Here is a 144,179-nt window from a genome sequence, read left to right on the forward strand (position 1 = left end):
AAAGTTTAGAAGTTTTGGCCTAGATTTAGTATTCAGCAGTAGGATAAATCAGCTGAAGTCACTGTTAGGATCAACTAAAGATTCAATAAATGTCTTAGAGAAAGCCGGAGTCTACAAAATCTCTTGTCCAGATTGCAATAAAATCTACATTGGTCAGACGAAAAGGACTTTGGAAACAAGGTTCAAGGAACACATCGCAGAGGTAAAAAAGGCTAACAAAGAGATGGATAAAGGACTTCATTATGAATTTAAATCCAAGGTTGCAGAACATATCGTTACAAAGGGGCACAATTTGACTAAGGAAAACATTAATATCCTGCTGACTGTATCTTCGCCTTGGAAACTAGACGTAGCTGAAAGTCTAGAAATATTTAAACATAATCCATCAACATTGCTTAATAGAGATCAAGGAAACGGATACTCGAGACTCTTTAGCATGCTACCTAAAACAACACATCGTAGCATGCATCTACCTGTTGGAGACTGAATTTAGGTACCTGTTTAGGTAAATTTTGACATGGCAGTGGATACCTGCTGATTTTTAGTACCTACTGATTAGTATATAACTCGTAGATTAAAGATGGATTCTTCAGTGGTGTTGAGTACTTGGCACTGATGAAGTCTGCAAGTAGTAGACGAAATACGCGTATCTGTCAAAAGATAAGCAATTATAACGGAATTTAAAGGAAATAAACCAACCCACTCAAAGCTCTTCATAAAAATATAAATGTTTATATTTGGATTTTAGGTTAGCGACTGAAAGTCAATTTTTATTTGTTATATGCGACAGTTAGAAGATACTGAGAGGTTAGCACATATCATTGGCAAGAGACGTGCGTGTGAGAAAATTTGCGAAAAAATCTAAGGGCACCGGTGGGATTCGAACCCACAATTCCCATTCAGTACACGGGTGCATTGTCAATTATACAACAGTGGACCTATGGTCTACGGATGTATTTGGCTAATGACATATGAGTTTCGAATCCGTTTCCCTCCCTTAGTCTTTTTGCGCAAGCGTTCTCAATACACAACAATCGTCTATTACCGACGATATGTGCCAGAATCATTTTCAGTTTCTGATGCACGTAACTTCGAAAGGAAAACGAAAATCCGAAATGGATTTTGAATCCATTCCGGATACTCCTCCGACACCGAACGTAGGAAGAAACCGGTATGAGGACCAGTGGCTGTGAAATTTTCTGACCATCTAAAGTTTTGATTTGGATGTGTGTGCACCTCCAGGGCTGAAACGAAAAAACGACGCTAATATCACAATTTTTCACCGGTTCCACTGAACTGGAACCCCCGGACACCCACTCGGACGGGTACCCGCATCCCGGCACAGGACACCCTTAATCACAGGGTGAAAGAACCGGCATTTAGATGCCCTGCCCGAAGATCTTTTGTTTTTCATTTCTTTGCAATCCGTTTTATCTTCCCCTGCACTCAACTATTAAAATAATTTCAAAATATGTATGTTTATTTTAAACATGAGAAGCATGTTTAAAATTAACATATTTATTTTTGTTCGCGTAGCTGTCAAACCAAACAAAAACAAATACGTTTGTTTTCAACATGAATATTTTTAAAATCAACGTAACATTATTTTTATTTTAAACATTGATTTCACATGACTTCAAACATGGAATACGTTTGAAATCAACCTAATTTATTTTTGTGGCCAGAACAAACTGAGTTTACGTTTAAATTTAATTCAAATATTTTTGTTTCCACGATAGTTTTTTCTGCGTGTGCAACGTAGATAGAGTCGTCCCCCTCGGGAAAATCCACTAACCCCTCATTTTATGTGTCAAACTTTCTTAGCGAATCAAATCAAACAGAGTGTAGTACTAGAATTTTGACTACAATGGGATACATTAATCAATTTACTTGGGACCAATAGGCTAGTCAAGTCGTGAGCCAATTTAACATCGTTAGTTTCGTATTGATTATTGGTTGTACCATAGAGGTAACTCTAACACTATAAGTTCACAAGGAAACGTGCGCATCTTTTTGGCTCAGCTCTGGTACTATCTTCGGTCCCAAGCTAATCGATTCACCCCTCGAAACATAGGAAAATCCATTAACCCCTCATTTTATCTGTCAAACTTTCATAGCGAATCAAAACAAACATTGTGTAGTACTAGAATTTCGACTAGAATGGGATACGTTAATCGTTTGCTTGGGACCAATAGGCTAGTCAAGTAGTAAGCCAATTTCAAATCGATAGTTTCGTATTGATTGTTGGTTGTACTCAAAACTGAAATGCATAAAAAATGACAAAATGATACACTCCTTGCACACTGTCAAAGAATCATTGTACACAAAATCAACTTTGTGCAAAACCAAAACAAAAATACTATCCCATCTGGGGGATAATGGCACAAGCTTCTAAGAAAATTCTATTACAGCGAACCACATTATTTTAATTGATTTCTTCGTCAGTTAGTCGTCTGTCACTTCGTTTGTGGTAATATCATAGAGGTAACTCTAAGACCACTGGGTCCCGAAAAAAATCATTATTATTTTTGGCTCACTCAGTACCAGAACAACGGTCCCAAGCAGTCCCAAGCTATTTCACTCACCCCTGCATGTTCTGTATGAATCCACACACCCCTGATGTTATCTGTCAAACTTTCATAGCGAATCAAAACAAACATAGTGTAGTAATAGAATTTCAACTAGAATAGGGTACGTTAATCGTTTGCTTGGGACCAATAGGCTACTAAAGTGGTGAGCCAATTTAAAATCGTTAGTTTCGTATTGATTGTTGGTAATATCACAGTTCACAGACGTAACTCTTTGAAAAAGTTTTTCATGAAAACATAGCATCTCAAAACATAGGACCTTAGTAACGACATCTCTCCGGCTTCTCGCGGAAAATAAGCTTGCTCGCTAACTCGCAACAATATTGCATGAATGTTCAATAGAATGTATAGAAACGTCAAAGTGATCCAATGCCAGCGCTACGGCGAGTAGTTCGCGGAGCTGATAATATTCAAATCCATCGTTAAATGCGTGAACGAAGATACACAATGAATAGTTACGTCTGTTTTTCTGTGGTAATATTACACAACCGGCGGAATAACCTCTGTGCAGCTGATTGGATGCGATATCCCAACAAACAATTTGAGCTGGTTGAAAGCTGAATAAGCCATTTTTTAGCTGAAGAAGCATATTTTTGCCTGTAAAAGCTCTTATTCTGCTTCCAATGTTTGTTGGAATACAACAACTTTTTTTTCTGTGTAGGCTAGTTTTCCACATTCTTGAACTGAGATTCCTGACTTCAAATATGCCGTATTTAAAAGTTCTCAGTTTTAAAATAAAAGCAGGGCATGTACTTAGACAAAATTTTAGAATTCTGCTACTTTACTTCAAGCATAGAATTATAATGAGGATGCAAAATAGCGTGGAATTACTAATGAAATTTGACTAGAAATTTCTGGTAATTTTGAGGCGTAGTTTAAGCAAATTTTAATGAAAATTAAAGGTTGAACTGCAGAACAAAGTGGTAAAATTTCAAAATATGTACAAGTTCGGAATAAGTTTACTAATTATTGGATTTTTCACTGATTGTTTAACCACAGACAAACAGACATAACACATTGAATATTTCGCACTGTAAAACATCGTCGCTAAAACATTACCGCCATCTTTTGAGTACACTGTGGTAGGTAAAGGGTGTCCACGATGAAATTGCCACACACAAAATTGATTCGCAAAATTCGAGTTTTCATCCGATTGCCATCAAATTTTCAGGGATTGAGAAATAACTATTAAACTTCATTTTACCATTTTATTCGTATTTTATTTACAGTCCATACGCAAATGCCCGCACCTTGGCCTTAACCCCGGCCATAAGATTCTGCACAACCTGTGAATCAACCGTTTTTTGCATGTAAACCCATACTTTCTTCAGTTCCTCGACTGTCTTCACTACCTTAGGTCGTTTAAGAAGTTGCTGCTTCTTAATCGCCCAGTACTTCTCGATGGGGCGGAGCTCCGGAGTGTTGGGAGGGTTGAACATTTTCGGCACGAAATTGACCTTATTGTCCGCATACCACTTCAGCACGTCCTTGGAGTAGTGGCATGAGGCCAAATCCGGCCAGAAGATTGTTGGGACGTTGTGGGCCTTCAGGAGAGGAAGTAGCCGCTTCTGGAGGCACTCTTTTATGTAGACCTGTCCGTTCATCGTGTCCTGGGTCACGAAAGGTACACTCCGCTTCCCGCACGTGCAGATGGCTTGCCAAACCAGGAATTTCTTCGCAAATTTGGACATCTTCTGAGTGCGGACATGCTCCGGAACGCTGAACTTATCCTTGGCCGTGAAAAACAGGTTGCCGGGGATCTGTTTGAAGTCGGCCTTCACATATGTTTCGTCGTCCATGATGCAGCATTCAACTTTCGTCAGCATGTTGAGGTACAACTTCCTGGCACGGGTTTTGGCGGACTTGTTCTGCTTCTCGTCGCGATTAGGGGCCTTTTGTACCTTGAACCTTCGAAGCCCAGCCTTAGTTTTGGCCTTCTGGACAAAACTTCGGCTTAGGTGCAGCTTCTTAGCCACATCCCTAACGGAGGCGTTCGGATTTCGGTTGAAGGCCCCAACTACGCGGTTGTGATTTTTGGTGTTGTACGGAATACTTTTTCCTTCACTTCTGGGCTTCCGATCGGTGGTCAACCGTTCCTCGAACCGCTTAATCACTCGCGACACCGTGGAATTCGCGATTCCCAACGTTTTAGCGATGGAACGATGCGAGAGATCCTTGTTAACGTGATGAATGCGTAAGATTTTATCACGCACGAGCTGTTCTTTCGACTCCATTTCCGCGAGTTTTGATCACAGAACTTTAAAACTTGCAGGATGTAAATAATGCACTATGAACTAAATCCACCCAAATTTTCATTAAATTCTACCCAACGGTTAAAAGGTTAGAGCAATTTCATAGTGTGGCAATTTCATCGTGGACACCCTTTAGTACTCAGAACAGATGGCGGTAGTGTGTAAACGACAAACGCAAGGGAATTTACTATGCGACCCCGGCGTAGTGGTTAACATCCATGCCTCTCACGCCAAAGTCACGAGTTCAAATCTCACCCCCGGACAAGTCACGAATAACCCAAGCGTGTTAAAGTGACTATAATAATAAAAAAAAAAAAAAAAAAACTATGCGCGCCACAGGTGGTGGTACTACCAACTAAGAAACTTTTAAATTGACCGTTAAATGCTTGTTCGATGAACAACTTGCGGGAGTTATGTCTGTTTGTCTGTGGTTATATAGTAAAAAATTACCGAACGGCGGAAGCCGGGATTCGTGTGTATGGTTGAAACTAGAAATACTCAGAGTGAGAGATGGGCGGAGAGAATGTTTTGAGCCAAATGAACTGTCACAATCTGAGCCAATCGAACATTCCAATTAGAATGTTTCCGAGGATTTCTTATTCTTACTAGAATAAATTTGAGAGTATTGCAATCGAACAGAAATTCAATCACCTTTATGTTTTGTGTGCTTCTCAAATTCAACTAGTTTTTGGAACCAAAAACAATATTCTAGCTCTATTGATTAATTGATCTTCTTTGGTTAATGAATGGCACCAAGAAATGTGCAAAATATTGCGATGCAATCAATTTTTATTTTGCACGTTAACCGAATCCAAAATAAAAGTCATTGAAATGCTAGCTTCTAGCAAGGGTTGAAGATAATTTAGGAACAAATCCCTGCTGCCGAATTGTATTTTGTTTTCTCCGACTATCTCTCCCTCTGAGTATTTCTAGTTGAAACTTAAGGACAAATCTAATGAATCCACAAATTGCCCCTATCATGGCTGATTTTACAAGGCAAATATATGATCAAAGTTCTACTAAGAGAAATATTCTAATAACTCGAATATTTCTAACTTAGAAAAATTATTAACAGAATTCAATTCGTATAGGTACAAACAAATACGGCTCCAATCAAATTCCCGGTAGTTTTCGATTCCCGTTTAATTCCCGGTTCTCCTGGGTTTCCCGGTTCAGTAGTCACCCTGCACTACAAATTATGACCTTGAGCTGTGAAAAACACAACCGCATTGCAAAACTGGAACTACAACTAGAACTATATATTTACGCACTTTTGCATGACACAACAACACATCTTATCACTCCAGATTGGCTAAAAGCCCACATGACACGTACAATCACATAGAGGCACCCCAGGCAAGAAAAAACTTTAAACTGGTCAGTTCAGTTCTTCTTCAACCCCGTTCGAAATGCAGTGCCAAATTTGGGTGATCTTACCGCTCGTAGTATTTTTGATCATCGACCTGGCACATTCTCAAGACAGTAACATTATCAACAGAAAGATCAGTCGACGTAGACAGATAAGGCCTAAGTTAACAATCCATCCGAGTACGACTACAACGACGACCACCACAACAACAACAACGACTACTACAACCACTACCCCTGCACCGGAAACAACAACTATCCACACCAGAAAAAGGAATCCAGGACAACCGATACATTATGTTAGGCATCGTCCGGACCGCCCACCAACGCCGTCGTCTCGCCCGAATCGACGGCCAGCAGAAGGTCGACCGCATCGTCGACCTGTTTTTGATGGACGACCGGAACGCCCAAATGGACTGCCGATTAGCCACCCCGAAGGAAGACCTTGGCTGTTTCCTTTGCCAATGCCATTTCCATTCTTGCAAACAAATGCTAACTAGCACTATGTACTATGTAGAAGAAGATGTTCCAACTAATCGCATCATTGGAGAAGTTTATAAAAAAATTAGGTAACAAATGGATCACATCATTCGAGCAGTTTGAAATGCCAATTTCCTACCACTCGAACTTGCCCGTGGAACAATATTTTGATGTTTTCTTCTAGAACCTAGAAGAGTTAGAGTCTTAATTATGCTAAGCTTGAAAAATCTGGAATTTATTGCTTCATTTTCTGGAAATCACTGGTAGAAGATTGTCTCAAAACTGCTCGACAATATTATTAATTATATCATATTGTCGAGCAGTTTTTGGACGACCTACCAAAGATTTTAATAAAATGAGGCTCTTTTCTCGAAGTTCTAGAAGCAAAAATCTCATAAAATTGCTCCTTGATAAAGTTCGGGTGGTAGGAAACGTCATTGTACACGTCTCTTATGAGAAAAAAATCTCAAAAATATTACGCATATTACGCAAAGTTCGAATGGTAGGAAAGGTCATTTTAAACTGCTCGCCTCATGTTTAGTCGAGCAGTTTTTTGCCGACTCGCATTCAAGAAATGGATCATATCATTCGGGGAGTTTAAAATGACGTTTCATACCGCTCAAAACTTTATCTCGGAGCAATATTTAGCTTCTAGAACTTCGAGAACAGAGGGTTTTATTTTAGATTGGCCTAAAAAATCCGAATTTGACACATTTTCTTAAAATCTCTAGTAGACGAACGTCCGAAACTGCTCGACTATGTGATTAGATGTGGTAAAAGACTGCATATTTTTTTAAGTATTTAAACTCTTTGGACGTTCCGATGATCGTATAATTCGAGCAGTGTAAAACGTCTCCTACCATGAAACTATATTTTTCTTTAAATAAATTGGCTAATAGAAGGTCGTCTCAAAGCTGTAACTTAAGTTCTTTTAAAAAATAAAACGTTATTTGATTCAAATAATCCAACCGACATATCATTAATAAAAAAAAGCAAGGCAACCGAATGTGAATTACTCGAATCCGAGGAATAACCCAGCACGCTCCGTGGTTGCTACAATATTTAATGTTTGGCATCACTCATGTTGGTGCACGCGGGAACTGATTATTTTCGTATGGACAAACTTTCACTTTTATCATTCAGGTCTAAAAGGCACGTACATATCTACAACTCTGCCAATGCAATGCAAACACGCGTAAGCCTTGAATCCTCATTTCAGTTTCTATTTAGCTTCGCTCGAAATGCAGGGTCTATTCTGGTTAGTTCTAGTGCTGGTAACATTCCTTGGCATCGGTGTAGAACCTGGAGAATCCAGAATCAAACGAACTGCTAGCACGACAATTACCACTACTACTACTTCTACTACTCCTGCAGCTATAACTAAAAAGGTAATGGTGAGGCAGGCTAATAGTTACGAACCGAATCTTCCAATTCGTCGACAAAACCGTCGACGAAATGGACGTCCTAATCCTCAACCCCAACCCCTGCAAAGGTTCTTTCGGTTGCTAAAACCTCCAATATATCCCGTAAGTTTTACTACATCATAAAACCATATCATAAACTGTAACCGCAGTGCTCCATCATATCTTGCAGTTTCGACCGTTCCAATCCAATCCTGTCTTCTAGCTTGTCTACATCGGAGGTAACAACCCAAAGGAATGATGTTCTTTCTAATGTCAAATAAAAGCTTTATCCGTTTCCGAAAATTCAAAACAATTTAATTCACATTCATTTTGCACAATAAGAAAATAAATATCCACTCGTCCCAACCTACCGTCGCTTTCCCTTGCCCTTCTTGTGGGATTGTCCACCACCACTGGAACCTGCGCTGGCATGAACCTGCGCAACCGGTTCCGCCGGTTTGCCCTGCCTCGTCTTCAACTGGGGAATCGTCTTGCCCAAATATGCCAGTAAGCTATCCCTGCTCGGAAACTCCTGCTTAATGGGGCTTCCATCGCTGTCTTTCAACTGAACGCGAATCCTTCCACGGTACGCAAGCTCCTATAAATTTACCACGTCCCGCTATAATTCCAAAACAAACAAAAAACATGCACAAGGCCATCCACCTACCTTGCTCTTCTCCCGCGAATACAGCTTATTTTCCACAATCACGTTCAGGTTCAGCACATGCAGCACGTCCCGGATCTCCTGGTAGGACGGGTTTTCAACGCACAGGTCCTTCGGAATGCGACGGCCCTCCTGGCGGGTTTTCTTCTTGTTGATGTACGCCGGATAGATGCAGACCCACCGTTCCCGGTCCGTGTGCTGGAACGAGGAGTCCCACGGACGCATCGGTGCTTGCGCGGCTGCCATTTCACGACGGAGAACTTCGGAACTTTCACTAGATTCTATCTAATCACGGATCGAGGGGGACCAAAACAACAAAATCTTTACACGTTTGAGCTCAACTGTCAAAACATTCCACTTCGGCAGACGATGGTGCCCTATCAGCGATTTCCCCCGATCAGCTTCTGTCTATGAATTTCGATGTTTTCTCATTAGGGTGGGTCTGTACACTCAAAAAATATTGAAAGCTAAATTGGCAAATCAAAGTTGGCACTAATGGAGAATAGAAGAACTATGAGAGTGATGATGGTTTCAAAATTGTACACGGTGAGGTATACGAGTGCAATCTTAAAATGCTTTTATTTTGCAAATTGAGCATTTTATTTAAATCTGGTTGATGCTACGCTAGTGGAAAACTTAAGGACTACTTAATAGACACATAATATAGAAAAAATAATTTCTTTTCAGATTGTTATGTGTAGACATAGATTTCAGCTTTTCTACAACTGTAGCAGCAACCAGATTTAAATAAAATGCTCCATTTCTAAAATAAAAGCATTTTAAGATTGCACTCGTATACCTCACCGTGGAAAATTTTGAAACCATCATCACTCTCATAGTTCTTCTATTCTCCACGAGTGCCAACTTTGATTTGAAAATGTTCTTCCAGATTTTTAATGTGTTGTTATTTTAGCTGTAGAGGCCCAAACGCAATTTGAACGGAAGCGGAACGGAAACGGAAAGTTTGACAGTTGTCACAAATGACATCAAGATGCCTAACCGAAGTCGATTTGGTTCCAACAAGTTTTCAATTAGACAAGTTGGCTTACTCAGATCGGGCTTTTCCGCTGCCGTTGCCGTTCCGCTTCCGCTGTCATTGCGCTTGGGCTTTAAATTAGGGCTACAAAATGGTGAGTTGACAACCTGGAAGGAGCGGAATACCTAGCCCTGGTCCTCACAAGTTCCTACTTCACGCCTCCTCGAGTCATATGATAACAAAAGACTACCAGCTGAAACATGGACACAGCTGGTTGGCGTAGCCTGGGCAATGTTGCCAGTCCGGCAATAGCAAAGTGAAGAGGTGCGACGCGAAAACTGGCGCGGTAACCATAGTACGGTGATAGAGGAAATGCTTCACCAAACCTGAGCGTCTGTTCATCATGGAGGTGCGGCTCAAAACGGCGTCTGTTCTCCATGTTAGGAGCGGCTGATCACCGTCCTAGCACAAACGAAGTGACAGACGGAGCGGCTCGAAAACTTTGGTGACTAAACTGCTATTTCAATTTTTCAGTGTACCACATGGCAACACCACTACTACTGGATTGTACCACATGGCAACACATGGAGAGAGGGTCATGTGTGGCATATACTAGCGGTAGTGTAAGCAGGTCTTAACTTGATGCTTAACGAGTCAGCAAGCCATGTGTGCAGCCCTCCGTTGTAAGCGCAATAGTTCAATGCTGGTAAACAGAGGTATCTATGGACTCGTCTATGGAAACGCTTCATAAACACACACGGGCAACTCACTTTCGGACCAGCTCTTCACAAGGTAAGTTGCACACGTGTTTTATTTCCTTCCCCTGATGACGGGATAAGTACCATCTAAGTGCGACGGTCTCGCGACATAAAACTTAGTATAGTTTTGAAGGATATATAAATCGAAAAAATGTATAAATTTTGATTAATCATAAAATGCATAAAATTTAATCAATATTGGTTTTGTAATATTTTGTGTGTATATGCTGTGTCATGTCCCCTTGAAAAAACATCGCATCTCACAACGCCACCAAACGGTCAATAGGAAAAACCAAAAACTTGGTTTATTGGCGTTGACGGCACCGTCGAAAAATTTGCTCTTCTAGCAAATATAGACAGTTTCTTATGGGAACTTTCGGTGGAGTGAAAGGATAGTACAAAGTCCGCCATGTTTCACGCACAGTCTGACGTTTGCTTATGGATTTTCTCATAGGAGTGAAGAGCTACAGAGTCTTAATATGGACCAACAGGTCTGTGCCATAAAAAGGGAGCTACAGAGTCGCCGTCAACGCCAATAAAAAAAAAATGACATTTCCACATCGCAGTCGCAGTCAGGCAGGCTGTCAGTTGATCGCATCATTGTTTACCTGCTCCAGTGAAAGGTTCGATAATTTTTATGCTAAAATAAATTTAAGGGCAACTACTTTTACGATTTTTACAATTAGTTGTAAATAGCAGTGCGTTGGGTACCCCAAGACCACTTAGAACCTGCGCCGCTTCTTGTGATCTCAACCCTTCCTCCAGGAATCTCCTTGTGTGGTCGCAATTGTAGGTGTATTGTAGTGTGTTGTTTATTCAGGATGGCCAAATTCGATATGGACGAGTTCAACGAGATTCTGGAGAAGTGCCGGGATCAATCACTGCAGAAGGAACAAGATGCGGTAAGAATGTTCTACTTCATTTCGATGAATCATCCAAAGACAATGAATGACCAATGATGACTGATAACAATGTTTGTTTTGTTGTTTGCTGTCAGATACTGCTGGAACCGTTTGCCTACATCCAGCAGATACCGGGAAAGCAATTTCGTGCCAAGATGGCACTGGCCTTTAACCATTGGCTGGACATTCAGGAGGAGAAGCTGGCCGCGATCGGGGAGGTCGTTCAGATGATGCACAATTCCAGTTTGCTGTGAGTATGAACCACTTTTCATTGTTCAAAATCGTGATTAATCAGGGTTCGATCGACTTGCGGTTTGGCCTTGAGTTAAGTTGCTTTCTGACGCAATAGTGCTTGTATCGATATCGATTTGTTGGATGATTTGACGTCCCAATCAGGGGAGTCTTGTACGTATGGTACTGAATAACAACCACCATTGTAATGCTTATTTAAAAATTATCAATTATTAAGTGTAAATGTGCTTAAAAGGGCACTTAAGTTGAGATTCGGCATAAGCTTGGATAAGAGCGCCAAAGTCATGAAGAGAAGTTGAGGTACCTATCGTATAACTCAATCCACTAACATCACTAACGGGCGCTCAATTTTTCTTTTTGTTTCCGGGATTCGACCACAAAATCTGCACAGAATCGATGATATCGAAGATAACTCTATACTCCGAAGAGGAATTCCGGTAGCTCACAAGATCTACGGCATAGCGAGTACGATCAACGCCGGTAACTACGTTCTGGTGTTGGCACTTGCCAAGGTTCACAGTCTGGGTCATCCGAAGGTAGGATCCGCTCGTTGCCCTTGAATTAAGGAAGCGATTGATTCAATTCTTTCTAACCTGGAACAGGCCCAACAGGTGGTAACCGAGCAGCTACTGGAGCTGCACCGAGGTCAGGGGATGGAAATCTACTGGCGAGACAACTTCATCTGTCCAACCGAAGCGGAATACAAACAGATGGTGATCCGAAAGACTGGCGGACTGTTCATGCTGGCCATCCGGCTGATGCAACTGTTTAGTGATAGCAACAAAGACTTTACCAAACTGACGGCCATCCTGGGGCTGTCGTTCCAGATCCGGGACGACTACTGCAATCTGACGTCGAAGGATTACTCGGACAACAAGAGCTACTGCGAAGATCTGACCGAGGGCAAATTTAGCTTCCCGGTGATACACGCGGTGCTGAATCAAAAGGATCGACAGGTGTTGCGTGAGTGATGTCTGGATTACTGTATTCGGGAGTTTGAAGTAATTGACGTTTTGTCTGTTCTAGATATTTTACGACAAAGAACGCAGGACGTTGAAGTGAAGCGCTATTGCGTATCCCTCTTAGAAAAGCTTGGTAGTTTTAAATACACCGCTGAAGTACTAGAAATGCTCGACAATGAAGCTAGAGCTGAGGTGAGTTACAATTTTTATTCGCATTGTAGGCAGGTTTTACGAAATTGTATTATTTTTCCCTAGATCGAACGACTAGGCGAGAATCCGATCATGCAATCGCTATTGGATGATCTACTCAGTTGGAAAGCGGTCGATGCTGGTGAAGCATCGTAAAACCACCGTTTCCTCCCTTCTGCAACCGCCAACCCTGTACCGAATGAATTGAATCTTAAATGTAGCAGTTCTAGATCCAAACACACGACAAGCAAGAGAAGAACAATTTCCACCACAAAGACGATCTACTAGAAGACAAGAGCACTCTCTTTTGTTATGAATTTTTTGCACACCTTCACATTTGGTACAACCAGAAAAGTGCGATTCAGATTTACTATTCAGAAAAGAAAGTATGAACTATTTATATATATTTTCTGGTAATCGTATTACGTGGATCGCGAGTATATTGTGACTAGCATTTATAGGAAAGGACAAAGTAAGAATGGAGGGAGATTTTCGTGGGAAGAATCATTGGAACACAGGTCAACGGAACGAAGGATTTCAGCGCGCGAAGGGTGGTTATGGGTATGTGGTAGCACCGAACCGAATCGAGGCAAAAAAAAAGACATTAGCTGCAGGATTTCACACTGTAATTGTAATTATTCGAAATAATTCACATTAGGAATTTAATTTGACTGGTTCGTTTTCTGTGCGTGTACTTTGTACGAATGCTGGCTGGGGCTTGTTGCGCGGGTATATAATACTTGGCTGGACTGAGCAAGCGATTCCTCTTTAGTTTTATCTAAGCTATAACTACACTGTAAAAACAGTCATTTGTTGGATTTTCGAAAACGGTATGGTAATTTTCATTGGCTGAAACGTATCCGAATTTCTGTCATGCGGTGTTCAACTTTTCAACTTAACGTTTCGAGAGTCAAATTGTTCAAGAAAATGGTCAACAACGACGGAACAAATGAATTGATTTACTTTTGTCACGCCTTTTGACGTAGGACTACGTCTTTGATTTCTATATGGGGGTACACTTTGTGAAAACCGAAAATGGAACATGTAACAAATTGAGAAAGATTTGATTTTGATTTTTGATTTTGATTTTGCGAGACAGAAGGGGGTCTTATGAAGGCCAGATCTCAAGTCTCAAGGCCAAATTCCAGAACTTGAGTGGAACATGGTTCTCACGTCAGACTATAATGTCTAAAATGAACCACATGCCCCAACCAACCCCTAGAACGGCTCCTATACACTCTCCATGCTGAATCGTGAGTCCCCCCTTTTCCCATATCATTACATGCAAAATAATAACCCGATGCAGGTCAATTGAATATGCCTAATTGAATTAGTTGCAATGATAGTGTTAACAGTAATGACAGTATAATATAGTAATTTAATAAAATGGATATTTACCTGTTAATAATGATCGAGGTTGGTGAAAAGTATGGGAAGTTGTTAGTAGATTTTACCATCACATAGTTAGTCGAATCCTTGGAAACCATCATCCTCGTCTTCAGAGAAACCTCTGAAATCCAGGATGTTCAGTTGCTCATCGCTACTTGAATCGCTGAGAGTAACTTCCGAGTCTTCGTATTCTGATTCCACCATTTCAGTGAACAATCTTGTCGTGGCTGATTTGAACTCACTTCTGTTATTAGCCACCTCTTGCCAATAATCCACCGATCGACCGCTTCTTTCTACATCCTGCCTTGCGCTGGTTTTCCAAGTGAAGCAGGGTCTTCCAACTTTTTTCTTCTCCGGGATCCTATACTCTAGGGCTTTCCTGATAATCCCCTGAGGTGCGCTTCTAACGACGTGTCCATAAAAGTTTAGACGAGAAACCCTGATTTTATTATTTATGGTTCTTCCTTCCAACTCCCGTACAGCTATATACTGTGAATCAGACTGTTCATTGTTCGGTGAAGTCTCTACATTGACTAATTGTTGTTCTTGTGGTTGTTGCTGCTGTGACTGTTCATGTTTTCAGATTCTTCTCCTTCACGAGACCCTGCATTACTCCTGCTCAATCTTTTTAGTGTAGACAACATCGTGCTCTCCATTCTACGGAGGGAGTTCCTATTACTTTTGAGTACCGTTGCCACTTCCATTGAATACGTTACTACCGGCGTTATCAAAGCGTGATACAGTTTCTTTACCACAGGCCATCTTACTGGGTGTTGTCGCAAAAAACCGCATAGTGTATGGAAGGCTTTGTATGCTTTCTTTATTCGATCTGATGTTGTCTGTTTCCGGGTTAGACTGCTGGTAATCGTTGCTCCTAGGTATGTCAGTTTCGTTACTAGGGTTAGTTTGTATTTTCCAAAATCATATGTCTGGTCTGGGTTAACGTTCCTTATATTGTACGGGTCCCTAAACAGTACTTTGGTTTTGGAGGTATTTATTTCCAAACCAATCGATGCTAATAATGGTTCCAATACAGATAGCAGATGTTCGACTTCGTCAATATTTTCACACAAAAACAGGAGGTCATCAGCATATGCCAGAATGAGCGGTAGTACGATACTCTCTATATGCTCCATATTTAGTTCTGGGATAAATTCCTTCATCGTGACAAGTACGTGATGCAACATGATAACAAACAAGATTGGGCTGATGGGGCAACCTTGTTTGATTCCTCTTTTCTTTCGTGTTATTTGCGTGCGTTGGCCATACCACTGCAAGGATGCCTCTTCACTCAAACACGCCTTAAGAATCCTGTTAACCAATGATTCGGACACGCCCATTTCCCGCAATATTGGGGAAAGCTTTGACACATCGATTTTATCAAATGCTTGCCGAAGGTCCACAGATACTATAATGACGGGTTTGCCTTTACGCCATTTTTCATCCAGTATCCGTCGAAGAACAAAAATCTGGTCCGTAGAACTTCTTTTTCGCATGAAGGCCATCTGGTAATCGGGAATCTGCGGAAGTTGCTGTTGTAGTCTGTTCAGCAATATTTTTGCATACAGTTTATATGCTACTGAGCATAATGTAATTCGCCTGTAGTCATTTGTCGATTGTGGGCTGGGTATTTTTGGGATTGGTATCTGTATTGTTGTTGCCCATGACACCGGGACTTCGTTGCTCCGAAAAACGTCGACTAGTAGTTCCACTAATTGATCCAGTAGGTTTTCAGATCCGTGTTTCAGCAATTCAGCTGCTATTCCATCCAGGCCAGGTGCGGAATTGTTACGCATTTCTATTATTATTCTTATCACCTCGTCCTTTGTAGGGTCTGGTCCCGGAGAGCGCTCGTCAGTTTCATCAGTTAGCTGAATATCTGTCCCCGCTCCTTGTTCTCGTAGCCTCATCTCCCAGTCTCTAATATGGATAAATTTCCCACGCTTGCTTCCATTATTCCTTCTGTGTGCTTTGATAAACCTGAATGTTTTCACCATTTTATCTAATCCATTATCATGTTCTGTTTCTTCAAGAAACCTGTTGATTTTGTCTTAGAAATGTTGTTTAAAAGCATTTGCTTTATCGCGTCTGGCTTCCGCGCAGCTTTTCTTCAAAACTGAGTTCGACCGATCCAAAATAAGTTTGTGATGAATTTGATCGTACCGTTTATAAGCTTTCTCACGCCTTGGAGTCATAGGAGATGTGGGACAACTCAAGTGAGATTGTGCTGCTGTAGTCATAGCCGTAGCTATCTTTTCCCATTTTTCACTTATGCTGGCATTACCAGGGATGCGAGCTAGGTTTCTATCTAATGTTACCTGGTATCTTTCCTTTATGGTTTCGTCATTATATAGTAGTCCTAGATCTAGTTTAGCCCGCTTCGTTGGATGAATGGCTGGACCTTCTTGTGAAATTGTTACACTTTCTGTATTTCTTTTGCGTTTAATTATTCCTATCACCATTTTATGATCGCTGATTGATGCTGGATGCAGGAACGCTTTGATATCAGGATTGCATAAAAAGGACATTACGCTTAGTAGTATATGGTCGATTTGAGATTCACTCTTCCGGTTGCTCCATGTAACTCTGACGGATTTTGACTTGGCGAATGTGAGGTAATCCTTGAGTTTGAGACAATGAATTAGATTCTTCAATTCCAGTCCGTTTACATTTGACTGCCGATGTAGTAGGTTGTGTCCTATGTAGCGTCTATCGCTATCCGTTAGGTCTTCTACTCCTAGGTGGGCATTGAAATCGCCGAGCATTGCGATTCTGTTTTGTAGGTGGTTTGAAAGACCTAAAACATATCTAATCAACACAGAAAATTCTCCATTATCCTCCTTGGTCACCGGTCTAGCATAAGTGGATATAAATATAATATTTTCTCCAGCGAAGTCACTAAGATACGAGCACGAGTTCGAATTTATCTTTTTGAATTTATTCGGCTTATGTATAGATTTATGAACGACAATAGCAGTCCCTCCTCCTTCTCGTTGGCGAATTCTATCGTCATCGTTAACATTGTACCACACATAATGTCGTGTCTCGAACGTGCATCCAGGCATACGCGACTCTTGTATAGCGGCTAATGTGATCTGTTGTTCGTTAAGCGCAATGTCTAATTCGTCTCGTTTCCTGTCATTTGAGCATCCTCTGACGTTCCATGTTGCTATTCTGTATTTTTGGTTTGGGTTTCCTGTCATTGTCGTATTAATTGTCGTATGTTCGTATGACCTGTTACTTATTTGTGATGCATCAATCCTTGGGTTCCGCTGCCATATTTCGATTTCGCTGTTCGGGGCCTGATAACCTCGTTCATTGGGTGTCTGTTCTGTTACCTCTTGGGATCTATTATTTCGTAATTGTAGATTTTGGATAATACTATCGTAGTGATTCCTGCTGCAACTTTCTCTAGTATGAGCAGTAATCCGGTATGCAAGGCGTATAACTCCATTGACTGTTCCATTCTCGTTAAATTTTATAATTGGTCCATTTTCGTTGTACACGTCGACTCTCCTTCCATAGATTATGGATACCGCTGAAATCGTTTCCTCACCGCCCCATTCTGCTGAGGTTTCGAGCCTTTGCAAGAACAGTTGGGTTTTCTCTTCCAATGTATTACCAGGAGTGCGTATTTCAGGATTCATAAGATAGGATATCAGGTTGTCTGAATATGTATGAATGTGACTCCGGATGTGAGTCACAACTTCCCGTCTGAGCTGCCAAACCATCTCATAATGTTGCTCCGAATGCACCTCTGTATGATAAAGTTGGTTCACTATCGATGAAAATAAACAGTGTCCATCTCTTGCTATCAATCTCACTAGTACAGCTCCTCGATTATACCGCATTACTTCCATTTTGAATCTGATCGTGGATCCTTCGTGTTTTTATCTAACTATCTCCATTATATTCGTAGGCGTCGGATCAATTCTGCAAGATTATGTGATACTTACATTTAAGTATTATTTTATCTTCACCTTGTTCAGTGTATCTCATCATGCACCGATATAAAGAGAGAAAGACAATAGAACAAAAAAAAATAATTAATTAAGTATTATTAGTAACATTTATTAAATTTGCTATCAGGGTGCCTTCCATTCAACTATGGACATAACTGTGGAATAACAAGATGCGCCAAACACAAACCCCACACTTCCCTCCGCCACTTACGCACAACATACATCATCATAATATCCCACCACTCCACCATCTCACAAAAATTCCTTCAGGCAAAATGAATGGAAGGCACCCTGTTTACTGTTTACAATTAGGCTTATAGACATGCGTAAACTTTGAAACCTCTACCCAATCTGGCAAATCTAATCATCAAAAACTTAAAAGGCACCAAAGGTGGTACAAATAAAAGCAAAAACTCCACTGAATGCTAATAAATGAAACCGATGAATGACTGACTATTTTACGAGAAATCGAGGAAGTAATATTGAATAGTAGTAGCAACAATCAATACGAAACTAACGATTTTAAATTGGCTCACCACTTTAGTAGCCTATTGGTCCCAAGCAAACGATTAACGTACACTATTCTAGTTGAAATTCTATTACTACACTATGTTTGTTTTGATTCGCTATGAAAGTTTGACAGATAATATCAGGGGTGTGTGGATTCATGCAGAACATGCAGGGGTGAGTGAAATAGCTTGGGACTGCTTGGGACCGTTGTTCTGGTACTGAGTGAGCCAAAAATAATAATGATTTTCTTCGGGACCCAGTGGTCTTAGAGTTATCTCTATGGTAGTAGTAAAGAGGGATTTGCGGTAGAACAGTCATTTTGTTTGCGCCCTCGTCGTCTTCAAATTCGCTCGTAAGGAAATCATCTTCGTTGTCTTCATCCGAGAAGGAATATAGTTGATATCGTTGTTTTCTTCAAAACTGCATCGTATTGATCTAAATAAAAGAAAAGAGAAAACAAAATCGCCCCTCGATTAAGCCAAATTCAAAGGTAGTATCTGTGTGATGTAGCATTCCAAAAGTTTTGAGCCAAATAATGAAAATTAATTTTTTACAGTTTTTTTTAACTATTAGACTCAATTATTTAAAAGAAACAATTCATATTTTATACTATAATTCTAAACTACATAATTATTTAATTTTGGCTAGTAGTTAAATCAAAACAAACTTTGGTCCGCTACATCACAACTGGCATCACTAGTGTGCATCTTTCAAAATGTAAAGATACAGACAAGCCCTGGGACCTGGTTGCAGTTAAGCAATCCTCAAGGTTATGCCAATGCCCAGGGATGTAACAAATTGAGAAAGATTTTGAACGTTAATAAATCATCTGCCCCTGGTCTAATTTCAATAATTTTATCACCAATCGATCAGCAATATAGCTACGCATCGATAACAATGCTTCCGAATGTTGATTTTCAACAAGAAACTATTGAAAAATTGGTAAATGTCCAGCATTGTCAAATTAAATCCACCAATTACCTACATGCATATGCAGCTTCCCCAGCACAGTCGTCAGAGAGTAGTAAGTAGACGAAACAAATCGAAGTGGCATTTGCCTCCGATCCTCGGGCGCGTGCGAATATGGAGAATGGATTTGCGTAATATTTTGCACACTCATCGCCATACTCAGAACCACACGCTCCCAACGACCACACCACTGTGGTGGTGTTCGGTCGTCGAAATTAGTAGCAGCAGTAGCAGTGCTTTCGGCGTGTGGCGTTGAAAATTGTTCTCCAGTAGCAACGAAAGGCTGCCTGCAAGCAGCGAGCTGCAGAGCCCACATAAGCAACCATCAAAGGAGGAAGAAGCTGCACCGCTATGCTATGGATCGGAATCAGTAGCTCGTCGTGCTCAGCTCAGCATTACTCAACCATCACTTCAAAATGGTCCTTTTCAGGACCACCATAAATTTGTTAAGAGTATTATTTGGACATTTGTCAAGGTCATCAGTTCCCGCAAGCATCTAGCTATCAAGGCTCAACCTGGTCTCTATAGAAGATGTGGAATTGTAAGCCCGAATGTATTGGTGAGATTAATCATCGTCCGACCATTTTCCAGAACACGGTGGTAGGAAGTGTTCAAAATCCATATAGAATTTGAGAGAAGTGGGAATAATTCGCTTTGGGTGTATATTCAGTACCCAGAAAGCCAATAAAATCAAATTTGTCAGAAAATTAGCTCTCACGAGTTCAATCTCTCGAAGTCCCTCCTTTTTTTACATATTCTGCACAAACGATACATTCCGCCCCGCCCCATTCATATAATTCGGAAGGAAATCCTGTGAGGGGTGAATTGAATACAGTTTAATACCAAAATGCACAAAACTTAAAAATTCATAAATAACAAAAAATTCAAAATACACCTTTTAAAGTCGGATAGATGAATCGAAAATACTCATATTGACAAGTCCCTTGGATTCTCTTAATCAACTTTCTCTTTGAAATAAATACTACAAATTTGATACGCTTACAAATAAAAAACGGAAAGAGTTAAGATAATTGATGATTGATCAATTAAAAGAACTAAATGTTCACATTTGTTCCGTCCACTAGCGGTCCTACGTTATGAGTCAAATGAATAGTATGTGTGGTTTCACATGAATTTTATGTCTACACGTAAGAACTATGTGTCCGACACATATATATCATTTGTTTATCATATTGCAAAAAATCATGTGTGGGACACATAAAAATAATCATTGAATTTTTATTAGTGTACGAGTGCAATCTTAAAATGCTATTATTTTGCAAATTGAGCATTTTATATAAATCTGTTTGATTTTACGTTAGTAGAAAACTTAAGGACTACTCAATAGACACATAATATAGAAAAAATAATTTCTTTTCAGATTTTTATGTGTAGACATAGATTTCAGCTTTTCTACCACTGTAGCAGCAACCAGATTTAAATAAAATGCTCCATTTGCAAAATAGAAGCATTTTAGGATTGCACTCGTATACCTCCCCGTGGAAAATTTTGAAACCATCATCACTTTCATAGTTCTTCTATTCTCCACAAGTGCCAATTTTACGAATTTTCAAATATGTTGGTAAACTTTGGATATTTGAAAACTTGGTAAACTCCAAGACTACTATAAGAAATCTACAAATTTAGTAAATTGTTTCAACTTTAAGATTTCAAATGTTTTAAGATATTTTGAGGAGGCTGTATTTGAAAACTTGGTAAACTCCAAGACTACTATAAGAAATCTACAAATTTAGTAAATTGTTTCAACTTTAAGATTTCAAATGTTTTAAGATATTTTGAGGAGGCTGTCCCTACATAGAATGTCATCCAAGTATATTTTTTTTAAACTCGAAGAAAAGAGTGGAAGAGTAGCCACTCTTTCTATCCATATGCTTATGGCTATTTCAAAAGCTACTGAATTAAAATTTCCCCAATGCCACCTACCGGAAGCAACCGAATTGAAGGGTTCATTAGATTGAAATGTGGAAAGGAGAGATTGGATTTTGAAGTTAGAATATGGAATACTTAAATTGGGGGAGGTTGTTCATTGAAAGTTCCGGTCCGCTTCGTAGCATAGTGCTTGCTAAGAGGTGCCAGGTGGTAACCCACTGATTACCTGACGATCGGCCAAATTTGGAAGACGTCTGCATTGAATTGTCTCACATTGTAATATTCCGCCCACTATATCACAATCAATTGCGAGTAGCTGAGCGGAATGGAGACAAGGAAAGCATTTGGTACAGGAAGGGGGGGGGGTTGGTGCTAATGTTTGATTTGTTTTTGTATAATTTCAGGTGTTAAGGTGGCTCGCTGCCTCTGGATAGTGGGTTTGACGGTGGTTCAGCAGGAATAATATTGAGACATACGGGAATGCAACAAACGTGTCATATTAACTGCATTGGTAACGAAAACACAGAGGAGCGTACACCTGATGTCACACACTAAGGTGATGGTAATAAGGTCGGTGATAATATGACATTTACACAAAAGCGGAGATCAAATCAGATTGGTCAACGTACCAAAATTCGAAACTTCGATTAAAACGTGGAATCTGTGCAGCACCAGTGGAGAACACTCAAAAGCTGCAGGTCTCATCAACCGCTGCCTGCGGTATATAACTTGTGGCTGGTGGCCTCACAAATGGATCTCAGATGTAAATGTCATCAGAAGCCGATAGCAATAGAAACGAAGTCTGCAGGCAAGCGTTTGATTATGAATTAAAGCCGCCAGAACATTTGGGTTCTTATGAATTAAATCCGCCAGAACATCGCAGCAAAGGCAAATACTAAGGCGGCAGAGTGTCAACAAGTAAATTAAGCAAGCCGATAGGAATTTGACTTGGGCCCAGGTCAAGCAGCTGCCCAGAATGGAAGTCTTTCACGTTGGCCCTGTGCACCTCTGGATGTTCCCAGGTATTTGAGTACGACGACGATGGACGTTGCCCCTTGGAACGGAATGAAAGCGAACAAACGTGATGTTGCACAACAGGCCAACGTGTTTCTTTTTCTTTTTTTTTTTAGCAAAACAACAAAATCCTCTATCTCTCTTCTTTATTCTTTTAATCTCTTGCTATCCCCTAATCGGACGCTACCCGAGCAAAGCTGAAGATCAAATTGAAATCAAAATTTGCTGTTATGATGTAACTTATTTTGAATACTCCAGTTGATCTCATTTTGGTTGACTTAACGGTTAACACAGCAAAAATGAGAGCAAAATTTTACACTGTTGAAGCAAACGGAAAACTAATCCTGCTTTCAATTAAATCAATTTGATTACTGATTTAGCATTCATAATGTTTAACTGAATACGGGCCTGGAGTAAATGGTTATCATTCATGTTTCTCAAGCTGAAAGGCTTGGGCTCTAATCTCACCCTGGGCAAGTCACGAATTACCTAAAATGTGTTAAACAAATCAAATAAACAATAATCATTAGTTCAACGACAGAAGAATTTATATTAAATTTTAAACAAGACGTAAACAGCAGAACTTCAAGTTAAGTTGCTTTCATTTAAAAAGTCTTGACTGCATAATGAAAGCACAATATGATATCAGACTTATGTCGCAACATTTGAAATCAAAATGAGTTTTCATTATGATAGGAACTGCACACTTTAATATCGATTTGCTTTCATTTTGTTAACCGACTTTGCTCGGGTAGTGGGACCAAAACGCCTGCTAGTGAAAGGAAAGTCGTTATGCTATACGGTCTAGCATAGGCCACGACTAAATTTCCGTAGGTTCATGCCTGGCTTAAGTGCAGATCGGTAGGCAGTAGCCTGCCAGGGTGTGAACTGGGCAATAACAATAACAATAACAATATGGAATACTTAAATTATTAGGATTTTAGAAATTTTTCAAGATACTGAGGGGTGGATAGATACTGAATCTAGCAACATTCTATTGCCTGGATCTTGTATTTCTGTGTACGGAAATGGGACTTATTTTCAACTCTTAAATAAACTTATTTTTTTTAATTTGAACTTATCTCAGGATATCTTTGCAAATGTCTCCAGGATTACCTTGTGATCGTTCTAAAATTTCATTAGAATCACTTTTAATTTCAGAATTACCCTCAATCTTTTAATTATGCCCAGTATTCCTTAGAAATGTGCTCCATAACAGTAAGGGGGGCACCTGTTGAGATCTCTAAAAAATTGTATATTTTGTTAATTTTTTTAGAACATAAGATGCTGCAACCAACCAGAAGGTCTCGAAGAAACGCGCTCAACTTTTTGACTCAGCTCTGGAACTCTCTTCCGTTCCAAGCTAATCGATGCACCCCTCGAAACATAGGAAAATCCACGAACCCCTCATTTTATCTTTCAAACTTTCTTAGCGAATCAAAACAAACATAGTGTAGTACTAGAATTTAGACTAGAATAGTGTACGTTTATCGATGTACTTTAAACCGATAGGCTAGTCCAGTGTGAACCATTTTAAAATCGTTAGTTTCCACCAGTGTGATTTTTATACTAATTAGTTTAATTTTTTCTGAGTGTACACAACATACATGTTACTTAGAGAGGGTCTGGTATAAGAGAGGAGCGGATTCAAAACAAACTGCCTTGGCAACATATGCTTAGGTGATTTCTAGCAACACTGCCAATGCAATCAAGATAGGCGCTGCTCGATTGGCTCTGGCTTTGACTGTTCGTTTGGCTCAAAACCAGCCAGTCCGCTCTATAGTCGCTATATTCATAGTCTGGCGGATAGAATTTCGGTGTATCAAAAAGCGGAACCAATTCAATATATATATTTGACCAACAATTGAAAAGGTACCTACTATCAACGTTTATAAACAAAACGTTGATTATTCTTTTCTCGCCAATCGAACGCAAATTACCGGCATAATCGGATAGGGGAAACATTCCCCAACCCAAAGATGGTGTTAGTTTGCGTAGGCGAGCCTTGAATCATGAGAAAAGGGTTTCCGAAGTTTTGTTCGCAACAGCTGATGTGCTCTTTTCTGTTGTTGGTCGTGATTTGCTTGATTGACTCCACTATTTGACAGCTCAATTGGTTCCCGAGATTCTATCCGCCAGACTATGAATATAGCGACTATTGTCCGCTCCTCACTTATACTAGACCCTCTCTAATGTTACCCCATGGGGTACTTGCACTTGTCATTGACAGCAACGGAGATATACACCCCTATTCTGTATTTCGTTTCGAACGAAATTCTCATACAAAAAATTTTTTTTTTGTATGAGAATTTCGTTCGAAACGAAATACAGAATAGGGGTGATAATCAAAAATAGTGGTAACTCCTCTGACTTGAAAAAATCGGATGAAATCTATGTTCAGCATCATATAAAGTTGATACCGACAACAGCGGTACAAAATCTGATGGATGGTGTGAAACGTAAAACATCGCATTTAGAAAATCGGAAGCCTCATCAAATAATCTCCTTATACCTTTTGGCAAATTTCTATTGCTGATTATTCATAAAATGTATAAGTCAACTAATAAGCAGACGTCTTGCAAAAAGTTAATGAAGCTCATGTGTCAAATGAAATGTATAACCGGTCACATATACCTTTTATGCATTCTTGTAGGACCTATGTGGTTTGTCTTATGGAATGTATAAGGCTGATGCTTTGGCAAAAATGAATAAGTGAAACACATGAATAAAATAATTGATTTTCGATGATTATGACTATAGTCATTGAACTTCAGTTTGGTAAGAAGTTTCGAAGCTTACGCATGTCCACAGGCCTAATAGAAAGATAGGCAGAAAAAGTTTATCATGAAGAATGGTTGCATGCAGGGTTCCTTCCACTCACTTGCTATAGATGAGTGATTTTCGGAGTTTTGAATCCGTTAGATGTTGTAACGGAGATTTGTATTGTTGGATGCTGGAGGAGATTGGAGGGCGGGTGTTTGACGCATAGAGCCTGTCAGTTTCGCTTTCAGAGTGTCGCAGTCAGCGGTTTTATGATTCGTGAGCGCTCGCGATTCGTAGAATCGTTGATTGTGACTGCAAGTGGCCTCTTCTTGTGTCTAACATGTGCAGAGTATCATTATAGCGTCTAATGGTTTTAAAATTCCTGGTTGCGTGAAATATATTTGTGAGAATATCTGTTTGAGATTTTAGTAGACACGTTTTGTTTGTAGTTTATATTTTATTTCTTTCGTGTAATTATCGTAAATAATAGTTATTCAATAATAGATATCCATATATTCGTACTTTGACGCGAAGTGCTGTGGATTATGAGATGCTCGATGACCCTGGAGGGATCGATTTTGCTTACTGAGCAGAAAATCATGGATTTAACCCCAAGCTCTTCCACAGCACAATAAATCGCCACCATAATTTGTATATTTGATATTGAATATTAACCTCGGAAACTATTTGCATATCAAGCGAAAAGGTAGCCCTGTATCAAAGATGAATACTAAGATGAAACTGTCGGAAGAAAAACTTTCCATTTGAGTGTCCTCTTTCACGGTCCCTTTCATCCAATGAATACCCCCCGTATTCAAGGTAATTTTGTGGTTTTTCTGCCCCCTCGATAGAGATGAAATTTTGCGCTCATTTTGATCAAAACAATCACACCAAAATCAGAGATGTCCCATCTTTTAATTACTCGATTAACAACAAATCGATTTTTTTTTTGTTCGATGTGCTGCCATTTTTCCACCACATGTGCCATTTTTGCAGGACATGTTTGAAACGATCGGTGATGATCCTCTGGAGATGTTAATGCTTATATCGGCATGATATAACCGATTACAAGTATTTTACTTTTTGGTTCGTTAATCGATTAATCGATTATTCGAATGAAAATTGGCCACCACTAGATGAATGTGAAACGTCATTTCAAATATTAGGACCATACATAAATAATGATACAATTTGAAAGGGACCGGGACTCAGCGTTGCCAGATATACCGATTTATCGGTATTTATACCGATTTCCAAACTAGATACTGATGTACAGATAAGGTTCCTCAGAATACCGATTTTTAAGATTTTATACCGATTTATACAGTTTTTTTTAATCATCAAAATTATTATTGCCTGTTTGCGCTCGGAGAAATTTTTTGAGAGAGACTTGTATCTTTTTGAAATACCTCATATTTTTTGAGCCTTCAAAATTCTAAAAAATCATCTCTAAAGATGCCTTATGCTTGAAACTCTTTCGACTAATGTTTGCATTTCCTCATTGTTTTTGGCTACTCATCAATCGAGAAATAGTCGATGGCTCTTTCTGGTAATTCCTAGGGAATCGAGATTTTAAACATTGACTTCCTGAAGTTTCATCCAACTTTCCCAGTAGTTTTCTTTCACCTTACCCTGGAAGCTTCTTCACCCTTCATTCTTTCGTCTTCTCACGCTAGTATTTTCAACTTTCCCGGAACTTCAAGGATGCTATCAGATTTTTATTGCGGATCTACACTAGCTGTAGGCACAGTGTTTGTGCATCGTCGATTATTTGTGCCACTACCCTACCCTGTACGATTCTAGAAAACAATATACAATACAATAAAACAGTGTCTTGTATGCCTCCGCCATGGCAGGACGGCGAAGCAATCGGTGCGTTTGAATTCTATCCGTCTTCGTAATTATCACAAAAATCAACACAACGTAGGGATCCTGCCCGTGCGCGATCACACAGTTAAGAAGTTCTGAAACTTCAGATAAGTCCAGATTTTTGTGTAAGTTTCGATAAATTAAAGACAGTTTCACTTCTGTTAAAATTCGAAAACCCGGGAATTTCAGAAAAGTCCAGCGAACTCCAGTGAACTTAAGGAAACATCATATAACTTCACAAGGCCAAAGAACTTCAGGGAAAATCAATGGTTTTCAGGAACTTTAGTGAAGCTCAGACAACATCAGGACAGATCAATTAATTAATTAAATTGCTGAAATTATAAAGGAGTTCCGAGAACCTCGGGTAATTTCCGAAAACTTCAGCAATGTCCTGAGGGGTTCATGCAAATTTAGGAAACGTAATGGAAGGTACGTGAACATTAGAACATTGTGAGAACATTGTTTGGGAAGTTCTTTGCTTTATATGGCAGTGTCGATTATTTTAAAAATTGAAAAAAATCGGGAAGATCAGAGAACTTCAATTCTGATGTTACAATAAATTCAAGAAAATTGTGAGAGCACTTAAAAAAATTCGTAATCTTCAAGAAAGTCCAGAGACCTTCAAAGATGATTAAAGATATTCCTGTAGTTTTATTATAATCGGAAATTCCGAGCGCTTCGAGGATGACCAAAGAACTCCAAAACAGCCCTAATTTCAGGAAAAATAAAAGAACTTTAAGGATTTTCGAGGAATTATGGAATATTCCCAAGTACATTTTAGGAATGTACCGAAAACTTCAGGGCAATTGCGGAGTCTTCAGGGATGTTTTATGAATATCAGGAAAATTTTCTGGATCATTAGAACATCCCACAGGAATCTATTTCTTCCGGAATTATGTTCTTGTTTCTTTCGATTGTTCCGTGAGTTGCTTCCGACTTTCCGAGCTTCTTCTGGCTTTCCCTGGAAATTAATTATTTTCCACAAATTTCTCAATTCGTGTCTTGGCTATTTCCCGGATGTTTTTCCAACTTGTCTTAGAACTTTCATCGACCTTCATTCAGGAGAGCTTCTTTCGTCTTTCTTTGGATGTTTGTTTGGCTTCGTTCCGGAATTTTCCGATCCTTGTACAAAAGCTAAAATTTTGCTTTGATTAACGGCTTTCTCAGTCTTAAAAACTGCAACAACTACGATGTAATCTGCTGGACATTTCGGCCAAGGGTTGTGGCCTTTTTCAAGTGAAAATATTGTTTGTAGTAATTGTCAATAGTTTAGTCGTTATTGTGGCTGATTTTTCATATTTTGGTTTCATTTAATGATATTTTATTGAAAAAAAAAACTATTTTCTCTCAACTTTGATCACCACTTGAGCACAACGATAATTTTAAAAATTAAATTAAAAAAAAATAAGATTGTTTTAAGACTGAGAAAGCCGTTAAACATAGCCATTCCCCTCAAGTCCACGTCGTCACCATCGTTAAAATTTTCGCTTTCAAAAACGGCAAAAATATATAGTTAATTAAATTGTAAATACCGATAAATACCGATTTTTTAATACCTTTGATACCGATAAGCTTTAAAACAATCTGGCAACGCTGCCGGGACTAATCACAAATTGAAGCGTTATGGTTCTGAGATGCTCGATGACCCTGGAGGGATCGTGTTTGCTTACTGAGCAGAAAATCATGGGTTTAATCCCAGCTCTCCGTCATGACTCTTAAAGTTCATGATCACTAAACAAAATGAATATGTTCTTTCGATAGCCGGCTATCGAGAGATTAAATAAACAACAAATAAACAATACATACTTTTGGTTGCATCGCCAACTTGAGGTGAATCCTAACCGACTACCCTACCCAACCCTCCAACTCCGTAGCACTTATGAGGGTGTCGCTAAGTCGGTGGCCTCTCGTTAAGTAAGTACCACATCAACATTTCCTTCCCTATCCCTAGTTATGGTAAAGATGGGCGTGGCCGGGAATAGCGACAGTCATGCTTCTGTTACTCTTGTTTAGATTGGAACCAATGTTTACTCCCCAGCATTATTCCTGAAAGTAGTCTAACTGAGAATTTCAGAAAAGACGTGATTGTCGCTAGTATCCAATCTACGAAGTATATCATAACAACGCTAACGCTAACGCTAACGCTAATGCTGTAGTCATTGAACTTCAAAAAGAAATAAAGTTTGATCATTTATACAATAATCATAATGGCTACAAAGCCTTTGGGATTTTCTTTAAGTTGTATAGATTTTTCTCCTTTAGTATACTTAAATCTTTGGTTTTTATTAGTTACACAGAAAATGAAACTTACTCAAAGCTTGAGTTTAAACAACCCAAATTTAAGTAAAACCGTTATAGTATTCCATTGGGTAAAAATCAATGTGTTATGATGCTTAATTTTAACTCAACGGTTGAGTAATACGTATATTGCCTAAAGATGAGTAAAAACAAAACGGAAATTTTGTGGGCCTAAATTTATTAGGTACTATACTATAAAGTTTGCGTTGAGTGAAAATAACTCTGAGTTGGATGAAAAAAAAATGTCACGACGACGCCATTTGTGATTTGGCTCCCTTCGAATGAAGTTCAACGCGTGCGATGTCCGGAAGTTTTGCTACCACCATCCGTTCTGTTATTCCCCGTGAGCCGGTTCCTTCGAGACCATCGGTTGTTCGATTCAGAACTCGACGTGTATTGCCATACAGTGACGTAAAGTGGTGAGTCGCGAATCCATAGCGCTAGTGGAGCAGCACATAAATAATTAATTTCGGTTCCTTTCACATTATTTTTCTTTTCAGATATCCAGTACTTGCAGCTTCCACCACGCCTGTTGATCTGGTTCTTTCTGGTGACCCAGGTGTGCCGTAGAAGCCATCCGTTCCCTTTTTTCCGAGCTTTTTTCCTCGTGAGCCGGTTCCTTCGACACCATCGGATGTTGGAAAATGAATAATAATAAATTTGTTGTTGTCTTCACAGATTTTATTGTTCTTGGTTTTTAACATTAGGAATAATTACGTGCTCGTTATACTGCAAGCGTCCCTTTTCTTTAATCATTTGTTTTCCTGGAAATAGTGCCCGGTAAAATAACCTACTGTTGGTATAATTTTTCCCAAAAATAGGTTGTTGATAAAAAAAAATCCCGGTAAAATAACCCATGGTTGAGTTAATCTGACCCAACGCTTGGTTTTTTTATTCGGAAAAAGTGCCCGGTAAAATAACTTATCTTTAAGTTAAATTTACCTAAAAATAAGTTGTTCCTTATTGATCAAATTTACCCACTGAAGTCTTTTCGATCATTTACCCAAAATTAGATTTTTCCATGTTTACCCAAAAATAGCTTCTCGTACGGAACTTCGAGGTTGAGTCAAAAGAACTCTAATTTGGGTAATTTTTTTATTTCTGTGTAGGTAGGTTCCGATTCAACACATTGTACACAGAAAAAAAGTTGTTGAATATTACATCCAAGATTAAGGTTGTGTAAGATTACATTGTACGATGTACATCGATTTTGCGAACAAAATTACATCTATTGATGTAATATTGTATCTGCTTTTTGCTATTACATCATTATTTCATACATCAGCTTGAATTAAGTTGATCGATATTATATTTTTTTTTGCTGTGTGTGTAGTTTCATATTTGTACCCTACTCATAGACTGAGTAAAATTTTCGTCAATTTACTCATCGCTGAGTTCCTGCAATTTTGGCGATTATGAGTGAACTAAACTCAAATTTGTCACAATGATGGGAAAAATCTCCTTTTTCTAATGGTTCAGGTTTCTTGAATGCCGTTTTTTTTCTTTAAAATTATTTCAACAAAGGTACACAGAGAAAAAAAAATACCCTAAATTTAAGTTCGTTTCACTAAATTTTGGATAATTTTGAGTTTTGCATCCCACTCTCACTTTTTGTTTTTGTCAAAAACGGAACGAGAGGTTCGACTTTATTATGACTACCGTTCAATAAGCTACTAGTGAAGATTATTTAACAGATTTCGCAACAGCTGAACGTTCGGTAAACAATTTTACAGTTTTCCTGTAATTATTTACAGATATCTGCGAAAAATTCACAGATATTTGTGAAAAATTACAGGAAATCTGCGAAACTATTTACCGAACGTTCAGCTGTTGAGATTTCGGTAAAATTTTACAGATTTCTGTAAAAATTTCTAAGTGTGAGTAAATGAGATATTCTCTAATTTGAGTCAATTGAACTTAATTTTGGGTAGAAAATACTCACGAGTAAGTAATTAATCATGTTTTGTTGTTTTTGACATCATCCACATCCAGAGGGCCAGTCACTTTCGAATGTATGGGAATGGTAGAAAACCATTTGGAAATGCATGAAAATTTTCAGTTTTTATTCATTATCGTCTTTATGAGAAGTTTTAGATGCACAGAAATTGCACGAGTACATTACTATGATGATAAGGTAAACCCTCGTTTATTTGTTTCCTTCTTTGAAAGCATGTTTAGTCACAAATCGTGGATTTTCTGATATTCTCCATACTACAAAAATGATTTTCCTACCACTGTAGGGGCGACATCTCTCGGATCTTCAGTATAGCTACTACTCAAATAATATAATTAATTATTTTTTGCGTAGTCAAATGTAAACTACTATAAGTGGTTTACTGAAAATTAGCTTATTGTTCGGAACATTTTTCCGGCGCCGGTGGTGTAGTGGTAAGCGTGACTGCTTTCTCACCCCAATGGGTCTGGGTACAATCTCAGCCGAGGTTGGTGGGATTTTTCTGAGGCATAAAAATCTCTGGTCACGTCTTCCGTTGGTCCCATTGTCCGTCGGCACTGATGATTGGCACTATATTGCGGAACAGAGACCGACGTTAAATAAAGGAAATAAGAAGAAGAAGAACGGAAGATTGGAGAAAAGTGGAACAGATCTTAATTTTGGGTAATTTTTCGGCGTGCACCGTGATCGTCTGCAAATTTCTGTGATTAAAAATAAATTATCCACGGCGCCGCGGTTACTTGTATTTCTGTGTATTTGTCCAATAATTATTCCTACATGTAAACTTCACAACTAGGTTAATGGTTTTTAAATTTTCACTACATACATCTAATGTGTTTCAACAATTGGAATATACAACCACACGTCTTACAGTTTAAACAATTTGAACTTGGTGTTTTACATATTTTTTTCTCTCGAATTAAAGCCAAATGTGTCACCGTTGTATGTTTTCACAGTTTTGTTATAATAGTTTTGCAAACGCATATATTTATATTTCCTATCGTCCCGCTTCTTCTAGTCCTAAGTGGTTAAATGACTAGTCAAGTCTTTCACAATCAACTTTCGATAAACATTATTCTGCCATAATTTTCTGAAACTCGTTCAATGAACCGTACATTTCGGGATCCTCTTGTCGTGGACCGGCCTGTGGGGGTCGAGGCAGGGCCAGCGGAACCGGTAGCAACTCTGGCATCACAGAGTGGTGCGTTATCAGCGCCCGCAGCGAGCTGAATTCCTTGGTGAAGCCCTACAAGAACAGGAAGACTTGGTCGAATTGACCTTATGCGTTATGGAAGGGACTCGCTTACCTTAATCTTATAACCTCGTATCGTCCTTAAAATTAGATAATGCGCTACTTTTGGTGCTGGTGGTGGTACTCTGAGGGACAGAGCAAAACAGCCTGGTTTGGTGGTGCTCTGGCGCACCAAAAACGCTCCCGGATTCTGTCGGGAGAGGACCTCCAGGGAAATTTCCCTTGGAATCCCGGCCTGGAACCAGGGCGCTCCCTTCAGTTCGTGTTGTTCCTTCAAGCTAAGGCAATCGTTCCGCAGTGGGATGGAGGCTCCGGTCGAGCCGGCCTGTGGATACAGGGCTATGCTGTGGTTGTAGCGGGGTGATCCTTCCACGGTAGCTTGCGTCACCAGCGTCCTTTGGCAGGAATCGCCGAATTTGTTGAATACTACGTTCGCCTCTACTGCTTCGCTGCAGATGCCTTCGTTGACGTATCCATCGGAGATCGTTTGCGACGAGCTGGATGAGCTCGAGGGGGACGAGCTGTGCACCAGGGGTCTACTGTCTTCGGCTGTCCGGAGGATGCCCATGGTTAGGCGTTTGACCTGCGATTTGGGTTCGTGAAATAATTTCGCTGAAATTGCTTAACGGTTATGAGTGAGGATGCTTACCAAGGGAGGTTTCTCCGTTATCCGCCGGCAGTTGTTAAGTTCGGTAGGAGAGTTTTCCTCCTCGGAGTTGTTCGGTCGAGGCACGTCCAGGAGGTTGTTGGTGTGGTGGAAGAAAATCCCGGAACTGCTGGATGCATTTGGTACCGGTACTCCAACGGAAGCTCTGGTCGCAGCTGTTGGTACCGCCAGCCGGGGATGGTTGTTAGGTGTCGTTTCGATTTGATTGCTGTTGAGTGCTGTACAGTTCATCTTCGCCGTTGCTGCCGTTCGTTCGGATCAGGACATTACGAGCCGATCTGTTGCGGGGGAGGGAGAAGTAGAGAAAACGGTGTCACTATTCGATGTCGGAGAGTGTGTTTCAATTCCGATAATAAGATTGATGGTTTATTGCCCCATGTACGGGTGAAGGACAATAAAATGGGATTTTTATTGATAGCACTGGTCAATTGCGGTGGCGCACGTACGTAATGTGAGCAATAACATTAATTTCCGGATGTAGTTCGCCTGACAGTAAATTAAATTGATTTGCCCTCGCAAAAGTGATGAGTGGTTGAGTGATGTGATGAGTTCAACGCAGGATATGTGCAGTCGTTGGGGCAGACAAATGATGGATTAAATCCATTAACATAAAACAATGATACTCGAAATGGTCTCTTGGGTATGCTTGGCCAATTTGGAATGCGGTTTCTATAGGGATTTGATGTTACTTAATGCTATTTGTGTTATGTTTAATTAATTGCGTTTTGGATGTTTAGGCGTATTTAGAGTGGGTGAGCGAGTAGTGGAGATACTAAGACAATTTATTTATTTATCAATGTACATTCAATTTTTCAACGGCGCTGGTGGTGTAGTGGTAAGCGTGATTACCTCTCACCCCAGCAGGCCTGGGTTCAATCCCAGTCGGCGCCGCCGGGATGTTCTGAGGCATAACATCTCTGATCACGCCTTCCTTCGGAAGGGAAGTAATGCCGTTGGTCCCCGGTTCATGAGTTGATGGGTCGATAGGTAGGGTCCAGGTGTGGGAGCTGCCTTCCTGGCACGTCGGTAGCATTGGTGCTCAGCACGGAAAACATATAGCTTTCAAACACTATTTTGCTAGAAAAATATTACATTGCAATAAAACTGCATACATTTTTAAACAACTCTTCCTCCATTAATGGGATCACTGTTCCAGTAGTGGTGGTAGTTACTAACTTTGGTTCCTATAATAGTGAAATGCATTATAGGGGCACTACGCAACTATAGGTGCAAAGGAGTTACAATCTTAAGGAAACTGTATTATTTTCCGTTATTTTTGTGGATTTTTTTTAATTTTAAAATATACCAATTTGCTTTATTTAGAAGAGCTACCGATGAAAAATCATCTTATCACTTCTTCACTATTCCGGCAAAATGGGAAGGTACCGATGAAACGTGCTCAACTTTTTGGCTCAGCTCTGATACTCTCCTCGGTCCCAAGCTAATCGTTGCACACCTCGAAACATACGAAAATCCACGAACCCCTCTTTTTATCTGTCAAACTTTCATAGCGAATCAAAACAAACATAGTTTAGTACTAGAATTTCGACTAGATTGGGGTACGTTAATCGATTTGCTTGGGACCAATTGGCTAGTCAAGTAATGAGCCAATTTGAAAACGTTAGTTTCCACCGGTTGGTATCACGATGAGCAGCTCCAGTCAGATGGTATTTCTGGACATTTTAGTTTGATCATTAACCGAAGAATTGACCTTCCGGACATAAGTCCACAGTCAGCTGCACTCTAGAGTTAATGAACAGATTGAGCCCATCTGATAGGAAATATGGTCGAGGTTTAGCGCTGGGTTACGATTTTTCTTATGGAGCTGGAGGTACCTATCTCCAGCATGTATCTGGAAGGAATGAGATTTTTTACCGAGGATTAGATTTCTTGGAGGAACATTTCTTCATATCAGAATTGGTGTTGTTTAGAATGTGGGATTCATTGAGTGGAATGTTGTTATGCATCTGATGATGATAATTTTCATTACAATAGCGCGTCCCCTAATGTGCTGCTTTAGACAGGCATTAAGATGTGCGCTGAGCTTACTGTCTTTCGAGGAAATCATGGCAGGACTAGGTGAAAATTCACGGTTATTGCAGTCTCCAAAAATTGAATTGTATCAATAACTATGATTAAATCAAATTTTGACACATACGCACAGGCGCAGAAAATATTTCAGTGCTGCCAAATACTTTAAATAACAAATTTTTTCAACCATGGATGCCAAACAGTGCCCATGAGTGTGCCCAGGTGTACCCAAATCCGTTTTTGGCACACTGTGCGGAGGGACCAACCCCTTGAAACTTCCTTGAACTTCTATGGACTTGCCTAAAGTTTTCGTTTTTTTTTCATGAAGTTTCCAAAATTTGTCATGGAATTCAAGGAACTTCTGTTACATTCCTATATTTTTTTTTCGATATTCAGAGAACTTCTCTGAATAACTCGAAATTTTCCAGAAATTTCTAAAACTTTTCTGAAATTCTCGGAATATGCCGTTATTCCTCGACACCTCTTGAAAAAATCTGCAATTATTTAACGGAACTGCTCTGAAGTTCTCTGATCTTCCATCCTCGGAACATCTCTGGAAATAATTAAACTGCCTAAAAATGTTTAAACTTCTCTGAAGTTGGAACTTTACTGAGGTTTTTGGAAATCCCCGGAGATTCTCGTAATTAAAGTTCCAACAATTTCTTTGAAGTAAACTGAGTTGCTCTCAAATTCTCTGATTTTACCTGATGTTCTCATAATTCTCCTGAAATGTCATGAAAACCTTTAAACTCCCCAGAAAATCTGTGGACTTCTGTTCCAAATATGTCTGAAGATTCTCAAACTTTCCAGGAGTTATCTGGACCTCTCTAATATTCTTGAAACTTCTTAAATTGTCCTGAAGCTCATGCTGATGTCTTAAATGTATAGAAACTAACCTTAACAGATCCTTAATTGTTGCAGTCCCAATTTTTTCCAAGGCTTATTTTAAGGAACTTTTTTCGCTTTTTGTAAACTCAGCTATTTACAAAATCAGAGAAATATAAGAAAACATTTTTTTGATGGTCTCCAAATTAATCTGAAGCTCAGACCTTTATCATTAAAGGACATAAAAGACATTTTTTGAGATTTTATTCAAAGATATGCATTCAAAAATCCTCGTAGAGTTCAAACACTCAATATGAAATTAAAACTCCATATTCGAGACTCAGTAAAATCTTCAAATCTTCCTGAAGAATTCATCTTGAAGTTCTACATGCTCAATCAAGTTTTCCACTATGTCCAGAATAAATGTAAGGTCCAGTGAGCTTACTATATTATGTGAGATTTATGTTTGTATTAACAAAATATCTCCGATTCATCCTGGAGTTCCTATATTGAAGTTCTACGGACTAAATCCGACGATTCAGTGGTTCATCTGATAACCCCTGTGGAGAAGGCCGCAGTGATATGACCACCCACAATCTTGGACAGAACAGCATAAGTCCACACCTGGCTGCGGTAGCTAAAAACGCAGCCAACCCCCATCAGATTCCCAACATCTTTCTTGAGGAATCCGAGATCACAGCTGACAAACTGTTGGCCTATATCAAATCATCCAAAAATATGAGCGGCGCCGGTGGTGTAGTGGTAAGCGTGATTACCTCTCACCCCAGCAGGCCTGGGTTCAATCCCAGTCGGCGCCACCGAGATGTTCTGAGGCATAACATCTCTGATCACGCCTTCCGTCGGAAGGGAAGTAAAGCCGTTGGTCCTCGGTTCATGAGATGATGGGTCGATAGGTGTAGGGTCCAGGTGTGGGAGCTGCCTCCTTGGCGTCGGTAGCATTGGTGCTCAGCACGGAAAACAAGATCGACGGAAAACAAATCAAAGGAAAACAACAACAAAATCCAAAAATATGAAGGCTCCAGGTTTCGACAACATCCTCAATCTGGAACTCAGTATAGAGGTTGAGTAAAGGTTTCCTCATATCGTATAACATTTGAATACAGCTTGAGGCTGTATAATTGAAATGAGTAAAGCGTTTACATTTCGAAAATTGTTAGTTGGGTATAGCTAACAACAATGATACTGTATTGCATAATCCTTGTTTGTTATTGTTCCATAAGATAAGGGGTTCCGGAAAAGAATGTATTGAGATTGAAACAAAATGATGATTCTACTGCAATATTTACTTTGCTAAGATTCTAATTGTAAGCCTTCTACACACACTTAGAAACTATCGCCGACTTCGGTAATTTTTACCGAAGTCTGAACAGCTTAACTGTTCGGTAAAAGCTACTTTGAACATAAATGTCTACTAAAATGACAAGATTTGATCATTTGAACAAGGTTGAACATGTTTTAAAACTATTTTCAAATTCAATTACCTTTAAAATGAAGGTCAAAGTTTTACCGAATGTTCAGTTTCGGTTTCGGTAAAACTTACCGAACACGGAAACAAAATCTTAGTGTGCACGGCTAATTCAGATTCCAGCACTAGTACTCGAACTTCATGAACCAGTTCCATGAACTCATATAATGTAGTCGTTGTTTTATTGCACACAGGAGCATTAAGAAAGATTTTAATACACGACACCACCGAAACGGAGCATAAATTTGTCAGTGCAATTTTTCTTCACTCTGCAAAACGAGCATAACGTTGCACTACATTCCAAGAGCAAATTTTCATTATGTCGTAAGTAACATTCGCACCGATCCGAGAAAAATAAAGTTTTGTTTTGATGACCGAAAAGTTATTCCTATTTCCAATTAAACACATATAATCTCATAGTGGTAGCAATGTTTAACATATTTAGCCGGGTTTTAATCATACAAATGCAAATCGCTAGCTTTCATGCTAAGAAATACTGGTTTTTGAGTCAAAAGTTATTATACGTCGTTTGGTGGCCCCTATTGTTACTTAAGTCAAAGTGTATTTACCAGGATATTCTGGAGAATTATCAATTACGTCTGCTTACGTGCAGCCCATTCATCATTTTAGGACCACTGAAATCATCTTAGCAACAAACAGTTCGATTTATTCACTTTAATAATGAGAAAGCGAAACGACGAAAGTACACTTTTCACGGGTTTCTCAGTGCTGTTACTTAAGGCAAACGGCATCTCCATAGAAATCGGGTGACTTAAGTAACATCGAAAACTATTTTGATCGGAAGGTGATTACGTCAAAAAGCAATTCGACTGGTAAATAAATTTAAAAATGGGATGTGATCCTATATTCGGACAGTATACAGTGTTATAGCAGGAGCATCGATTGACACTGATAGCTCGACTTTGTTTACCTTTGTTACATTTGACGTTATGAAAATTTGCTCTTGATTCCATGTTGGGAGAGCTGTTCTTACTTCATGCTTATTGAACGAGCTCAACCTTGAAGTCAGCCGTGGCCCAGTGGAATCGAGCACAGACACCGAAAGCATCACACCTAAACAGTTCTTGATCGAATTCCAAATCAGCTTCAATAAAAAAGACACAACTGTGAAAGCTCCACTGACTGATGTTTATTATTCGATTTATTCTTAGAAATCGATTAAATAAATGTGTTAAAAGAAGAAGTAAACTTTATGTGATTTTAACATAAACATTACTTCGATTGATTTATGACACGTATATTATATTGTGGTGAATAGTAAAGCTTATGCTTATGCGTTTCAAATCCATTTCAGTTAATTATTATAATTTGACCGATTTTCATTTATCATATGACGATCATGTAAAAGTTACCAAATTATCAGCATTGTAAATGTATCAGATATTTATATAGAATTTACCTGACACATTTTCAATCATATCATTTTCATTAAATTATCTTATAGCGCAAATTTATTAAACTTCCACATAACAGGAATATGTCATATTGGTTCAGTGTACTGAAGAGAATAGCAGTGCCGGCAGTGCAGGCTTTAAAGAATTTAGACGCCTCAAAAGGTCCTGGACCTGACGGAATTCCTCCAGTATTTTTAAAAAGTCTAGCAATGGAACTCACTGCTCCATTGTTTTGGCTTTTTAATATGTCACTGGAATCCGGAACCTTCCCAAAAATATGGAAAAGCTCATTTTTAGTACCTATTTTTAAATCTGGCCGAAAATCTGACGTACGTAATTATCGTGGAATAGCCATTATCTCTTGCATTCCAAAGCTTTTCGAGGCAATTGTAAATGAAAAATTATTTCTTCAAACCAAAAATAGAATTACTGACATGCAACACGGCTTCTTTAAAGGACGTTCGACCTCGACAAATTTACTTGAATTTATAGACTATTCATTAAATGCAATGGATAATGGAAACCACGTAGAAGCTCTCTATACAGACTTTAGCAAGGCATTTGACCGAATTGACATACCAATGCTTCTTTTCAAATTGAAAGAAATTGGAATTGAGCCAGGACTCCTGAAATGGCTTGAATCATATTTAACTAACCGCCAACAAATAATTAAATTCAACGGAAAGAAATCGACCCCAATTCAAGTCACCTCAGGAGTCCCGCAAGGCTCTCATCTGGGATCTCTTCTTTTTATTCTGTACGTAAACGACATTTCCTTCATTCTCAAAAAAATAAAATTGCTAATCTATGCCGACGACATGAAGCTCTTTTTGGAAATAAAAAATGATGAAGACATCAATATATTCCAGAGTGAAATACACATATTCTACACATGGTGTAAAAAAAAGCCTATTAGAACTGAATGTAAAAAAATGCAACTTAATATCATTTAGCAGAAAAAGAACACCATCAAACATTTCAATTGCATTAGGAAATCAGAATGTAGAAAAATGTGAAAGAGTCAGGGATTTAGGGATTATCTTAGACTCCAAACTAACTTTCATAGACCATTACAATACAATTATTCACAGGGCAAATAACATGCTAGGCTTTATCAAGCGCTTTTGCTATAACTTTCAGGACCCATACACAATTAAAACACTATATATTGCCTATGTGAGGTCAATACTGGAATATTGCAGCATTGTATGGTCTCCATTTTCAATCACGCACGAAGAAAGATTAGAATCAGTACAAAAGCAATTTCTATTATATGCCCTTCGTAAATTAGGTTGGACATCATTTCCTCTTCCATCATATGAAGCACGCTGCATGCTTATAAACATACAAACATTAAAAGAGCGTCGTGAATATGCAATGGTTTCGTTTGTAAACGATATCGTTTCGCAGCGCATTAACTCAGCAGAACTTTTATCAAAATTAAATTTTTATGTACCTACTCGACAACTCAGAAATAGAAATTTATTTGCCGTAACCCATCATCGCACAAATTATGCAAAATTTGGGCCATTAAATCGCATGATGGCGTCTTACAATCAATACTGCGAAACCATTGACTTTTCAATGTCTCGGCATAAACTAAAACAATATTTTAACTCCATACGGAATCATAACTCGTAGGAAGTAAAAATATAATAGCTGACAATATATTTTTTAATATTCTTAAGAAAAACAAATTTGTATATGTATTTGTACTAGTCTACATCGGTTGATGAAATAAATGAATAAATAAATAAATAAATAAACCCTCTTTTAAATCGTAAACCATTTCCGAAGACGATTCCGCAACCATTTCAGTTCGAACCAGAAGGATAACTTTACTGTTCTCTGAAAGTGACGGTAATTTTCACAACTGTAAAAGGTGTGTGCAGCAGCAAATGGAACAAACTGTTATAATTAGTTTGGCGAACTCCCGGGTGTCATTTTGCTGTGCTGCGAGAATAATTACGATTTCGAATTTCCTTTCTGCCAGTGAAATCCTACATCTGCATTGCACCGATCGACCGACCGTGTGATAAACGATCGATATCATCAGAAATCAGCATCCCTCCGAGCTGCACCGAACAATCCTCCATTAGTTTAACAATATTATCACCCTCTTGTCCGCTTTGCGTTTGATGATAAATCTCTTTTTAACGACCATAATTTTCCGTTTCCCTTTGATGCGCGATGGGTTATTAATAATAATCATCGCGCGCTCCTCCTGAGAACGGACAAGAGTCAAAAGCTTCTTTCAGTGAATGATGGTTAACTTTATCACCACCATCCCCAACTCCACCTTCATCGTGAATGGACTGGAGCTATGTATCAACGTTTCCACTTCCACCGTCGGTATCCTTGCCAGAGTACACGCCGTCTATTCATTCGAGTATGTTCATTCATCTGTCGCAACACCCGGTATTCGGAGCATCATCCTCTTAACCAACATGATGAGGCCCTTGAATGAACTGGGGGGACATTAAAGGTAGTCAGTTACAGCTTTGAAGAATATTAAAAAAGAGATAAATTCCTTGCCACTCCATTCAAGGAATCACGTGACTGAGCCATCCTTTAATCGTCGAACGAAACGCGTCGTATGTCGTCTCATGACAGGGTTTGAAAATTGCTACATTTGTTGTTCTAAAATCAATGGTAGTGCAAAAATTATAAGCTTTGTCTGCGACTACATCCGGTACGCCAAAGCATCATGATAAATTGTGCACGTCCTTAATCCTGATTTGAGCAGTGACTTTTCAATCCATGTCGTCATCGTCGTCGGTTGTGTTAAACCGAGATGGAATCATCTAACTTGTAGCTCAGTAGTAGGAGGAAAGCCAGTGGGAGGGGTGGTTTGAATCAACTTGTTCTGTGTCAGTCAACATCAACAAGTTAGAGCTTTACTTTTCGACTGAAGAGTCGACTGAACGAATGCTCATTGAGATGTTTGCCTTTATTTTATTAAAATACGTTGAATGGAATGGAGAGGCTTAGAATATGGATCTTGAAGGACTTCAACTCAATCGTAGAGAACGAATCTACTTCCCGGGTCCCGGTTTATCATATTTCTATCCTCTCCATTTTCAGTAATCAATCAAAGCTGAAGCTCAAGATATTCGCCATCAATGGGTATAGAACAAATGCTACTCCATTCATCAGAATCACAGATCGGATCCATCGAGTAGAAAGCATCCGTTATTAATCACTCTACTCGATTTTCCACTCTTTTTTCCGACACTCATCCGCAAAGTCATATCACATGGATGAGTGTGTAGACGAGTCGAGTGGGCGAGCGAGCGAGAAAATGATGACAGAACAACTTTTTCCAATAAACGAACCACTTCAGAGTTCCATTCTAGTGGCTTTCACTCCCGGCAAGGGAAAAAAGGATTGACCCGCCCCGGTCCTGATTGTTGTCCGTACCATATGCTGCTGTCTAGTCATATGAGTGTACGTACCGCGACGTCTCATCCTGGCTTGCACCAATTTGTGTGACCGGAACGGACATCATAAATCACAATTTGTTCTCTCGCAAAGAGATGCCACCTCATCAATCTTGCTCACTTAAGAAGTCCCAGAGACGATACAAGCTGCTATTTCGTGGTTATACTGATGGTGGGAAACTGGGTTTTACCTCTTGGCAAATTAAAAGATCTTAAGGCTGCACTCTGTTGTTGACAGTTTTGCGGTTTGCACCGGAAGTTATTGGCTGCCTTAAAAATATCACTTTATAGACTGAAGCAATTCGAGAAGAAAACGTTTGCAAATAACTCATTCAATTAGATTAAATTATCGCTCACGGGGCTTGGAGCTAATAATCCGATCACCGGTCCACAACCGAAAATCTCCGATCAAAAGAGGCATACAATCTCTGATCACGATAACCGTTGGTCCCCGGTCCATGATTTGATCGGTCGATAGGTAGGGTCCAGGTGTGGGAGCTGCCTTCCTGGCGTCGGTAGCATTGGTGCTCAGCACAGAAAACACGATCGACGGAAAGCAAATCAAGGACAAAAATTTTTTGGCTGCGATTCATATTCTTCTGAGCATTTTGCATTTGCTCAACATATGTTAAAAATATCGATTATAGGGTAGAGAACTACTTCGGCCTAATCGCCCATTTTGGGCCTATCGAGCAGAAAACTTCCAATACATCCATGATTTCAGAGTTAACAAGTATTTATGCGTTTGGTACGATACTTTAGTTAATAAGCTTCCGAACGAAGTCATTGAGAACGCGTGATATGAATGTTTGCACCCATCAGTCCGTATCGTGCTCTCTTGCTGTGCGGATCTATTTGCTTTTTGCTGAAGGAAGTGTTGTGTTCTCAAAGTTCTATGCAAAGTTATCCTCAACCGGATACAGGAGAAGATCGACGCGACTCTCCGACGGCAGCAGGCGGGATTCCGTGCTGGAAGATCCTGTGTGGACCATATTGTCTCGCTCCGCATAATCTTGGAGCAGGTCAACGAATTCCAAGAGTCCCTTTACTTGGTTTTCATTGACTACGAAAAAGCTTTCGACCGACTCAACCACGAAAACCTGTGGGGCGCCCTAAGGCGCAAGGGAGTTCCGGATAAAATCGTCAACCTCATTGAAGCTCAGTATGAGGCTTTCACGTGCAGGGTGCTGCACAACGGAGCCCTATCTGACCCTATTCGGGTAGTCGCTGGAGTGAGGCAAGGATGTATTCTATCACCGCTACTGTTCCTCATCGTAATCGACGAGATAATGATTGGTGCGATCGACCGTGTGCCGAACCGTGGGTTGCTCTGGCAGCCTATTACAATGGAGCATCTAAACGACCTAGATTTGGCGGATGACGTTGCTTTAGTATCACAACGGCGTTCTGACATGCAGAGTAAGCTCGACGATCTCGCCGAACGCTCCTCAGCGGCAGGTCTCAACATCAACGTCAGCAAGACTAAATCGTTGGATATCAACACGGGAAATCCATCCAATTTTACGGTAGCTGGTCAGGAAGTGGAGAAGGTTGAAAGTTTCCAATATCTTGGCAGCCAGATAGCGTCGGACGGCGGAACCAAGAGTGACATAGGTGCACGGATCAAGAAGGCAAGGGCTGCTTTTGCGAGTTTACGAAACATCTGGAAGTCAAATCAGATTAGTCTCCGCACGAAGATCCGAATTTTCAACTCTAACGTGAAATCTGTACTGCTGTACGCTAGCGAAACATGGTGCGTATCAGCGGAGATCACACAGAAGCTGCAGGTGTTCATCAACCGATGCCTGCGGTCTATAATTCGTGCTTGGTGGCCTCACAACTGGATTTCGAATGCCGAGCTCCATCGACGGTGTCACCAGAAGCCGATATCGACAGAATTCGGGAACGTAAGTGGAGGTGGGTTGGCCACACTCTACGGAAGAGCGGAAATGAAATCTGCAAACAAGCGCTGGATTGGAATCCAGCCGGACATCGCAGCAGAGGCAGACCCAGGGGCTCATGGCGGCGAAGCCTAAACAAGGAGATTAAGCAAGTCGACCGGAATTTGACCTGGGCCCAGGTCAAGGCGAAAGCAAACAATCGCCCAGGATGGAGATCTTTCACGTTGGCCCTTTGCGCCAGGGATGGCGCTCAGGACACTTAAGTAAGTAAGTAAGTGAAGGAAGTGTTACTACTACCTAAAGCTACAACAAATTTAAACAGCACTTTTCAGTGCTCAACCTGTAAAATTTTTCTACCTTTTTCAACTCTTATTCCTCTTCGATCCTTGTTTGGACCCTACCCGAGGTAATCCTTCTTGGATATCGATTTGGAAAATTCCTCTTCGATCCTTCAGATTCTTATAGTAATCTGCTTGGAAGTCGATTTGGATTAAAATTTACTGCCGCCATGGCGCCTAAACGCAAAAGAAAGGGGCAAACTCTTGACCCCCCTTCTGAAGAAATTAATTTGAGTAATCAATTTGATTTGCTCACGGATGATGAGAATGATCCATCATCCAAGAAAAATTCTAGTAAACTTTCCCGCCTTAATGTCAAGAAGGAAAAGATTCCCCCTATCGTGATAACCATTTCCGATTTCCATGCTCTTCGCATGGAACTTTTGAATTTCGTGAAAGTTAAGTTTTCACTACAAATTGGACGTCGGGGTGAATGCCGTGTATTGGCTGAAACCTTGGACGGATTTAAATGTCTTCTCAAGTATCTTACTGAGAAGCATCACATTTTTTTTACTTACGACACCAAAACTGAACGAATGTTCAAGGTTGTCATAAAAGGACTGCCCAGTGGTGAATCCCTGGATCAGATCAAAGTTGAACTGGCAAAATTACTTGGAGTTGTGCCACTCCAAGTAATCAAAATGAAAATGAAATCCCGTCCTGGCGATTCGCACAACGGGATTTCTAATGATTTTTATTTAGTTCACTTCAAGTCTAGTGAACTAAACAACCTTAAGGCCTTAGAAAAAGCTAGCCTTATGCTCCATGTCCGAGTGAAGTGCGAACACTTCAGGAAGATTTGAGGAAATTTCCAAACCTCACTCAGTGCCGTAAGTGCCAGGGATGGGGTCACGGAACTAAAAATTGCTACATGCCAGCTAAATGCGAATTGTGGTGATTCCGCTCACGCAAAGGACGACTGTCCTGTGAAGGAAGATCCTAAGAAATTTAAATGTTCAAATTGTGGTGAAAACCACAAATCCAATTTTTGGGAATGTAAGACTCGCAAAGCGATCCTACAATCTCGTTCTAAATGACAGGTAGGAAATGCTCCACGTTTTCGACCAGGTACAAATTCCTCTGCTGTTAACAACGGTCAGCGAAGAACAAATTCTACATTCGTACCCGTAGGTACAAATATCACCCCTGCTTCAAATGTTTCATCTGTACCTACTCCCCTCGCTGCTAACAATGTTCAGCGAGTTAATGGAGCTACCTACGCTGCTATTGCAGCGGTTAGAAATCAAAATACTAACCAACGTAATTCTACCGGAAATTTTGACAATTTTGACTTAGGAAGCATGGCTGCCCCTAAAATGGAATTTTTACAGAAATCATTAATTGATATGATTTCTGATATGCTTACTTCATGTTTGATGCTATTCAAACTGGAGTAAAATTTGCAAATAATATTGTCATGACTTTAAAATTCAGTAAAATTAAAAGGCATTAAATATTTTAAAATTAAAAAGCATTAAATATTTTAAATTGGAATGCTCGATCTTAAAGATAATGAAGACGAGCTATTTAACTTTTTGAGAGTTCATAACGTGCATATTGCCGTTAAAACTGAAACGTTCCTTAAACCTGACCATAAGGTTAAGAAGGTCGCAAATTATTTCATTTATAGAAATGATCGACTTGATCGACCCTGTGGTGGCGTTGCCATCATTGTTCGTAGACGAATCGAACATAAAATTCTTTTTTCATTTGAAATCAAAGTTTTTGAACTTTGGGAGTTTCTGTTTAAACAAAATTTGGACAACTTACGTTTATAGCTGCTTATTTGCCATTCCAATGCGTAAGTCAGTAAAAGAATTTTCTCAAAGGTGACCTTCAGAAACTTACCCGTCATAGGTCTAAATTCTTCATTATTGGTGATTTTAATGCAAAATGCAAGAAGTTTAATGCAAGATATCCCTCAACTATTGATTTGGTCTTAACTGATTCATATCAACTTTGTAGCCAATTGGTTACCCATGCTGACTTTGGTTCTGATCACCTTCCAGTAACTTTTGAAATATCCCTAGAAATAATTTGTGATCCCAACAGTTCTACTTTCAATTATCATAGAGCTGATTGGGAGCAATATCGAACATTTATGGAATATAACTTCGATCCAAACATTCATTTGCAAACCAAAGATGAAATTAATTATGCTCTTGAATCTCTGACTAATTCTATAGTTGAAGCAAGAGCTGTCTCAGTACCAAAATGCGAGGTTAAATTCGATTCAATTATAACAGACGATAATCTTCAGCTCTTGATCTGTCTTAAAAATGTCCGTTGGAGACAATATCAAAGAACACGCGATCCTGCCATGAAGGTTATCTGGCGGGATTTGCAAAAACAAATTAAAAAGCGATTCTCTGCCCTGAGGAACAAAACTTTTGAAAATAATATTTCTAAATTATACCCGAGTTCCAAACCCTTTTGGAAACTCACAAAAATTTTGAAAAAACCTCAAAAGCCTATTCCAGCGCTTAAAGAAGGTGGTAAAATTTTGATCACAAATTTGGAAAAAACTCAGAAACTTGCTAAGCAATTCGAGAGTTCCCATAATTTCAGTTTGGGTCTTACTAGTCCTATTGAGAATCAGGTTGCTCGGGATTTTCTGAATATTTTCTCTCGGAAAAATATTTTTGATGATTCCTGGGGGACTGATTTGGACGAAGTAAGGTCTATAACTAAAAAGTTTCAAAATATGAAAGCTCCAGGTGATGATGGAATTTTCTATATCCTCATCAAAAAACTCCCAGAGAGTACCTTGTCTTTCTTGGTAAAATTATTTAACAGATGTTTCCATTTGGCATACTTTCCTGATAAATGGAAAAATTCAAAAGTTGTTCCAATTTTGAAGCCGGATAAAAATCCAGCTGAAGCTTCTAGCTACCGCTCAATAAGTTTGCTTTCTTCAATAAGTAAACTTTTTGAAAAGATAATTTTGAATAGAATGATGCTTCACATCAATACGAACTCAATTTTTGCAGATGAGCAGTTTGGATTTCGCCAGTGGCATTCAACTACTCATCAACTCTTAAGAGTTACCAATTTAATTCGTTCAAACAAATCGGAAGGCCACTCAACTGGAGTTGCTCTTCTAGACATAGAAAAAGCATTCGACAGTGTTTGGCATGAAGGTTTGATTGCTAAATTGAAAAAGTTTAATTTTCCACTTTATATTATGAAATTAGTTCAAAATTATTTAACTGACAGAACTCTTCAAGTAAATTATCAAAATTCCAAATCTAATCGACTAACTGTTAGAGCAGGAGTTCCTCAGGGTAGCATTCTTGGGCCTACATTGTATAACATTTTCACTTCGGACCTCCCTGATTTGCCTCAGGGTTGCCACAAATCTTTGTTCGCTGATGACACAGGCATTTCCGCTAAAGGAAGAAGTCTTCGTGTTATTTGCAGCAGACTGCAGAAAAGTTTAGATATTTTCTCTTCTTATTTACAAAAATGGAAGATTTCTCCCAACGCTTCCAAAACTCAACTTATAATATTTCCACACAAGCCTAGAGCTTCGTTTTTGAAACCTAGTAGTAGTCACATTGTCACTATGGACGGAGTTCCAATTTCCTGGTCAAACCAAGTGAAATATCTTGGATTAATACTTGACCAAAAATAAACTTTTAAAGATCACATTGAGGGCATTCAAGCCAAATGTAACACATATATTAAATGTTTGTATCCTCTTATAAACAGGAAATCCAAACTTTGCCTGACGAATAAACTTTGGAAGAGCTGTTGGCAAATGGACTGAAGCCAAGATCACAAGATGGCACACCACAACAAGGCCGTCAAGTACCGCGACCAGCTATACCTGGTTCACCTTGAGAAGAACTCAACAACTTTGATGGACCTCCAAGGCATCCGCGTCCTTTTCAACATAGCGGTGAAGTGGGAGAGGAGCCTCATAGCCTAGTTAGTAAAAAAAGGCACGGTATTATAAAGCCGGAGGCGGCGGGTTCGATTCCCGGTCCGGACGAGAGAATCTTCAGATTGGAAATTTTCTCGACTTCCCTGGGCATAGAGTATCATTGTACTTGCCTCATAATGTACAAATTCATGCATTGGAATTGGCATCGAAAGTTCTCAATTAATAACTGTGGAAGTGCATTTAGAACACTAAGTTGAGAGCACGCAATAAGCTAATATTCGCTAAGCAATAAAGCTTGAAATGCGAATAAGAAGAAGAAGGTGAAGTGGGAGCGGTCCAAACCGATTAGCCGTGGAGTCACCCAATGCTCAAGCTGCCTGCTGTCCGGGCATGGAATGAAGAATTGCCATATGGTCAGCCGCTGAATCAAGTGTAGCAAACAACATAAAACCGGTGCCTGCGACAGACTCGATGAAGCCGATCCCATTTGCGCCAACTGCGGTCCTGCTCACAAAGCTACAAGTAAGGCCTGCCCGAAGCGCGCCGAGTACATCGAGATCCGGAAGAAAGCATCGACGAGAAACCAGCCCGGCCGCAAGAAAGTAAATGATAAGAACTTCCCACCGGTTCCACGACGACCGATTCCAGTGCTGCCACCGCTGCCCCTCAATCAACAAATTGTCCAAATTCTTTATCAAACCGGATGATACATATAGAAACTAAACTAATGGTTTAACAGATGAGAATTGACGGTTCCAAATCCGAGGAAATGTAGTTCATATTTACCACATGTTTACTATGTACGGCAAAGTGCCATAATTCTGCGCAGCACCTAATTCCGTGCATTTCGCCAACATTTTGCAGTATTTTACAGTTTTATCTAAATTTATATTTTTACCATGCACAAGTAGTTAATACCTACCATCATGTTCAATTAAATTCAAATTATATACAATTTCTAAATATTTTAGAAATTTTCAAAACAGCCCGGAATTAGGCCTACGCAGAATTATGGCACTTTACAGCAGAATAAAAACGTTCGGTGGGAAGCTACAAGATGCGACTCTCCAGATGCCACAAACTCGGCAAAAAGTACAATGTGAATGGTGTGGAAAACCTTCACAACTTCTTCGATAGTCCTAAGAGTCTAAAGTTAGTGTTACATTGCCAAATCATAACGGAAGGGTTCTAAAGGGCGAACACGAAATTATTGCGACACCGAAAATGTCATGCCAATTTTCTTAAATATATTGTTTAGAATCAAACCAAAATTTTAGGGTAGTTTTATACATATATTTACTTCAAAAATCAAAAGAAAAGTCAATCGATGGAGCCTTGAGTGTAAAATTGAACGCATTTTCGCTTGATGCCCTCCATCAAAGTCTTTACAGTGTCATCCGGTACCAGTTTCTCAGTTTTTTTTTTTCCATTTTCTTAACATGTCCTTCTCGTCTTTGACTGTCTTCTTGCTCTTCCGAAGTTCCCGCTTCATTATTGCCCAGTACTGCTCCACCGGGCGCAGCTCCGGACAGTTTGGCGGATTCATGTCCTTTGGAACAAAATGGACAGAATTGGCCTCATACCACTCCAGGACACTTTTAGAATAGTGGCATGATGCCAAATCTGACCAAAATAGCGGAGCTTCGTCGTGCTACTGCAAGAACGGCAAAAGGCGTTTCTCGAGGCACTCAGATTTGTAGATCTCGCCATTTACTGTGCCCTTTGTCACGAAAGGCTCACTCCTCAGTCCGCAAGAGCAGATGGCCTGCCAAATGAGATATTTGGAGGCGAACTTCGACATTTTCTGCTTCTAAAATTTGTCGTCCACATCGAACTTGCTCTTGCCGGTGAAAAACTCCAACCCCGGAATTTGCTTAAAATCGGCTTTTATATATGTTTCGTCGTCCATCACACAGCAGCCATATTTTGTCAGCATCTTCTCGTGGAGCTTCCGTGCCCGAGTTTTAGCCGTCGATTGTTGCCGCTCATCGCGGTTTGGGAAGTTCTGTACCTTGTATGTATGTAGTCCAGCTCTCTTCTTTGCATTCTGGACGTAGCTCTGCGACATGCCGATCTTTTTAGCCAAATCACGGCTTGAGACGTTGGGATTTGCTTTAATCGTCCGCTTCACCTTTCCCTCCGTCTTTTTGTTCTCCGGTCCCGGTTTTCTTCCAGCTCCTTTGCCGTGGTCCAACGTCAACCGCTCCTGGAACCGCTTCAACACTCTGGAGACGGTTGAATGGTGAATGTTCAACATTTTTCCCAACTGCCGGTGCGACAGGTCAGGAAATTCCAGGTGTTTGGAAAGAATTTGTTCTCTCAACTCGCGTTGGTTCACCTCCATTTTCGTTGAATCGAAAAACACGACTTCGAGTTTGACAGCATGTACACAATACACATCAATGAGAAAGTGTGCAAAATTTGGTTGATTTTTACCCAATGGTAAAAAAGTTATGCCCTGTTGAATGTGTCGCAATAATTTCGTGTTCGCCCTTTATGATTGTCAACCTGACTTCTTCCTGTAACATGTCGAACGGATCATGCTAAATGCACTTCAAAGTGAGACATATTTAAATGCACAGGTATAATGCGAAAATGATGCAATTTGTTTCTGAATTGGAGAAATATTCAGCGGCTGTTTTTTCCACCGTTGACAATTCTTCTGCAATTTAATTTATAGGTGAATAATTTTTGCAATGATCTTCTCTTATTCGAAGACCATATCATGATGCCTACAAAACAAAAAGAAATATTTAAAATAGCTGTTAAAGCTGAACATATTAGCACTGCAGCTTTCAAATATTCACACAAAATCCTTGACAAAATCCGATAAATAAAGAACTAAAATGTGTTAAGCAACGGTGGTAACAACCTAATACGAAATATAGGTTAAGTATTTTTAAGTATTTCCAGGTATCTTAGGTATTTGTAAGAACTTTCTGAGTATGACGCGGGAAACATAAAGTTTAGAGTGGGATGTCCCTAGGCAGTGAATATTATAATGAAACTTGTTCAGAAAAAGTGTGTTTGCTCAAATACTATCTCAAATATAGCTACTTAAATAAGAGAGACGGGTACTTCAGGTTGAGAATCGGTGCAGCTAGAAAGCAGATTTTTTTTAAATTGTCTCTTATGTCAGAAGAAAAGACACATTCTCATAAACGAAATACCATAATTGACCTTTCCTCTGAAGTTGTAAATCTCTTATTTTGTTCACTAAATACTTCAACGCTCGCAATGCACAAAATCCAACCTAAAACATAAAATCCCTGACAACATTGAGTAAACAAACAACAGAAATTTGTCTAACAACCAGGGAAACAATATAGTAATGAGTATTTCTTAAGTATTTTTAAGTATTTATAGGTATCTAAGATTTCAGTTAGAACTTTATAAGTACATCGTGAGAAATACAAAGCTTAGAGTGGGATGCCCCTGGTATGGAAAGGTAAATAAATTTCGAAATCATCTTTAGTATAAACATTATTTTTTGAAACAAATCCGTTCGAAATTTAAAGAGAGATAAAGTGCGGGTTGTGCTTTGTATGGCGGAAATTAGATCATAACCAAACTGTTTTATTGAACCACTTCTCAACAACGCCAACGAACGTCCGACAGCAGAAACACAGTGTTATAACAGTACCCACTATATATTTACATGACTTTGTCATACATGTGCAGAGCACATAACAGTTGAAACGTGTTTATTTGCCTATAAATCATTCGATCTCTTGGTGGGAATAAATTTACCATGTTTGGTAGGTACACACACACACATCCATATCTCCGACAAGACTAAAAAACGCACTGCAGCAGTGCACATGAAAACAATAAAACAAACAGCAGTTAGAATCGTTTCGTGCGTTGCCCATAACAACATCATATATATCGTGTGCTAGACACCAAATCTGAATCCATGTGGAAATAGGAACAATCGAATATTTGACGCATTTGGATGGGAAGCATTTTTTTTATTTTTATGGTCAAACCGACCCTTGCGTCTAAAAAAAAACGTGAATTTTAATACATGAATGGAGTCATCAATTATTATCGATGGAATTTGTAAAGCATACATTTTTATGTCGGATACACCATAAAAAAGCACATTGACATCTAAATGAAACCCTACGCCATTTATCAGCGATGGTTTTTACCATCATCGGAGGGATTCAATTATCCGGTTATTAACACGTTTTCATCACAGTAATTAAATTTTCCCCGCCCTAACGCAGCAGTGACCAACAGAATTCAAACATCCCATCTCAGACATGTGTATGTAGTATGTGGGATGACGATGGTAACCACCGGATAATTTCCTACACAATAGTAACCCGGAAAAAAACCGCTGTCCAAGCCCGAATGTCACATATCTTTTCCTCGTGTCAAAACGGGAAAACCTGTCCACATATAGGAGGGGCGGAGTGTTAGTCCAGAGCTAAACATTTTCCGGTGCCCAGCAGGATGCTATTCGAAAACCATCCGCAACAAGCTGTGTCCCACAAAATTATATTTCATGAACTTTCTGGCAAAAAGTTGTACTGCTGTGTTTCTAGAAGCTCGGAAATGTGTTTTGAAAAACTATTTAGTAATAATAATGATTGTAGGGCCGCCCATTGCTCAGTCGGTAAAGGTGCAGCTATAAAGTAAGACCATGCTGGAGGTGGCTGGGTTCGATTGAAATTTTTCTCGACTTTCCTGGGCATAATAGAGTATGGATGTAAACCACACAATAATACTAATGCAAAAATGGTACAGGCTTAGAAAGCTCTCAATTAACAACTGTGGACACTAAGTTGAGAACCGGTGTAAAGTCCCAGTAGGGCCGTAATTTAGCCAACGAAGAAGAATGATTGTAAGATATTTTCCAACCACTTAATTGCATTTGGCCCACCGGGGGGTCGCTGCCTTTGTGCCATTTGCCTGTGCATTGCGTGCTGAACTTTGCTGTAGCAGCTTTGTGCGGTCGCTTAGTTTGAATCTAATTGATCTGAATCCAAGGAAGGACCCGAGTTCTGGGATGTACCAAAAGCTAGTCACTGAAAACATGCTGATGAATTGTGAATAATCAATAGAGTGGATAAGTCAAGTCTCCTAATGTCGAAAAATAACTGTTTTTTTTTGTTTGATCTGAGAGCACTCTGGAAACTGCTCATGCAACCGAGCTCTCGCCTTCGAGGTTGCAGATTACATCCTAAGCATGGAATTTCCCCGAAAAAAAAAAGTTCCATGCAACAGCCCAGCAGAACAATGTGCATTCAATAAACCGTACCCATGTGACATTACAAAGGCACATACCAGCACTAACCGAAAACGACAGCGAAAACACCCGACCGACCGAGGTCAGTAGTTCAACACACATGCCGGGGGTTTATGGACTAAAACTTCCTTGGTGCTAGTCGTACACAGCAACCTACACTGGTTGAAATTTGCAAGTGCAGCGGAAAAGCACTGTTTGCCATCAACCACCACACCCAACAAGTCTCTATTTAGTGAAATACCATTTTTGGTGTCACTTTTTCGGTGCGCAACAGCTGTGTACGTGGATAACTAGGGTGGGTGCCCTTTACCATATAACCAGCTCCGATTTTTCCTGCTCTAATTTAGAAATCCAATTCAGGCAACGGTTTTTTTTCCGACAGCATTTGAAGTGGAAACTTATCCCATACGCCTATTCATTGGAAAAACAATTTCGGCTGTGGAGCAATAAAAGGGTTCATTGTATGTATCACACACTAGCAATGGTTGATAGTTAGTGGTGGAAGTTATTTTTCAGAGTGCAAGTGGGAATCAAAAAAAAAACTACCAGTGTGAACACAATTGTGGGAGTATTATTTCCCGTTAATGGTACTTGGAACTGGAATCCCATTTTAGCTTATGGCGTGATTTTGATATGGGTGGATATTGTGAAATCGATTTGCCAAATTCAACCGGAAAAAATGCTCCAAGTGCAAACACATTTGTTGAAATTTCAAAATGATCCTGTACTTCAATAATCCACCTTCCAGCTGCAAACATGCATTACATTGTTGGAAAAGTTGAGCACATTTATTGGGATTTGTTTGGGTGCTAGGAAAGCAATCGAAGCCGGGGTGCTGGATGCAAACGGGGCTCGAGAGCTGAGTAAATAAGAACGGGAGTTTGTGTCCATAGGTTGGTGTGGTTTTTGCAATTTTTCAGATCAATTTGGAGAAACTGTAGCATTCAGTGAACCTAAAATAATAGGTTGGGTTGTGAACCTTACATGTATATGCATCTCTTAGCATTGATGAATAAAAACAATCTATTGGGTCAGTGTGATGCAATCATTTAGCCGATCTGATACAAACAGTGACAGTGCGTATTCCATTTGTTTCAGTGCAAGGAATCCTGTGTATGCGTTAGTGACAAGGAATCAAAAACATCTCCAAAATTCCAAAATTTATTGACAAAATGTCAAACGATCAACGAGCTGAACGATAACGCTTTGTCAGAAATGGAAAGCGATAATGATAGTAGGGGAAATGTTGGCTTCGGCAATACCTTAACCTATTATCGTCAGGGGGTAAACAAAGTCCTAGAGCACTAAAATATGGTCAATAGATGCTCTGAAACACAATGTATCCACATGCCAAAATTGAGCTCTCAAGGACGTTGTTTACCCCCTGACGATAATAGGTTAAGGTATTGCCAAAGCCAACATTTCCCCTATCTTCTTCTCTTTTTTTTTATGAAAAACAGCCCCTGCACACAACTCATGGGACATGGCTATTTGCGACGAAACTATTGAGTAAAGCTTTTTGTTGTCTTCTAGAATGTTTCTTTATTTTTTTAAGTTCCTTATTTTAGCAACGAAAATTTTTGGTTAAGAAGGGTATACACTCAGATAAAAAAAATAACTTTTTTATGTCTTGTTAAATTTGATGTACACCTGTTTCCATACATTGAAATGAAGTCTTTTTAAGAAACTTTGTGCAAGGTTTAAACTTTCTATCTCTCAAGTGGACGAAGTTATAGGGTGAAAATGGACTACAAACGGTAGTACCCCCTTAAAAAATGTTTTTTTCACCATAACTTTTTTCTTTGAATTTTATCGTTTTTCAAGTATTCTACAAAGTTGTAAGTGCTTAGAAAATGCACATTTTTGCAGGAGACAGTAAATCGCTATCTCTTTGTTGAAAGGATTTACGTCAGTTTAAAAAAAAATTACACTATCTTTAAGGGGGTGTACTTTGCAGGTTAGCAAGTATTAGCAGCTAATGACAACGTCATTTCATATGCAATTCATAGGGGGATCCAAGGAGATGCTTAATAAATTTTCAAAAAATGTTTTGCTGTTTTCATGAACATTTTTCCAAGTATGTACATACATGAAGACAAAAAATGTATTGCTTACTGTTAATTATGACAAAAGAAGTCATTATGGAGAACATTTGCACTAGCTATCAATATTAAATGGCAATACAGCAGGTGGTAACACATTTATTTAAACTTATTTGCGTTTAATCCCGTAATTGATGTTGACACTAACGAATCCTGGAAAAATCATCTGTTCAATTTTTGTATTGTTTTATTTTTCCGTGTATGCTGTCATTCAGTCAATTTATCCGGCTGTACTTGACAGGTTTTCAAAAGTAATTTTTAAGAGTATTGATATGTTGAATCATCTAAGATCAGAGTTGTGTAGTGTTTGGTTTCAATCAGATCCAAAAAAGAGTGTTTTGGAGTATGTTAAGAAGAAGATTGGTGGAGAAAAGTTTACTGCAAAGCATAAAGAAGTTGTCATCCGGTACTGCTCAAACCTGCAAAAAAAAATGGCAAAACTTGCAATTGCGGAACAGAGCTTATTTTCAAGTCTTTCCTGAATCACGTTCTACTCGAGATATTCAGAAAAAGAAAGCTTTCGATGAACTGACTGTTCGCAGCAAGAGAAGACGGGTTGCTGATCTCAGACAGGAAAATCTTCATGAAAACATCAAAACGTAGCAAAACATTGAGGTACATGTTTTGAAAATTTATTAAGCATCCCCTTGGTCCCCCTTATGAATTGTATATGAAACAGTAGGGTATAAGTTGCTGAATGAAATGACGTTGTCATTAGCTGCTAATACCTGCTAACCTGCAAGGTACACCCCCTTAAGGGGTTACGCCAACCTGCAAACTTTCAAAAAAATCGATTTTTTTATTGTCCTAATCGAAAGTATATAAAGTCAAGAATATTTCCTCAAAAGGTCAAGTTTATCCGATGAAAATTGTGAAAGTTATGCGACGTACACAAATATTCACTTATAGTGGACTAAACCCAACTTGAAACTTTCTACGCGATTATCTCGGAATCATATTTTCAAAACCGGTGCCAAAAATTTCTCGAAATCTATTCATTCGATTCGTCCGATTCGTTTTGATTTCTGTTCAGTACTATTTTGTGCAGTCCATGATCGTTCGGATTTCGTCTATCATTTAATTTCGATTTTTTACAGCCGATCAAAGACAAATTTTAAGGATCAAAAATCGGCACTTCAACTTTGCAAGGCCGCCATTTTGTCAAAAAAATAAAAAAATAAAAAACCAACGATCAAGGACTAGTTTAACACATGCTTAACGATTTGGCATGGTTTTTTTTTATTTCAGATGATTACATCACAAACCGCAGTTGGCACCGCAAAAAGCGTTTTTTAGAACATCGTCCACGGGGAGCAGCCGTGCGGGCCACCAGGACCTCGTTTTTACAGCATCGACTGATAAATGTACCACGGCAGAAAACAGATTTTCAATATGTTGCGTCGTTTTCGAGAAAAAAAATCCAAACTTTCGCTTTTTTTTTGGTCTTGCAGGTAGGCGTAACCCCTTAAAGATAGTGTAAAAAAATGTAAAAACTGGAATAAATCCTTTCAACAAAGAGGTAACGATTTACTGTTTTCTGCAAAAATGTGCATTTTCTAAGCACTTACAACTTTGTAGAATATTTGAAAAACGAGAAAATTCAAAGAAAAAAGTTATGGTGAAAAAACGTTTTTAAAGGGGGTACTACCGTTTGTAGTCCATTTTCACCCTATAACTTCGTCCACTTTAAAGATTGAAAATATAAACCTTAAACAAAGTTTCTTAAAAAGACTTCATCTTCAATGTTTCTATAGGTGTTCATCACTTTTAACAAGACATAAAAAAGTTATTTTTTTATCTGAGTGTATACCCTCCTTAGCCAAAAATTTTCACTACTAATATAAAGAACTTAAAAAATAAAGAAACATTTTAGAAGACAACAAAAAGCTTTACTCAATAGTTTCGTCGCAAATAGCCATGTCCCACTTTTTTTGAATTCGTCCCACTGTGGGCCGCTTGAAGGAAAATACCAAATTGTTGGCAAGCTGCTTTACGAAGTAAAGCCGAAGATGATACACGTTAATGGGAACTTCTTTGTTATGTCTTTTCTCGATTCCGATCATGCTAAGTCCTCTTGCAGTATATTGCAACCATTGCCGATAAAAATTATCTCAGTATCAACATTTTAAAGGGAAGTAATTGGTTTTGTTAACAATGGCTTCAGCCGTTGATTTATCGCAAATAAAAGCTTACCCCTCTAATGTTATCTGGTAGAGGAAACATTATTCTACCTGTTGGTGGCATTCATTTTGTGAGCTTTTTTTACAAATGCAACTACACCCCTTTGATTTTTTGTTTAATTATTACTTTATTTGTACAGGCTCAATCGAATAAACTTTACAGAGCCGAGTTATCCTTTCCGTTATACATTATTACTGTCTTATATTTAAAGTTAGAGGAACTGGACCAAGTACTCGCGGTTGTCTCGAGGTTAGTGGAGATTTACAATTTTTTAGATGGTAAATGGGAAGAAGGATGTTTGAAATGTGGTTTACGATACAAATATTTAATTAATCCTAAAACATGAAATTATTTCTATTCATCTTGAAAACAAACATTGAAAAAAAAAAACCCACACGTACAAAATACAAACTAAACACAAGGTTAATCAAACTTACAATCTAAGATTAATATTCTTAAAGTAAACATATATAAGTTTCATAAACTCCAGATCTCTTCTAGCCAAAATATCCCCAACTGGAACATTAGGTTGTCTACCTCGAGCCCGAAGGGAATCATACAAATGTGATCTGACTCCTCGATACGCCGCACAAGACCAAAGGATGTGGTCGGCGTCCTGGTAACCTTGTCCACATTCACAGAGATTGCTGTCTCCCAACCCCACACGGAACAAGTGAGCGTTTAGACAATAGTGATTGGACAAGAGGCGAGACATCACGCGTATGAAGTCTCGACCCGAGTCCAACCCTTTGAACCATGCAAACTTCGACACCTTAGGGATAATTTAATGTAGCCATCGTCCCAAGCTCCCTTCACTCCATTGATGTTGCCAGCTAACGACCGACTGCTGACAATAAATAGACAAAAATTCACTATAAGCGATTTGTCGATCATAAATGTCGCCTTCCATAGCGCCCACCTTCGCAAGTGAATCCGCCTTCTCATTGCCCACAATTGAGCAATGCGAAGGGACCCACGCAAAGGTGATGATGAAAGAGTGCACGGATAAAGCACTAAGTAGCTCTCGTATTTTCAAGAGAAAATACGAGAAGTGCTTTACCGGCCTAATGGAACGGATAGCCTCGACAGAACTGAGACTATCCGTAAAAATAAAGTAGTGGTCTGGAAGAAGTGAAGCAATAGTTTCCAAAGTGTAGTGAATTGCTGCCAGTTCAGCCACATACACAGAACAAGGAGCTTCAAGTTTTCGAGAGGCGCTATGAAATTCATTAAATACACCAAAACCAGCGGACTCCTCTATTCGAGATCCATCTGTGAAAAACGTTCTTGCAGAATTAACAAGGCTAAACTTTGCAGAGTATAATGACAGAGCAATCATAGGACGATGAAGCTCTGGAATTCCGACCCCTTTGAAATGTTGGCACTGATTTCTACTACACTCAACATAGTTGAAAATGAAGACAACCTTAACAGTTAGACCAACTAAATATCTGTATTAATTTGAATTTTGACACAACATCAACTTCGGAGTAGCTGGATATTCATTATAGCCTCTGTTATTGTCAATATTAATACCACAACTCTAAGACCAGAAGGTCCCGAAGAAACGAGCTCAACTTTTTGGCTCACCCCTCGAAACATAGGCTAATCCACGAACCCCTCATTTTATATGTCAAACTTTCATAGCAAATCAAAACAAACATTGTGTAGTACTAGAATTTCGACTAGAATGGGATACGTTAATCGATTTTCTTGGGACCAATAGGCTAGTCAAGTAGTGAGTCAATATAAAATCGATAGTTTCGTATTGATTGTTGCTAATATTCGTCTGCATCTTGGTGGGGATGATTTTGAGGATCAAATGCAAAATGATTTTTTTTCATTTTACTCAAATATAGCGCTGAAGAACGGTTCGTGTTGGTTTTTTTTCACACAGATCGATAGAAAACTATTGCTTCATGCTGAATTTATGATAATATCGAGGTTTTAGGCTCTGGGGTCGACAATAATTATAATAATTTTGCCCAAAATTAATTTGATTATTTTGCTTTTGAGGATCGATTCTGATTTTGAAAATTTTGGGCTGGATAATCAAGCGCTGGTGAATATCAACAAACGCGTATTCGCGTGAACACGTTTCCCTCGTAAGTCACAGTGAAGATTTTAAAAACAAACGCAATTTATCTACACTGAGTTGAAACGCTACTTCTTGCGTTTGATGATAAACGAAAAAAAAAAAACAGACTGCCCTACTGCAGAGAGAGAGAGAGAGTTTGTCGTGGGCTGGCAAATGTCATTTTCAATGAAAGATCTCACGCGATATTTACAGAGATACTTTTGTCACCATCATCGGATGATAAAACGATGACAGAGATTTTCTTCAAAATCTCATCGATTAATTTTGTCATGACAGAACGTGACAGTGTTGTGAATATCGTGATCACTAACTCATGTATGGCTATTAAAGTTATTTGTACCGAGGAAATCTTAAAAATATGTTCACTCTATCGATTACACATGGTTGCTTGCTTAAATCCAACTAAATCAGATAGAAATGTAGATGTCAAAACCGTATAAGAATTATTCTCATGAGTGCTTGATCATTGGAAAATGACAAGAAAGCTAATGATCGGTCGTTTCGTCTCGTGAAAGTGAGGGAACCTGTTTTCTCATTGTCACATGATGGCCGCGATATTTACCAGCTCTGGTCGTGGTAGTTGTTGCATCTTTATCAGTACCTGTTTTTTTTTCAATTCTCGCATCACTTTTCAAATAGACCAATGTAACATATCCACCATTTTGAGAAAATCGAAGTTGAAATTCGACTGATTATTATTTTAACTGTTTAGAAACAACACATTTTTCTATACTATTTTTAATGTAGTCACTGAATAATAACGTTGAAAATTCAGTAGAAACGGTAAAATCAAAATTTTACTTTGAATTTCTTGCTACAATATAGAAAAAATCACAAAGGACGTTTTGTCTAGTCAAGTGGTGCATCGGACATGTTACATTGGACGATTTTTCTCAATTACATAATAAATGAGTGTTACATTGGACGTTTTGTTCTACATGATACTAGATTCCCTTTCACAGATTTCAGAGTAGAGTACCTAACTTTAGATTGGCCCCACCTTTAGAAAATGAGCACAAATCATGTACAATCATGTACCGATCATTTCAATGTGTACATTGGACAATTTTTGATCTATGATTATCTTTAATAAATGAAAGTAAATTTGGATGGATGTTTTTGTAAGAACACAAGTTTGCATCGCTTAACTTGATTTGTTTACATTTGTTACTAAGGACCTTTTGAAAAGTGACGCGAGAATTACCATCACAAGTAACAGAGATTTTCACGTCCAGTTGTATTGGTGCGATATGTGAGAGCGTGTTAGTGGAAATCTGAGGAAAATACATAACAAATCGCTGTCAAACTCATTTGAACAGATCTAATTTCATACATTCTTTAGGTTAGCCAGAGTAACACAATAAACAACTTTACACGGTGATGCACCCACTAGTATTATGCTAGTAGTCACTGATTTCTATAACTAGCGGTTCAACCTAGTATACACTCAGAAATATTACTAAACATCGATTGATTAAAATTTTATCATTTTATGTTTGATCAATTTTTATATATTGATTCGATTAAATATTTTGCATTTTAATTTAATAAAATAAACTTTATATCGATTGATTGTATTGCTTTTCAATCAATAACAATAATAGCATTGAAATGGCAGTGTTAAACAAAGTCTGTACAAGCGCACTTTATACTGCCCTATGTATAATCGATGTTTATACTAAGTTCGTATTCTCTCTTTGTTCCTAGCTATGGGGGTCAACCAGGCGAAAAGCAATTTAGTGAGACTTTTAAACTAGATTGTTCAAATTTTTTTCTGAGTGTAGATGAATTAGGTTTGTTTTGAAAATCTTCGCAAATGACTTCATTATGCATCGAATAATGTGCGTTCGTTGATATTCATCAACACTTGAGTAACCAAGGTATCCAACCCAACACTGTCAAATTCGGAAGCGATCCTCAATTGCAAAAGAAAATCAATTTAATTTTGGGCAAAATGATTATTTTGCATGTCGACAGTGAGCAATCATATAGGCCTAATTTCAAAGATCGATTCTCTTCGTCGATTTTATCTTTTGGTGATAACTCGCTTGGATTAACCTTTCTCGGTGCGTTTGCTTTTACTTTTGGTAGCCAATTCAATCTGTTACAGCACTCTATTGGACAAATTTTAGAAAATTGCTTCTCTTAGCTTTAGCAATTTATAGTGAAAATCTATGCAGAGAATCGATCACCGCAGTTAGGCCCTTATGCATGCTCACTGTCGAAATGTCGACCTCGAACTCAGCGGTTGCCTTGATCAAGAGTAGAGATGGTCGGGTACGGGTATTTTTACCGGAAACCCGACCTGTACCCGTACCCGACGGGTTCGGGTTGGGTACGCAGGTTTCACAAAAATAAATTTTCGGGTTCGGGTCGAGAACGGGTAAAAAAATAAACGAACAAGTCGGGTACGGGTCGGGTTCGGGTAATATTCGTTATTCGTTCACATGAATAAGTGTTTTTGACCTACCGGTAATTAATGTTTACTCTCATATACACTCCTTTATTCTGTAAAATACTGAATACGAAACGATGACTCGAAAATAAATGTTGTTAAATAGTTTTAATTTTTGAATAGCGTTTCGAAAAGTTCAGTTTTAGTTCGATATTTTGGATCGGGTTCGTGTACGGACGGGTATTGAGATTTATGATTTGTCGGGTACGGGCCGGGTATTGAAATTTCCATACCCGACCATCTTTAATCAAGAGTATGTTGTCGGAGACGAACCAGCCCAGGGCTGAAAGTCTCCTTAATAAAGATATAAAAAAGAGTATGTTGTCCAGTGATGGCATAATCCTCACTCAATTGATTTTGTTTCGCTCTCAAGGGCTCCCAATATCACGCATGATATTGGAATAAAATATCAAGCATGATATTGTTTTTACAAGCTCCTTGCGAGACTATTCAGAACATGTAAAATTGCAGCCACGAGTTGACTTACCACAAAAATGATTCCTTTGCACATCGTTTTCTTAGAAAGAGAAAGCATAGTTTGCTATCTTTCATTACGCTTCACAGATGGCAGACACGAAGTTACTGCTGCCAGCAGTGATGGAAGTTTCGTTTCGTGTTCGGATGTACAGCAAAAATCTTGAAGCTCAAACTCAACACAGTTTGGTGAGAATTGTAGCCGGGGAGTTTGGTTAGCATGTTATCATAGCAACCGTATCACAGCTTGTTATATCATCGGCTGTTGTTTGCGTGTTGAGTTTTTGGTTCACGATACTCAAATGAGATTATGCACATTGGTGAGATAAGATCTTTTGATATTTTCACAACACTGATGTTGTCATGTCCAAATTCAAATTAAGATAGGTAGTTTTTTTTAAAGGTTGCCTTTATTTTCAGCTAATTTGAGTGCAGAAGAAATTATTTTTATCAGCACTGATCTTTTTGGACGAGTGCACGGTGAATTTTATGTTCACATTCACACTTAGTGTTCATGATTAGTAAACATTGCCCGCAGCTTGTGCCACTTTTTCTCGAGTGATTGAACACATATCCTTCCGTGCATTCGTCTATATCATAGTTGACGTTGAGTAAATTGGGGTTTTACTACCGGATTTGTAAGTTTGATTGCTTGTTTTTGAAACCAACTCAGATATTTTAAATTCTTGATATTTTAGGCAGCTTCTTAAAAATGATAATTTTAACAAGGGCGTAACCAAGTTTCTAAAAAGGAGGGGGCAAAATCTTGAATTAAGTGATCATATTTGAAAGAAATAAACTTACTACGAAAAATTGGAGTCTTGATAAAAAATCTTCAAGTCTGCAATTTTAAACGTGTATAAATTAGAAATTGTATAAATCTCAAATCTAAAAAAAAAATCCGGGCCCTAGAATTTCTAAAAAAGTTTTGAGTTCCATATCTTCAAAAATATCAAAGTGTTAGAATCTTAAAATGCTTAGAAGTCTCATACATTTTTTATCTAGGCTCAATCGCATTAACTTTCAGGAGCTGATAATTTACTGTTTATTGTTTGTGACAAAATTCACTTATTTCTTTGTCTATTACTCGGTATATTAGGAGCTGGGCCGAATAGTCACGGCTTATACCCCGTTCACATTACAGCCTATATCACGTAATATAGGCTGTCTTGCAATGAACACTCATACATAGGATTTCTAGTGAAAACTAGATGTATGAGTGCTCATTGCAAGACAGTGTATATCACGTGATATACGCTTTAATGTGAACGGGGTATTACCCAAGGTTAGAGAAGTTCCCAACACGTCTCTGATAGGAACATAGGGTTGTCTTCCTGTTGCTTAGTGGGTATTCAAAAGTCGCTCTCTGGTCTGCGTGATCACATAATTTTTATCAAAACACTCTGATAAATTCTCTGCTGAAAACTCTTGAAATTCACTCTGCAATTCACTTCGAATTTTTAATAATTCTAGTAGAACTAACTTGAAATTCTTCTCAGAATTCTCCTGATTATTTTGGATAACACTTCATTCTTAGTCTTCCTCCAAACAATTAAATGGAATTATTCCTCAAATTACTTTTGAATTTTGCACAGGAATTCTTTCAAATATACTTCTGAATTGTCACTGAATTTCACTTTGAGTTTCCATAAAATTTTCATATGAATTGCATTGGAATACTCCATGGAACTGCTGTCAGGCTCTCCTAAGAATTCCCTTGGATATCTTATCAGAACTAATTTGGAATACACATTTGCATTATCGTGGAATTGTCCTCAGAACTTACTTCGAACTCTCCTCATAATTCTTCTTCAGAATCCATTTAAAAGTTTCCTCAAAATTCACTTGTAGTTCTTCTCGCAATTCGATTCAGTATTCCTTGACATTCCCCAAGTTTTCTCATTAAATACCCCTGGAATCTTGATCCGATTTCCCTTTGATTTTCTCCATAGAATTCTGTTGGAATGCTCTCAGAATTCCTTTGGAATTATTCACACATTTGCTGAGTAATTATGCTTGAATAATCTATTGAATTTCGTCTGATCTTGGAATATTCCAAATAATTAAGTTGAAACTCTTCTCGTTTGAGTTCTCCTCAGAGTTATCTAGGAATTCTTCCCAGAACTCCGCTTTGAAAATCTCCTGTGAATTTTTACCAGAAACCAGAAGGCCCTCAGAATTACCTTGATTTCGCTTGAAGTTCTCCTCAAAACTAAAAACAGAATTCCAGTCTGAACTTATTTGGAATACTCCTCAGATAGATTTCCTTTGGAATTATCCTAAGAATTCCTCTTATGTTCGGCTCACAATTCTTCAGAAATTCTCGAGTTAATGCCATGAAATGCCAGTATCATAAATTTTTTCTGCAAGCCCAAGAATCTTGAAAGTTTTCCAAAATACATTATTGTGATATTTCTTTTCAAATCTGGGATCTAGCAAAAATGTCAAGGTCCGACATATGAATCTTCGTACCAGAATTCTGACAATTTCGTCAAACTTGGGTTATTCATTTTTTAAGGTTGACGATTTTGAAAATTTTCATGTTTTAGAATCTGACGAATCTGTTTATTAAATCTCACAGTCACAAATAAGTCTCGGATCTCATTTAATTAAATTTCGAAATTTCGAAAACATCTTCAAAGTTCATTCCTCCTTCTTACAAAATTCGTGTGTATGGTACATTATTATTTATCCCAGTAGCGTTCACAGGCTTCGAAAAAATCAACGGTTGCAAGCAAGTCTCTCGAAGCGCATCGATCAATTTTGAAATGTAAAATCATGACGAACATCAAATATTGCCCAAATCCCTATCTTTTCATCAAACCTTAATTAAAATTGCTCTTCTAACGGAGCCAACTTCTGCCTACAGTACAGCTAAGAACTTCACCGGCATATGCAACAAATGTACCTATGCAACAAGCAAAAGTGGTACCACAAAGTAATGGAATTACAAGCACACCGGAGTGGATATCCCGCTCTATGTCCAGATTTTTCAAATTTGTTCTTCCACTTCTCCACCTCCCTTCGTAACCATTCAAAACTTACACAGACTGTTGGTCACCATCGTGTGTTGCATTTATGTGTATCCGAAAGATTACAACATCCCGTGAATGCCGGCAACTGCAAGCAACAAGCAGAGCTAGGATGCTATTCGTTCTGCCACTTTGCCATACATGTTGGAACTCTGGAACTGACCCAAAAGCCCCAAGGTAAGCCTCCTAGAGAATTCTGTTTTTTCCTCCACCAACTTGGACACGGGAAAAATCGTACTCAGTAGATTACAAAAAAAAAAAAAGAAACACATATGCAGCAAAATGCATTTCGGTCTCAAAGGCACACTCAAACTGGGAAATTGCTTTAAAGTGGTTTGTTAACAACTCGTGGTGCGCGATTGCCATTTGATGCCACGAATGAGTGGAATGGAACATGCTGCCAAGCTGCTGCTCTGCCCCGTTACTGCCATCAATCGGTGTAATAAGCTTCGAATTACGAAACCAAACTGCAAATGTGTGCCTTTGATCTAGGTTTGAGCGACGCTGGTTGAAGCTATATTTACAGATCAGTTACAGCACTGGACATGATAAATAATACACCATGATTTATGTTTGTCTCTCAACGAATAGTAGAGGAGTTTCTGTTTGAGTAACAATATATCTGACATTTTGGCAGCTGGTTGATAAGTGTTTAAGGTTTTTAGTATAATTTGTGATTTTATTGGACAAGCCAATTTTAGTAAATCGCTTCTTATGTTTGACTAAACATTTCATTCTGTTATTTCTTGAAGTACAATAAACCATATAAGCGAAAAGTTTTATCATTTGTAGTCAAAACATTAAGGTCTGAATCCACATTAATCCGGACACCTTAAAATCACGGTAACTTTTGAAATATTGCACGTAGGAGTGAAAAATTTCGCTAAGGTATAGCTGGGAGTCATTGATGAAAAAGACTATGATTGGTGTTTACATTCCATGTTTAGTGTTCAAGATGGCGACGAATCAAAAACACGTGCGCGAGCGGATTTTGTACGGACGTAATGCAAATCCTGACTTGTCAATACGGGAACTTGCAAACAAATTGGATTTACCTAAATCCACTGTTCACGGTGCTGATTATGTCATGGACCGAAAGGTGAAGAGGATATTGAAGGAAAACCCGAATCTCTCTGTTCGAACGGTGGCTCGAAAAATAGGAATGCCACCTGGTTTTGTCCAAAAATCAAAACAGCGTTTGGGGCTGAAGTCTTATAAAGCAAAAACAGTTCCGAATCGCAACGGCAAACATAATTTGACAGCAGAATCACGGGCTCGACGTTTGTACTGCGAATATTTGACGAAGTTTTCATGCGTTGTTATGGACGATGAAACTAATGTCCTGAAGAATTTCAAGCAGCTTACTGGGCTGGATTTCTATTATGCTATGGCCAAAAAAGCTACAGCTGAGTATTTCAGGACGAAGAAGGCATTGAAGTTTCCCTAAAAAATATCTTATTTGGCAAGCGATTTACACGTGTGACCGAAAGAGTAAATCTTCGTCACTACAGGCATAATCAACAAGGAGATTTACCAGAAAGTGTGCCTGCAGAGGCAATTGCTATCCTTCCTAAAAAGCCAGAAAGAAAACCCTTTGTTCTGGCCCGATTTGGTATCATGCCATTATGCTAAAACTGTGATGGAGTGGTACGAAACAAAACAAGTGGTTATTGTTCTAAAAACCGCAAATCCGCCAAATTGTCCAGAGTTACGTCCAATCGAGAGATATTGGGCTCTGATGAAGCGAAGCTTTCTAGAAATCAAAAATATCAAACACTTCCAACAAATTTGGACAAATGCGGCCACCACGGTATCTGAGGAGTCTGTACAAACCCTAATGTATGGAAATAAGCGCAAAATTCGAATTTTATGCTAATACCGAATAACTGTGTTTTGACTTCGTGAATTTTAAATCATATCCCATGAATCTGCAATAAACAACTACAATTGAAATATAATGAAAAATTTGTGTTTTACTTAGGTTTTGATGAGTCCGGATCATTGTCGATACAGACCTTATTCTTTTAAACTGATCAAAATTAACTGAAATCCACTCACGACGAAAAAAGTTACAGTTACAGTTTGGCTTGTACTTCAAATTAAATTAGGATTAAAAAAAATAAAATACAGTTGGGAGAAAATGCTCTACTAATATCAAAATATGTAGCTTTAGTGCGATAATTTATTAGCTAGAAAAAGTTCTGAAGAGGATAGATTGCTAGTTCCATTAGAGTACGGCAGCGTGAAAATTGAGGAGAAGTTGAAATTAAGCGAAGGGCTATTAATGCGACAATACTAAAGGCATTGGGTATTTTCACTTGAACATTTGGGTAGAAGTAGTTTAGAGTGTATTGTTTACACTGTATTTTTATCGCTGTCAGTTTTTTGAAAGTTGGAAACAATGGTGTAACCCGAAAAGCAACGTCGCAAATTGATTTTGCGTAAGCACCTGGAAAATCCTCAACTCTCTCATCGGGACATCGGAAAACAACTCGGAATCGTGCCGTCAACGGTGAGTCGTGTGATTAAACGTTACTACTAAACTCTGAGCATCGAACGGAAGGAGAAATGCGGTCAGAATGGATGTTCTATTAGTGATCAGGATCACAAGCGTGTCGTGAAAGCGTTTAAGCGGTATCCCAATGCTCCGGTCAGGGATGTGGCCAAAATGTTGAATCTGTCCAAGACTTTCGTTCAGAGAATCAAGGACCGGAAAGGACTGCATACGTGCAAAGTGCAGAAGGATTCAAATCGTGACGAACGGCAAAATACGGTGGGAAAGTCACTGGCCCGGAAACTGTACACCCAGATGCTGACGAAGCCTCATTGTCTCATCATGGATGATGAGACTTACGTCAAGGTGGACTTCCGACAGCTTCCGGGGCTACTGTTCTTCACCGCCCAGCACAAGTATGATGTTCGTGACTACCATGACTGTAAACGGGGAGATCTACCTCAAGGAGTGTCTACAGAAGCGTCTGCTTCGTCTGTTGAAGCAACACGAGGGCCCTACGATCTTCTGGCCGGATCTAGCTTCGTATCACTATTGAAATGTTGTCCTGGAGTGGTACGAAGCCAACGTGGTCACTTTCGTACCCAAGAACATCCCCCCAACGCACCGGAACTAAGACCCATCGAAAATACTAGGCTATTATAAAGCAGGCACTACGGAAGCATACCAAGGAGGTCAAATCTGAGGAAGACATGAAGAAAAGGTGGGTTTCCGTACAGAAGAAGCTGCAGCCATATGTTGTACAGAAGCTAATGAGTGAAGTTAAGCGTAAGGTGCGAGCGTACGGTTATGGTATTGAAGTTGAATGCAATAAATATGCCAAATGCTTACTAATGGGTTATATTTCATTGTCTGAAAGTTTTAAAAGAATCGGTAAACTAGGAAATTTTCTACAGCTTTTTCATCCGTGATGCAATTTGATGTGGGACACCCTTTATATATGTTTCAGAAAATTTAATACCTATGTGTAATAGGCCAATGATTGAAGAATATTTAGTAAAATCTCAGGTTTCATGAAGTGCCCTCAAGGTGAAAATGACATACTGCTGTACAACGCACGAGTGCTCGGGTTACAAAAGTTAGCGCAAGTACTGAAAGGTTAAAAAGTTCCAAAATCTTTAAAATTTATCCAGGAATCCTACAATTTATGTCAAGATCGAGATTTGAAGTCCTAGACGCATGCAGAACATTTCCGCGTTCCAGAGTCATGAGATTTCTTCTGAGACTGCTATCTAGAAAAGTTGCATAAGTCCCAGAGTTATGGAAATTTGTCGATGTATTACAAAAGTGTCTACATCCAAGATCTATCTAATTGATTGCCTTAAAATTGTCTAATCATTTGAACAATTTCCTTTGTGTCTACATTGTTTGATCTCCAATTCAAGATCTGAATCTAAAAACATCTTGGTAAATGGTGTGTTTGCATAAAATCGAGTCAGAAACATTAGTACAGAATGAGGAAATAGACAATACATTTTCTTATTCATGTAACAAAGTAATTATTTGGATACTTTATAATAATTAAACAAATAATATTTGTTGACGCAATGGTGGAGCCAACCTTTTTGGTCACTTTGATCCATTCTTTCTTCAACTCCAGCTCGTTCTTAAACACCTTGGACGATTTTCGAACTTTGGCCTTCATTATGGCCCAAAATCTTTCCACCGGACCAGGCATGGAAAATCATTTACATTCATTTGCCTCTAACTTTTTTCATCAACAGCATTCCGCAAAATAATGTATAAAGCTTTTGTAGGTTTTGTTATTAGCTACAACTTTTGCCCATAACTCAAATCTGTATCCTTTATGCATTACGAACTAGAGCGAACAGAACTTGCTACTGTTTTTCAGTGAATGTAAAAACATTCACTGAAAAACAGTAGCGGCTTCTGTTCGCTCTGGTTCGTCATGCATAAGAGATACGGATTTGAGTTGTTATCAAAAGTTGTAGCTAATAACAAAGCCTATAAAAACTTCATACATCATTTTGCGGAATTCTGTTGATGAAAAAAGTTAGGGACAAATGAATGTAAATGAATGCACGAAATGAATGCAAATGATTTTCCATGCCTGCACCGGACGAATCTCTGGTGAATTTGGGGGGTTGGCGGTTTTTGGTACAAAAACAACGTTATTGCCTCTGTACCAATCCAACGTCGATCGCGCGTAATGGCATGATGCCAGGTCCGGCCAAAATAATGTCTCGTCTCCGTGGGACCGCAGGAAGGGCAACAGACGCTTCTGGAGGCACTCGGTGCGGTAAATTTCGCTGTTGATGGTACCCATTGTTATGTACGGTTTACTCAGTTTACCGCATTGGCATATGGCCGGCCAGAGCAAGTATTTTTTGGCGAATTTGTCCATTTTCTTCTTCCTTATGTCTTCCGGAACATCAAACCGTGATTTGGCAACGTAGAACTCCAGCCCCGGTATCTGTTTTGCGTCTGCCTTGATGTAGGTTTCGTCATCCATAACCAAACACATCAGTTTCGTTAACCACTCTCGATACAGCTTCCTTGCGCGGGATTTGGCCGTCGTGTTTTGTTGATCATGCTGGTTCGGTGCCTTCCGGACCTTGAATACACGAAGCCCAGCATGTTTCATGGTTTGCTGAACGAACCAGGTGGAACACTTTGCCTTCAGAGCCACGTCGCGAATCGAAAGGTTCGGATTACGCTTTTTTTTTTTAGCAGCAGGGTTCGTTTTGGTAAACGATAAGCTGAATTGATGTCCTAACGATCGTATAACGCGAAGGAGCTTGGGATTGAACCCACGGTCTTCTGCTCAGTAAGCAAAAATGTTTGCCACTAGGCAGACGAGCTCCTTTTTAATCATTGACGAATCTTGAATGTGGAAGGGCTTGAGATTAGACTCATGATGTTCTTCTCAGTAAGCAAAAACGGTTGCTCTAAGGCCACCGAGCCTCTCATATCACATTATAGCGTTACTCAAGTTTTTATAACTATTCAAACCCGGCACAGACGACAACGAAAAGTTTTACAAAATACACGATAAACAAGCGATCTTACCATGCATTTTTAATATAAAAGGATCTGGGACCGCGTTTTTCTCTTCAGTAAGCAAGCCACTGCAACCGATGATTTTTGAAATCCTAAAACTAAAAGCTACGAAAGAGTACTTAGGTCTTCATTAAGATCCACTTTCACGCGACGTTCAATGTTTCGATTTTCTCTTTACGCATGACGATTTTTTTAAGACCTGGGTAAACAAGCTATTCAAATGAAATTACGTTCTCGAATTTCACTTGGAATGTAATGAACAACAGAAATACGCGATAATTCATATTTTCAGCGGTTGATGTTTAAGTTTAATTTTAAATATACCAACGGTACTGCCTACGACTACGACGGCGATTACGACAGCGACTAGGACGGCGTCTACGACAACGACAACAGAGAATTTGTAACTTACCATTTGTCTAGGATAAACACCTTTGCCCGGCACCTCCACTGGTTCTTCATGTCCGCTATCTGTCACTGTTTGCAAAATATATAATAGCAATTAGCTTTGTTGTAATACTTCCTGTATTTCTATGGTGATCTGGGAGGAGATTCGCATCTAGTGCTTTCCCCAGGAACCGTTCACGGCCATCAGCTACCGCCCGTCCAGTCTTGGGCGTATCCAGCGAGACATCCTTCAGCTTACTCACAATCTCCGTCACTCGATGCAAATCGCAGGCACACTTACGCTAGTTAAAAAAAAAACGCCCGTGCAAAGAAACGGATCCAATAAACGTCACTCTTGCGAAAGCCAATACATAAAATGTATTTGTTTATTATTGAAAATTTCAACAGTTTTTTTTTAATTTTTGACGAAAATTTGTGATTTTTATTTTTATTTTTTTTTTTCAAAAAAGCGATCCAGTTTCCTGCAACTTTGTACTCGGACGTAACTTCGATTAGATGAGCCGTATTCGTGTTATGATTTATCGAAAAATATCGAGAGTTAACATTGTTTAAATCCGACACAACCTGGTTCATTGCCCCTAGTGAATGATCATGTGATGTTTCGTGGAATTCGAAGGGGGGGGGGGGGGAGGTAATCGATTCGTCAGTTGGCGTGGATAATTCTAGGGTTACAGATTAATGTTGTAATTAGTTGGATTAATATTCATTAAATATATTGTTTTATTTAATTAAATAGACGTAATACAATAAAGATTTAATTTGTATTGAACGAACTGCTAATATGATGTCATGACTATAGTGGTATGCTCAGTGTTGGCAAAATCAGAAATCAATTGATATTTTTCCGCTCTCATGGGCTCGCAATATCACACGTAATATTGGAACAAAATATCATGCTTGATATTGATTTTACAAGCTCCTTTGATATTGCGAGACTATTCACAACGTGCAAACATCAAGCTGAGAGTTGACTCGACACAAAAATGATTCCATTGCACATCGTTTTCTTAGAAAGAGAAAGCATAGTTTGCTATCTCTTTTTAATCTTCACCGATGGCAGACGCGAAGGGATTACTGCAAGCCGTCATGGAAGTTTTTGTTGCATTCGGGGGCAAAGCAAAAATCATTAAACTCAATCTCACCACAGTTTGGTGAGATTTGCAGTTGGTGAGTTTTGTTAGCTTGATATTCCGAGCTGCGACATCACAGCTTGCAAAATCAACCGCAGTTGCTTGCTTGTTGATTTTTGTCTACGAAAATTAAGCGTGATCTTGGGCGTTGGTGAGATTTGATTTTTTGATATTTTCCCAACACTGGGTATGCTTCAAGATTAATTATTTTTTATTATGTCATCATATTAAAATCAGCTAATATATGATCAGGCTTGCAATTGCTCATTACAGCTAAAATGCTATTTTTCGTAGTTATGAAACAATGAGATACTATAATGATAATTTTTATTTGTAAGATGCAAGAAGAGGTGGTAAAGTTTGTGTATGACATATGAAATTTGTCAATATTTTTTTTTCAGAAGTTCACAACTAGCTATTTTATGATCGCTGATTGCTCGCTCATCGCGTTGCTCATCGTTACAGCTAATCGCTATTGTGACCCTCTGAAAGCTAAATGGACATGTGTTATGTGTCATACACACACTTTACCATCTCTTCTTGCATCTTGTTAATAACAACTATCATTAAAATATCTCATAGCTTCATAAATCCGAAAAATAGCATTTTAGCTGTAATGAGCATTTGCAAGCTTGTATATGACACATATTTTATACTGATTTTAAACTTAAATACGTCTGTACCTATATCACGATAAAACGTTCAAGTAAGTTGTCTCCCTTAGCTTAGTTGGTAAAGGTGCAGCTATAAAGCAAGACCATGCTGGAGCCCAAGAAGAAGAAGAAGAAGAATAAGAAGAAGAATTTTTTTTACTTATGAACTTGTATAGGCTCATTATGAGCCACAAGCCAACGATAGGGACATCAACCCTATGTTGGCGAAACAAAACAGAAGTCAAAATTCCACAGCAAAAATGTAAAACTTAAAAGCCTAAAAACTCCACCCTCCATAAATTATTACAACTAAAAAACTTTTAATAAGGATGTATCCTTATCCCCAATAAGTCAAGATGAACTTCATCCAACAACTTGAAAAGTGAAACAGAGCAGAACTAGGAACGGTAAAATTTCGATAGGACCTTCCCGGAGCCGCTGCTTGCTCTGCATACCTTCTGGCAGTCGCCATGCCAAACCCTTGTCTGATAACAAGCAAATTTAGTATTAAATTAATTTGATATCCCTTCCTGGTGCAGTTCCCTTCCACCTAAACGACGAGGAAGGAAGGAAGCTTGCGAAAAATCCGTCCGTTGGATACTCTTGAAAGTGCGACGAGTTGCAGTTTTCCCAGTTTGGATTTCTCCAGTCAAGCCGGCGAATAACTCTGACGAAGCAAAATTTCCCCGAACTCCGGAGCGACTAGTTTTGTTCCGTTGAACAACACTCCAGTGTGTCGATAAAGTTGAAAATTAGTTTCATTCCTGGGCCATCATCCAGGCTGTTCTGATATGCCCGTTGCTCCTCTGATACGTCTAAATTGCCAGAGCAGAATGGATGGGTAGATTGTTACACTAGAGTGATGCAAAATTTTAAATTGTCGCTCCACAGTGTTCAAACGGTTTCAAATTGGAAGCTCCTGATCATCACGGGAAAAAGCAGAAAATATTACAAATTTCTTAAATAACTTAATTTTTCATTTGATTTGAAAACAATCTTCAGCAAAGTTGTACACGTACAAAAATAGTTATCGAACTATCTCTCAGAGCAATAAACATGGTTTACACACAGCCTGTTTCTAATTGTGAGTTAAAGTTTTGCGAGGCTAATCAGGACAAGATTTTAACAGATTGAGAACTGTGGAGCGAAAATTTCAAATTTTGCATTAGTCTATTTTTGCACCCTTCTCCGGCAACTTACTTATATTTGTGACTGTGTCTTGCCTTGTCTAGTTCCCATCGATGGAGGGCGGTCTGCATGTTGTCTGGTGCATGCAGAACCCGGAGGCAAAAACGGAAGGACTAAGAAGAATTAATTTTACAGTACCGCAATTAAGCAATGATTCAATTTTGGTCGCAGAAGGAACTACTACGGGTCATGGCCATTACGGTGCGGAGTGAGACTGGAGAGGGGGGAAGAGCAGGCTGTAGCAGCGAATTCATAGCGGTTGTTTGTGTTTCTAAAAGTTGAAAACATAACTGACTGTTCATTTGATGGACAGATGAGTTTTTGGAACAAAGAGATGACCCTTTCTGCCAGATTTACCACATTTACTGGCATTTTTATAGATGAAACAGACAATGTCAGCAATTATGAAATTAATAAAGTGGTCCTTAGGAAGAATCTGGAACCACCGTTTATTTTAAAGAATGCTTTGACTGCAGTTTGTTTTGAAAGCTATCCTCTTTACGTTCTGAAAGATGCGTAATGATTCGTGCAGTTTTTTGACGTAGACTACACGTCTTACGGGAAGGTACAGGGGGGTATATCGGAAATCTTAAATCGCAACCGTCACGAAAGGTGTTAGGTTTTGAAAGCTTATAACTTTGTAATTCATCGATGAAATTTAAATCAAAATACATCAATCGATAGTAAATAACTCTAGAAATCTGTTGAAATAAATACTTTGCCAATTTCCATAAAAAAAAAAAACGTTTGAAACCTGTACAAATAAAAAGTGATAATTTTACCACTGTTTTCATGAAACAAACGTTTTCCGCAAGCCCAGTCGTCATAATCGAGTACCACTTGGTTTAAAATCGTTCTGCTTGAACCTTAATTGTTAAAAAAAATAGCGCTGCTATCGTACATCCACTCATTTTCACTTCGGACGGCGAAGTGAGTGGTACCAGAAGTAACCAGGAACAAGTCAGCGGTAAAAGGTGGAGTTTTTCCCTTTCCTGCCGTGCTCACCTCTGTTTTTGCATTAAGCTCAATCCGCACCTACATGATACCATGCGATCCGACTGGCGGTTTTCTATATTTATCTCGCTCTATCATTTAAAGCTAAACAATGCATTTGGTCTTAAGTAAGATTGATCGATTCTCTTCATCGACCTTCTTTTTCGTTAATAACTTGGGTACAGAACCGTTTCTTGTCATGTTTGTCATAATAGAAGATAGATAATAGCTTCTTTCATCGATGTATGTGCTGAAAATAACTGGGAATATCTTAACATGACCGTGAGGATGTAAAGAGAAAGTCGACAAAGAGATTCTGTCAATGTTACTTAGGACCTAATGCATTGTTCAGCTTGATTTGTGGAGAGTCGATCAAATGATATCGGGCTGGTGTGCGATGAGCTTTATGTTAAGAACAATGTCGCACCGAAGCTCATTTTGGCATCAGACAACGTAGTGGACAGATCTTTTGTGCCACTAGCAGCAGCTCCCATGTAACCACCAAGCAACCGAACAAAATTTTTGAAGATCCGTAAAAAAAATGTACCAAAGGGCCCTCCGTTACTCGCGCTGTTGTACTTTGTACAACACACATGAGTTTTCCATTGCCATTTTGTTGCTGAGTTACCAATCGATCTGAAACCAACGAGTATTCCTCAAAAAACTTGTTTTGATCTAAACAAGCTAAACTTTGATTATGTACAGTAAACACCTAAAAAATGCGGATAATAGGGAAAATGTAAATAGAATCCGCGAAAACTGTGACCATACTAGGTGGGATTTGACTTAATTGATTACAACATGGAATATATCAAGATTCTGACAAGATAGAAAGTTACTGTCTCTGACAAAGTTGTTCAAGGAGATCATAGCCTTGTCGATGGCGGACAGTTGTTCAGAATTTTCTCACTACGTAGTGCTAGTATACATGTGAAATTCTTGCATGTGATATGTCTCGAGATCCTAACCAGATAAAAAGTTACTGTCTTTCATAAAGTTTTTCAGGAGATCAAAGCCTATTGCTTGGTGCTCAATAGTTCAGAATTTGCTCACTACGCGACGCTAGTATACACGTGAAATTCTCATATAAAATATCTCGAGTTCCCAACCAGATAGAAAGGTACTGTCTTCGGCATAGTTGTTCAGAATGTCAAGGCTTTTTCATAGGTGGACAGTAGTTCAGAGTTTTCTCACTTTGCGGTGCTACTATAGATGTGAAACTCTTGCATATAAAATATCTCTAGATCCTGACCAGATAGAAAGTAAATGTATCCGGCAAAGTTTTTCAGTAAGTCAAGATCTTTTTGTTGGGTGACAATAGTTTAGCATTTTCTCACTATGCGGGGCTATTATATATGTGCCTTTCTCCCATATTCAATAGCTCGAGATCTTGATGACCTAGAAAGTTGCTGTCTTCGGCAAAGTTGTTTAGGGGGTCAAGACTTTTTGGCTGGTAAATAGTAGTTAATAATTTTCTCACCACGTGGCGTTTGTATACATGTACACTTCTCGCATATGCTATATCTCGAGATCCTGATCAGATAGAAAGTTGTTCAGGAGGTCAAGGTCTTTTGGCTAGTGGACAGTAGTTCAGAATTTTCTCACTTCATGATGCTAGTATACATGTGAAATTCTCGCATATAAAATATCTCAAGTTCTTGACCAGATAGAATGTTACTGTCTTGAACAAAGTTGTTCAGGAGTTTAAAGCCTAGAGTTTATGAGAAAATTCTAAACTATTGTTCACCAGCCAAAAGACTTTGACCTCCTGAATAACTTTGTTGTAGACAGTAACTTTCTATCTGGTCAGGATCTCGAAACAAATCACATGCGAGAATTTCATGTGTATTCGAGCGCTACGTAGTAAGAAAATTTTGAACTACTGTCCACTAGAGAAATCTATCTGATCAGAATCCCGAGATATTTTACATGCGAGAATTTCACGTGTATACTAGCGCCACGTAGTGTGAAAATTCTGAACTATTGTGCACCAAGCAATAGGCATTGACATCTTGAACAACTTGTTCCAAGACAGTTATTTTCTACCTGTTCAGAATCTCGAGCTTAGCATACGCGAGAATTGTTCACGTTTACTAGCGTAATTTGGTGAAAAAGTTCTAGGCTACTGTCAACCAGCCAAAAAGTCTTGACCCCCGAAAACAGAAACTTTCTATCTGCTCAGGATCTCGAGCTATTGTATATGCGAGAATTGCATGTGTATTCTAGCACAGAGTAGGGAGAAAATTCTGAACAACTGTCCACCAACGAAAAGATCTTGACTTCCTGAAAAACTTTGCCAAAGACATTTATTCTTTATTTCGTCAGGATCGAGGTCCAGATCTAGTGATGTATCACATGCGAGAACTTAACATGGATACGAGCACTACCTAGTGAGAAGATTTTGAACTACTGTTAATCAGAAAAAAACTATGATCTACTGAACAGCTTTGCCGACAGTAACTTTCTATCTGGTCAGGATCTCGAGATATTTTATATGAGAATTTCACGTTTATACTAGCGCCGTGTAGTGAGAAAATTCTGAACTACTGTCCACCAGCCAAAACTACTTGACACCCTGAACAAGTTTGCCTAAGACAGTAACTTCTATCTGCTCAGGATCTCGAGCTATTGTATATGAGAAAATTGCATGTATATACTAGCGCCACGTAGTGAGAATTTTCTGAACGACTCCACCAACGAAAAGATCTGGACTTCATGAAAAAGTTTGCCGAAGACAGTAACTTTTTATATAGTAAGGATCTAGAAATATTTTATATATTTGCGAAAATTTTAAATGTATACTAGTGCCGCGAAATGAGAAAACGCTGAACTACTGTCCACCAACGAAAAGGCCTTGACCTTCTGAACAACTTTGTCGACGACAGTAATTAGACGTAGTGAGAAAATTCTGAACTACTCTCCACCAGCGAAAAAAATATGATCTCTAGAACAACTTTGCCGAAGACAGTAATTTTCTATCTGGCCTCACGATAGGTTATTATCCAAGTCCGATTCTGGTCACTTTCCCGGGGCACCTGGAACTTGTCCGGAATTGGCAAATATGGTCCAAGGTACTTAATTTTTTCCACCATTGATCTTGATATCAAATTTTGATTTAATTTGATGCGTCGCTTAATGGGTTTTGTTCCTTTCAAGTCAAATTTAGCCTCATGGCCCATAAACGCCGGAACTTGTTCCGGCCATATCTACACAACCAGTGGTCCGATTCCATAATCCTTCAATAGCGTTGAATGGGACCACTAAAAACATTAAATGAGACCACATAAGACCAAAAAAAAAAATATTTTTTTTTTTGATGGCTCGATTATCCAGAGGGCTCGATTATCCGAAGTGAAATTTTTTTCAAGACTCCGGATAATCGAGTCCGCCCTGTAGTGGTTATCAGCATTTCGAAAAAAATTGTAGTTTTGTTTCTTATCGCAAAATATTAGACCCATATTTTTATTTCGTTATAGGGTGTGTGTGTGTTTTTTTTTTTTTTTTTTTTTTTTTTATAGTAAGGTTTAGGAAAGCTTCAAGAAGCCTGGCCTGTAGTGAAGGTGGCACGGTGTGGTATCCACTAGTTGCCTAGTGCAGCTCCACTAAAACCCATTCCTTACTCTCTCCTCTGCCTGGATCCCCCCGGGACCACTGTGAAGCGACTACTTCGGGGGGTGGCTGTGCTCATGCACTTGTCGTACTCTCAGCGCTAGCTGGCGTTGCTAGATCGCTGCTCTTCTCTCCATTTACGCTGCAGCTCTGACATAATCTGTGTGACTGCCCTGCTGACGGCATTCCAAGAGTCCTCCTCTCGACACATTTCATCAACGACATTCTCCACGTTAAGGACGGGCATCTCCGTTCGCACTGCCTCGAACCTTGGACAGTCAAAGACCACATGCTCCGGCGTTTCATCGACGTTGCCACACTCCGGACAGAGGGGTGACGCTGCGTGTCCGAACCGATGCAGGTATTTCCTGAAGCAGCCGTGGCCAGACAGGAACTGCGTTAGGTGGAAATTGACTTCTCCGTGTTTTCTGTTCACCCAGGTCGAAAGAATCGGTATTAGTCTATGTGTCCATCTACCGTTCTCCGTCGTGTTCCACTCCTGTTGCCACTTAGCCAATGACTCCACTCTCACAACTTTCCGTACTCTTCCGGCTTCTCTCTGCCAGTAGCACTCACTGTCCTCCGCCAGGGTGATGCCGATAGGGATCATACCGGCGATAACGCATACTGCTTCCGACGAGATGGTTCTGTACGCACTCACGACTCGCATGGCCATGAGCCGGAACGTACTGCTCAGTTTCCTTTGGTTCTGCTTCGTTTCCAGCGCTGGAACCCAGGCTGGACCTCCATATCTCAGTATCGATGATGACACGCTGGCCAGAAGACGCCTCTTGCTACTGCTGGGACCAGCGTTGTTCGGCATGATTCTAGCTATCGCGTTGATGGCCTTCGAAGCCTTCTCACAGGCATATTCGACGTGGCTGTTGAAGTTTAGCCGGTCATCGATCATCACTCCCAGGTATTTTAACACACGCTTCGAGGCTATGGTGTGCTCCCCGACGGTGATTTCTGCCCGCTGTACCGCTTTACAGTTACTGACCAATAACACTTCCGTTTTGTGGTGGGCTATTTGCAGCTTCGCTCCTTTCATCCAGTTACCAATCATGTCGATTGCCTCGGTTGACAACACTTCCACCTCTTCCAGCGTCTCGCCTGTTACCGTCAAGACGACGTCGTCCGCAAAGCCAACGATCTCAACTCCTTTGGGCAGTTTCAGCGTTAGCACGCCGTTGTACATCCCGTTCCAGAGCGTTGGACCAAGGATGGAGCCTTGTGGAACTCCCGCTGTGATCCTAATCGATCTCTGTCCCATGTCTGTCTCGTAGACCAGAACCCGGCTCTGGAAATAACTCCTCAGGATCCTGCACAGGTAGTCAGGGACCCTCATTCTATGCAGTGCTTCGGTGATGGCCTCCCAGCTGGCGCTGTTGAACGCATTCTTGACGTCGATCACGGCGCAATATCGATCTCCTCTCCGCTTCTGTTTGGACGCCTTTTCAGCTCTCTCGACCACTGTCCGAATTGCATCCACCGTCGATCTCCCTTTCCGGAATCCGAACTGCCTCTCCGACAATCCGTGCTCACTCTCCGTGTATTTCGTCAGCCTGTTTAGGATGATCCTCTCCAAGAGTTTTCCGAGTGTATCCAGCAGGCATATAGGCCTGTATGATGCTGGATCCCCCGGCGGTTTTCCTGGTTTCGGCAGCAACACTAGCTTCTGTATCTTCCACCTGTCAGGGAAGTGACCCTCGTTCAGGCATTTCTGCAGCACCATCCTGAACATGTCCGGGGATGACTGGATCGCCGCTTTCAACGCTACGTTGGGGATTCCATCCGGACCGGGAGCTTTCTTCACCTTCAATCCTTTCGCCACTACTGGTGTGTGTGTGTGTGTGTGTGTGTGTGTGTGTGTCATCCTCTATCCCTCACCCAGCCAGGGGCGTTGGACAAGTAGAACTGCGAATAATTTGATCAAATCTCATGCTCCGTAATGGTGCCCTTTATGTTGTGAAGACTAGTACTTCAAAAAGGGTTACTTTTGAGGCAAGACAGGGTGTGCTCAACAAGTTTAGGGAACAGGATGCACTAGATGTCCACAACAGATACAGCAAAACATCACATAGACGCCCTTATTCACACTAACTACTCAGGGGGTAGAAGGTCAAGAAGAGCCACCGCCGCCAACTAAAGCTTGAACCGGGTACCTGGGACTCCCACGATATACCCGCGGCAATGGTCAGCAGACGATGCCCTGTGCGTATTTAGTATGTAATATGTTTTATGTTATGTTTTATTTGGATACACAAAATGTTTGAAGCCATGCGTCATCTAAACCATAATTTGCATCACCACAAATACACTTGTCAACAATCTTCAACTGGAACGTACTCACCAAAGCACTTCACCCGGGAGCGCATTCCCGATGCTTCCACGCATATTTTTCTCTCCACTCCAACCACACAACAACCAAATATCACTTTCCTTTTTCAAGTCACTCAGTGCACAAAAGCCATGCACCTCGCAAAACCCTAACAATAGAATATTTTTATTTCGTTATAGGGCCACCACAACATCGAAATGACTGTTTTCAAAAATTCATAACTTTTGAATCATGAGCCAATTTCAAAGATCAAAAATCATTTGTGAAATTTTACTAATAATTTTGTTACTTCCAGGGTAGATCCAGGGCCCTACGTTGTGATTATTTTTTATTTGCAGTTTCTTCCAGCGAATAAAATGATAAACAACAGATTACACTCTTCCAGGACAAGCATGGAAATAATCGAATAACCCACCTGTACAAAATACAAACTAAACAGAAGGTTAATCAAACTTACAATTTAAGGTTAATATTCTTAAAGTAAACATATATGAGTTTCATAAACTCCAGATCACGTCTAGCCAAAATATCTCGAACTGGAACATTTGGTTGTCTACCTCGAGCCCGAAGGAAATCATAAAAATGTGATCTGACTCCACGATACTCCGCACAAGACCAAAGGATATGATCAGCGTCCTGGTAACCTTGTCCACATTCACAGAGATTGCTGTCTCCCAACCCCACACGGAACAAGTGAGCGTTTAGACAATAGTGATTGGACATGAGACGAGACATCACGCGTATGAAGTCTCGACCCTTTGAACCATGCAAACTTTGACACCTTAGGGATAATTGAATGTAGCCATCGTCCCAAGCTCCCTTCACTCCATTGATGTTGCCAGCTAACGAGCGACTGCTGACGATAAATAGAGAAAAATTCACTATAGGCGATCTGTCGATCATAAATGTCGCCTTCCATAGCGCCCACCTTCGCAAGTGAATCCACCTTCTCATTGCCCAAAACTGAGCAATGCGAAGGGACCCACGCGAAGGTGATCATGAAAGAGCGCACGGATAAAGCACTAAGCAGCTCTCGTATTTTCAAGAGAAAATACGAGAAGTGCTTTACCGGCCTAATGGAACGGATAGCCTCGACAGAACTGAGACTATCCGTAAAAATATAGTAGTGGTCTGGAAGAAGTGAAGCAATAGTTTCCAAAGTGTAGTGAATTGCTGCCAGTTCAGCCACATACACAGAACAAGGAGCTTCAAGTTTTCGAGAGGCCCTATGAAATTCATTAAATAAACCAAAACCAGCAGACTCCTCTATTAGAGATCCATGTGAAAAATGTTCTTGCAGAATCAACATGGCCAAACTTTGCAGAGTATAATGACGGAGCAATCATAGGACGATGATGCTCTGGAATTCCGCGGATTTCCTGCGTCATAGATAAATCAAAATTCACTGAATTGCCGAAATCGGAGAAGACTACACGATTGGGAATATTTCTTGTAGGGCTGACATCCTGTGTTAAATATAGGTAGTACAAAGTCATAAAACATGTTTGAGGATTTAGCTCCAGAAGCTTCTCAAAGTTTTCGATCACCAGTGGGTTCATTACTTCGCAACGGGTGAGGAGCCTCAGAGACAACTCATAGTATGAGTCGAGTGCATGCATCCTAACGCGATACGAAGACAACGATACTGGATCCGTTCCAGCTTGATGATGTGCGTTTTCGCTGCCGACTGGAAACAAAAACTACCATATTTATTCTAGAACCGATAAAATTGTTGTCCGGTACAACGTCAGAAGATCTTGTGGATGGGCTCCCCACCACGTTCCGGTAATTGATCGAAGGAAATTGATCCTTAGTTGACATTTTCGTCTCAGATACTCAATGTGGGATCTCCAGGTGCATTTGGAATCGAACCAGACCCCGAGATATTTAAAGGACATGGAATGAGTGATCGGTTTACCCAAAAGTTGAAGCTTCGGTTGTGCTGGGCTATGCTTCCTAGAAAAAACGACCAACTCAGTTTTCTCCGTGGAGAATTCGATACCAAGCTGAATAGCCCAAGTAGACAAATTGTCCAAGGTATCCTGTAAGGGTCCTTGCAGGTCAACCTCTTTTGGCCCTGTGATAGACACTACGCCATTATCTGCAAGTTGTCTCAACGTGCAATTGTCACTAATTCAATTTCTCTAACGTAGAAATTTTACAAAAGGGGGCTTAAACCTGAGCCTTGGGGGAGACCCATGTAGCTAAATCGAAAAGCTATAGAGTTTCCCGGAGAAAGATCATATTTTTTCTGACAGCAAATGGTACAAAAAATTATTCATTAATGGAGACAATCCACAAGCGTGGAGTTTCTCTGAAAGAACTTCAACGGATACTGAATCAAAAGCCCCCTTGATATCCAAGAAAATAGAAGTCATTTGCTCTTTCTTAACAAGAGCTAACTGAATTTCCGAGGAAAGTAAAGTGAGACAGTCGTTCGTACCCTTGCCCCTACGGCTACCCGGTTTTGGCAACACGATCTCAGCAGCTATTATTTTACTCAGATCTGTAAAAGTACTCTCTGGATATTTTTTGATGAAATACCATATGGGCCTCTAACCTATTAAGAGTGGTTCAGTACAATCTCCAATTGAATAAAGCATTCGATATATTTTATAGAATGTAAAAAAAGACAAAAGCGGTGACGGTGGTGTATTGGTAAGCGCGATTGCCTCTCACCCCAAAGTGCCTGAGTTCAATCACAGTTCTGAGGCATAAAATCTCTAATCACGCCTTCCTTCGGAAGGGAAGTAAAGCCGATGGGTCGATAGGTAGCGTCCAAGTGTCTCAGTACGGAAAACAAGATCGACGGAAAATAAATCCCAAAAAAAAAACAGAAATTGCGTGTTGCCAAAAACGGGAAGGCACTAATTTTGAACATGGTAAGCGCCAGGTAATCTGTGATTTTTCACTATGATTGATAGTGATGTGTGAAGGGAAATTCCGTTTTTACCTTAATTTACCCCATGATACGAGAAGAGGTCCTTGGCATGGACATTTTCTCACCCTTAGACATTTTTGTCTGACTTTTTTCGATCTCAACGCAAGAGACCAAAATTCACCCTGTTCTTCTGCATCGTACATATAAAACACTTGTCTTTAATCCCATTATATTGTTTCTCCCTCTAGCATATTTTGAGATAATGAGCAGTTCCACACAGATTCGCAAATCGTTTCGTATCGACCTTTCTACGATTATGATGAAACTTCGCACAGTTGTTTGTAATTGCCCAACATACCATTTTACATATATGGTTCCCTAGTTTTGCACACGACTGACACTTGAAAAGGGCTTATGCAAAAATGATACGCATCAATAGAAAAATATATATCTCGTGAACGATTTATTTGATTGAGATGGTGTCTTGGGCGAAGTTGCGGACAAGTATTGAGCCTTCAGAAATAAAAAAATATTCACCCTAATTTTTTTTCACAGAAAAAAAACAAAATTATCAAAAAAAAAATAAACAAAAAAGTTATGAATTATTGAAAAAATAAGTATTTTCCAAAATACTACAGTTATTGAATATCTTCAAAATAGTGTTAATACTAAAACACATTAAATTTACAAAAAAAAAGTCCAAAATGCTTACATTGCCCAAAGTTGTTATTTTCGATGTACTCGTAGGTTAAAATTCACTTATCGCATAATTTGAGCAATTTTCACTCTTTTGAGATGTTGTTCGTGAGTGTCCAATCTTGAAAATATTTTTAACAAAAATCCCAATTTATTTCCTTAAACTTTGCTGTTCACAGTTTTTTAATCATACGCATTGTAAATTTAATGTGTTTTAATATTAACACTATTTTAAAGATATTCGATAACTATCGGTAGTATTTTGGAAAAAAAATATTTTTTTCAATAATTCACAACTTTTTTATTTATGATTCGCCCAGCAAATACACAGTGTCAGTAGGTATTTCTTTACCTTAGCTACAAAACAAACATGAAAAAAAAATATATTAAAAGGATATGCAACTTGAGTAAACATCTCAAAAGGGCAAACATTTCTCAAAATATGCGATAAGTGAATTTTAACCTACGAGTATCTCAAAAATAACAACTTTGGGCAATTTAAGCATTATAGGCTTTTTTGTTGTAAATTTAATGTGTTTTAATATTAACACTATTTTAAAGATATTCGTACAGTACAGATACAGTATTTTGGAAAATACTTATTTTTCAATAATTCATAACTGCCCAGCAAATGCACAGTGTCAGTAGTAATACTTTATCTAAACTACAAAATAAATATAAAAAAATAATTAAAAAAAAATGTGCAATTTGAGTAATTTTAATTTTTTTTTTGATAATTTTGATTTTTTTTGTAAAAAAAAATTTTCTACAGTGCATATTTTTTTCTTGCAAGGCACAATACTTGTCCGCAACTTCGCTCAAGACACCATCTCGATCAAACAAATCGTTCACGAGATATATATTTTTCTATTGATGCGTATCATTTTTGCATATGCCCTTTTCAAGTGTTAGTCGTGTCAAAACTACACGGAAACAAAATCAACTGTCAAAAATACTACATTGATGTTTTAAATTAAACGCTCCCACCAAAAGATTTTTGCAGAAAACAATTCCATTTAGTTAAATTATTTTTGCTGTTAAAATTACTATGCCGTTTAAGCAAGCATAGTAGTTTTGTCAGAATCATAGTTAATTTGTCTACATTCGTTTTCAACCATACTGAAGTAATAGTAGATTTAACAGTAATAAGCGTGGTTATATTGAAAATAAGTGTTTTCTGCAAAATAGTATTCCTTGTTTCACTGTAGGGAACCATATATATAAAATGGCATGTTGGGCAATAACAATAGCAAACAACTGTGCAAAAGTTCATCATAATCGTAGAAGGTCGATCAAAAATTAAAAAAAAAATTGTCATTTGAATTGGAACTCCTGTAATACGTTTAACCAAACGCTAATTTGCGGCCGGATTTCTCCGACGGGAAATCGTTAGAACAGCGCTTTCACCTTTAGAATTCTGTTAGTTAATTCCATCTCAATTGCAAAAGCACTTTACTAAAACTTCACTGAGAAGCTTATTTTCCGAGTTAACCAGGTTTACAACGAAAATCTAGAATACTAGCTAAAACCACTCTATGCTAGCAAGGTAATGCTTGTCTACGTATCTTTGAATTATCATTCAAGCATAAAAGTGCTACTGCAAGCAATCAAGATAAAAATTCATCCAAGCAAGAACATTCTCATTTACATACTTTTTTTGCCGAGATTTGCACAGCTGAGCTCGGTAGAAAAAACTAAGTGTGTAGGTATTTCTCTGAGCATATCATGCTGTCAGTAACACAATGAGGAGCAAGAACTACAAGTAGGGGAAACGCTCCTATAGTTGCGGTACGTTAGAAGCGTTAGGTTCCTATAGTTGTGCATTGAGACTCATTACACAACTATGCGAACCTAATGCGTGCCGCAACTTGAGGTACGTTTACCCTATTTAGAAAAAAAAATCATGCTTTTCTTTTAACTTTTCACCATTCTTGCATTTACTCAAAGGCGCTCCAATGCGCTCAAAGGATTAATTTTTTAGACACAGATGCATCAATCTACTTTAAGGGTAAATTTGCTCAGACGCCATTAGGTGTAACATCTATTAAGAGACTCACATACCCATTAGGAGGCTAAATTTTGCAAAACTAACGACGTCTAGCGTCTGCGGAAATGGAAATTTTATCATCCCTCAGGATCTCAGTTAAACTCAGGAATGTGCCAACAACCAGTGAGAGCTGAGTTTATATTATGCCGAAAATCATAGAAATACCCTTTTATTTGAGTAATTTTTGCTCAACTTGCAAAAAATCAACATCGAGTAATCACGCAACTCAATTTGGAATGATCAATCACGTTACACCGAGTAATTTAGATGTTTGAAACTAGCGAAGTCAGTCATACATTTTGAAAAGTTTCTGTGTTTAAGAAATATTTTCATGAATTTGAATGTAGTTCTCTGAAATTCCCTGATTTTCCAGGTCCAAAAATTAGTTCCCTGATATTCCTTGATTTTCCAAGTTTTTTCAGGTAGTCGATACCCTGTAAGACTTTGCAAATTTATGTCAAATATGAGTCAGGCTCTAGGGCTAAAAACTAGACCACTAGTGTCATAACTAGCATAGTGAGTTATATTTAGAACATTTGTTATCGCAGCATTCGTGGTTTTAACTGACTTTTCATGAGAATTGTTTAACCGAAAATGTCATTTTGTTACCACGTTTATGTTTTTTTTTCAACACCATTTCACAAATACTTAATTAGGGAATTTACGTATTCTCGGCAACCTAAGCAGCGACCTTCTTTCTATAGCCTTTTTCTCTAAGGAAGGCACACATATGCAGTATTGGTTTGTTTACAATCTTTTGCTGCCAGCTGCACTAACAATTTCAGTCGAAAAAATTGTAAAAAACTGTTTTGAAACGCTTTTACAAAGCTCCAATCTTCTCTAGTGAGAGCGAGTATTGTCGGTAACCAGTTTTTCTTCGGCAACCGTTCTATTTGAACTGCGTGTAAATCTGCTGTTCTATTATCGGCAACTCGAAATCAGCTACAATTTGTAGTGCGTGTGTTTCATGTCAAGAAAACCCTGCTAGATTGCTTTTTCTCAGTGGTAAAAATATAGTCAAATTGAAGCTGAAAGCATAAAGAATCGTTTGCATGCATTCAGCGAAGTGTTTTCGTAAGAAAATCCAGTGAAAATAGTGTTTCAATTTGTGTTGCCGAAAATAGTTTGTCATGCCGAAGCCGTCATTTCCCCTATATCACTAGTTTACAGATAAAAGTAAAAAAAAAGAACTTCAATGTGGATCACAGGTCAAACCTTATGTAAAATTGAGCGCTGAATCCAAAAATCTCAGTAGGATAGTTTTCTAGATACACCTAAAAAATTAAATTTCAGTCAAAAAAGTTTGTTTACTAAAATACAAATATCTCCGGCTGTAATGAAGCTATATCAAATACTTTAACGCCAAATTAAAGGTAAGAAAATTTACGTTCGATTAAAAAGTTAATATTTTTAGTTAGATTAGTGGTATTGTTGTAAATTATAAATTTGTTTTTATTTGCATATTTTCAAGAAAAAAAATTGGATTTCAAATAATTTTAAAAGATTTTTATATTTTGGTAAACAAACTTTTTTTGAGTGAAATAACATTTTTTAGCTGTATCTAGAAATCTGTCCTACTGTGATTTTTTCCGACTACATTTTTGGATTCAGCACACGATTTTACATAAGGATCATAGGTCAAAGATTTTCAAGCTCCCTGTTCCGTATATATTGCTGAGCTGGCGGCTATATACTATACGCTAGAAACGATCACCTCACTTCCACCAGATCACTATTTTATTTTTACGGATAGTCTCAGTTCTATCGAGGTTATCGCTCCATGAGGCCGGTAAAGCACTCCTCGTATTTTCTCATGAAAATACGAGAGCTTCTAAGTGCTTTATCTTTATGATCTTTTGTCATCACCTTTGCATAGGTCCCATCTCATTGCTCGATTCCGGGTAATGAGATGGCTGACTCAATTGCTAAGGTGGGCGCTATGGAAGGCGATATTTACAATCGACAGCTGGCAGAATAAATGGAGCGAAGGAAGTTTGGGACGATGGCTATATTCGATCATCCCTAAGGTGTCGAAGAGTCCTTGGTTCAAGGGGTTGGATGTGGGTCGAGACTTCATTCGAATGATGTCTCGCCTCATGTCCAATCACTACTCGTTAAACGCTCACTTGTTCCGTGTTGGGCTGAGGGACAGCAATCTCTGTGAATGTGTACAAGGTTACCAGGACGTAGATCACATTATCTTATTCTTATATTATCTTGTGCTGAGCATCGCGGAGTCAGATCTAAACTGTACGATTCCCTTCGCGATCGAGGTAGACAACCTAATGTTCCAGTTCGGGATATTTTGGGTAGACGCGATCTGGAGTTTATGAAACTTATATATGCTTTCTTTAAGAATATTAACCTTAGATTGTAAGTTTGACTAACCTTGGGTTTAGTTTTTGTTTTGTTCGTGTGGGGTTTTTTTTAATGTTTGTTTCTGTAATAATGGTATAATTACACTGTGGATACCAAATTGAATAGGAATAAGTTCATGTTTTAGGAATAATGAAATATTTGTACCGTATATCATAACTCAAACCTCCTCCTCCCTCTCACCATCCATAAAACTGTAAATCTCTACTAACCTCGAGACGACCGCGAGTAATCGGTTCAGCTCCTTTAACTCTAGATTTAAGACATCAATTATGTATAACGCAAAAGATAACTTGGCTCTGTAAAGTTTATTTGATTGAGCCTGTACAAATAAATTAATTAAAAAAAAAATAGGTCAAAGATTGAAGTTCGTTTCGAAGATGCTCCTTCTATTCTGCTTGAGCCTTGGGCATACAACCAATATCAATTTTCTTCTTTGTGTCAAAGCCATCTTTTCACTGGTTGTCTTGATGAAACCATACCAAGAAAGCATTTTAATAAGCTCTATGAAACTTTCTTCTCATTGTATGCATCGCCGCTAGCTTTCCAACTTGGAACATGTAACTTCCAACAAGTAAAGATTGGCTCATATGCACCTGACATGCAAATCACAGCTCGACAGGTAATCGGAAAGTTGCTCGTTCCGCTCAAGCTACATGCTGAACTATTTCGATATATTGCTCAAATTCTTCAGTAAATGGAAGTAAGTTTACCGGAAGCTCTACGCCCGAAAATTGCTTTGAAAATATTTACAATCAAATGCCAGACAACACATTCAATCTGTCCGAAAAGATAACCCCTCGCACTGACAAGGGATGACAGATGCGGTGACACTCGACCGGCATATATTACAAGTTGAAACAACTTCAATAAATCTACACTTTGAATCAAATTAGGAGAGGCCTCCAGGCAAGTGGACGAATGAATGAATGAATGAGTCGGTGGTAAATGAAAAATCCCCCCGTTATCATCCTCTTCGTCGGCACAAACTCCGATGATACAGCCACTATTATTAAGTTAGTCCCACATCTTTAACGTCAAACCCGCACCCGCCGCCCCTCCTCCACAGGGAAAACTGTATTCAACCTTAAGAAGCAGATAGAGTCAGTCACTGTGTCACTGATGTATGATTAACAGGTAGGAACAAAAAGGTGTTGAATGTGCGGCGAGGGGGCCATTAAAACGAAAAGTGAAAATCACTGCTGCTCTAAATAGACGCTTTCCCCTGAGAAAAGCGACAATGCCGCCGCCGAAGGAAGGAGCTTGGAAACTTGGGTCTTTTATTCAACTCACAGCATAGAGCTAGAGTGCCTACCTACATCCCGATTCTCGAGAATGGACGAAAGGGAAATGAGGCATGCGGCGGACATTTCATTCAACACGATGTCATGGAGGAGTTTTGTAGTTTATAGGAGAGGATAGTCCTTTTGTAGGACGAATACAGGAGCTAGACTAACGTGTCAACAAGCTGGTTATTAAATACCTATGTACGAACTATTTCAACTGCCAGTGGGTGAGTTTGGCGAGTGAGCGGGGAGCGGGGGAGCCCGATGATAGCGAGGACTGGTTTTTGTGTAGCACTGCGACTTACCACGTTGGATGTTTACATGCTAAACACTCGCATCCCTGTCTTCGAGCAAAGTTGACAAATGAAAGCAATGTGTACAGTGTCTCGTTTTACTAATTGGTTCCAGTATCAAGTGAGTTTTTGATGTTGATTGTGGTTAAGTCGTATGGCAATTAACATGGTGCATGGAGGATAGCGAAAGTTTTATTTAGAATTGTTTAAGTTTAATGAAATGTTGTATGGTCAGGAATCTGAATACAGTAATGGCACGAATGACTGAATACAGAAATAGCCCAAGCACGAGCAAAGCTCCAAGTTTCACAAAACGACAAAACCAACTTTATAATGCAACATCCATAAACAATATCCAGACCGAAAGCAATTTCAACAAAGCCAGCATTTATCCGCTGCGCCGCATCGAAAACTTTTTGTACTCTCATTCAAAAGAAACTGTATCATCGGAACAAACTTTTCCATTCATACCGGCTGACTGACTGCTGTGTCCCATCATTCGGAGCAGATCCTAATACCAGCACCAGCTGGTGTTGTTCCGATCTCGCCTACGTTGACGGAAAACACGAGAACACGCTCTGAAAGCTTATTGTCGTCATGTTGCTGAACGTAAACTTTTTTTTTTATTTTATCGCAAGAAAGCGAGAACAAAATCCCCCTTAAAAGGCGATTACTGTAATATGCTTTCCTAGTTGATTGGTTTTGAGCACTTGATAATTTTGCGCTTTGCGGTTTTTTTTGTATCGATGAGATATAAAAGAAAAGTTTTCCTATCATGGACAAATAGAAAAAATCACGAAGAAACTCGCCAATCAAAGCGAACAAACGAACAGGCAGAATTATTATTTTTTATCAGGTCAAATGCAACGAAGCAACAATCGAGTTCTAAAGTTTCCATTGACAACCAGCCTTAATTAGCAAACCATTAACTCGACTGTTCGGTCAGTCAAGGGTGGTTGAAGTTGTTTTTTTATGTTACAGCTGTTGCAAAAAAAAAAAAAAAATAAACTTACCTGAAAATGTTCAATGGCGATCGAATTCACGCTGAATGATGACGATGATGGTGGTGCTCATTTGGAGAGGTTTGTTAACAAGAGACGTAATGGCCTGTGAAACGAAAGGTAGGAGAAGAGAAGCAATTGTTTGGCATTATTTTTGTTGTATTTGTTCAACTCGATGTAATCAACAGAACGGAATATGCAACGGTATAATGCGTGGTTCTCCGACTATTTCAGGGCTGTCGAGTCGGAATCGGACGCACTTTTGAGCATAATGAGTTGGAGGCGAAGGAAAAGTACCGACTCCGACTGTTTTGAAATCATTATTTGAAACTACTCTGGTCCACGTGCAACTACTTTGGCTTCTCCTTTCATTTCATATTGGCATGATAAAGAGATAAACTAGCCGACTAAAAATCTCTATAAAAAATGGCATGATGTTAAACAATAAGTAGCCACTATGTGGTAAAACTAAAAGGAATTATTAACAGTTTCCAAAAGCATGTGCTCAATGCCGAGGTGTGTGTGTGTGTGTACAATCTAACCCCCACTGTCCGGCAGTGTTACTATGGAAGAAAACTGCTTTTTATTACCCTTAAATTAAAGCAGGTTTAGTCCGGGAGTTAGAAGGTGTTAGCTCTATTGCAGCTCCAGTGACCCATTTCAGAATGCCTGGTAATTCACGACCACTCCGAGGTCACTTTTGCTTACAATAAGCCCCGCATGTTCACTCTACCTTTATCAAATGGATAATGGTATCATAAACACACTTCCAGATTCAAAAATATTATTTCCAAATCTGGCACGTATATAGTTTTGAAATTTGTTCAACTGTATTAAATCGATTTGAATGGACATTTCTTATCAATTTTGTTTCGCATACCTCTTGATTCATCTGCTGGCAGCACTTACTGGCCCTTACCGGCGACCAACCCTTACTCAAATGCTTCAACTTCCCGGATGGCGTCCCGCTTGATTCACTGCATCTTGATGACCTTCTGTTTGCCTATCAGCCTTTTCCACTTTTCGTCCTTCAGATACAAATCCGGAATAAGATCTTTTTTTTCAAACCATCAATTTTAGAGTTTTTTTAATCGTTCAAATTGAAAAAAACCATAAAAACACAGAGACTTTCCTACCAACGGACACACAAATTTGCGCGAAATTTTCCTGGACGTCCACGAAGAACTTGGAATCCCACGCATTGACGCCCTGGCAGACCTGGAACCTTACCGTGTGAACGCTCACAACGACTGCAGCACCAAGCATGTGCTCAATGCCGAGGTACAAGTAAAATAATAATTATATTTCTAATTAATACAGTGTATTAGGCACATATAAATTCAATTATTGCAGCAAGTGAGACGAAATTATAATCATACTGCCGTACTCTAACGGAACTATCCAGCTACCCTCTTCTAAAAGATCATTCTCTAGCTAATAAATCATCACACTAAAAGCTTCATGTTAGCATTTCCAACCAACTCTGAAAATCGTTAACTTCGCGTATGAAGTAACATAAAAACACTTTGAATGTAACAACTCAAGGCGGTAGTAGCCGTCAACAATGCTGATGATGGTACAGCACGCAACAATCACCCGTTGGTCATGACGAGAGGAGCAACACAATAGTTGGGTAAAGAAGAACTGCATTATAACACACCATCGACTGGAAATGCTCTCGCAACGTGGGGCTTTAGGTAGTGATGAAAACGTCGCTAGAACTATTCCACAGCCGCAGTCAGTTTATGAGCAACAAGAGGGACGCACATTTTTGCCTGTGGACTTGGAGACATACTTCAAGTCCCCGCGTACATCGTACGGGTTAGGCAAAAATGTGCGTCTATCTTGAAAACTGTCGCATTAATGGCCCTTCGCTCATTTTCAACTTCTATTCAATTTTCATACTGCCGTACTCTAACGGAACTATCCACCTACCCTCTTCTAAAAGATCATTCTCTAGCTAATAAATCATCACACTAAAAGCTTCATGTTAGCATTTCCAACCAACTCTGATATTGAAGAAATTTGTTAAATGTTAATGGTTTTTTTTCCAGTCCAGGGGCGGTTTGAATAATTAAAACTTTACTACAAAACAATGTTTATGTCATAACATAAACAACCATATATCTTATAGTCAGTTACTCCTGCCGGTGAAAAACAGAAGAAAACTTTCGACGAAGCGCATCACGGGAGAGATGAAAGTCGAAAACAGATGCAACTCTGTTGAATGTTCTCTGCAGTCCGCAAATCGCACCGAATGCCCCATAAATTGTGCGACGTAGAGGCAGTCTTAGCATAAGGTTATTACGAAGCGGTCGGGGTTGAATATTCAGGTCAATTTGCCTCAGGGTAGCCTCGCAATCTGTCCTTCCTTGCAGAATATTGGCCACGGTTTGGGCTCTGCTTGTGTCACTTCTAGTCCGGAGAAGTTCTAGGTCGATAAGTTGACAACGGCTCTCGTAACTGGGTAATCGAAACGGGTCATTCCAAGGCAATCTACGCAACGCAAAACGAAGAAAGCGACGTTGAACAGATTCAATTCTCCCGGCACCGTTGTTGTAGTTTGGGTTTCAAACCGCTGAACAATACTCAAGCAGCGATCGAACAAGCGAACAATAGAGAGATTTTAGACAGTAGATATCAGTGAAGTTTTTAGCTATCCTAAAAATGAACCCTAAAGTTCTTGACGCCTTATCAACAACATATGCAATGTGTTGCTTGAATGAAAGCTGCGAATCCAAGATCACACGCAAGTCTTTCACCTGATTCACGCGTTCGATTGTCGAGCCAAGCTGGTCATAGCTAAATATTATCGGTTGTTGTTTTCGTGAGAACGTAATAGCGGAGAATTTTGAACCCAGCCAAATTCTACCATTCTGTTTAACCTGCACCAACTAGCGAATACATTCAGCTGACGTTGAAGAAAGTGGCAATCAGCAATGGAGCAGATTCGTAGGAAGATTTTGAGGCCATCTGCATATGATAACCGAGGAGCTTCGATGACCAGATGCACGTCGTTGAAGTTCAGTATAAAAATTACCGGTCCCATGTAGCTTCCCTGAGGTATACCTGATGTGGCGAAGAAGCTAGCTGATCTGCAATCTCCTATGGCAACCTTTAGTGGCCAACCGGTAAGATATGATCGAAACCAACTCAGAAGATTACCGCATACACCGAGCCTGCCGACTTTAGCAATCGCAATAGCATGGTTCAACTTGTCGAATGCTGCGGATAGGTCTGAATAAATAAAGTTCGTTTGAACCCGATCCGACATGTTTTCGGTTATAGACGATGTGAGACACAGTAGATTGGTGGTTGTAGAGTGGCCGACAGTAAACCCATGTTGATCTGCACTCAAACACAGCTAGCAATAGGACAGCAACGGTTTCATAATGACTAGCTCGAATAGCTTCGAAACGGCACTTAACGATGTAATTCCTCGAAAGTTATCCACAGCTCGGTTCCTTCCTTTTTTTGTGGACGGGAAACATGTGCACAAATTTCCAGCAAAATGGAAATATGCCACTGGAGAGAGACATTCGGAACAGGCGAAGAAGCGGAATTAACAAGCTAGCAATATGTCTCTTTAAAAATACAGATGGAACTCCATCAGGTCCAGGATTGAAGGATGACTTGAGCAGGGTCGCGGCTTTAGAAATCATCTCAGTATTAACATCATTTGCACCCAGTGTTTGATCATTTACTGGAACGTTCCTGGCAGCCAGATTAATATGGTCGTCTGTTAGTATCTCATTAGTGAATACACTGGCAAACTTTTCGAAAAAAAGGTGGCATATATCCTGAACGGTGGTAGCAACTTCTCCGTTGAATTCCATAGACGATGGGAGGCCGGATTCCCTGCGTTGCTCGTTCACGTAGTTCCAAAAGGATTTCGGGTGCAGCTTAAGTTGAAACTTGAAAAGCATTCACAACTGACTCGCTGGTACATGTGATTCAGCCCCACATAATGTAGTTTCAGAGGAAGCGTGCGATACTTCGTAAATCTTCTCAATGCAGCTCTCTTGATTGACTTCAACCTACGTAGCTCTCTCGTCTGCCACACTGAAACAAATCGACATGTACCGTTTATTGGATCCATCTTATAACATAGCAATGTCAGCAGATTTATTCATTCTATGTGATGATTGATAGATTCCATTGGATTATCACTTAAAAACTATGACTGCGATATGGAATGATTTCTATCGTAATTTCACATACTTAGTACTTGATAATACTTTGCTTCGAACGTGGTTAGCGAAGGTAAGAAGTATATGAATATTGTCTGATATATTTCATGGTGAAAAACTGTTGATATGTCATGGGTGGGAACAGACATCTAGAAACTAATGGAAAATCATATAAGTTTGCACTATGAGAAAATTCAGTAAAATATACCTGTTTTCATGATGAATATTGCTCACTAAAATATATATCTTATAAGATAATCATGTATCTTTTATTGGAGTTGCTTTTACTGATTTTTGACGTTTGTTGATATGTCGCGTGTAAATAGACATGTAGAAACTATTGGACTGTCATTTAACTTTGCAGTATAGGAAAACATGTATATCTCATTGTAATAGCTTGCTTTGATTTTTGACGTTTAAACACAAACGAAGTGACAGACGGAGCGGCTCGAAAACTTTGGTGACTAACCTGCTATTGCAATTTTTCAGTGTACCACATGGCAACACCACTACTACTGGATTGTACAACATGGCAACACTACTATTGGATTGAACTAGCATTTTCACCAAATGTACTAGAATATTTTGGTTCTATCTCTTTCACTCTACTCAAAACTGAAATGCATAAAAAAATGACAAAATGATACGCACTCTTTGCACACTGTCAAAGAATCATTGTACACAAAATCAACTTTGTTCAAATCAAAACAAAAAAACTAACCCATCTGGTGGATGATGGCACAAGCTTCCAAGAAAATTCTATTACAGTGAACCACATTATTTAAATGGATTTCTTCGCCAGTAAGTCGTCTGTCACTTCGTTTGTGGTTTAAAGATTGTAAACAGATCTATCCCAATCATCAAATAGTCATATAGAAATGCCTTTTAAGAAATCCAACAGCAAGCATTTGTTTTTGCATGTTTTTTTTTCTGGGATGAATATCGCTCCCAATAAAATACATCTTACATGATTGTTCTTTATAAATTATTGAAACAATTTTCAACGATGTTAACGTACACTCATTAAAATGATTAGCTGAACTAAATACTACCATAGAGGTAACTCTAAGACTAGAAGGTCCCGAAATAACGTGCTCAACTTTTTGGCTCAGCTCTGGTACTCTCTTCGGTCCCAAGCTAATCGATTCACCCCTCGAAACATAGGAAAAACCAATAACCCCTCATTTTATCTGTCAAACTTTCATAGCGAATCAAAACAAACATTGCGTAGTACTAGAATTTCGACTAGAATAGGGTACTTTAATCGTTTGCTTGGGACCAATAGGCTACTAAAGTGGTGAGCCAATTTAAAATCGTTAGTTTCGTATTGATTGTTGATACTACTAACAACAATGATACTGTATTGAATAATCTTTGTTTGTTATTGTTTCATATGATAATTGGTTCCAGAAAAGAATGTATTGAGATTGAAAAAAAAATGATTCTACTGTAATATTTACTTTGCTATGATTCTAATTGTAAGCCTTCTACACGGCTAATTCAGATTCCAGTCCTAAGTAGTATTCGAACTTCATGAGCCAGTTCTATCAAATCATATAATTTAGTCGTTGATTTATTGCACACAGGTGCGTTAAGAAAGAATTGAACAAACCACACCACCGAAACGGAACATAAATTTGTCAGTGCTATTTGTCTTCACTCTAGCAAAACGAGCATAACGTTGCACTGCATTCCATGTCGGGAGAGCTGTTCTTACTTCATGCTATTTGAACGAGCTCAATCTTGAAGTCAGCCGTGGCCCAGTGGAATCGAGCACAGACACCGAAAGCATCACACCTCAACAGATCTTGATCGAATCCCAAATCAGCTACAATAAAAAAAAGGCACAACTGTGAAAGCTCCCACTGCCTGATGTTTATTTTTCGAATTTATTTTTAGAAATCGATTAAATATATGTGTCAAAAGAAGAAGTAAATTTCATGTTATTTTCACATAAACTTTACTTCGATTGATTTATGACACATATATTATATTGTGGTGAAAAGTATAGCTTATGCTTATGGGTTTCAAATCCATTTCAGTTAATTATTATAATTTGATCGATTTTCATTTATCATATGACGATCATATAAAAGTTACCAAATTATCAGCATTGTAAATGTATCAGATATTCATATAGAATTTACCTGACACATTGTCAATCATATCATTTTCAATGGATTATCTTATAGCGCAAATTTATTAGACTTCCACATAACAGGAATATGTCAAATTCGTTCAGTGCAGGGAGGGTGAGACACTTTGTGGTGAGTTCTTTTCGGGACGTGTCTGTCAATAACATATGCCAAGACATGTGAAAAGGTTTGCGCTGCAGCCTCAACGTCATCTGGATCAAGGATGTTCTCCCATACCATGCTAGACAATACATCTATGATGCTACGGTGGTCAGCTTTACGGAAGTCATAAGAAACCGTAGCAGGATAATCGTCGAAATCACGCACGAGTTTGTCCTCTACAGTGTCAATTAGAGAAGGGTGATGTGGAACTAGCTTAGTTAGTGCACAAGCAGCCGAGGAAATTAATGGAGCACTGTCCTGTATGCTCACGAAGGAGAGGTCCAAACTACGATCATTTTCGTTAACTACATGGTTAATTTGAGAAAGTGTCACTGCGCTGTAGTTGTCGAGAAGACTAATAGCTCCTGCGTGAAATGTACACAGCTAAAACAAAGTAGTGTAAATTTCCGTTACTATGATGCACATAAATGGAGCGTCATAAATCATACAAATTTACATTATAAATCGTGTAAATTTATGAGACATGTCATGCAATATTCCATATATTGTATGCAACTTTCCACCTTTGTTTGCAACATTTCTTGCAAGCTGCTAGTTTACGTGAAAAGGAAGTTTACATGCATGAATGTTTGCATGCATGGATGTTTACATCACCAGTAAAATTCAGATTGTTTTAGTGTGTACAGGGTACAGGAATCCGCTATGAGATGGACTCCACGAAACGCCTGGCAGATTGAAGTCACCAAAAATGAATATCTCCTCAACTGGGGTGTCACTTTCGATAACTGTGAAAACTGACCGACAGTGAGTATCGATGAGTTCATTGTCCCGGACTCGATCAGGTGGAATGTACAGAGCGCATAGAAATAGTGTGCGATCACCCAGATTGATGGCTGTCCAAACCTGCTCCACATAGTTCCATGAAAAGTTCTCGATTGCCTTTGCCTTCAACCCGTCACGTACAGCTACAAGGACACCTTCACCAGTAGATTTACGGCTGTTGTTAGGATTCCGATCGCAACGAAAGACCTCGTAATCAGGACCGAGACTGGAAAGCTTTCGATAATCGAGCCACGTTTCGCACAGGAAATTACATCGTAGCAACAATCCGATACAGCTAGGCGGTACTCTTCAACATCAGAATTCATTCCACCGGCGTTTTGGTAGAAGATCACGATGTCCTGCTTACGGCAAGGAATCTAACTGGAACTGGACTGCTCTCCCTGGAAATCACAGATACATCAGGCAATAACTGACCATCATCAAGTCTCATTGGATACTCGCCATAATGAGTGGGTTGAAAGACCCCCTCTTCACATCCGACAGCAGGTCCTGAACGACTATGATGGCCAATTCCTTTGTAAAAAATAACATGATCAATTTACTTAAAAATTGTGATCGATGCTTGCTAAAGCTACGTCCATTTTCGTTGAAATTGGTGAAAATTGTGATCAGTTTCTTTTAAATTCTTTTTTTTTTATCGTTAGAAATAATATCGCTAGAGGTTGTCATCAGTTATATCGGTTTACAGGCGTTAGTTACTTTTGCATGATTTCTTTAAATTCAAACCAAGTTTTTATTAATGGCAAGAAGATTAATATGAAGTGGCTGACAAAGGTATTATATCCTAGACAAATGGTAAGTTACAAATTCGCTGTTGTCGTCGTCGTTGGCGCCGTCGTATTCGCCGTCGTAGTCGCCGTAGGCAGTACCGCTAGTATATTTAAAAATAACCATCAGCCGCTGAAACTATATGAATTATCGCATATCTCTGTTGTTCATTACATTCCAAGTGAAAACTTAATCATATTTAGTCGTGGTTTTGAGATGCTCGATAACCCTGGAAGGATCGGTTTTGCTTAATGAGCAGAATATCATGGGTTTATACCCAAGTAACAATCTAAATGCTTGGAAGATTTATTCTTATTTTATCATTGTTTTATCATAGCATCCCTTCCAGCCTGTGGTTGTATTACGGTTTTGTGTGCTTGTCATAAAATCAGGCCGTCAAGTCATTTATAAAACTGTTTTATGACTACTAAATTAAAACTCAGACTTCATAGTTTTAACGGTAGCTGTAAGGTGGTTCTGCATCACTACTTATAACTGAAGAATAAAACCAAAACAAAACATACAATTATGTTTTATGGTACACTTTTTATGACCGACATAAAACTTGAAGCAGTCTTAGACCTTCATTAAAGCTTCATTACAACTATCATCTTTATCAGAGGCCTAAGATTCACAGATAAGAAATATACTGCTACAACAAAAAATACTCTGAAATTTTTTGTCATTATAAAAAACAAATCTATTCAGATATATGAAATGAAAACCCCTTCAGTGCTTCTGAACACGATGAAGATGAGACGATCGACAATATGAAACTCCTGGAGGAACTACAGTTATACGATCCCTACATAAGGCCCAGTGCGGTGAAGGAGCTCTTAAAAATATTGAACAAGCGGCTTTCCGATACACTTCCGAAAGATCCACGAACCCTTCTTAAAGCAACGCCGACAGTTTCACTAAATCCGTTTGGAGATGGCCAGTATTGGCATCACGGCTTTAAACCTTGTATTGAAAAAGCTTTTAGTGGATCTAATAAGCATTTCTAACATCTTGATTACAAGCGAAAATAGGAGGATCGCTTGGAATGTTGACTTTTTGACAGGTGGTCATGGTTTTTGTTTTGTTTTAATTCGCTGTACCGAATAAAACCAGCAAGCTAGTTATATAGCTTAAATATAACTTAACGCTCTCAATTTGGACTACGAAATGCTAAAATACAACCATTAGGTTTATGTTATGCTATAGAATTCCAATCTAGGAGAATATGTTATATTGAGGTATTTTTAAGGAGTAGCAAGTTATAACGAAAAAAAATGTCGCCGAACGAACAAATTTCACACAGTATGAATAATTACGCTTTAATTGATAGGCAATAAAACACTTTCATACATCTATGTATAATTAAATAATATGTAACTGGTTATTGCTCAACAGTAGTAACAGTTTTGTACTAAATAGATAATCTTTGAATGACTCTTTAATGCATGGTGCTAATGCAGACAAATTAATAATATCCCTATATTTTAGTATTCATATGGCGCACTAAATTTATGCTCCTATTTGGTATAATAATCACCATAAATATTGCACGGCATGCTGTGAAGCATATACAGATTGGTTTAAAATTATAATAAAGTCGTCTTATTTTCAATATACAATAATATCAGCTATTATTATCAACTGACAAGGATCATGATTTCACATCAAACATCGAAAGAATAAAACCACAATAAAATATTTCTCAATATTAACTATCATCCAAAAACCCCAACTTAAAACCTTCAAAGTTGTCAAAATGTTTTGCGTATCATGTTTTATCAACTTCTTCAGGAGCGATTTATGCGGTTGTAATATAGTTTTATGGTAGTCATTAGAAGGCTGTTAAAACTTTCTGACATGGAGGAGGTTTTATGTTTTCATTTTTAACAATCACGTCTAGAGTGTGATAAAACTGACATAAATCCTATGCTCCTAAAGTAGTTCGCATATCAAGTTTTAATGACTGCATTAAAACTGGGCCAATTGGCCATGACATGGCTGTATTGCGGTTCTCAGGAGATTGTTAAAGCAATGTGGTCGTCAGTGAAGGTTTTATAATTTGGTTATATCAACTGCTATAAAACTTAAATAAAACAAAAATTGTTGCTTGGGTAAACCACCATCGTTGGGTGCCGAGAGCATAAAGCGCAGTTAATAACCAAAAGTTGAATAGTTTAAACCATGAATTTCGGAAAGGGTGTATGCGTGATCCAGTTTATAAGACATTGTTGGCTGCTTTCAGAGACGTCGCTTCATTTTAATAACTTTTTGTTGAGTCGGTCGTAGATTGTGGTAATGTAAGGGGCAAGGTGGCTATAGGTAGAGCAACTGTTTTTACTTAATGAGTAGAAGATCATGGTTTAAAAACCAAGCCTCATTACATTACTAAGTTAACATATCCAGGTCTCTATTGTAGAAAATCGTTAATAACAGAAATTGGAGGAACGATTCAGAAAATTAATAAGTATATTTAGACAAATGTGATGTACGCCTGAATCGGTTCGGAAGACATTGTTAACTACTTTGGATGATTTAATTTTATTGTAATAGCTTCTTGTAACCGATAATGAACGATCGTCGGTCGTAGCTTGTTGTGATGTAAGGCGCACGGTGGCCTTAGAGCGACCGTTTTTTCTTACTGAGCAGAAGATCGTGGGTTAAAACCCAAGCCTCTTTACATTTACTGAGTTGATAGGGTCGCGTAAATTGCTTAATAGGTTTTAAAAGATCGCATCACTTTCCAATGTGAATCCAGATCTAATTTACCCTTCCCACTAACAAAAACGTCCTTCCTGTGACAATCGTGGAGATGCAGAGGTATACTCGGTCTCTAGTAGCAATGGTTGTTGAAATAAAAATTCTTTCCCTCCCCGATGACCGTAACGACGTGGCCGGCGCCGTTATTGGCCTAAAAAATATGGATTCTCTGGATTTTGTACACTCAGAATGAATTGCTAGTCCCAAGCCCCATTCATAAGGTTCTTTGTGCAAATTCTCATGCTCATGGCAAGAAGATTAATATGAAGACTGATTTTTGCAATCTCAAATGATGCAACTAGAAAAAAAGCTGGGTTTAAATATTTGAAAAGCACACTTAAGTGAGTTGCACCTATTGGCATAATTTAAAATAAAAGCATGGTAAAGCCGGACCTACTTGGTATTATTGCTAAAAATATCTCCCCATAGTATTCCAGAGTACGTTAAATAAATCACTGGAATTTTGGATTCGGCATTTCCATCGAACAAATACTTGTATGCATCTCATTGAATATGATTACATTTGAATAAAATAATATCAATTAAGGTTAAAGCATTAGCCTTGGAACAATTTAATTAAAATATCATCTCATGATATTTTTTAATACGTAGGATCAATTGTAGGATATATTTGCAATTTATTCTATCGATTTATTGTCATGAGCATTTCCAGTTGAAATCTGCCAGAAAAAGTGAAAATCTGGCACGACTCTTGCAGATCTGAATGAAACATGAAACACGAGACCATTTGAATTCAAGACTCATTTTTGAAAAGGGCGTATGTGTTTTCACACATGAATTTTTCAATAAATTCTATCTCTAAAACCGTTTATTTTACCAAAATTGTGTCTCAGAATAAGATGTAAATAAGCCCTTTTCATAATTCTGATAACGGGATGAGAATTTTTGTTTGGGCTCATTAAAAACACATGTTTGACAAAAGAAAAAAAAAAACGATTTATTTCAAATGAAGGTACGACACGTTTCTACAAAACAAAACATCAATACACATTTGAATAAGGTTCGTTATCAGCTGTTTGACGTAGCTTTGTCATGATGTGAGAACATGAGCGTTGTACAGTATTTAAATAAACTTTACCAATGCAACTTTTGATTTGGTTTATCACAATTCTTGGCCCTCCAATTGTTTTTGTACACCAACGAACTCATATTTCCAAAAAAAAAATCTTCAATTGGGTGACACTGAGGCAAGTTTGTTCGATTCCGGTTTTTTTTTTTGTAAACACGGGATATTTTGATTTTCCAAGAAAATTAGTGTTTTGCTTAGCATAATGCGATGATGCTTTATCCGGCCAAAACACGTAAATGATGAAAACGAAATAATAGCAACATTTACAACTGGCTGTATCTTTATTCCTACTAGGCAGAAATTAACCAAAACTTGACTAGTTTCTCTTTAAAGTGTATTGTCTACATCCTTTAAATTGCGTTATTGTCTGTTTAGATTCGGCTAGGTTGGAAGTGAGTCAAGTGAACAAATTTTGTACGCTCAAATGGAAAATCCGGAGCTGTCCTATCGTGCTTTAGGAAAAATACTGCATGTCAATAGTTCAACCGTATCAAGAGTTATAAACAGTGTTCACTCAGCTGTTGACAAAAGCAGGCCACTCTCGATGTGTGCCACGCGATCGTCTGTTTTCTAGGCAGCAACTATTGCACAGTGGTCCAGAATGCAGATTTAGATGGAATGATATGTTTTGAGTCTGGAATTGAATCTTTAGACTAAAAGTCTCTTCAACAAAGTTGTTCATTATAGTTAGGCCCTCATTTTTATGACAATGAATTCTAGGGTGGTTCTTATTATCATTAAAATAAAAAAAAAACTTTTTCGTTCGAATAAATTTAGTTATACATCAAGGTTGCAAATACTCATTTCAGATAAAACAATGTTTTTTTTTAATTATCAAATAATTAGATGCTATGATCATTAGACTGATGCAAATTTTGACATTTTCGCTCCACAGTGCTCATACGGTTCCAAATCGGGTCCTGATTAGTCTCCCAAAATTTGAACTCAATTGAAAAGAAACTGACTTGGCACAAACCATTTGAAGTTTACATGGAAATTACTATGGGATATCCAAACTTTTTGTCCATTGTCTTCTTACCTTTTCCATATTGCACTGTTCAAAAATTCAAAAGCTATACTTTTGGGAAAACATTTTCAGCTTCAACTTAGCAGAATATAGTTGTTGAGCCAAACGTTAAATACAATAGTTATTAATTGTTTCAGAGATTGATATTCTTAAGGCATGATCAAGCAGCTGTTTTGTGAGCAACACTGTATCTTGCAGTGTGACATAGTAGCCATGATTTTTGTGCTCTATTCCAAGCGCCAGAAACACCAATGTTGCCTGCTGAACAGTTGATTGAGCATAATCGTAAGACATTAGTGGCTTGAATTATTGATAACTTTTGATGCTTACATTATATTGAAAAGTGGTTAAGAACAAAGTTTTAGCTGAGAAAATTTTCTACGAGTTCAGTTATCATTTTTTAAAGCAGAGCGATATTGTAAATTGTTAGATGGATATGAACAAAACATTTGGTTTTCCTATAGTAATTTCTATATAAACTTCAAATGGTTTGTGCCAAGTCAGTTTCTTATCGAATGAGTTCAAATTTTGAGAGACTAATCAGGACCCGATTTGGAACCGTTTAAGCACTGTGGAGCGAAAATGTCAAAATTTGCATCAGTCTAATGATCATATTTTGAATAGATAAGATACAAGAAGAGGTTGCAAATAATGTGTAAGCAAAATTTACAGGAGTTATGTTTCAAACGTATACCGTATTACCTCTTCTTGTAAGTTACAAGTAAAACATGTCATCATACTATCTTTTGGTTTTATTATTCCGAAAAACGTTATTTTAGCTGAAATGAGTATTTGCAATCTTGGTATACATTATTCGGCAAAGTTAGTAGAGCTTTTTTCAAGCAACTTTGTACACAAAAACTTTTTTGTAGCACTTAATTTGACCGATTTAGAGCTATTTTTTAATTGAGTTAGTGGGCTTTAAAAAGACAGTTGTTTTGCTCTAGTTTTCTTATTTCAAATTTCTCAGCAAAGGTGTCTTGAAAGAACTATTAGATCTTTGAAAGGCGCAAATTTTCGTATACAGGGTGCGTGACGAATTTTTGCAGTAAATTTCAAATAGTAATTTCTCATGCTTGCGGATCATGATTTAGATATATTTGGCAGCACTGAATTGCCCATACTGTTAGGTGTAAGATGTAAACAAACAGTGTTGAGTAAACGTAAAGATGTCGAAACAAAAGAGTAATCGGTCAGCCGCTGTCGCTTTGTTGCGCGCCGGAGTAAGCGTAATAGAAATAATTCGGTGGATAAATGTGTCTGAAAGAACAGTGTATAATATAAAAAGGCCTGGGAAAGTGATAAAACGGAGAACCTGCTCATACTAATAATAAAACACGGAAATGGCTTGCGGAAAATATTTCGGAATTTTGGGAGAAAGAAATTTGGCCCCCAAGCAGTCCCGATATCAATCCGTTGGATTATTTTGTACGGGGCATCGTCGAACGGAATACCAATTGAACCCCTAGCACAACACTTAAGTCCCTAAAAGCTAAAATCAAGGTAGTGATGACATCTATGGATTAAAACATTGTCAAACGTGCATATGGCAGTTTCCGGAAGCGTCTAGCTACAGTCGTCGAAAGGGAAAGCGATTTTTTTGAATAAAATTAGTTACAACTTCCATATTTTGCGAAAGAAAATAAATCACATAACATTCATTGCTAGATTAGCTAACTGGTGTAATTTTTCTCAAATATGTCATTTACTACAAAAATTCGTCACGCACCCTGTATTATTCTTAATAATATGGAAAAGTTGGAGGTTTGTTATTTTTTAAACTCATATAAAATCAATTGGAATGTATTTTATATTTTTACTATGTTTGGGTATATCTTTTTTATTAGAAGAGATACAGACAAAAAAAATTCGCTGTAAAACATTCGTCTTAAAGAGTTTTAAAAGTATCTAGATAATGACTTTCACGAGAAGTTTGAAATAAAAAATTTAGTGCTAACAACTATTTTTTCCAGGAACGCCCTAAGTCAACTCCGAAAAATAACTCTAACATGAGAACGTTAAAAGATAGAAAAAAATATCTCTGGCAAAGTTGCTTGAAATCAACTTAGCTTCAACTTTTTTGAACAGCAGGTGTTTTTATTTTGTAAAACAAAAAAGTTGTTTTCAAAATCCCCTAATTTTAGAACCACCCTGACGCTTGCAAACACCAAAAGAAGGGAATATTTAAGCACAAAAAGTTCTTTGAAGATGAAGACACTCAATGTCTAAATATTGTAACAAATTTGCTAGCACATTTTATGTAAATTTGTCATTAGAGTGGTCCTATGAAAACCATCTTTTGCAAATAACTTTTTTATTTGAAATTTCTCATGACAGTCCTTTTACTAGAAACTTTTTAAACTCTTAGGATGCACGTTTCATAGCAAAAGTTATGGTCTGTATCTCTTCTAATAAAAAAAGATATACCCAGTTTTTATATTAAAAACTATGAATAAATTCAAATTAATTTTATACGAGTTTTAAAAATAACATACCTCTAATTTTTCTCACATTATTGAGAATAACATACGCTCTTTTAAATGCCATAGAAAAACTTTTTGTTTGTTGCCCCAACTAGATATATTAATATTTGAAAAGGGAATATTTTAAGTAGGAAAACATCAGTAACTCTTGATCGGCGAAAGATATTGACAAGCTTTGTGCAACGAAAATTTGCGCCTTCTAAAGATCCTTTGCTGAGAAATTTGAAATAAGAAAACTAGAGCAAAACAATTGTTTTTTTTTTAGGGATACCCTAACTCAATTCGAAAAAAATAGCTCTAAATCGGTCAATTTAAGAGATACAAAAAAGTTTTTTATACAAATTTGCTTGAAATAAGCTCAGTTATAACTTTGCCCAAAAATGTATACCTTAATTTATTCAAACAAAAAAGTTATTTTTTTGATTTTAATGATAATTAGAACTACCCTAGAATTCATTGTCATAAAAATGAGGACCTAACTATAAGGAACAACTTTGTTGAAGAGACTTTTAGTCTAAAGTTTCAATTTCAGGCTCAAAATATATCATTCCATCTAAATCTGCATTATGGACCACTGTGCATTGTGTGGTCCTCCTCATTGTTCTTCATCAGCAGTTCTTTCGGTCGATGCGTCGTCGACTGTGGAAAGCAACCGTTTCGTGATGAGTGTGTGAGTGCGGACCACGTTTTGTGTCCATTGCTGCAATGGACAGAATCCTCGGTTCTGTATAGTTAATTCGTTTGAGCCTTATCAAATAAATTAATAAACAAAAAAAAAAAAGAGTTATAAACAGGTTCACGGTCCGGTTGACATTGGATCACAAGCACGGATCAGAAAGGAACCCGGAAGCAGCATGTAGGAAATGGAGGGAAAGATGAAGGGTAATTTCACCCGAAATCCCAACATTTCAACACGTAATGTTGTATAGAAAATGGCAAAGCACGCAACCAATCAACGTGACCCTATTCACTCAATTATGAATTGGCGCTAACCAAACCTTTACTACTTTGTAGCACAAAGTCTAAACTTTAAAAGGAGTTGTTGATATTGTGCCCCGGTTCGCCACCTTCTCTCCTATATGCAGTCAAAATACTGAAAAATAAAGTTAAAAAGTACTATAACTTTGCAAGAAATGTACATAGCCACACACTGTATTGAGCAAAACCAGGCAGTTATCACATTGTTTACATTTATCTAGAACATTATTATCTTAGCTATTAGTTTATTGGGAAAAAATATTTTTTAAAAGCCAATAATTAAAACCTAGTGACGCCGGTGGTGTAGTGGTAAGCGTGATAACCTCTCACCCCAGCAGGCCTGGGTTCAATCCCAGACGGCACCGCCGGGATGTTCTGAGGCATAACATCTCTGATCACGCCTTCCTTCGGAGGGAAGTAAAGCCGTTGGTCCCGGTTCATGAGTTGATGGGTCGATAGGTAGGGTTCAGGTGTGGGGAGCTGCCTTCCTGGCGTCGGTAGCATTGGTGCTCAGCACGCAAAACAAGATAGACGAAAAACAAATCAAGGAAAAAAAAAATAAAACCTTAATTTAGTACAGGGGTTATCAAAGAAAACGGTCCATGTCTTTAAAACTATTAGACATAGATATTTTGCATCTTAAAAAAATAAATCATATTTTTAGTTGTTTTACAACTTTGCGCAAGCAAGTATCTTTCTATCTCTTTATGGGAAAAAGTTATGTTTTTAATCTTTTATAAAAGTAGGCCATGATATTTTTTTAAAATTGTAGATTTGTGGGCCATGCATATGTGAACAATTCATCTGAAGGCATTTTTTTTTTTTACTAAGTCAATAGTTAATGCACAATTCAATCAAGTGCGTTAATTTGAGCGGTGCCGGTGGTGTAGTGGTAAGCGTGATTGCCTCTCACCCCGAAGGGCCTGGGTTCAATCCCAGTCGGCGCCGCCGAAATTTTCTGGGGCATTAAATCTCTTATCACGCTTTTCTTTCCTTTGGAAGGGAAGTAAAGCCGTTGGTCCATGAGTTGATGGTTCGATAGAAAAAAAATCCAAACGTCATGATTATATGAGTCACACTTAATTGAGCACTTATTGTGAAACATATCCATTTCATGCTGTGAACCATGCCTCAACACTATTGGTTCGAATTGTGACACACTTGGAGTCTACGTGCCTCACATGGTGATATCGATAGCTTTTGCACATCATAGTTCAAATTTTGTACTTTTTGTATCGACTTCCACTTTACCGACTCTAACATTGAATCGATAAATATATAAACAAAGTTGCCAAAGGGCAGTCCGTACAGATGCGATTTTTAATGGGTCTGATCTGGGAATTGATCCTGGACTATTTGGAATGTGCTGCTGCCGTGGTCTTCGTTCGATCTCACTGGGCTACGGTTGTTCTCATATATGAGGCTGGTTGATAAGGATGAAGTCACAACTCATGTTTTCGATGTTTACCTTGCAGAACGAGCAATTCACATCGCTTCCATCTGTTTTGAACAGTAGTGTGATTAAATCGCTAATAAAAATAACCATGAAACAGAGCTTAACGACGTGTTCGGGGTTCAATCCAAACCATTTATGGGATAGTTTACCCATCCGGGATACAGTTCGTTTGTGGTATTTGTTTATTAGGGATATGCAATGCATGCAAATTGATAGAGAAAGATTATGAACCTATCAAAGTTTCAAACACTTCAGATCAACGTGTAGAACACATTGAACCATGGTGAAATATACTTTTAATAAATGTGATTGTGCATATGAAAAATAAAGTGCTTAAACATTTTGATCAGACGTGAGGATTTTTTTAGTTGTCTACAAATCATCAGTAGACGATGCATTTCGATTTTCAGTACATCCGTACGAAACTCTTTCTTGAAGCCATGAAATAAAGTTCATAAAGGCAGTAGTACATCGTGTTCACGCTAAAATGTGTATTATTCATGTTTGAATAACTTTTTAAAACATGTCTACTGGAGTAGTTTGGAAAACCAAGCCCAAAAACAGAGTCTCAAAATGTGTGCATACATTTTGGTTCATACTAAAACGTGAACATAAAGGGCGAACACGAAATTATTGCGACACATTCAACAGGGCATAACTTTTTTACCATTGGGTAAAAGTCAACCAAATTTTGCACACTTTCTCATTGATGTGTATTGTGTACATGCTGTCAAACTCGAAGTCGTGTTTTTCGATTCAACGAAAATGGAGGTGAACCAACGCGAGTTGAGAGAACAAATTCTTTCCAAACACCTGGAATTTCCTGACCTGTCGCACCGGCAGTTGGGAAAAATGTTGAACATGCACCATTCAACCGTCTCCAGAGTGTTGAAGCGGAGCGGTTGACGTTGGACCACGGCAAAGGAGCTGGAAGAAAGCTGGGACCGGAGAACAAAAAGACGGAGCGGATGATTAAAGCAAATCCCAACGTCTCAAGCCGTGATTTGGCTAAAAAGATCGGCATGTCGCAGAGCTACGTCCAGAATGCAAAGAAGAGAGCTGGACTACATACATACAAGGTACAGAACTTCCCAAACCGCGATGAGCGGCAACAATCGACGGCTAAAACTCGGGCACGGAAGCTCTACGAGAAGATGCTGACAAAATATGGCTGCTGTGTGATGGACGACGAAACGTATATAAAAGCCGATTTTAAGCAAATTCCGGGGTTGGAGTTTTTCACCGGCAAGAGCAAGTTCGATGTGGACGAAAAATTTAAGAAGAAGAAAATGTCGAAGTTCGCCTTCAAATATCTCATTTGGCAGGCCATCTGCTCTTGCGGACTGAGGAGTGAGCCTTTCGTGACAAAGGGCACAGTAAATGGCGAGATCTACAAATCTGAGTGCCTCGAGAAGCGCCTTTTGCCGTTCTTGCAGCAGCACGACGAAGCTCCGCTGTTTTGGCCAGATTTGGCATCATGCCACTATTCTAAAAGTGTCCTGGAGTGGTATGAGGCCAATTCTGTCCATTTTGTTCCAAAGGACATGAATCCGCCAAACTGTCCGGAGCTGCGCCCGGTGGAGCAGTACTGGGCAATAATGAAGCGGGAACTTCGGAAGAGCAAGAAGATAGTCAAAGACGAGAAGGACATGTTATGAAAATGGAAAAAAAACTGAGAAACTGGTACCGGATGACACTGTAAAGACTTTGATGGAGGGCATCAAGCGAAAATGCGTTCAATTTTACACTCAAGGCTCCATCGATTAACTTTTCTTTTGATTTTTGAAGTAAATATATGTATAAAACTACCCTAAAATTTTGGTTTGATTCTTAACATTATAAGAAAATTTGCATGACATTTTCGGTGTCGCAATAATTTCGTGTTCGTGATAAATAATCATGGTTGATATGTGTTCAAACAAACATGATCATTCTCAAGCCTCGGCTTGTTGATGTTAAGTTTTCAGATGTTCTGCAGCCAACCAGTTCTTTGGTGTACCAGCACTGGTCGTAATAGATATTCTGCCAGATTATCGAACTTGATCTGTATCACTAGCGCGTGCGGGCGGAGGCCCTTTTCCCCCGCTTAACAGTTCTTACAATATGAAAGTAATGAAAAGATAAAGAAAACACAAAACACCTAAAGCATATACCTCACAACCATGACATGCAGCAGTGCATTCTCCGACTTTCCGTTCCACATGAGGGGGCGGAAAGCATAGGCATCAATCTGCATAGTACCGCTACATGAAGGCTCGTTCCACCGACTTGGAAAAAAATAAAAACGGTAGCAAATCGGAGCAACAAACTCTCATCCCTCCTCCTGCTTCTGTGGATGTTCGACACCGAACGGTTTCCGGAAGAGTTTTTGTCACCAACCTGCTGCTGCGGGTGGTTTAGTTCTTCTTCAGACAGCACCAGATTTGCACTTCGCTTTTGTGTCTGACGTGAAACTACTAGCTGTCTGCTGTGGATCAAGTTTCAGATACAAAAAAAAAAAATAAACTTGTGACCATGAAGCGGGTGCGGTTTGTGACGTTGGTTGTTGTCGTTCCGTTGTTGCTGCTGGTTGTTGGCCGGGGACCGAATCCGGTGGTCGGAGATTTTATGCAGGACATCAAAACCGGAGTCCGGATGGCGGGAAGCTTGTTAGGCATCGAAACGATATCGGACGTGGCAGATCTGGTGGCGAAGGGATTCTCGCGCCAGGGTATATTTCTAAAACCGGAAGCCAATACACCACTGCAAAAGAAGACGGCCACTATGATGGTGCTGATTTGGAAACTGATTGGACTAAACGGCAGTAAGCTGGGAGCGTTGGTTATGAATGCATTAATTTTTGTGGCCCACGTGGTGAGTAGTACAGAATGTAGTTTGAAAAGTGAAATGAATAACCGCTCGCTATGTTTGTAGATTGCAACGAACTTGGGAACGTTCAAGAAGCCAGGGCTCGATCAAAACTCCGATTCAGAATTCCCTAAGCCGGATGAATCAACCATCCTTCAGTCCGAGTCCCCACTGGACTGGTTACTGAACAATCCGCCGAAGCAGTTCCGCTACATGCTGGAATCGATCCAGGATGGCAATCTGACCGATTTCCTCGAATCAGATTTAGCAAATCTACAGCACACACCAGCGGAGGATTCCGGTTGTATCCGGTTGTTGATCTGCAAAATTAAGCCCTTTATATGGAAAATGCAAGAGGTGGTTCGTGATCGGTTGGCCGTCGGTAGGGATGGTTCCGAACCGCCGGAGGAATCTGATGGTATCGTAGAGTCAATTTTCCGCAACGTTCCAAAGCTGACGGAGTTCGAGGCGAACGGGGCTCGATGCGAAGCTCAGTTCCGGCACTGTGCTCGCCGATTCGGTTGAGTGAAAAGAGGAACAAGATTGATTGTCCTTGGGTGGGGTGAAACGTGCGTAGAGTTTGTGGATAATTTGGAGCTTACTGTTGTGTGCAATTTAATATGTTTAGTATGTTTGTTAGTTTGTGATATCAGTTTTAATAAATGCTCGTGGAAACAATTTGTCATTCTTAGTAGATGCTTGAGGTTATGACTCCCAGACTTTGATGCTTGAAAATGAGGTTTACACCATGGACAAACATGATTTAATCTAGTACAGTAACCGTTTGATTTTGGGTTCAAATTTAAAACCGTGCCAAAATCGAAAAGATTTTGAAAATAATGTATTTTTGCTCCTTGTGATTACAATTTTTAATAAAAGATTAATTACTAAAAACGGCTTTGTCATAGAATTATTCACGGTGGTTCAAAATCAAAAAGTCATACATTAAATTTCAAAATAAAACCGTTCTATTTTGGTAAGGTTCGATTCTTTCAAACTACATTTTCGGGTCTGTTTTCAAAATCGAACAGGTGCTGTATGGTAAATGGTAGTCCCATCATTCATATGCGATGTTTCTGTCACATTTATTGTGCCTTTTAACAAGGGAAAATCTGGTAAATGATATTTAATATTAAAATGATGAAAACTTTTCAATCAGTTACTACTTTTAACCAGTTTTCAGTAAGAATATTTTCTGAAAATGGCAAATTTTGGTGTAGACAGAAATTTATTTATCATTATAATTATTTAATGCCACTTTTATAAGATCATGTTAATTTTTTTCCTTGATTTGTTTTTCATCGATCTTGTTTTCCGTGCTCAATGCTACCGACATCAGGGAGGCAGCTCCCACACCTGGACCCTACCTATCGACCCATCAATTCATAGACCGGGGATCAACGGCTTTAGTGCCCTTGAAGGCGTGATCAAAGATGTTATGCCTCAGGACATCCTGGCGGCGCCGACTCGGATTGAACCCAGGCCTGCTGGGGTGAGAGGTATTCACGCTCACCACTACACCATCTGCGCCGCTTTAGGCGAAGGATGTGAATGCATCTCATAATCTGCATTTAAAATGGAAACGGAATCCTAAATTTTATAAATTTTGGAGCTCTGGAACTATTTTAAATAAATGCGATTACATTAGCTTACATTACCATCTTAGCGCCCCTGGTTGGGAATTTGTATAGAAGCGAGCTGTCAACTGACAAGTTTAGTGTCAAAATATTTGCTATTTAAAAATCGAGATGAAAGTCTATGGGATGGAAAAAAAATATATATCGTTGGGTTCATAAAACGATGCTCTTGCACATGATGCATGAAAACCGGTATTTTTTTTGAAGGTCAACAATCCAATAGACATCACTAATTCAGCAAGTGATAATATGAATCTCCAACAGATACAGACAGGGTAAATTGAAACATGACTGTAATTTGCTACAGGCAGATAAAATTTAAGGCTACAGTCTGTACACTTCTATTATAAAGATAGAAAAAGAAGTATTAAGCCAAATATATTATATTTACAATATAGTCCACCCTTCACTATTCCATAAACCTCGCTGAGGACAAGAAGGTTTAGCACAATTTAGCGTCAAGAAAGGTCGACAATGAGCGTTTCATTACAGCCCATGTGTGTGTGACTATCAATGGTAAATATATAAACGACTCCTAAAGAATGCACAGAATGCAATGCTCATTATTACCAATAAATCTGCTTGGTCAGGAGCAATACACTATTGACAGTGAGCAAAAGACAAGTGGCAAGTAGGAATAGAAAATCAATGTTTCACCGGTAAAACTGCGAAAATAAGCAACAATTAATTGATAAGTTCCAACAGATACAACATTGATATGGTTCCGGTCATGGCCCGAATTGACCACATCCCCGGGGCACCCAGAACCTGCTCCAAGATAACCAGAGCAAATCGTGGATCTGATCGAACTTCCATTGTCATAGGCAAGCAAAACCATGAAGTTTAACACCCATATTGATATGGTTCCGGTCATGGCCCCAATTGAAGACATCCCCCGGGGCACCCATAACCTCCTCCAAAATGACCATCGCAACTCGTGATTCTGAAGATATCGAGCTGCAAAATCATGAGGAGCGATACCTATGTTGACTTTATTCAAGAGATTAACATTACTGTTCGCATTACCGGAACCACCATCACTGGCCACCAAAAGTTTCCTTTGGTTTTGTTTTTTCCGTCGATCTTGTTTTCCGTGCTGAGGCAGGAAGGCAGCTCCCACACCTGGACCCTACCTATCGACCCATCAACTCATGAACCGGGGACCAACGGCTTTACTTCCCATCCGAAGGAAGGCGTGATCAGAGATGTTATGCCTCAGAACATCCCGGCGGCGCCGACTGGGATTGAACCCAGGCCTGCTGGGGTGAGAGGTAATCACGCTTACCACTACACCACCGGTGCCGTTCAGCCACCAAAAGTTATCCAATGATTTATATATATTCGATAAATTTCCTGTCGAATGAAATTGAAACCATAAAATTTGGACCATTTTTCAAAAAGTTATGGTCCTTTGAATTTTGACAAAATTTTGCCAGTCTCCATAATTTTGTCTACTGTGTGTCACCCTATAATTTCCCTGAACTTAATTGGACTGCCCTAACGTCTTCAGACATTTTCTAAAGTTCTGCAATTCTCCTGAAGGACTTCGTGCTGTCCTGAACAAAATTGAACTGTACTTAAAAAATCCCTAAACGTTCGCGAAGTTCTCTCAGCTTCTGCGAGGTTCCCAAAAATGGTGTGCAGTTTACCAGTTGCAGACCTTAAAATTCTCGGGATTTCTTGAAAATCTGGAAACTTCTCAAAAATTCCTGCTTTTTTCTGAAATTAATGCATTTTCATTGGTCTTTCTTGAAGTTCCCTTAATTCTTGCAACAGCCTCAAAGCTTACGAAATTTCTTATCAAATGCTTTCGATTTTTCCTGATGTGCTTGAAATTTTTCTAAGCTCTTTAGAGTTTCTGAGAAATTTTCTGATTTTTCTTATGAGTTCTATGAAATTCCCACAGTTTTCCTGAAATTTGTTAACTTCCCTTCAGTTCTTTGGAATTTTTTGAAATTTCTGTAACATCCTTAAGTTCCCACAGATCTCCTGAAATTAAAACGGAATAATGAAGGCGATCTAAGATTTTCACATAACTCCCTGAGTTTCTAGGAACTTCTTTATAGTTCCAAAATTTCCTTCAAATTTATTGCACTTTCTTTAGATTTTCTGAACTGCCCTGGTGATATTGGAGCTTTCCAGAAACTCTCAATTCACTTGGGTTTCCTTCCCTGACATAAAGGGTGTCCACGATGAAATTGCCACACACAAAATTGATTCGCAAAATTCGAGTTTTCATCCGATTGCCATCAAATTTTCAGGGATTGAGAAATAACTATTAAACTTCATTTTACCATTTTACTCGTATTTTATTTACAGTCCATACGCAAATGCCCGCACCTTGGCCTTAACCCCGGCCATAAGATTCTGCACAACCTGTGAATCAACCGTTTTTTGCATGTAAACCCATACTTTCTTCAGTTCCTCGACTGTCTTCACTACCTTAGGTCGTTTAAGAAGGTGCTGCTTCATAATCGCCCAGTACTTCTCGATGGGGCGGAGCTCCGGAGTGTTGGGAGGGTTGAACATTTTCGGCACGAAATTGACCTTATTGTCCGCATACCACTTCAGCACGTCCTTGGAGTAGTGGCATGAGGCCAAATCCGGCCAGAAGATTGTTGGGACGTTGTGGGCCTTCAGGAGAGGAAGCAGCCGCTTCTGGAGGCACTCTTTTATGTACACCTGTCCGTTCATCGTGTCCTGGGTCACGAAAGGTGCACTCCGCTTCCCGCACGTGCAGATGGCTTGCCAAACCACGAATTTCTTCGCAAATTTGGACATTTTCTGAGTGCGGACATGCTCCGGAACGCTGAACTTATCCTTGGCCGTGAAAAACAGGTTGCCGGGGATCTGTTTGAAGTCGGCCTTCACATATGTTTCGTCGTCCATGATCCAGCATTCAACTTTCGTCAGCATGTTGAGGTACAACTTCCTGGCACGGGTTTTGGCGGACTTGTTCTGCTTCTCGTCGCGATTAGGGGCCTTTTGTACCTTGAACGTTCGAAGCCCAGCCTTAGTTTTGGCCTTCTGGACAAAACTTCGGCTTAGGTGCAGCTTCTTAGCCACATCCCTAACGGAGGCGTTCGGATTTCGGTTGAAGGCCCCAACTACGCGGTTGTGATTTTTGGTGTTGTACGGAATACTTTTTCCTTCACTTCTGGGCTTCCGATCGGTGGTCAACCGTTCCTCGAACCGCTTAATCACTCGCGACACCGTGGAATTCGCGATTCCCAACGTTTTAGCGATGGAACGATGCGAGAGATCCTTGTTCTCGTGATGAATGCGCAAGATTTTATCACGCAAGAGCTGTTCTTTCGACTCCATTTCCGCGAGTTTTGATCACAGGACTTTAAAACTTGCAGGATGTAAATAATGCACTATGAACTAAATCCACCCAAATTTTCATTAAATTCTACCCAACGGTTAAAAAGTTAGAGCAATTTCATAGTGTGGCAATTTCATCGTGGACACCCTTTAAATGGAAGTGTCCAAAACTTCCTTCAAATTTTCCTGAAGTTCTCTGGACTTCCCTGAAATTTTCAGAACATCTTCTTCTTCATCTTCTTCTTCGCATTTCAAGTTTATTGCTTATCGCAAATCAGCTTATTGTGTGCTCTCAACGAAGTGTTTTAGATGCACTTTCACAGTTATTAATTGACAGCTTTCGATGCCTGTACCATTTTTGCATTAGTATAATTGTGTGGCAAGTACAATCTTATACTCTATGCCTAGGGAAGTCGAGAAAACTTCCAACCCGAAATATTCGTAGACCGGACCGAGAATCTACCCCAGCCACCTCCAGCATGGTCTTGCTTTGTAGCGGTGCCTTTAGCGACTGAGCTAAGGGTGGCCCAATAGTTTTCGGAACTTCTAGAGGGTTCTTTTGATGTTCCTGTGCAGCTCATGCAACTGTTCTGAATTTATTGGATACCATTTGAACTAGCTTCTCGGAGGTACTTGAAGCTTCTTTGCAGTATCCACTATTTTTTTTAAGTTCTCTATATATTACTAAAATTCTTTGGATATCCCTGATTTTTATTTAAGCAAATGGAACCACATTGAAGTTCTTTGAGTTCTCTTGAAGTTCCCAAAATATTCCAGAAGTTTTCAGAAGTCCCCAAAATTTTACAGAAGTTTTTTGTAAATTTGTAAAGTGAATGGAATCTGGCCTGAAGATCTCTAATATTTCCTGATATTCACAAAGCTTCTCTGAAGCTCTCTCTAATCAACCGGTAAACTCCTGTAAAGCTTCCAATTTTTTTCTTAAGTTCATTGCACTTCTCTGAAGTTCTTTGAACTATCCTTTAATTTCCGCTATTTTCCTGGAAATAATGAAACTATCCTAAAGTTCTTGAAATTTACCAGAAGTTTTTGTTGTTTTCACAATATTTAATCGAACGGCACTGAACTTTTTAAAATAATATCTGAGTTGCTTTATTCATATTTACTGCATTGGACATCCCTTATCCAACATGTGTGATGTAGAACACATAAGAGCTGTGTTTGTTCATATCAACCGATGCTGAATGGTTGCCAAATACATCCGTAGACCATAGGTCCACCGTTGCATAACACTAGTTTACAGCATTTTTGAACTCGGTAAGGTGATGATCATTTCCAATGCAAAATCCTACGCTGAATTCAATGCCGTGGTCAGAAAAAATTAAAGTAGAGCCATTTTTGAGATGCACAAAAATTTTGATTTTTTGAATTTTAGACAAAAGTACGATTACTAAAATGTCAATATCTTTGGAACTAGTGCACCAATTTTAAGTCTTTTTTTTATGAAAGTGAAGCTAAATAAATTTTCTATCGTTCACTAGAATATTATGTCTTAATTAAAAATTTAACTTTGAAATCATTTAAAAATTTACAGCATTTTTTTTTATTTTTCCTGCGAATTTTCCATAAAAATTTTGTTTTAATCAACATTTTTAATGGGATAAAAAGATTAAAAAAATCATTCCATAATTTATTCTTAAAGTCCATTAAAAATTAGAGAAAATGAGCCTTTAATGGATGAAATCGGTTGGAAATTGTCGAAGTTATGAATTTTTTTGTAAAATCATGGAAATTTAATGTTCCAAGATTGGCCGTTGTCCCGCTCCTAGTTTCATGCACCACTTCCAGTAAGCCTTTCTGCGGACGTGTACGCATACGGTGCATTTCACTAACACTACCAGCTGTCACGCATTATCTTACTTCATCTATTTTTGATAAGTGTTAATGTCTTACTTACTAACTCACTTATTTGTTATCTGTCAGTCGCTATTTGTCCTTTGACATGCCCACCATATGGCGTCGACCGTTTTGTCATGCAACGGATTGTTATTTCTGCTTGACAAAAGTTAAGCAACAAGGACGTCACAAAACAGTTGAGTATCCACAAGTGGCTTCTATGACAAAACCTGTTCCACATTCAAGTTCGGTCCCGTATCCTGTTTATCCAAAGCGGAAACGAGCGCCCTCTGTTGAATCGACCGTTACAAAAAGTGAGGAGGAATTCAAGGAGGAATGCGAGGAAGACTTCGAGGTGGAATTGGAAAGAAACCCAAAACTATTTACACAATCCGAATTTAATGATTTGGTGCGAGATCTCGACTTATCGAAGGAGAAATCCGAATTGCTGGCATCACGCTTGAAAGAAGACAACATGCTGAGCAAGGAGGTCAAAATTTCTTGTCACAGGAATCATCACAAGAAATTTGACAAATATTATTCTACAAAGGACAAGGCATGTTTTTGCCATGACGTAAACGGCTTGTTTGAAGAGTTTGGTGAGCCATATGATCCAGCTGAATGGCGTTTATTCATAGATAGCAGCAAGTTGAGCCGTTTTACTGCATCAAGGGAATGAGAAACCTTCTATTCCATTAGCTCATGCCGTTAATATGAAGGAAACGTATGAATCAATGGCTCTATTGCTCAATTTGATAAATTACAATCAACACAATTGGAAAATTTGTTCCGATCTTAAAGTGGTTGCCATGTTGACTGGATTGCAACAGGGATACACAAAATATATGTGTTTTTTGTGTAAGTGGGACAGTCGAGCTCGTAAGGAACACTACGTCCGAAAAGATTGGCCAAAACGGGATAATTTCACAATTGGTAAAGACAACGTTAAAAATGATCCTCTTGTGGTAAAAGAACGCATAATACTTCCACCACTACATATAAAACTTGGGCTATTCAAAAATTTCGTCAAAGCGTTGCAAAAAGAAGGGCCGGCATTCCAGTACTTGAAATCAGTATTTCCAAATTTATCTGACGCAAAGATAAAGGAAGGTGTATTTGTTGGCTCATAGATCAAAAAACTGCTCAATGATTCCGCATTCAATACAGTTTTGACACCAGATGAGGAAGAAGCGTGGAAATCGTTCCAGCGTGTTGTCATAACCTTTTTAGGAAATTTCAGAAGCCCAGATTATGAGGAAGCCGTCGATGAATTGCTCAAAAATTATGAGAAAATAGGTATAAATCAAAAATATTGTGTTTGTTACATATAATTAATTTCAAATCCTTTTATTTCCCTGAACACAGGTGAAGATACATTTCCTACATTCTCACATGGATTTTTTCCCGGAAAATCTTGGTGACGAGAGTGATAAGCACGGCGAACGTTTTCACCAACAAATGAAGATGATGGAACGTCGTTACCAAGGGTTTTGAGATGAAGCAATGATGGGTGACTATTGTTGGTTTCTGATTCGAGAAACAAGTTCAAAACATCGAAGACAAAGTCATTCGATTCTCAATCATTTTTAATAAAACCTAAATAAATTTCTTTTGTATCAACTCGGTTTTAAATCCTGATATGCCTTAATCAAATTGATATGTAGAGAAAAGAATCTCCCATGAAAACTTTACATGCGATTTGGATGCTTACAATGACACCAAGAAAAGGAACTCTAAAGCTGTTGTATTTCAGCAACATTTTTAAGTGTTTTACAAAAATGCTCATAACTTCGACAATTTCCAACCGATTTCATCCATTAAAGGCTCATTTTCTCCGGACTTTAAGAATAAATTATGGAATGATTTTTTTAATCTTTTTATCCCATTGAAAATGTTGATTAAAACAAGATTTTTATGGAAAATTCGCAGGAAAAATAAAAAAATATGCTGTAAATTTCTAAACGACTTCAAAATTAAATTTTTAATTAATACATAATATTCTAGTGAACGATAGCAAATTTATTTAGCTTCATTTTCCTAAAAAAGATTTAAAATTGGTGCACTAGTCTCAAGATATTGACATTTTAGTAATCGTAATTTTGTCCAAAATTCAAAAAATCAAAATTTTTGTATATCTCAAAAATGGCTCTACTTTAATTTTTTCTGACCACGGCATTGAATTCAGCGTAGGATTTTGCATTAGAAACGTTGGTCAACCACTAAAGTTCACACTTTTTATGTTGTTTTGTAAACTAGTGTAATTGGCAATGCACCCGTGTACTGCATGGGAATTGTGGGTTCGAATCCCACCGGTGCCCTCAGATTTTTTCGCAAATTTTCTCACACACACGTCTCTTACCGATGATATGTGCTTACCTCTCAGCATCTTCTAACTTTCGTATAAAAAATATCTGAAGTTTAAGAATATTTCCCAAATGTTTCAAATCTTTTTTTCAGATGTTTTAAAACTTTCCCGATGCTCTCTAACAATTTTTTTTAGATCTTTAAACAAACCAGAAAATTACTTGAAGTTCTTGTAAAATGCTTGAAGTTGATGCAACTGGCATGAAGTTCTCTATTGATTTGCTCGTGATTTTTTTTTAAGTTCATGAAAATGCCCTGAACTTCTCAAAAGTTTCCCTTGAAGATCTTTAAACTTCCCACAGTGCAGGACTTGAAAATCAAAAAATTAAATTAGTTCTAGTATTTTCTAATGACCAGTACCGAAAATATCGGTATTTTCATATGCCAGTACCGGTATATCGGTACTAGAAAATCAACCCTACAATACATACGAGGATTTTTTGTTCTAATGGCTCGTCGGCCTGCCATTGGTTGAACATTAGAAAAAATGGTTCTTACAGTATTTCGGCATGAGAGCCTATTGTCGTCATATAGAGCAGAAAACATTTTATATATCAATGATTTCGACGAGATCGAACACATTTGGTACGATACTTCAGTTCAAAAACTGCAATACAAAGTCTAAAGGCTGACTAAAAGTAAAGTGGTACGCACATAAAGACCTGGAATTCATGATTCAATAAGTTTAAAAAGTCAATTGATGGTTGCTTTACAGTACTTTTATGAAACTTCAAAGTTACAGCATTAGAGGGTTAGATTTCTCCAGTTCGAACGAAATCTCGAACCTTCCTCTTGATGGAGCCCATCATCGCCCGCACAGTGGAAACGGGCACGGAATCAGCGTATTTATTCCATTTTGCCCGCATTTGCTGGATTTCCTTGACTGCCCCGCCACTTCGTCGAAGTCGCTGCTTTGAAATTGCCCAGTGTTTTTAGATTGGTTAAAATCCCGGGCAATTCAGAGGATTCGTTAGCTTGGGGACAAAATCGATCTTGTTGGTAGCATACCACTCCAGAACGACCTTGAAGTAGTGACAGCTGGCCATATTGGGTCAAAAGATGACTTTGCCCCTATGCTTGCGGATGAACGGAAATACACGCTTTTTTTTTTTTTTATTTTTTTTTAACTCTTTATTTGTTCCAAATTTAAAATAAATTACATTTCATTTTTAACCTAGGTGCTCCAGTTACTACAGTAACTTACCAGCCTTAATTGTTATGATATATATCTAAGTGTTTTTACATTGTTCCTGTCTTGGCAATTCAGTATTTTAAACAGGTTTTTTAAACCTGCATGTCAGTATAACAATTGATAGCTTAAAACTAAATAACTAAAACTAAATCTTATCTAAGTATAAAGGGAATTAATCGTTGCAATTGAGGATTGTAACGATTTTTGCCGGAAATTATTAATTATTTTGTTGGACATTTGTGCTAAAGTCTCAACATTCGAAATTCTATGTACTTCGGTTGTACTGTACCAGGGAGGCAACTTAAAAATCATCTTCAGAATTTTGTTCTGAATCCTTTGAAGTGCTTTTTTCCTGGTAGTGCAACAACTAGACCATATTGGCACAGCGTAAAGCATGGCCGGTCTAAAAACTTGTTTAAATATTAGAAGTTTATTCGTCAGGCAAAGTTTGGATTTCCTGTTTATAAGAGGATACAAACATTTAATATATTTGTTACATTTGGCTTGAATGCCCTCAATGTGATCTTTAAAAGTTAATTTTTGGTCAAGTATTAATCCAAGATATTTCACTTGGTTTGACCAGGAAATTGGAACTCCGTTCATAGTGACTATGTGACTACTTCTAGGTTTCAAAAAGGAAGCCCTGGGCTTATGTGGAAATATTATAAGTTGAGTTTTGGAAGCGTTGGGAGAAATCTTCCATTTTTGTAAATAAGAAGAGAAAATATCTAAACTTTTCTGCAGTCTGCTGCAAATAACACGAAGACTTCTTCCTTTAGCGGAAATGCCTGTGTCATCAGCGAACAAAGATTTGTTGCAACCCTGAGGCAAATCAGGGAGGTCCGAAGTGAAAATGTTATACAATATAGGCCCAAGAATGCTACCCTGAGGAACTCCTGCTCTAACAGGTAGTCGATTAGATTTGGAATTTTGATAATTTACCTGCAGAGTTCTGTCAGTTAAATAATTTTGAACTAATTTCATAATGTAAAGTGGAAAATTAAACTTTTTCAATTTAGCAATCAAACCTTCATGCCAAACACTTTCGAATGCTTTTTCTATGTCTAGAAGAGCAACTCCAGTTGAGTGGCCTTCAGATTTGTTTGAACGAATTAAATTGGTAACTCTCAAGAGTTGATGAGTAGTTGAATGCCCATGGCGAAATCCAAACTGCTCATCTGCAAAAATTGAGTTCGTATTGATGTGAAGCATCATTCTATTCAAAATTATTTTTTCAAAAAGTTTACTTATTGAAGAAAGCAAACTTATTGGACGGTAGCTAGAAGCTTCAGCTGGATTTTTATCCGGCTTCAAAATTGGAACAACTTTTGCATTTTTCCATTTATCAGGAAAGTATGCCAAATGGAAACATCTGTTAAGGTACTCTCTGGGAGTTTTTTGATGAGGATATAGAAAATTCCATCATCACCTGGAGCTTTCATATTTTGAAATTTTTTAGTTATAGACCTTACTTCGTCCAAATCAGTCCCCCAGGAATCATCAAAAATATTTTCCCGAGAGAAAATATTCCGAAAATCCCGAGCAACCTGATTCTCAATAGGACTAGTAAGACCCAAACTGAAATTATGGGAACTCTCGAATTGCTTAGCAAGTTTCTGAGCTTTTTCCAAATTTGTTATCAAAATTTTACCACCTTCTTTAAGCGCTGGAATTGGCTTTTGAGGTTTTTTCAAAATTTTTGTGAGTTTCCAAAAGGGTTTGGAACTCGGGTCTAATTTAGAAACATTATTTTCAAAAGTTTTGTTCCTCAGGGCAGAGAATCGCTTTTTAATTTGTTTTTGCAAATCCCGCCAGATAACTTTCATGGCAGGATCGCGTGTTCTTTGAAATTGTCTCCTACGGACATTTTTAAGACGGATCAAGAGCTGAAGATCATCGTCTATTATAATTCAATCGAATTTAACCTCGCATTTTGGTACTGAGGCAGCTCTTGCTGCAACTATAGAAGTAGTCAGAGATTCAAGAGCATAATTAATTTCATCTTTGGTTTGCAAAGGAATGTTTGGATCGAAGTTATATTCCATAAATGTTCGATACTGCTCCCAATCAGCTCTATGGTAATTGAAAGTAGAGCTGTTGGGATTACAAATTATTTCTTGGGATATTTCAAAAGTTACTGGAAGGTGATCAGAACCGAAGTCAGCATGGGTAACCAATTGGCTACAAAGTTGACATGAATCAGTTAAGACCAAATCAATAGTGGAGGGATTTCTTGCAGAAGAAAAGCATGTTGGGCTGTTTGGATATTGAATAGTGTAATAACCTGCAGAACAATCATCAAACAGAATATTACCATTGGAATTGCTTTGAGCATTATTCCATGAGCGGTGTTTTGCATTAAAATCACCAATAATGAAGAATTTAGACCTATGACGGGTAAGTTTCTGGAGGTCACCCTTGAGAAAATTCTTTTGCTGGCCTACACATTGGAATGGCAAATAGGCAGCTATAAACGTAAGTTGTCCAAATTTTGTTTCAACAGAAACTCCCAAAGTTTCAAAAACTTTGGTTTCAAATGAAGAAAGAATTTTATGTTTGATTCGTCTATGAATAATGATGGCAACGCCACCACAGGGTCCATCAAGACGATCATTTCTATAAATCAAGTAATTTGCGTCCTTCTTAACCTTATGGTCAGGTTTAAGGAACGTTTCAGTTATAACGGCAATATGCACGTTATGAACTCGCATAAAGTTAAATAGCTCGTCTTCATTATCTTTAAGAGATCGAGCATTCCAATTTACAATATTTAATGCTTTAAAATCCATTACTGAATTTTAAAGTCATGACAATATTATTTGCAAATTTTACTCCAGTTTGAATAGCATCAAACATGGAGTTAGATTTAAGCATATCAGAAATCATGTCAATTAATGATTTCTTTAAAAAAATCCATTTTAGGGGCAGTAATGCTTCCTAAGTCAAAATTGTCAAAATTTCCGTTAGAACGTTGGTTAGTATTTTGATTTCTACCCACTGCAATAGCAGCATAGGTAGCTCCATTAACTCGCTGAACATTGTTAGCAGTGAGGGGAGTAGGTACAGATGAAACATTTGAAGCAGGGGTGATATTTGTACCTACGGGTACGAATGTAGAATTTGTTCCTCGCTGACCGTTGTTAACAGCAGAGGAATTTGTACCTGGTCGGAAACGTGGAGCGTTTCCTACCTGTCGGTTAGAACGAGATTGTAGGATCGCTTTGCGAGTCTTACATTCCCAAAAATTGGATTTGTGGTTTTCACCACAATTTGAACATTTAAATTTCTTAGGATCTTCCTTCACAGGACAGTCGTCCTTTGCGTGAGAGGAATCACCACAATTCATGCATTTAGCTGGCATGTAGCAATTTTTAGTTCCGTGACCCCATCCCTGGCACTTACGGCACTGAGTGAGGTTTTGGAAATTTCCTCCAGTCTTCCTGAAGTGTTCCCACTTCACTCGGACATGGAGCATAAGGCTAGCTTTTTCTAAGGCCTTAAGGTTGTTTAGTTCACTAGACTTGAAGTGAACTAAATAAAAATCATTAGAAACCCGTTGCGCGAATCGCCAGGACGGGATTTCATTTTCATTTTGATTACTTGGAGTGGCACAACTCCAAGTAATTTTGCCAGTTCATCTTTGATCTGATCCAGGGATTCACCACTGGGCAGTCCTTTCATGACAACCTTGAACACGCGTTCAGTTTTGGTGTCGTAAGTAAAAAATTTGTGCTTCTTCTCAGTAAGATACTTGAGAAGACATTTAAATCCGTCCAAGGTTTCAGCCAATACACGGCATTCACCCCGACGTCCAATTTGTAGTGAAAACTTAACTTTCACGAAATTCAAAAGTTCCATGCGAAGAGCATGGAAATCGGAAGTGGTTATCACAATAGGGGGAATCTTTTCCTTCTTGGCATTAAGCCGGGAAAGTTTACTAGAATTTTTCTTGGATGATGGATCATTCTCATCATCCGTGAGCAAATCAAATTGATTACTCAAATTAATTTCTTCAGAAGGGGGGTCAAGAGTTTGCCCCTTTCTTTTGCGTTTAGGCGCCATGGCGGCAGTAAATTTTTTATCCAAATCGACTTCCAAGCAGATTACTATAAGAATCTGAAGGATCGAAGAGGAATTTTCCAAATCGATATCCAAGAAGGATTACCTCGGGTAGGGTCCAAACAAGGATCGAAGAGGAATAAGAGGAGTTGAACAAGGTAGAAAATTTTTACAGGTTGAGCACTGAAAAGTGCTGTTTAAATTTGTTGTAGCTTTAGGTAGTAGTAACACTTCCTTAAGCAAAAAGCAAATAGATCCGCACGGCAAGAGAGCACGATGCGGACTGACGGCAATACACGCTTTTTCAAGCATTCTTCGATGTAAACTTGCGATGTCATCGTCGAGGATGTTTTCAGGCTACAACTGCAAGTCGCTTGCCAAATCATGGCGTTCTTCGTGAACTTGTCGGCAAACATGAACTTGAATCTTCCCGGCACATCCCCACGTCCAGTCGCGATGTGAAACTTTTGACCGGGAAGCTGCTTAAAATTGAGTTTGACGTATGCTTTGTCATCGATCAAAGTGCAGCCCTTGTGTTTCGTAAAAACACGACCGTAAAAGAGCCTTGTCCGCTTTATGGCCACGAAATTCCGCTTCATGTGCCGGTTCGGATGTTTACTGGCTTTATACGACTTTTATCCTTCACTGGCAAGGATATCCGCACCGTTTGAAAGTTAGCGTTGTACCTTATGGCCACATCTCGGATTGAAAGACCAGGATTGGCCTTAACGCAACTTAAACGCCTTGCAGCGCAGCTGACAATCCTTGGTTTCAGTTTTTTCGTAGGTCCGCTGATTCCTTTCCACACTCAGGGTTTCCTTGTAGGTTTTGAGCACTAGACAAACTGTTGTTCTCGGCATCTTCAGCACTTTAGCCGGATTGAAACCGGACACTCCGGATTTTCCAGGTGTTTGTGCACAATATTTTTTCTTCTTTCGAGTTCCATTTGATGTTATTTCTGAATGTGATCGACTACTTTGATCAAACTTGCACCAGTTGTTCCCTGTAGAAGAGCAAACAAACCACTGTCAAAGATTTTCGATTCCCAGCACAAGATGCGTGCTAGCGGCATGCGAGGGGCATACCAATTTACTTTTAATCAGCGTTTATAAGCGCGCATAATATAAATATTTTCATCCATACAAAAAAAGCAAAAGTAGCACTCCTATAGCAAATCAATTTTTTCTGCCTTCATCAGTATGCTGAAGTTCCTAAATTGTTACAATGTGTTCGGCCGAAATTGAAAACCGTATGACGAATTTGAAATCTAGAAGCAGTGTTAATTTTTGCTAAATTTTGTTTACAAAATGTAAACAATTTGTGGCTCTTTATAAAATCCGAAAGTACATATGCAAGGGTAAATAAATTAAGCAGTTATGCGTAGTGTGCTGGAAATTAGATCTTAACCCAACATATTCTCTGCTCTACATGCATGGTCGGCTACTCCGGTTATTCTTGAGCACTTCGGGACCACTCAATTTCTGTTGCTGACAGTGGAATGTTCCTTATCTAGTACAAACACTATCCAGGGAGTTAATTTCTTTTCAGAAACATTATAATACAATTAATTTAAATCCGTTCTTACTAACATTTAATAAAATCATACAGGTTCTTACTTCACAACAACTAATATTATTAAATTTGGATAAATTTTCTATAACCAATTTGTTTGTGTTACTACGGTCCATCTAACAACAGATTGTTCTTTTCTTTTATTTTCTTTACTAAAGAGTCAAGGACTTATTGACAAATGAGATCTAAATTCAAGATTTACCGAAAGCTCAGTTGAAAATATAATTGAATTCTGAAATATTTTGGTTTTCTTGGTTATTTTCCCAAGCCTACACACTTAGAAATTTTTACAGAAATCTGTAAAATTTTACCGAAATCTCAACAGCTGAACGTTCGGTAAACAGTTTCGCAGATTTCCTGTAATTTTTCACAAATATCTGTGAATTTTTCACAGATATCTGTAAAAAATTACAGGAAAACTGTAAAATTGTTTACCGAACGTTCAGCTGTTGAGATTTCGGTAAAATTTTACAGATTTCGGTAAAATAATCTAAGTGTGTAGGATATGATATTTGACCTTACATATTGAACCCATCAACACACGGGATTTGACTAGAGATTTTTCACCTTAGAAAATTCCAACGACTTCGGCATGGATGAACCCAGAGGGTGACAAAAGGTGCCACCGTCAGCTGTAGAAGCATTTTTTTTACCAAAAAAAATGGCCTGTAAGGAATCTTCATGATTTCGCCTACCATGCATTTTTGGGGTAATATAGTCCAGCGGACTTTCAAAAATGTTTCTCGAGACGGCATAAATAGCCGATTTTCGAGTATGATACATTCCCACAGTAATAACTGAACGACTAAATCCATCCTGATGATCAGGCGAAGCTCACCTTTAGGCGCTTCACATCTTGGTGCGAGTTCGTTGATTTGCGCCATGGTTGAAAACGCTGATGCGCCCAACCCAGTGAACAACGACCAGTAAAGTATGTAATTTTGCAAGGCACCAAAAAGTCAATTTGACCAAGAATGATTGCTTTCCGACAAAGAGTGAAAATACGGCCGACATCGCGGTTGATTGCCATGTTCTCCGACGGAGCTTTTGTTTGCTCTTCGCTGGGTCATAAGTGAGAACTGATGGACGTCCCGTTCGGGTTGGTGTGTCCTGCCCGGAAGGAATTTACATTATCATTAAGATTATCAACCCTGTAATCATCCTGTAGTATTTTATTTTTTTCGGACGGGAACAGTGCAAATCTCGCTGCATCTCGTCAAGTATTAAATTTAGCAGAAAACGGACGGCTGGAAAGGAACCGTTAACATATCGGCGAAATGGTGTAACCCCGTGACCCACAAAAAGTCACATATTGCGATTCCGCCTTTTCTGGTTCCCTCGGAATTGCGGCACATGAGCAAACAAACCGGCATTCGCCCGTCTGAGGATTAAAGGATAATAGTAAACGGACGAAACGAGCATTTCGAAGGTCAGGGATCGCAGGAGGGAATGGTCTTTTGAATAGCCAGTTGTACAAAAGCTTTCCCGTATGATCTTTGAGGGGGAGGTTTTTCTACTTTTAATCACAAAAAGCCGGCGAATAAGTATCATCCTGTTCTCGTTGTCGTCGTCGTCGTCGTCTGCCGTTCGTTCGGGGAAAACTTCACGGATTACAGTGCCGTGTATTCGAGTGTGCTACTTTTCGGTTGGTCTGTGGTTTGCCATCTCCAGCTCGGGAGTGTGTAGAAGTGGAAGGACTAAACTGTGGATAGAAGAAGTGAGCTTTAACGTTGCCGGAATCTGGGTATGGCCATTGAACTGGTTCAATTTTTTTTCTTTACAGAGCCGTTTTCTTAAAACTAAAATTCATGAAAGTTATAAATTGGATTGTTAGTGGAATACTCATAAGAGCAAACAGAAAGGGCGATTATATCAATTGTATTCCATTCAGTATTTTGCGTCCATGACAGATACGTATTTCGACTGTAATGTTCAGTCTTCATCAGTGTCATTCCCACTGCACATTGTAGTCGTAAGTCATATCTGTCATGAACGTAAAATTCTAATTTGAATTAAATGGAAATAATCACTCACTCAAAAAGGCCTGGGTTCAATTCCAGTCGGCGTCGTTGGGATTTTCTGAGGCATAAAATCTCTGATCACTCCTTCCTTCGGAAGGGAAGTAAAGCCGTTGGTCTCGGGTCCATGAGTTGATGTATCAATAGGTAGGCTCCAGATATGGAAGCTGCCTCTCTGACGCCGGTAGCGTTGGTACTCAGTACGGAAATCAAGATCGACGGGAGACAAATCAAGGGAAAAAATGGCTTCTTGACATATTTAATGCTACCAATTCGGGTGTAAGAGCCAAAAATAGGATGATTTTGATGAAATTATTGGCTAGACCTATCAGGCATAAGTTTAATATGTTGATTTAATTGGTTTCTGATGCAACACCCCATTTACCTGAAATAAAGGTAACAAAATTCGCTTCTATGAAGGAATATGATGATTTAGTATTTTCAATACATTCACAATTGTAACCAATAGATTCAACTAGTTTGGCAATCTTTAATGCTCTAATTATTAGAATTAAAATTTCAATAATTCGAACAGTAAAAATTAGTAAAACGAGTTAAATCTTGTAACAAGTGTAAGCGTTGCGTCCAAGATTGGTGAGATTAATCGCGTGTAGTTTTCGTATATTTAGTTATTAAATTCTAAGAAAATGTTTAAATGTTCGTAAAAGGTAAAACGTCCCAGAATCCTCACGAACGCAGCCAGTAGGAGACACTTCCCTATAAACTGTAGAACAATGCCACTAGCCACCACCAGAGCACGCTGTGTGTAGTTATGAAGGGACGTCCATAGGGGTGGCGTAATCGGGTCATTGCGTGGAGAATTCGTGGCACGTACGACGGTTCAACGGTCACGGTTCGGGGTCATCGTCCACCAAGAGGCACAGTCAGAAGCCTGGTGATCATTATAGACTACGGTCACATAGCGTTTGATAGCGTTAATAGTTTGAAGGTGAAAACTAAAGCTAAAGTGCTAAAGTGAGCTAAGTTGGAAGTTGAAGTTGAAGAAGTTGTAGAGGAAGCTGCCACATACCATTGGACAGCCAGGACCTCGCGGTTTTACCGTAACGCCAGTGAACTCAACGAATTTTCCGGAGTCGACCACGCCAATCGCCGATAGTGTGTCCGAATCGCAGTTCCAGAATCTGATCCCTCAGCTACAGTGTGCGCCACCAATCCAGGCAAGTCCACTTACCCTTGTGGTTCGTTGAAACCCCGAGTCCGTCACCATACTCGAGGGGCGCACGGGACAGGTAGAGGCGTCCACCCCTGGCCCAAGAAGGTGATGCGGTACCAGAGGAAGGAGAGGAACGACGACGGCAGTGGCAGGTGAAGGGGCCCCGAAGACAAAGAAGAGTAGTGCTAGCACAAGGTAGGAGTAGACACCTAAGGAAGTGTGAGACCGTCCGTGAAGTGAGTGTCGTCAAAACGAATAAAGTGGGAGTTTATCTTAAGTGAACTTTGAGTGTTTTCTTGGTTCGCGGAATAATCACGAGCGTGTGCCGACCCTGAGGCTTGGAGACGGGGGTCTCATCAGTGCTGGGAGTAACACCGCACTAGCACATTACAATCTATTGATTTCAATCCCAGAATTTAATAAATTAAATTTAAAGAACATTTTAAGATAAGTATGCAAGGTAACATTATATTTCAAGATGTTATGCGTGAAAATGTGGTTGGAAGCCTTTATTATATTAGGATCAAGGAATTAAAAATATATCCAAATGACAAAATGACAAGCGATCAACGAACCGAATGATAACGCTATGTCAGAAGTGGAAAGCAATAATGATATAATCTTCTTTCTTTTTTTTTCATGACAAGCAGCCCGTGCGACACAGCTCGCCCCGAGTAGAAGGAAACGAGAAAATTGTTGGCAGGCTGCTTCACGAAGTAAAGCCGAAGATGATACACGTGTGTTAATGGGATTTTTTTTGTTATGTCTTTTCTCGATTCAGATCAAGCTATGTCCTCATCCGTGTATATTGCAACAAAGCAGGCAAGCGATATATCATTTTTCCTTCTGGAGTGATCGAGCTATGTTACAGAGCGAGTTTGTTATGGTAGTCGTAGCAACCGTTTTATCTGTATCGTTGGTTCCTTTATGTGTTTGGATTTGCTTATTAGGATATTGTGTATTTTATTTGAAAAATAATTAAGGATTGAATATCAATGTCCCAATTCTCTTTAATGATCCCTAACATTTCCTCAAAATGATCATTCAATGGTCTAGTCTCAGCAGAATTTAAAACAATATACAAAAACCGATTGAGAAAGTTCTAACATGCTAAAAATTAAAATTCCTAGAATATGGAGGAAGAAATGAGTGATCTTTCGGGAAGAAATTATCAGATTAGGTGCTGTTTATAAAATACGTAGACATATTTTGGGAGGTTTTAGACAACCCGTGCTCCCCCGTAAGCAATCGTCCAAAAATTTTTTTTTCAAATTTGCATGGACCGCGGACACTCACACTCCCCCCGTCCTGGTTTATGAATAAACCCTTATCCAAAAGCATTAACATCTGAGTAATAAATTCGAACCAATTATTCCGCACCGAAAAGCATAAAAAAATTAAGGCTACTAAATGCTTAGTACAGTGATGCTCAACTTGGTTGGTTAATGCTGGGTAATGCACAATACAGATCCCATTGAGATCACTAGCCTCTTCCCAGCAACTCTTATCCCTACCTCTCCGTGGTACCGGCCGGGATCTGTGAGCAACCTTAGGGAAGATCGGGTAGCCAACCCCGGTGGGAACTTTGGTCATAGGCTGACAGGGAAGGGGAGTTTGCTTCGGCAAGCCTGAGCGTCTGTTCTCCAGGAGGAGCGGCTCACAACAGCGTCTGTTCCCCATGTTAGGAGCGGCTGATCTACGTCCGAGTGCCAGTGAAGGACTCTAAGCACAACTGTGCACCCTGGTCCTCCGGAAAGATAGGGGGTTTGTGTCAGGCCCTGCGAGCCAGCCGTAAAAAAAGCATTGCAACGGAAAATCAGCAACAGAGGAATACGAACCGAGACGAACGGCAACGACCCCAGCGACGAAATAGGACTTGTGATTGGAAACTCGGCACGTGGAACTGTCGATCTCTCAATTTCATCGGGAGCACCCGAATACTCGCCAATCTACTGAAGGACCGCGGATTCGGCATCGTAGCGCTGCAGGAGGTGTGCTGGACGTTTAGAGGTAATCATACCATCTACCAGAGTTGCGGCAACACACGCGACCTGGGCACAGCTTTCATCGTGATGGGCGAAATGCAGAAGCGCGTGATCGGTTGGTGGCCGATAGACGAAAAAATGTGCAGGTTGAGGATCAAGGGCCGATTCTTCGACTTTAGCATAATCAACGTGCACAGCCCTCACTCCGGAAGCACTGATGATGACAAGGACGCATTTTACGCGCAGCTCGACCGCGAGTACGATCGCTGCCCAAGCCACGACGTCAAGATCATCATAGGAGACCTAAACGCTCAGGTAGGCCAGGAGGAGGATTCAGACCGACGATTGGAAAGTTCAGCGCCCACCAGCTGACGAACGGGAACGGCCTACGACTCATCGATTTCGTCGCCTCCAATAACATGGCCATACGTAGAACCTTCTTCCAACACAGCCTCCCCTATCGTTACACCTGGAGATCACCACAGCAGACGGAATCGCAAATCGACCACGTTCTGATTGATGGACGGCACTTCTCCGACATTATCGACGTCAGGACCTATCGTGGCGCTAACATCGACTCTGACCACTATCTGGTGATGGTCAAAGTGCGCCCAAAACTTTCCGTCATCAACAATGTACACCACGGTACAACCTAGAGCGACTGAAGCAACCGGATGTCGCCTTAGCTTACGCGAAGAATCTCGAGGCAGCGTTTCCAGAGGAGGGTGAGCTCGATGTGCCCCCTCTAGAGGACTGCTGGAGTACAGTAAAAGCAGCCATCACCGACGCAGCCGAGAGCACCATCGGGAACGTGGAAAGAAGTCGACGGAATGAATGGTTCGACGAGGAGTGCAGAGCGAATTTGATGGTGAAGAACGCAGCGCGGGCGGTAATGCTGCAGCATGGAACCCGCCAGATCTTTCTGGAGAAAAAACGCCGCCTGGAAGAAGCGGAGTGCGAGGAAATGGAACTGCTGTTCCGTTCCCAAGAAACACGGAAGTTCTACCAGAAGCTCAACGCATCCCGCAACGGCTTCGTGCCGCGGGCCGAAATGTGCAAAGATAAGGACGGGAGCCTCTTGACGGTCGGAAGTGAGGTGATTGAAAGGTAGAAGCAGCACTTCGATGCGCACCTGAATGGCGAGGAGAACGTAGGCACGGGAGACCAGCGCAATGAAGGAAACGACTACGTCAGTGAAGCAGAGAACGGAACTGACACAACTCGCACACAGAAGGAAGTTAAGGATGCCATTCAGCAGCTCAAAAACAGCTGGTAAGGATGGTATCGCAGCCGAACTCATCAAGATGGGCCCAGAAAAGTTGGCCACCTGCCTGCACCGGATGATAGTCAGGATCTGGGAAACAGAACAGTTACCGGAGGAGTGGAAGGAGGGGGTAATCTGCCCCATGCACAAGAAAGGCGACCATTTGGAATGTGTGAACTTCAGAGCGATCGCCATTTTGAATGCCGCCTACAAAGTGCTATCCCAGATCATCTTCCGTCGTCTATCACCTAAAATGACCGAGTTCGTGGGAAGTTATCAAGCCGGCTTCATCGACGGCCGGTCGACAACGGACCAGATCTTCACCGTACGGCAAATCCTCCAGAAATGGCGTGAATACCAGGTCCCAACGGATCATTTGTTTATGGACGAGAACGGCTTTCCTGGGAAGCTGATCAGACTGATCAAAGCAACGATGGACGGTGTGCAAAACTGCGTAAGGGTTTCGGGTGAACTATCCAGTTGATTCGAATCTCGCCGGGGACTGCGACAAGGTGACGGACTCTCATGCCTACTCTTCAACATCGCTCTAGAAGGTGTAATGCGACGAGTCGGGCTCAACAGCCGGGATACGATTTTCACGAAATCCGGTCAATTTGTGTGCTTTGCGGACGACATGGACATTATTGCAAGAACATTTGGAACGGTGGCAGAACTATATACCCACCTGAAACACAAAGCAGCAAAGGTAGGACTGGTGGTGAGTGCGTCAAAAACAAAGTACATGCTAGTAGGCGGAACCGAACATGACCGGATTCGTCACGGACAGGAAGTAATGTCACGATAAACGGGGATACTTTCGAGGTAGTGGAGGAACTTGTTTACCTTGGATCCTTACTGACGGCTGACAATGTGAGTCGTGAAATACGAAGGTGCATCATCAGTGGAAGTCTTGCCTACTACGGGCTCCAGAAGAAACTACGGTCAAAAAAGATTCACTCCCGCACCAAATGTACCATGTACAGAACGCTAATAAGACCGGTGGTCCTCTCTGGACACGAGACATGGACTATGCTCGAGGAGGACCTGCAAGCACTCGGCGTTTTCGAGCGACGTGTGATAAGGACGATCTTCGGCGATGTGCAGGAGAACGGTGAGTGGCGGCGAAGAATGAACCACGAGCTCGCTGCACTCTACGGCGAACCCAGCATCCAGAAGGTGGCCAAAGCCGGAAGGATGCGGTGGGCAGGGCATGTTGCAAGAATGCCGGACAACAACCCTGCAAAGTTGGTGTTCGCTACTGATCCGGTTGGCACAAGAAGGCGTAGAGTGCAGAGAGCACGATGGACGGACCAGGTAGAGCGTGATCTAGCGAGCATTGGGCATGACCGAGGATGGAGAGCAGCAGCCGCAAACCGAGTATTGTGGCGTACTATTGTTGATTATGTCTTATCTTAAATGTGATGTTGTACAAATAAATGTATGTATGTAGTGATGCTCAACACGCGGCCCGCCGCATGCTTTTATGCGGCCCGCGGACTACTTCTGAAATATAAGCAATTCGGTGATGCTTATCAACGAAAAGTCATTAGCAAAATATTGAATTGCATTATACAAAAAGTTATATGAAATAAAACACGGCAGATAACAAATTTTGCGACAATTTATACTTGCTTGCATCAATGAGAACTCGTTTTTGGCGTTCGCTCAGTCTGTTCCACTCTACTCTGAAATGTATGGAAAAGCTTCGTTTCAGGCATTTCGACGAACCCATCGGTCAATGCTGACATTAGTGTAGCTCTCGCTTTATTCGCAAAATCATTTTATTCTCTTCTTCTCATCGAGCTTTATTAGTTTTGAAATATGTCAAAACCATAACATTTCACGAATTAAGAGCACGCTTCTAAAGAACCTTCTTAGGAAGATTCCACAGCTTCTAAAGGAAATGCATCCAGCATATGCTTCATAACACTCCGAACACGATGCTTCCGGTAACATTTTGTAATGGCAAACTTGTTTGAAAAATCATTGCTCAGCTATTTATTGACAAATTTCAAATCTATTGGCACCACTTGAAAAATGTATGCGGTATCAAAAGGCTTAAAATCTGTCGATAAATTATTGAGTTATGATTTTTCAAACATTATTAATTTGCCGTTACACATTTAAGAGTTTAAAGGTTATAAAAGAATCTTCTTCTGGAAGTTGATGCTAGGCGCTTACTCGTCGGTCTGCTTCTCTGACTAAAAAACGTAAATCTGAGTAGCTACGAAGTTCAAGAGGTTTATGGAGCATTTTTCTAGGGTTAATGGACCATTTTATAATTTTAATAATGCGTTTCCATAGCTACCCATAGTTAATCAAAATATTATTACAACATTTAGATGAAATATTCGATCTACTTTAAGACATAGTTACTTCCTAAAAAAATCTACACACAGTAAAAAAATAATTTTGGTATCACATCAAAGTGGAAGCACTTCATCGTGTCAAAAATATTGCCAAAAAGGGCAAAATTATCATTAATATAGTGCATGAACTGATATTACGCTGCTTTTACTGCATTTGTTTATTTTTGTGGTCATAGAACTTACATGAGATTTTCGACATGATTGAAGTGCATCCTCTTGGATGAAATATTAAAATTTATTTTTTGCTGTGCAGATAATAATTTCCCACAAACCACTTCGAGAATTTGCATTTGGATACATTTTCTTGTTATTTTAATAACTAGGATTTTTTCAAATTTAAACCAGGATAACCGTGATAAACTGGTCATTACAAAATGAAAATTCACAGGCCACCTTGCTTATAATCATATCTTGGTATTGCTGATAATCACCCCCTCCCCATTTTTTAGCTGCATAACAGCTTTTACAGGCCCTGCAACCATATTTGTTAGTTGGCAAATGCTTGATACGAAATAAGTTGAAATTATCATAGTAAGCCATGGGAATAGTTGTCAAACGGCAACTTCAAGACCAACAATTGAAATGGCCTTTACTTAATTTTGTAAACAAACCTTGTGAGGCCATTTTCTCGCGAACCGAAGTCCTCAAAGGCAAACCAACATAATGAACAGGTAGGGAAAATACTCCTCTACTTCTCACGTAAGCGAATGATTGATTTATGATACATTATTGATTATTAATTCAATCAACGGAGAGACTAGACTGAGAAAAAAATATATCACAATTTGGACAAAGAATAATTTTATCAAAATGGGTTCTAGTTGCGGAAGGATAATCGAAACTCAATTTTGTGGTGCAAAAATATCAAAATATTGAATCAGTCTAATGACCATGCTCATTGGTAGTTCACATTCGAAACGTGCTCGACGCTCTCTCTGAGTATCACCACCACAACCACCACCACCACCATCACCAGGGACGAACGGTACACGTTGAGAAGTGTACTAAAGGGAAACTAACGAGATATTGTTTTTCCTGAGTTGTAATGGGAAATGGAAATTAAATGTTGGATACTCGGCAAGGGAATCTGGGGAGCGCTGCAGTGGTACGCTAGCTACTACTAGTTGGTACAGATGGGTCGTTGCCATTGGCTGGATGGGAATGATACAAGCTGGATGGAAATTACATTTTCAAATGAACCACTGTGAATAAGATTGCTAATTATTGAAACAACGATACTGAGAAGGTTGTGAATGCATTATATTGAAAGGGATTAATTAAAGATTATCAATTGCAAAACACAGCAGCCAGATTACTGAGGACGGGATCTTGACATTTATAACTACAAGGTTCTCAGTTTCTGTTATATATTATGAACATAAATGGAGCGACATTCGTCATACATGTTCGTATTATAGATCGTGTAAAGGTATAAAATATTTCATGAAACATTCCAAACATTGAACATAGCTGTCTATCTTTGTAAACAAGACTTCTTTCAAGTTGCTAGCTTGCGTGAAAAGAAATACAAGTTCACTAGCAATTTTTTGATTTTTTTTGTGATACTGAACTTGTGAGCAAAGTGTTTCATGCATGTCTGTTGGATATACACTGTGACTGGCAAGTACCCATTAATGGGTGAAAAAGTACCCATTTCGAAGTAAACTAGGTAAACTCATAAAATGGGTAAAACGTCTTTACCCAATAATGGGTAAAAAGCTTGTACGTCAAATCATCGGGTACTTTTTACCCATTTTCAGAAATGAAAAGATTTAGAAAATGGGTAAAAAGTATACATTTTCGATAATTGAGCTATTTAGAAATTAATTTTCATTTGATTTTTCGCATATTTCATTGAAATGGCGGAAACATTAGCATTAATAACTTGTTTTTTATTTATTTCGATAATAATAACTTGGCATCCACTGTCCCTGCTGTGCAATGTGTTGCTTTTGTCGGACGTTTCTTCTTGTCATACCTTCCTGGAACACTTTGTTCACGGCCACTTCCTTGTGGATCTGAAATTAAGCAAATGAAAATAATTAAATTTTATCTGAATTTCATAATGTACACCACCTAGATATATTTCAAATAAATACTTACATTTCAATACTCATTTTATTAGGCATAGATGGCATAGGAAATCATTTTTTAAGGAGTCGTAATATGCTTTGTGGTAGACAATATACACTATTGATTAAGATAATTTTCACCCAATAATGGGTAAAATAATACTCATTTTTCTTCCCCGAAGAGGTCAAAAAGATGGGTACAAAAGAACCCATTTTCAAAAATATTCAATTACCCATTATTTGACAGCTTCATATACTTACTAATAATGGGTACTTTTATACCCATTAATGGGTACTTGCATGTTACAGTGTAGGGGAAATTGCTCTAATGTCGGCCTATGGATCTAAGATTGGGCCCATCACAAACAATATGCTATTTATCAATTGTATCTAGATGAAAACGTCATTGGGACGGTACTAATTGATATTTTTGTTCGCTATTGAAAATTTAGTCGACTGCTGAATTTATGTATGGGCCCAAATTAGGGGCATTCAGGCCGACATTACATCTTCTTCTTCTTCGCATTTCAAGCTTATTGCATATCGCATATTAGCTTATTGCGTGCTCTCAACTTAGTGTTCTAGATGCACTTCCACAGTTATTAATTGAGAGCTTTCGATGCCTGTACCATTTTTGCATTGGTATAATTGTGTGGCAAGCAGGCTTCCGGAAATCTCACGCGTACACAAATGCGACAGCGAGCTGGGAGACGGAGCGTCGCATGACTCTCAAATCCATGGTGTGCTACATTATTGTACAAAAGAGAGACCAGAACGATGCGCGCGACAAGCTACACGCTCTCAACAAATTCGAGCGTTTCAATTTTTGTTTGTCTCATCGCATTGCTCTCTCAATGCGACGCATGTATTTAATCACATGCGACTGTTTCATTGAAACATCTCAATGCGCTCTCTCAGGGCGCCATCGCCGTGCGCTGTTTCGCATGCTTTGACTCTCGCGGTCCCATCATAAGTGATGTTGTCGGGTGACGAGGTAAGGGACTGCAAGGGTTTGTTCACAGAAGACTTGTGGCCCTTTGCACATGTGGATTTTGAAATGGGGTAAAGTTTTTAGATGGTTCCAGGAATATCTTCTAGTATGGATTCAAGCAGACTCAACTCATGGTTCCAGAGATATACTGGAATCACCGTAAGATCACCACTAATGATCCTAGGAAGACGCAATTGCTTGTCGAAAGGATGCTAAAGGAAGGTAAAGGAAGGCTACGTGAGCAGTGGATGGCAACATTACGGTAGTAAAATAATACCGGAATATCTGTGGAACTATGTGTCCTTCAACAAGTCCTTATGTGGAAACATTCTAAAATACATTTTGGTCTGACTTGACCGATCATATCAACACGCTAGTAATGAAAGAACTCTGAAGATTAATATTTTTATTTGTCTGGTTTGAGTGAACACTATTTTAAGGGATTATTTTCAACGCAGAAGTGTACTTTGCTGCAAAAACGTTGGTGGTGACTTCTCATTGCATACACACAAGTCTGCACTTAAAAATTAACCAAGTTTAACATGTTGTAAATGTGTTCTGTCAGATCAATTGAGTTGAAATTTTTGACACAAAATTGCTTTTCCATTGACCTTTGTCCGATCAGCTATGTACAAATTTTATTTTTATTGTCACCTTCCAGCAGGTGCTTCAAAAAATTTGGTATTTCTTACACGTGAAATTCAACATATTTGTAGTTTTGCGTCAAAATTTCAACCCAATTGATCATAACAGAACACATTTATAACATGTTAAACTTGGCTAGTTTGTATGAAAACGACCTTTGTCCGATCAACTTTGCACCACAGTGTACGTAGGTACGAAATGCTGGATTAAGGTTAAAGTAATAAATTTAGGAACAATTTGTGTCATATCTGTATTACGGATTGTTGCTAAGCTTCTTGCTTCAGGAATTGTATTGAATACCTGTCAATCAACAAAACTTACTACGGCAGCAACTGAATTCTTCAGATGTGTTAGCGCTCACAGGATAGTTCATATCAGCCACCATGATGCTGAATTGAAACAATCAATTTGCGACGACAGATTTCTAAATAGTCCTAGTGTTAGTACCGTGGACCCTCGGTGAAATTAAAAAAAAAGCATATTAACGAGCAAATAAACCACAACTTGATTGTACATTTCGCTTACCAAAGCCACATCTCTTACTTCGTTCGTTATGAATGGGCTATTTTTCAAGTTAATCCTTTAATCAAGGAAAATTGCCGCTAGGAAAACTTTGTTGATCATAACCATCCGACACCTCTTCTCCATGTTCGATAAGAGTGTAGTAGCTAGGTCGTTGGTCTTCCAGTTGAGTTTGTTATTTCGATGTTGCCTTGAAACGTCGCTTAGCGACGTCTCATTGCGAAAAGCGCATGAGCTTCGGCTCACGCGACGTCGCATGATACTCGTTCTCATGAAACGCATATTTACATCCGGAAATGTGCTGTGCTTACAAAACAGTGCGACACACAGACATTATGAGAATGTGAGATGCGACAAAACTGAAGAGAGAGAAACAGAGTGCTACAAATCTCTTGCGCATGAGACTGCTATGATTATGAGACTATTCGTATTGCGTCTCGCATACAGTAGCGCGCGCACTGGAAGCCTGGTGGCAAGTCCAATCATACTTCTATGCCCAGGGAAGTCGAGAAATTTTCCAACCCGAAAAATTCCTAGACCGGACTGGGAAATGAACCCAACCATGGTCTTGCTTTGTAGCTGCGCCTTTACCGACTGAGCTAAGGGAGGCCGACATTACATCCATTAGGCGAGTTAGGCGGATTTGCCTCCTTCGGCACAAAAACAACATCGTTGGCATCGCACCACTCCATCACCGGTTTCGCGTAATGGCAAGATGCCAGATTCGGCCAAAACATAGTGTCACCTTCGTGGGACGGCACGTGCTTCTGGAGGATTTCTTCGTTGTATATTTGACCGTTGATGGTGCCGGTCGGTACGTACGGCTTGCTGAATTTGCCGCAACCACAGATCGCCTGCCACACTAAGTACTTATTGGTAAATTTGTCGACCTTATTCTTCCGAAACTTCTCCGGAACATTCAGGCGGGACTTTCCGATGAAAAACTCCAGGCCGGGGATCTGCTTGGCGTCCGCTTTAATGTACGTCTCGTCGTCCATCACGACGCATTTCGGTTGCACCAACCACTCGCGGTACAGCTTCATGGCGCGGGATTTGGCCACCGTATTCTGTTAATCGGTTCGGTTAGGCGCCTTCCTTATCTTGAAGACATGAAGTCCGGCCCGCTTCATTGTCTGCTGGACGACCCAGACGGAAAAATTGACCTTCTTGGCCACGTCCCAAATCGAAAGGTTAGGATTGCGCTTGAAGTAATCCCTCACCTTCCTTGCGTTCACGGGGTCAGTCGCTTCGATTTTCTTCCGCTACCAGCTCACCAATGGGTCATCTGGGTCTCCTCGAACGATTTTACCACATGGGACACGGTCGAATTGTCGATTCCAAACTGCTTCGCGATCCACGACCGCTCCCATGATTTTTTGTCGAAGCACTTCTTGCTTGGAAGCCATCTCGATAACCACTTGACAGGTTGTGACGATGTTTCGCTCATGAAAATATTACACTCTAAACTAGTTTTACTCAAAATTTCATCAATTTTTACCCATGCAATAAAAAGTTATACACAAAAGTTATTATTTCAAGAACACACCACACTACCGTAAAAAATGTCGACTCATCACACCGTCACCGCCAAACAAATGATCGAGGTCATACCGGGAAACAAAACGGAATGTAAGGGTAGCACACAAAACACAATTCCAGCAAATATCTAATTCCATTAAATCAAACTACCGCCACGGGGTTTGATGTCAATAAAATTCGATCATCGTCCCACAAAAACACAACCAAAAAACTT

General features: G+C 39.1%; 4 protein-coding genes across 4 annotated transcripts; 2 read left to right on the plus strand and 2 right to left on the minus strand.

The window, feature by feature from the left end:
• Nucleotides 1–8,424: 8,424 nt before the first annotated feature.
• On the minus strand, nt 8,425–9,083 carry Srp19 (signal recognition particle 19). The gene is made up of 2 exons (XM_065220761.1): nt 8,759–9,083; nt 8,425–8,689 (listed from the first exon to the last, which is right to left on the minus strand). Exons 1-2 carry the CDS (start codon nt 8,999–9,001, stop codon nt 8,459–8,461), a joined length of 474 nt encoding a protein of 157 aa, XP_065076833.1. The 5' UTR covers nt 9,002–9,083; the 3' UTR covers nt 8,425–8,458.
• A 2,017-nt stretch (nt 9,084–11,100) lies between these two features.
• Nucleotides 11,101–13,622, plus strand: qm (quemao). The gene is made up of 6 exons (XM_065220762.1): nt 11,101–11,391; nt 11,487–11,641; nt 12,035–12,179; nt 12,246–12,606; nt 12,670–12,797; nt 12,861–13,622. The coding sequence occupies exons 1-6, from the start codon at nt 11,311–11,313 to the stop codon at nt 12,948–12,950; spliced, it is 960 nt and encodes a 319-aa protein (XP_065076834.1). The 5' UTR covers nt 11,101–11,310; the 3' UTR covers nt 12,951–13,622.
• An 18,526-nt stretch (nt 13,623–32,148) lies between these two features.
• LOC135700327 (EGFR adapter protein-like) lies at nt 32,149–92,780 on the minus strand. Its single transcript, XM_065220818.1, has 4 exons — nt 92,700–92,780; nt 33,314–33,609; nt 32,720–33,247; nt 32,149–32,658 (listed from the first exon to the last, which is right to left on the minus strand). The coding sequence occupies exons 2-4, from the start codon at nt 33,560–33,562 to the stop codon at nt 32,485–32,487; spliced, it is 951 nt and encodes a 316-aa protein (XP_065076890.1). The 5' UTR covers nt 33,563–33,609; nt 92,700–92,780; the 3' UTR covers nt 32,149–32,484.
• A 20,304-nt stretch (nt 92,781–113,084) lies between these two features.
• Nucleotides 113,085–113,916, plus strand: LOC135700297 (uncharacterized). The gene is made up of 2 exons (XM_065220763.1): nt 113,085–113,390; nt 113,451–113,916. Exons 1-2 carry the CDS (start codon nt 113,145–113,147, stop codon nt 113,907–113,909), a joined length of 705 nt encoding a protein of 234 aa, XP_065076835.1. The 5' UTR covers nt 113,085–113,144; the 3' UTR covers nt 113,910–113,916.
• The last annotated feature ends 30,263 nt before the right edge of the window (nt 113,917–144,179 follow it).

The sequence above is a fragment of the Ochlerotatus camptorhynchus genome, unplaced genomic scaffold (assembly GCF_037179485.1).
Source record: "Ochlerotatus camptorhynchus isolate MF236.1 unplaced genomic scaffold, CSIRO-AGI_Acam_v1.1 ptg000132l, whole genome shotgun sequence".
Classification (NCBI taxonomy): Eukaryota; Metazoa; Arthropoda; class Insecta; order Diptera; family Culicidae; genus Ochlerotatus; species Ochlerotatus camptorhynchus.

What these genes read in the sequence shown, in the direction of transcription:
- Srp19 (XM_065220761.1), bottom strand. Translation starts at nt 9,001, where the DNA reads ATGGCAGCCGCGCAAGCACCGATGCGTCCGTGGGACTCCTCGTTCCAG. An exon ending in ATTCGCGGGAGAAGAGCAAG is followed by an intron (nt 8,690 to 8,758) that starts GTAGGTGGATGG and finishes GTAAATTTATAG; the next exon opens with GAGCTTGCGTACCGTGGAAG.
- qm (XM_065220762.1), top strand. Translation starts at nt 11,311, where the DNA reads ATGGCCAAATTCGATATGGACGAGTTCAACGAGATTCTGGAGAAGTGC. An exon ending in ACAGTCTGGGTCATCCGAAG is followed by an intron (nt 12,180 to 12,245) that starts GTAGGATCCGCT and finishes AACCTGGAACAG; the next exon opens with GCCCAACAGGTGGTAACCGA. An exon ending in ACAATGAAGCTAGAGCTGAG is followed by an intron (nt 12,798 to 12,860) that starts GTGAGTTACAAT and finishes ATTTTTCCCTAG; the next exon opens with ATCGAACGACTAGGCGAGAA.
- LOC135700327 (XM_065220818.1), bottom strand. Translation starts at nt 33,562, where the DNA reads ATGAACTGTACAGCACTCAACAGCAATCAAATCGAAACGACACCTAAC. An exon ending in TAACGGAGAAACCTCCCTTG is followed by an intron (nt 33,248 to 33,313) that starts GTAAGCATCCTC and finishes CCCAAATCGCAG; the next exon opens with GTCAAACGCCTAACCATGGG. An exon ending in TACGAGGTTATAAGATTAAG is followed by an intron (nt 32,659 to 32,719) that starts GTAAGCGAGTCC and finishes CTGTTCTTGTAG; the next exon opens with GGCTTCACCAAGGAATTCAG.
- LOC135700297 (XM_065220763.1), top strand. Translation starts at nt 113,145, where the DNA reads ATGCAGGACATCAAAACCGGAGTCCGGATGGCGGGAAGCTTGTTAGGC. An exon ending in TAATTTTTGTGGCCCACGTG is followed by an intron (nt 113,391 to 113,450) that starts GTGAGTAGTACA and finishes CTATGTTTGTAG; the next exon opens with ATTGCAACGAACTTGGGAAC.